The sequence below is a fragment of the Podarcis bocagei genome (assembly GCF_964188305.1).
Source record: "Podarcis bocagei genome assembly, chromosome: 8".
NCBI classification, from domain to species: Eukaryota; Metazoa; Chordata; class Lepidosauria; order Squamata; family Lacertidae; genus Podarcis; species Podarcis bocagei.
The window spans coordinates 31756478-31900656 of record NC_138133.1 but is presented as its reverse complement, the minus strand read 5'-3'; positions in this window follow the sequence as shown (position 1 = coordinate 31900656).

The window sequence follows — 144179 nt, the reverse complement described above, 5'->3', positions numbered from 1 at the left end:
ACTGTCATGACAGGAAGCAGCAGGGCAAGCACTTTTGCTACCCGAGGCAAGCACTTCAACCTGCCTAATAGGCGGGCCGGCTCTGGCTGTTTGGCTCCTCCCATTTATCACTGTGAGAACAGGGCACAGGACGCGGTGGGCGTTTGGCCTGAGCCCAAGACTATTGCATTCATATCCTGCTTGTTGTCTTCCCATAGCTATCTGGTTAGCCACTGGGGGAACAGAATGCTGGACTAGGTGGCCCTTTAGTCTGATCCAAGTGGGATCTTCTAACTTTTGTATGATCAACATTGTGGCGGTCCTTTAAAAAAAGCTGTCTGTTACCACAGGGAGAAGTAGCTGCGCTGGATTTTAATTCCATTTTACCAGATCTATTCTAAGCAATCTGAATCCTGAAAAAGAACTGTTGCTTCACCGAGAAGCAAATTAACTGTTCCTTCTCATAACTAGGTGACCTGCATATTAAGATTCTATTGGGGTTTAAAGGACTAGTCACTACTTCAAGCATTCTGGTATTTATACCACTGCTTTGTTTTTGCTTCAAACACTCTGTACGGATCAGAAATCTTTTCCTTTTCTTCCAGTGTCCAGGCTGTGAGTGCCATTGTTCATGTAGATAAAAATAAATAAATACCACACACACTTATAATTGAACTCACTGTCCTTTCACACAAATGTCCACACCTGGCTACCTAAAGCCTTTTTCATTTCCGCAGACTATATATATATATATATATATATATATATATATATATATATATATATATGAAAGTAATTTTGTTGTTGCTATTGTTAACTGAGAGTCAGAAATCCTGGCCAGTCTACTGCAAATCCATCCAGAGATCCAATCATAGATCTATCTTCTGCCCACTCCTTCACCAAAGTACCTTTTCTGTCCTTGTTAACGAGGAATATTTTTAATTAAAAATAAAAAGACAGCATGGGAGCTTGCTTGCCTGTAGCATTCACACAGCTTCACTAATTTTGAAAAATTCAGAATAGAGTTTTGCCACTTTAGAGATAATCCATGAAAGCTCTTTTCCTGTAGATGGCAATAAATCATGCCCTCCACTAAAAGCTTGGATGTCACTGGAAATTTATTGCACAGAGCTGGTAGTGGACTTAAAAGCCATTTCACATGTCTTATTACTTCAGTCATCTAATTTATGAGTTTCAGCCACCATTGTAGTTGGAAAAGTGTTTTCCTTCATCTGGATAATATGATCTCTGCATTTTCATTTCATTTTCTTTCTTGGCCTGGATCGTTCACTTTTCTTATAATTGCAACAGCATCAAGGCAGCAGTTTCAGATATGAAACGGAAAGAAAAGTCCCCCCTGAAGACAGGATAGTAGAGGTGGGCTGGGCACTTCTAGCTTGTAGTTGCACTTGTCACAAGGTCTTGTGCTTACCATAAGCTGAAAAAGTTTGCCCTGGGGTTAGGAGAAGATGTCATGAGCTCCTATATCTGCATGCAAGGGAAAAAGAAGACAACCTATTAAAACACAGGTGAGGTAAGCCTAAGTAACACATTTAACACAATAAATGGTGAGATGCTGGTGCTCGTGATGCTATGGTTGGGCATCGTAAAAACCAGCTCAACTCTGAAAATTAGTTTTCAGAAAGTTGTGTTGCAACTAAGGACCAAACTGGACATGGCATCAAACTGGTGCCAGTAGGATATTTCCTCTCAATGTAAGGTAATTTATTAATTCAAATAACGCTTAGTTGCCAAGGTGGCTTCTAAATGGTTTACATGTAGCAATCATAAGTTGTGATAATACTAACAATCACTCGAATGAGTTTGGATCTAGTCAGTGCCTGGATAAGAGACTGACTGGGATACCTAACCTTGAGTTCCATGATGGAAGAAAGGAACAACATAGCATAGATAGAGTTTTTGCAAAGACTGATGTGCCCTCACATTCTTCATTATTTTTAGGTGTGCTTCATAACAAAATTAAGGGTGGAGGCTCAGGAACTGCATACAGTTCTTCATTCCTTCATTCCATTTGTTTGGCCCTTCATTCCTTCATTCCATTTGTTTGGCCCTCAGTACTCTACCCGGCCATGGATGCCTCCAGACCAGGGGTCAGCAAACTTTTTCAACAGGGGGCCGGTCCACTGTCCCTCAGACCTTGTGGAGGGCCAGAGTATATGTTGCCATGATAATGACCCACATTTTTGGCAAAAGCCCTTATTGGGACCAACCCCAACGTTGCCCAAAGGTGATTATTTTGGGGGGGGGGTTTCCCTCAAACACCCACACTGCTTCCTTTGTGTTTTACACATTGACAGTTATTATTTCTCTCGTAAGGCGGGGGAAAGAGAGGTAAGCACGCCATTCCTGTTAGCCCTGGAGAGCATGTGTGCATGCATGGATGAAGGGAAAAGCCGTTGACCACGCTAAGTCAGGCCGGCATTGCTCAAGCAAAAACGTTCTTTTACTCACATGAGGGAAGACGAGGCAGCGGCTATTTACCTTTCCATGGCTCACACCGTGTAGCTAATGAGCGCCCCCCCACAGCAGAACTTTTTTGGCATGCAGCCACCCAGGCGCTCCCTGCTTCCTCTGGTGGGGAACACCGCCACCACAGACACTGGCGGGCATCGCTCCCGAGGTGCCTCCGAGCCCCTGCCACTGCAACTGCCCTCCCTGAGGTCAGTCACTGGCAGCTCCATGGTGGAAATCTGAACTGTGGCTCCTTTTCCCTCTTCCCCACCCCCCACCCCGGATGGAGAAGGGGTTTTGTCTTGAGCAGCCACCTGCCTCACTTTTGACCCCTAAGCCCGGATGAGTCACAAAAACCATAATGCATGTGCGCTATGCCAGCTGTGTGGATTCCCAGACCATCCGCGGGCCGCATCTAGAAGGCAATGGGGCCTGATCTGGCCCGTGGGCCTTAGTTTGCTGACCCATGCTCCAGACTATACCTCTCACTGGTGATTTACCTGGCTGGAATGTATTGAGCTGTGGCCATTCCTCTTGGTTGCCTGGACGAAGGGTGTCTGTGGTGTGTGTTTATGTAAAGCAATGGGGTCAATGGGAAGTAATGGACAAGAACTGAAAGCACATGTATGTCCTGAAGTTTAACACTGGAATTCTTCAAATCCCGATCACCTCATGATGCGAATCCAACAGGAAACTAAGAAGAAGCCAGGCAAAGAGAAGGAAAATGACAATCTCACAAAAGCTAAAGAAGACAGACTTTCAAATCTGGGGATGAGCTGATTCTGTCTTTTGGGACTCTTCCTTTATGATTCTAATGCTGTTTGAAAAGTCAGTGCTATAATCCAGAACACAGCACTCAAAGTCCCAAGGTGACGTATACTAATGAGAACTGCTTAGGTTTTTAATAGCTTCTCATTGATTTCAATTTCAGAACAATGCATAATAATAGCACCGAGATACAAACAGATGACTTAAATATGATGTAATAAAATTAATGAATAGCAGCACATGCCACACTTTCTACATGATTGTTGCTTTTTAATATATGAACGGCACAAGTTCAGCTGTAATACTGAACTCCACTGAAGCCGAACTAAGTTTCAAAGTTCAAATGTATTGTCAGGAGACCGTAAGTCATAAGACATAGTTTGTATTGTAAATTGCTTTTGAAATTCAGTCAACAAAGCAAGTATAATATCTGCATGAGAGTCATTGCCATTATTCATCTTTAGAATTGTCAACTGTCATGGAGGCACCCTGGAACACGTGGCGGGTGACAACGACATGAATGGAGAGCAGAGTTAATATATTCATGTACACCCTCGCTCTTTGTATGTTGATTTCAGCCGATTTCATAATGCCTGAATAGGGTGTAACCCATAAATACTTCCTAGTAAGTCGGTATAGGATTGCAGTCTTAGTCTGGATACAACCAGTTAGAACCAGTGTGATGTAGTGGCGTAAGTGCCAGTCTAGGACCTGGGAGACTGCTGAGCCATGAAGCTCATTGGGTGAACTTTGGCCAGTCACGGTCTCTGAGCTTAACCTGCCCCACATGGTTGTTGTGAGGATAGTTTCCCCCCTCCCCATTCTATCTATTTGTTTATTTCATTTTTTAAAAACCCACTGCTGGATTGTAATAAACCTCACGACAGTTTACAAATAGAATAAAATAATAAAATAATCAGGAAAAAACAGAAACAACTATATGCCACCTTGAGCTTCTTGAAGGAAATGTCGGATAGAAAACAAACAAATAAATTACTACCACTTCTTCTTCTTCTTCTTCTTCTTCTTCTTCTTCTTCTTCTTCTTCTTCTTCTTCTTCTACTATTACTTATCATAATCATCATAAAAATGTGCATAGCTTCATCTTTTGCTGTTCCCTTGGTCATGCTGCTGTGACAGATAATTGGGAGAGATGGGCAGATTACTGGGAACTGGTGTTTTTCCTGCTTTCTTGATGGAATGGGATGAATGAGAATGCTGGTCGGGATGGGACAGGGGTGGTAAGCAAGAGAAGGTGGGCATTTTGGAAGAGGATAAGTGAAGGGAAATCCAGCATCCCAAATGCCAGCACAGGATGATGTTTCATACTTAATAGCATGCCGATCACCTAGACATACTTGTCTGAAGTGTGCACTTGTGTAATTAACACCAGGCACTTCAAAACGTAGATAAATTCAGCGACAAGAGCTCTGTTAAGTGCAGAGTAGACCCATGAAGGGCAAGAAAATCTAAAAGCCACACAGCAAATAAATTATTGCTCTCAATAGCCACCACACTAGTCTTAATTCTGTCTTGCAGCAAGGATAAACAAGATGTAGGGGAAACCTCAAAACCGAGAAATGACATCTTTGCAACCAGGAGAAACATGAAAGTGTGAAAATATGATGCGTGTGACCTGACAGAAGTTCGGAGGGCCAGAGGCCTGGAGGACTGCATTCAGACTCCAGGCTTGAGCTTCCGTGTTCCTGCTCTAGCCACTACACTAATGTCATCTTCTGTATGCAAACTGTTGTGTTTTCCTTTGGCATTAGGAAGCACCATGCATTTTGGTTTCTCCACTGGCACGAAGCCACAGTTTTAAAAACAATGTGGGTCTATACAAATCAGCCCTGCATTCATTGGTGAGCTGGTGGCACCTAATTTCAGCTTCAAAACAGGGAGCATAGCCCAAGGTAAAATGAGTTCTATACATGATTATTTACTGTCACTCGGCACTCCACCCCCAACATTTAATTAGACTCTGAGACAGGCACAGAGGCATTATATACTACACAATATGTGTTGTTGTAGCTTGTTTACTTTAATGATAAGGATTCTGTGTTGAGTTCAGTTAATTGGTATCAAAAAAGGAAATGTCTGGACTGAACAAAACTGATGTGACTGAGCTACATCGCCTTTATTTCTCCAAATGTCTCTGGATTTCTGAGCCAAGACGTGGTATGGTTTGCAATATTGCAGGCAAGAAAAGAAAAGAAAAAACACCCTCATGGCTATTCTTCTTTCTTTAGCACAGGAGGTATCAAATCTCTTCAGCAGCAATCTTCCATTTTTTAAGAAATAAATTTTAAGCTACTTTAAAAAAAAAATCAGACAGACAATAGGAAAGAAGTAGCTACAAAGTTACTGTGACAGGCCTGATTTTGGTCCACACTAGTGAGGAAAGGACTGAGCAATCAATCACTTTCCCATATAAAGGGTTCAGAGGTTTATGGATGTGGAACACCTGTCCTGGACAGGACTGTGCTTCCTTTAAAGAGGATGTTCACAGCTTGGGGGTGCTGTTAGACCCTTAACACTGGATGTTCAGTTAGCATCTGTTCAGGTGTGACAGAAGACATATTTCACCAGCTTGGGCTACTGCATCAGTTGCAGCTCTTCCCAAACAGAAATTGCCTTCCACAGTTACTAATGTTCAGGGAGCATCCAGGTTAGATTGCTGCAATGTCTTATGTATGAGGTTGCCTTGGAGACTATGCGGAAACTTCAGAAAGTCCAGAGAAAAGCAGCTGTTTTGTTAACTGGGGTGTGCCAGTTTGATCAGAGTGGCAATTGGGGAGAGGGTCTTCTCTACTGTTGTAAACCCTTACCAAATATATTTATGGGGCATCAAGATTGCTAGCACCCAGGTGTCAAATTAAGATTGCTTTATGTCCCCAGGCTTTTAATGGTTGGACTCTGGCTCCACTTTAACTTTTTACTGTTCTGTTGCTTTATTATTTTATTGCTCTTGTTCTGTTTTTTTTTTTTTAATTGGCTGCTGTTTTATTGTTTCAGCTATTGCAGCCACCAGTTGTGTCTACCCTCTGCTGGTTTGTTCCAATATTTCTGGCCAACACTTTTTTAAAAATACAGAGTTATTGCTTGTTATAATGGCTTTAATCCAGATTTCTTAATTGTAATCTTACTGATTTTTAGCTGTGAACCACTTTGAGGACTCCCAAGTGAGAAAGTAACATACAAATATTTTAAATAAAACAAACCTAATACCTTGATAGCCAAATATCAGCAGATGAAAAACAAGCATAATGCCATTGAGCATCATGGCACTTTGGTAATACTGAAGTAGGATAAAGTTTAACGCACCTACAAAGTGTGTACATCCAGCTGTATTCTGACAAGGCCAGGACATGTTCAAAGAAGCTGGGACTTATAATAGTTCCTTCTGCCTAAGCAAAAGCCCTTTCTTCTTCTTCCTTAAGGTAGAGCAATAAGGCTCATACAGGAGTGCATCTGGGCAAATTTCCCAGGTCAACTGTTTGCTGCAGAGCAAGCTCATCCTTCTTCATTACAATGCAGTCCCAGAGGCCTGCTGCACAACAACAGACATAACAAGATATTAAGGTGCACCAGACCTGAGAACAAACTGCCCACTTGCTAATATACACTTGCATAGACACATAGTGGATTCCACCTGAGTCCTTATGCTCCACCTTGATAACCAAGATCTTCTAATGAGGCACCTTTTGTTGGTCCCCCATGCCCCTAGGCCTTCACTGGGGATCAAGCCTTTGGTGGGGCAGGCAGTGTTGTATGGAAGTCCTTCCGCTTAGAAGTTTGGCAGGAGAAATCTCTGCTTTCCTCAGGACAACTTTTTAAAATGGTACCATTCAAAGAGGCCTTTGGAATTTGAGTGCTAAATGGTCCCTTCAGGTGACTGCATGTGGTATCTCTGCATCTCCTTAAAGCTTAAGGTATGACAGCATCTAAGAAATGCCTTAGTCTTCCCTAGAGAAATCCAGCTTTCCTTCATCTTATTTACACCAATTCATTAGAATTAACTTCAACCGATTCCCACGCCCCTTAAACACAATTGGGGGGAAATTAGCTGGTAATTAATACTTTTATTTCTGGACATTCTTCAACAGCCCGAGTTAACTGACACACACTGCCGAGCTGGCAGGCCAAATTTTTACTTCTGTAATGCATATATTTGAAGTAGTCTGCTGTTCTCATTGAGGGTTTTTTCCCAGGCATTCAGACTGGGCATGTGAGGGCAAAAGTATGTATAACAGGTTTGGGGAAACTGGGGCAGAAAGAAAATGTGTGTCTATATACCCCAAGGTATTCAAGTCTCTGGAACATAATTATCTGCCCAGGTCAGGGGTTGTCAACATGACTCTTTCCAGATGTCATTGGACTCCAACTCCCATCAGCCCTACCTCAGCATGGCCAATGATCAGAGGTGATGGGAGTTGTAGTCCAGCAACATCTGGAGAGCCACAGTTTCCCCATCCCTAGCATAGAGGGATGGGGGCATGCACATCGACTATCCCGCCTGTCATATTTGTGTGTTTATTATTTATTTGAAGTTTAGTGTGGAGGTCTGAAGAGGACTTGTTAGCATGTCTCCTCATGATCATGCGTTTTGCTTAGGAATCCTGCCAGTAAAACAAAGAGCAAAACCTAAGCTGCCAATTCCAGCTTCAGTTAAGACAATTTCTGATAAGTCTGAAATGGACTCACTAGTTTATGAGCTAATATGGTTATCCTTTGGATACATATGTTTAAATCACATAAGCTGTGCTTTCCCCTTCAGAAAGCTGGGGAAAATGGGTGGAACAGTCTGCCTGCAAAAATCGTTTGGTTTCCAGTCTACAGGTATAATTTTTAAAAGGTAATATTATGGCAGGAAAACTATCTCTTTCCACCCCACTCCTCTTTTGTCTATGGATTAATAGCAGGGATGTTATTTCTGGTGGGTGAACTATGCAGAGCCAGTAAATTTTTGTACAGAAAATAATGAGCAAAGATGTGTAGTTGAAAAATGTCCTGAAAAAGTCCGTATTTGGGAAGACGAGGGTTGTTACACCTGAACACAGATGTATTGCAGAGTGGGAATGCATTGAGTTTATGAACATTTGAGACATTTGAGATAACAGGAGAGACTTTTCTGTGACTAGGAGCATCACCCTGTGCATGTCTACGCAGAAGCAAGTCCCAGTGACAGCAATGGCATCTGTTCCCAGGTAATTGTGTTTGCAGACTTCAGTGGGGTTTACAAGTACCCGTGTGTAGGATTACAGTGTTGTCGCATTATGTCCTGGCTTGCACCCATCCTTGAGGCATTTGGCCCCTGTTGGAGTAGGAAAGCCGCCCTGGCTGGACCTTTGGTCTGACCCAGCCTGGTAATCTTGTATATTCTTGTTCTATTCAATCTTACATTTCTTATGGTACAACTCTTTTCCCCCTACTCCCCCATTTCAACTTTAAAATTATCTGCAAGAAATCAGTCTGCAGCAAAATGAGGGAAAGCTGCTATTTTTGTTTGGATGTATTTTTTCCCCCCTTAAAAAATATATATCTGGCAATTATGGTTTAATTGGATAAAACGTAATTGCTCCTATTTTAATCTGGATTAAGAAGCAGCTTTTATGCATCTTGATTGATAGAGAGAAGAGAATGGCCCCTTTGCTTTCCTTGATCTAGATTGCATTGTCTCATTAAAATACCCCTTTCCTGTAATCACCATTTCACAGTTCAGTCATCTCCAGATACTGTGAAACAGCTGTGCAAAGGTCAAGTACAAGAGGGCAATGTGAAAAGAAAATCACAGCTCCCAGGGTTTCTAACCACCCTGTTAACAAATTTACTGACATGGGGCATAATTTTTACTGACGCTGCCCATTTTTTTACTGACACTGATTCTTAGGGCTCCAGAGGGAGCAAGTACTGACATCTCTCTTGACTTTAAAAAGCTCATTGCTGAAATGGAGCAGTTTTAGGTGAAGATTTACATACTGCTGCTAAGTGTTTTTCAGCAGAGGGGTTGTGCTTTTCTGAAGTTGTGTCAATCACAAAGCATCTTGGAGATATCCTCAACTGCGAAGGGTATGTTGAACAGCGAGGACTGATAGTGAAATGCTAAGAGGACAAAAGGTTACAGCCCAGCTGCATTGCCACATCACAAAATTCCTGCTTGGAATGCACTTCCACCAGAGTATTTACCAGATGATGCTAATGAGATTGGTATATACTCAGTGGTGGTGTGGTCTTTGTGGGAGTTGAAAACCCATTACTATTTCTGCAACAGGGGCCCTACATCAAGCATCCTAGAGCCATGAAAGTAGAGCATTTAGGAACACAAAAAATGCAAGCTGCTTAAATTTCAAGAGAATGATGTGCAAGTTCTGCTTTGTACAATGGAATTTAATGGAAGACACAACTTAAAGTCACTCCAAATCATTTGCACAGAAAATACCGGTAATAGCTCCAGCCGAAAGGTAGCACCGGGAGATATTATGACCTTCGGAGAGTTTGTAAGTAAACCATTTTTAACTTACCAAACGTGTGGTCTTTTTCTAGTATGCTAGTGAAAGAGGGAGCTATTTTGGAACTCACAAGGACATATTTTAATGGTCCAACAGCCAAATTTCCATGCTTAATTGTGTTGCATGTTTTGTGATTTTAAATCTGTGCTGGGGTTCTTTCACCCAACTTGGATCTCGGCATCTATTTTTTTCCCTTGCTACTAACATTATCACACTTCAAGACCACATTCCGGCTGGGGGGGAAACTCAGGAAGGTTGTGAACAGGGGTGGTGAAAAGTGTGTTCTTGGAAAGGGTCTGTTGCCTGGGGAGGGTCTCCAAGGCTTGGACGAGAAGTTCCAAATCCCCTTTTTAAGATGAGGTGGCAGAGGCCTTTATCCTTCTTTCCTAGGAGAAACAAAAATGGCAGTCACGTCATAAAGCTGCGTCACTTCCACTTGGCCATTCTGCAGCACATGGGGATGCCTAGAGGTAACCTTGACTGCAGCACTGCCGCCACCGGAAGTGCTAGCAAAGCCCCCCACCCCTGGTTAAGAAAGAAGGGGAAAAGGACAACACCGTAACCCATCTTATCCATGAGGACCCCTCACAATAAAAATTAACTGATTTCTCTCAGCCCACTGAACGGCACCAAAAATTGCCAACACCCCACACTGTCTCTGTGTATTTGCTTCCCCCACCCCACCCCACTGCCAAAGGTTCCTTCCATCTCTTTTGGGGCATGCTATATCCATGTTATTGATGAGTGTATTGAAGCAGAGGTGGAATTAGTTACGAGATTTGAATAAAGGACTTCCTGGCTCACAGCTCATACTCTTACAGTACAACCTTATCCTCACACTGAAGCCAGTGTGTATATGATATAAGGCCTTTCATGCACAAACATTGATTCAATCACTGAAGTTACCTAACCACATAAACAACCTTGGGAGACATATCATATCTGAATGGTGCGTGCCAATCTTTTCTCAGATTCCTAATGGAAGATTTGACTGTTTCTAGTCTACAGAAGCAGTGTGCTCTCTAGAATTGGCAAAATGCTCTCAGAGAAGATATTAGCCCATTCTGGCAATTCCTTTGAAGAATATATTTTCTTTCAAGTATTCTGCATGCAGTTCTACTGCTGTTTTTTAAAACAGATTTTATATAGTTGTGCTAGAGTACATACTTTTTCTAAAAGAAAATTACATGTTTCTTTTGTAATAGATTGTATTCACATTGTCACCAGGGCCCTGAACGCTCTGAACTATATAGTGGTGGTGGTAGTAGTAGTAATCATTTTTTATTTATACCCTGCCCTCCCTGGCAAGGGCCAGACTCAGGGCGGCTAACACCAAATATAAATTACAATAAAAGGTAACAGGAAAAAACACCAAAAACAGTTAATTAAAATACGGCTTAAAATACAGGTTAAAATGCAGCCTCATTTTAGTGTAGCCCCTTACTACTAGTAGTAATGTTATGTATTCAGTGGTCTGTGTTTGCCTGAGCTTGAGTCTGGACTAAGGATTCTGAGCTCCTGTGTTCTGATTCAATCCATGATATCCAATCACAGAACATTTCAGGATTTGGGCCTCTGCCATTGGCCCTTAAACTCTGACTCATGATTCGTAGCTTGGAAGTTTAGACAGCCAATCACGTTGGGAGTGGGAGTGGCCCAAGCCTTTATAAATGTATATAAGCAGTTGCTTTGTCCCTGTTGTCCAGTTCCGTTAGTTCAATAAAGTTTCTTGCTGTTATCACTGTGTCTTGCCTCGTGGCAACCCACCTACACTTCAAGTAACACTGACGGACAGCATTGGATGACATTGAGATGCCTTGTGGGTCTATGAGTTCACAGCCATGCCTTGACGATCATACTAATCTCCAACTTGGCACTCAAGATGAAAGTTCATTTGAAGTAACCTTGCCTGCATACTAGTATCTGTGTTTGCTTACTGTAGGGGGGCGGGGAGTTCATTAGCTGCACACCACTGACACTGAAGTATCTGCTTAGGTCCCACTGACCTAAAGGCAGGGTTTTTTCTCAGTCGGAACTCATTAGAACTCAGTTCCATCATCTTCTCAGGTAGGCACATTGCCATTCTAAGAGAACAAGGGAGGCATTTGTGACGAGTTCCGGCACCTCCTTTTCTAGAAAAATAGCACTGCCTAAAGGAGGGACGTGGGTGGCACTGTGGGTTAAATCACAGAGCCAAGGGCTTGCCAATCAGAAGATCTGCGGTTCGAATCCCTGCGACGGGGTGAGCTCCCATTGCTCGGTCCCTGCTCCTGCCAACCTAGCAGTTCGAAAGCATGTCAAAGTGCAAGTAGATAAATAGGTATCGCTTTGGCGGGAAGGTAAACGGCGTTTCCGTGCGCTGCTCTGGTTCTCCAGAAGCGGCTTAATCATGCTGGCTACATGACCCAGAAGTTGTACGCTGGCTCCCTCGGGCAATAAAGCGAGATGAGCGCCGCAACCCCAGAGTCGGCCACGACTGGACCTAACGGTCAGGGGTCCCTTTACCTTTTAAAAGGAGGACTACTACAGCTGAAGCCTGAAGAAAGTGTTTGGGTCTGTTATTAGGTTTCAGGGCAGGATGCAAACCTGAAGTCTACTGGACACACAATGCCAGGTAACCATTTCAAAAATAGCAGTGTTTGGCCTTTCCGGTTTTGGACATTCAATGCCAATTTCTTTCTATGACATAGACCGGGGGTAGCTAATGTGAGACCCTCTGGAAGTTCTTGGGATTCCAACTCTCCTCATTTCTGACTATTGGCCATGCTGGCTGAGGCTGATGGGAGATGAAGTCCAATGACATCTGGAAGGAGCCATGTTGACAACCCCTGACTTGGGCAGATAATTATATTCCAGAGACTTGAATACCCCGTGGTATATAGACACACATTTTCTTTCTGCCTTGCTATACATAGATTAGGCAGGTTTGGGGTGGTCTAGAAAAACTTCCCAAATCTTTCTGACCAAATATCATAGTGATGTTAGTGGGGGAAGTGAGCTTGTTTACTCTGGGCATGCTACCCACGAAATGGTTGTCTGTACAAAACCTCACGGGGGATATCAAACTTGTCGCGCCTTAAATTCTACCCAGCTATGCACACTGCAGTGCATTTCTCATTGCAGAGGGGGGGGGTGAGGAGACAGCAGAGAGAAGCGAGGTTCCTTGCATCCCCCCTTGATTTCTGCCTGCGCTTAGAGAAGCAAGAGCAGGGAACATTTTGCATTCTCTGAATGTATCACACAGTAATTCCGCTGTCTGAAAACTCTGTAATGTCAATAATTGATGCACTTGAGAAGTGGTAATTAAATTAGTTAATTATGCTGGTAAAATTACATGCAATTATGTGACTGCAGGGTATGTTTAGTAAATTAGGCTTTCCCATACTCTCTACATATTGTGGTGCCAATTTTGTTCCTTGATGATTAGGTAGCTTTTGATACTTCTTAATTGATTTAATACCTGGATCTTCATTAGCCCTCAATTGCTATGCAATGTATGTTAGACATTTCTACCTCTCTCTCTCTGATATTTTATAGAGTATCGTTCATTAAAAAAAATCACACACACACACACACCTTTTTAGATGTACAAGAATAAGGGAACTATCCATTTGTACAATTTTCACAAATGACTATGGGATGCCAATCATGTACCTGTCCCTGGACACCTTTGAAAACAAAATGACTGTTTCCATTTATTTTCCTCTTGAAAGATCAAAATAAATAGATGTTTCCAAATAAAATCCTGGCACTGTGACAGCAATTTTAATGAAACCAGTTATGTTGTGGGAGCTGCGACAAGAGGTTATTAAAAGGTGACATCAATTCATAGAAAACTTCCTCCAAAGGTTGGGCTTCAGGCAGGCTCAAGTCACAGAGGATACCTTTTAGAAAGGTGGCGTGTGGAGCACTTGAGAGGCCAGATATATTTTTCTTGTCAATCATTTCTCAAGAGAAGCTTGCTTCTTGCTTGGCTATGATTACACCTGGAATTACACGTGGTGGAGTCTCCTTCTTTGGAGGTCTTTAAGCAGAGGCTTGACAACCATATGTCAGGAGTGCTCTGATGGTGTTTCCTGCTTGGCAGGGGGTTGGACTCGATGGCCCTTGTGGTCTCTTCCAACTCTATGATTCTATGACCTCCTACACCCATACAGTTTATCTGATTGGAAAGCTCGCAGAATGCACAACCCATTATCTTCAGTAGACTATAGGAAATGGCTGGTGATAGGGCGGTCCATTAGCCAGACCCAGTCCTTGACCCATGACTTCTGCCCATTTTCTGTTCTTCAGATGAAGCCCTTCCTGCTCTAAATATTGCTATACTCCCCACCAATGAGTGTCCCACTTGACTAATCTATGGGGCAGGGATGGGGAATATGGGGAGCTCCAGCTTCCATCGTAGTTTGACTCCAGTTCCTATTGGTTCCATTCAGCATGGCCAATGGTCAAGAAAGAGGGCCACAGGTTCCCCATCTCCACTGTAAGTTATACAGGTCTACAATGATGGATAAATGGAAGACCCATAATAGCCTTAAAATAAGCTAGAGCTCTGGTATCATTTATTTTATTTTATTTTTTTTGGTCACATAAGCTTTGTTTCATCTCCAATCAGACAGGGCTAAGTGCTGATGCCATTGAAGACAGAGAAACAAAGTGCATGCAGAGCAAGTGTGACGCCTAATCTGGAAATATTGCCTCACTTAGAATTGGCTTTGCTCCCATTAACAGTGATGACATTGCTGTTACTGAAAGAGGTGAGTTTGGGGAATCTTCCAGGAAATATCACAAGCCCTAAAGCCCCACTTTGTGCTGAAAATGTTCACTGGAGAACATTAAGTTCAGTTATAATCAGAACAGAGCCCCTGTACAGCACTCTGATTAGCAGCAGGCTCTTCTTGCATCCTTAGGGGCGGCTGCTGGGGCACCCAACCAGGGCACAATCTGGACAGGTTGCTAAATTTTTAAAAAAGCATCAAAGGGCAGGATTGGCTTTAGGCTTTGTTCTCCAATGCCCACTAGTGTCCATCAGTACTGCTTCCCTCATTGTGTCGTCTACAAATAAACACACACACACTGTTATTTGTGTTACTGTGCTCCCCACTTGTGGATGGGTATGCAAGTATAGGGTCAAAGCTGATCTAGTGGGCTGGTCTGGGGCTTCCTCCACCATAGGTCACTCCTCCCCCAGCATGATGGTGGTACTGGAATGGCAGAGGCACTGCTGTCAGTACTGGTTGGGTGCCAGCGCTGGCTGGCAGCAGAATGGAACTTCACCCGAGAGCAATTGACTGGCTGAGCTGGTAAAGAGTCAATCCTAACAATCAGTTGTGAAAGGTCACCACTGTCCCCATGCCACCTTCTCCCTATGGGTTACCTGGTGACTGCTGCAACAAAGCCCTCCTCTGTCCCTGTTTCTGAGTGCAAAAGGCAAAACAAATATGACCATGCTTGGCTAGGTTCCCAGAGTCTCTGGTGGCCCCTTGCTAGCCCAAGGACATTAGCTGACGCCGGGTCTTCTAATATATCAACAACAACAACATTCCTTGATTTAATATCTGGAACAATTAGATCTGGTTTCAAGACAATGTTAAACAACCAGATTTCAGCACACTCGCAGTGGTTTAGTAAAAAGAGCAGGCGAAGTAGACCAGTCCTCAGGGTCCCTTCCAGTTCTCCCATCCTATATTTCTTTGATTCAGCCCTTGCAGCCTTAATCCAGGGAAGCACATGGAGCCTGTTGGTCAGGGACAAGAACAAAACCCAGATAAGTGACTGAAGAAGATTGATAGGCAGCATATTCCACACCCACCCACACCCCAAACAGCTTGTGAGCTGATTCATTAGAAAACGGTCCATCTGAGCAGTAAAAATGTGGCATTGCTGCAGCAAATGGAACTCATGTCGTGACACAACACCGCAGGGCATCCACCCCAACACTGGCATTGTTTACCTGCATGGTGGAGCAAGGTGATGGTGAGGCTGAGACTGTGTGGATGCATTGGCAGGAGCTCTGGATGGCCTCTGCTGGTGTGTCTGTGCAGTCTCAGCCTCACCATTGCCCTGCTCTTCCCCAGAGCTGTCCAGGAACGCTGCGATGTCAGGAAGATGGCTCCATAGCTGTGTCCCACCATACCAGCCTTTCCTGGCTGTAGCACTACACTACAGCCTGAGGTGACGTGAGAATGGACCTGGACCATTCTCATGTCACTCAGGGTTTGCCAATCAGCTGCTACTGTGTCATCCCAAGGAGAACTCCTGTTTTACCTTCTGGCTCCTAGGGGTTATACACTGAGAACCCTGCCCTGGGATTAGAAGTGGCGAACGGTTATGGGCCTGTCCCTCTGCCCTTTGAACAGCCCAGTAGGAATACTCTTCGGGGAAAGGCTATTCACAGTCCATAACGAAGATAGTGTGTCTAGAAACAAATCCCTATCTTGGCATGTTTGTGCAAGTGAAGCTGGCGTGCTACCTCGCAAGCTGGCACCACGCCATCCCACCAGATGGGCAGCAGCATAGGCAGCCAAGAGACCATGTATAAGCATCAAACATGTGTGTTGAGGGCAGGATCCCTAGCTAGAAGAGTGTTGAAATGACTCTCTGTCCTGAGCTGGCATGCCTGCCATAAAGGAGACGCACCATGGCTGTTCGAAGCTCTGAAAAATAACAGGAGAGGTGTAAGTACAGGCTTGTTCATCTACTGCAAGGTGAGTTTTTGGCTCTGTGAAAGCATGATTAATATTCCACGGGGTGGGGAGGGCATAGGGGCATCCCAAGGTGTACTTAGACATCTGCTACATGTTTAGATGCACTTAATGAGTGGCTCTAAATATCTTAAGCTGAAATCATGGGCAATGTGGAAATTCTGATCTCTTTATTATAGGATAGCCATGTACATGCTAAGGAGGTTTCCACCGTTTACGGCTGGGGGAACAACCTAAATCCAAACCATTATGACCTAAGCACTGTTGAATGTTTGGAACAGGAGTACTGGCTTGGCCCCACAACCGTGGGTGCCATGCATCATGCATGGTCCTGGTGCCAAAATCTGTAGGTGCCTGGCCCCTTCATGGGGATTTTGTGGGTGCTCGGGCACCCCAGGCCCCAGGAAGTCAGCACCTATTGTTCAGAACATGGGAACGAAACAATGTAATTGAAGCACATACTTCTTTAATTCTCCAGTTCTATCGCTTCCTTAATTTGATCTTCTTTTTTTAGCACAGTCTCGACAGTGGTTTAATTTGTCCCCAGAATAACTGCTACAACAGCTGGGATAAAGAATTGGGAGGTCGTGGCTCAAATTCGTCTTTGTCTTTACCCAATATTCATTTGTCCTGTGGCTTTGATAAAAATGCTTTGGGCATCTCATTGTGGAGATGCACTTCAGCACCTGTCGCCCTTTATGGACAAGAAGGGACTCCACATAATTAATAGGAATTTAGGGCTATGCTGCTGGCATCACTTCTGACACCTAGCGTCCCCTAGGACCCACCCCCTGACTAGGGAGTGTGGATGTCAGAAGAGGAGAAGGCTACAGGCATAGGCTTCCACAGACCAGGGAGTGATGGGGGTTTCAGACTCTGTGGTAGACTTCCCCTCTCCAGATATCCACACAAAACCCTTGGATGACAGGGGGTGAGGACAGGGATGTGCAGAACTCAGTAGCTGAGCATCTGCTTTATATGGAGGTCTCAAGATTCAATCCCCAACATCTCCAGGCAGGGCTGGAAAAGACTTCCTGTCTGAAACCCTGAAACCTACTAGACAATGCTGAACTAGATGGACCAATGGATAGACTCAGTAGGAAGCAGCCTCCAACGTTCCATTAATAGCACAAAGGGGTCTACTGTCTTTTTTAACTTTTCCCAGTTCTAAAAAGTTCTCTGCCAACACAAAACACGATTCCTTCAGCGAGGAGTTTCCACCAGCCAAGCATTGAGCTAATGATATACTTCTATTGAATCAGTCAGAAGTGTTTCTCAGGCTTGGGTCTTCACCTGTTTTTGGACTACAACTCCCATCATCCCTGACCACTGGCCCTGCAAGCTAGGGATGATGGGAGTTTTAGTCCAACAACAGCTGGAGACCCAAGTATGAGAAACAGTGTTAGTGTATGAAAAGGAAGAAGGATGTCTTTCTTCAGAGCACTAATGCACAGTGCTTTTTCAGTAGATTCAACCATTTCTGCTGAAATAGGACTCAGCTCGAAACAGGTCACTCATGAAGCTATGCCTTCAAGCAGCTGTTTGTGGTATGCAATTATTGTCAAAGCCCAGAAGAACATCGCTGCAGTGGTAGGAAGGGAAAGGTTTAGCAAAGCATCAGGTACATTCAGAGTTCCTGTGTTCCCACCCACTGTGGCATGATCCTGAATGGTTTCAAATCCCCTGCACCTGCAGCTGCTATTTGCAAAAAAAATAAGAAATATATAGGGAAGCTATTCAGCCTCCATATCTCTAATCATCTGTGGTCTGGCATCTAGAATATGTTTGCCTGTTACTCAAAATACTGTTATGAGTTTGGGGTGGGTGGGAGCGCCAGTCTAGATGATACCCCTGGTTCCACACCTGTGATCCTGGGTGTGTAGGGCAGAATCTATAAGAGGAAACCAACCAAACCAGTTCCTTTTTCAAGTGAATGGATTTGGCCAGTTAAGCACCATGAATTACAAGTCTAAAGAGTTTGCCATAGAGACAAATTGGTGGTTTCCCACCTCACCTGGCTGGATGCCACATCATCCTAGAAGGAAGAACAGTAGGCCAAGGGGAGTTCTGTATGTGAGAGTTGGGCTAACGCTGGAAGCTGAAGACATAGAGACATGTCTTGCTCTGTGCTGGGCTTGTGGCTCCCCTGGAAACCTAATGGGGATGCAAGATCTGCTGGAGCGTGACTGCTGCGAGCCTCTTCATCATATGGTCAACTTGTATATAAGTAAAAATAAAACCATATATCCAATGTGGCAGCTAGACTGGTGACTGGGGGCGGCCGCCGAGACCATATAACACCAGTCTTGAAAGACCTACATTGGCTCCCAGTACGTTTCTGAGCACAATTCAAAGTGTTGGTGTTGACCTTTAAATCCATAAATGGCCTCGGCCCAGTATACCTGAAGGAGCGTCTCCATCCCCATCGTTCTGCCCAGATGCTGAGGTCCAGCGCTGAGGGCCTTCTGGCGGTTCCCTCATTGCGAGAAGCAAAGCTACAGGGAACCAGGCAGAGGGCCTTCTTGGTAGTGGCGCCCGCCCTGTGGAATGCCCTCCCATCAGATGTCAAAGCGATAAACAACTACCTGGCATTCAGAAGACATCTTAAGGCAGCCCTGTTCAGAGAAGTTTTTAATGTGTGACATTTTAGTGTATTTTTGGTCTCTGTGGAAACCGCCCAGAGTGGCTGGGGAAACCCAGCCAGATGGGCGGGGTACAAATAAATTATTATTATTATTATTATTATTATTATTATTATTATTATTATTGTCTGCACTGACCTTCATTCCAATGAAAACAAACCCTAGGTAAGTGCAGGAACCCCTGGAGTATCTCGCATGGGAGTAGCCAAGACTTTTGTTGGGGGGTTCAGGACTTTTGTTGGGGGGCAGAACTGACATGATTGGTCAGTTAAGTATTTCTATTGTTTTACTTGATTGGAGGGAGGGCAGCTGCCCCTTGCCCCTCCCCCCTGGCTACGGCCATGGTGTCTCACTACTTGGAGACCGGAATTGTATGCAATGAGACACTTCAACCTCGCTTTAGGCAAAGAACAGCCAAACTTCCCATTAAGGCTTGCAATCCTCAATACTGGGAAACAATCTTCATTGGACGTACTTCTGATTAAACACTTGTGGCGTCTGGCTGCTCATGAGCATTGCTGGTCCACTAATCAATTATCAGGCCACACCAAAAAGTAGAGACAATGCCATTTATGTATTTGCCTCGAGAAACCAAATAGTATCAAAGGAAGGTGGTGCGGCCTCACAGCCCGTGGGTGGATGTCCTCAAACACGTTAATCTCGACAGAAAATGTGCTAAGCATGATAATCTGTTTGTGCTTGCAAAGAAGATTTATCTATACACAGTGCGTCAGTGACACATGGGCCTCATTGTCTGTGTATTTAAAGAGGAAACATTTTTGTTTCTTTATGTCAGGAATACTTGTATTTTCCAGCGCATCCAAAGTAACCCTAACTAAGCCATATAAAGGCAAATCACATCTTCAGACTTGGTGACTCACGCTTATTTCTTGCTTGATTTGGTGCCAGCCTGAAATTCCAGTTCTAACTTATAATAACATTAGACTTTAATTCTACAGATTCAATCAAAGCTACACTTAATATAAAGAAAACAAATTCACTATTTTATAGCCACAGTAAATACTTTCCCCGGAATGCTTTTGGGGGTGTCTTTTTCTTATTTATAGTTTTTCACAATGCTAGAGACTTTGTTTTAGTACTGTGTATTTATCGCCGCAGAATAATCATTTTCTGGTTGGCTTCACAACGAGCCCCTTCAAAAGTAGTTGTTATAGTTCCATGCTCTTTAAATCTACCCCCTTCTATTCCTGCTGCTGCAATACATTACACTTTATATTCTTGAAGCCATAAACTCTGCGCTCACCTAATTATTTGCTGCATTTTTATGTACAGCCCCTTAAAAAACATAAAACTTTACAAAAATAATTACAACTAAAATAAATAATCTTAACTATGATGGAAACTAAAAAGAATTCATCGAGGAAAGGTTGCAGGAGGCTGTCTGACTAGCTAGCTCAACTGGAAACATGTTAAAGCATCACCAGTTTTAAAATGTTAAGATGATGGTTGCTGGTTCTTAATTATTATTCATCCTTTCCTCTTAAGGAAGAAAAGAGCAAATTTTTCTGCGGTATTGATTATTCTGTTGATAGAATCCATTACTGCAGTTCTGTAGTCTGAAAAGGCACTTCCTGTGGAGGTAACTATGGTTCTTTTAACTTCTTTTGAGGCTTCCACATATTGGGCTTTTCTTGTCTATATGCTGCCAATGCAGGGATGTAGAAATTCAGGTACCCAGTAATGGAGCCTTGGGGGGGGGGGATGGGTTTGGTGATAGGCATGGGAGTTCCTCAGGAGGGCATGAAGTTGCTTCCTGTGTATGCTGCCTCCTGCCTTGTCTTCCTTCCAGAGATGGGGAAGGCATCCAATTCTGGTCACGTTTAAAAGGTTGCTCTATCAAACCTGCACTTTACAAAAAAATACGCAAACCAAAACAGCTGTCCTTCTAAATTTTCACATATTCAGATTTCGCAATACAGTTCTCCAACCAAGCAATGCTTGCAAAAAATGCACATATAAGGGGAAATTGTGCAAGAATATAGAAGTGAAAATGGCATACAAGAATGCATTGTATTAGGGGATATTGCTTGCAAAATTGTGTGCATTCGTAAAAATTGCATGCAAAAATGTGTTCATTTGAGGGGAAATGTACCAAAATGCGGATGAATTTTTATGAGGATTTTAAAAATAATAACAACAACAATAATTGCTCCAGAAATGTGGATAACTGAATTTAAGACTGGAAGAGTAAGCAACTGAGAGAACCAAAATTGACAGATTCTTCCTATCCTAGTCCCTATTGTATTCTTTTCCCAGGGCGGTTAACTCTGTCTGCTGGCAACACTTTTACATACAGCTTTGGTTACCGTGTTCTCAAACTGAAATGGTGGTGAACTAGCAAGGAGCTAGCTACGGATGACACTTTATTATTTCTTGGAGTTGAGCGGGATCCCATTCCTGGTGACTGTGTGAGAGGGTCTGGGTATGAAGGTGACTCAAGCTGCCAAGAAACTGGGAATAGCTTCCCCTTAGATCGGAGACTGGCATTAAAAGCATTTCTCTAATTTACTTGGGTTTCTGCTTGGCTCGAAAGCCTTTCCTTTGCATTTCTTCCTTCCAGCTACATTCCTGAGAGTATGGAGATTTCATTTTCTTTTATTATATCTGTCCTTACGTTTTATCTAAGCCCACTATCTTTTTTTTAGGAACCGCTGGGAATGGAACGGAATGCACTAATGAGAATAGGAGTCTTCATGCCCATGACATTCTCAAGTCCCCATCACTCCTCCTCTCTCCTCTGGCTCCTAGAAAATTTCGCTGGCTCCAGCTTTGCAAAGAACATACATTTAAAAAATTGCACCTCTGGATAAAGAAAACAAACTGGTGTCTTCAAATCAGAGCGCAGCATCATTAAATAAATAAACAAACTTCCTTGCATACTTGTTTACAGGAATATAGCAACTTTCACATCCTTTCCTGTGGAAAGAAATGGTTTTTAAACTAGTCACATCATGTGCTTCCATGCTAATCTCGAATCTGGGGCAGAGGGAGAACCCTCTTGCTGTTTGTGTAAGCTATCCTACTGTCTGGCTGCAATCACTACCATTGCTCTTTCCCAGCTACCAGGAGACTGCTGCATTTTTCTAAGAGGCTATCTGATAACATTTGTACAGAAAAGATGAGTGTAATGCTAGGTCAAAGGAAAACACTCCATATATTGTTATTCTGACAAACCCTACAGGATGTATATCTTCTGCACCACACAAGGGATCTTCAGTGCCAAATGTTTTAGCTTCGTTTTCTCTCCGCTGTGAAATATCGGCATCTTTTCCACCACAAAAGTTTGTAGGTTTTAAGGTTCAAACTATGAGTGTAGTCACACTGGCACTTTCCTGGAGTCTCCACCTATGTTGTGGGTCACACTTGAACAAACATAGGTTGGTACTAAATTAATGTGCCAGTGCTTGTTTGCTGCTGTAGCCATTTTGGGGATGTTTTTAAATGCAAGGATTTCCTTCCAAATGCGTCAGCCAACCTTGTACTGCAAGTCTGTTGCATGTGTGTGTGTGTATATATATATATATATATAATCTTGATAGTATGATAACATTTTCTGAAAGAATAAGAAAGTAAATTAACACAGCTTCAGTTCATTCACCGGCTGAATATTGTAGATAGGTTCCTTGGTATTCCTGAAACCCTGGGTCAGGCATAGGCAAACTTGGCCCTCCAGATGTTTTGGGACTACAACTCCCATCATCCCTGACCACTCTGGTCCTGTTAGCTAGGGATGATGGGAGTTGTAGTCCCAAAACATCTGGAGGGCCGAGGTTGCCTATGCCTGCCCTGGGTTCAACTTAATTATGTACTTCAGCATCATGAGACAAGGTCAGCAGTGATTGTACTGTTGAGTGGTCTCTGTGTGTGGTTTGGGAGCTGCACAGTCAGGGAAAAAACAATGCTGTCCAGGGTTGTAAAGACTGCGGAGAGAATAACTGGGTGCACTCTTCCCATCTTGGATCAAATCTATGCTTCCAGGTGTCATAAGAAAGCTGCAGAGATAGTGCAGGAAAGTGTGCACCCCGAAAATGATCTCTTTCAGCTTCTGCCTTCTGGGAAAAGGTACAGGGTTATAAAGACTAGGACTAGCCGCCTGAGAAACAGTTTCTATCCAAATGCTATTTTGGTTTCAAACGCAGTGTAGTCTCTGTGGGAGCATATTGTATTTAATTACGGGGTATCAGAGTTTTTAGGGTGGCAACCAGGCTGGGATAGCAGGCTTGTTGGTTTTTGAATGTCTGATGTAGATTTTTTCCAATTTCATTGTTCTGTATGGGACAATGACAATAAAGATTATCGTATCATATCGTATAAGCTTTTGAAACCTGTGGGGTTGGGTTTTTTTTTTTTTTTTTTTTGCATTCTCTGCTTTGCCATGTTTTAAACACCTTTTCTTACAGGCCGCTACCACATTTGCTATCTCATTAATTAGAAGTACTACTGTCACATAGAAATTGGGAATATGTTAAATTTATTTATTAACACTCACAGTTGTATCTGACTGTGACTACAGCCAATAGGTGGCTGATCATTTGAAATATCAAATGAAATCCAGCCTGCAGTCCTCTTTCCCTTTGCTTCCCTCTCCCACTCCCACATGCCAGTTCTCTTATTCATCACTCTCTCTCTCCAACCTGGCGCCCTCCAGGTATTTTGGATGACAAATCTCACCACTCCCAGGCAGAAAAACCTTACTGACATTGGTTGAAGGAGGTGCACCAGTTTGGAGCTTCAGGTGGTTTTTTCAGTAGGACAAGTATTTGATCTCTCTTTCAGAAAGATCATTTCAATTGCTGCTGCTGATTATTTTTGTCTCAGTTGTTTTTGGTCTGCTCTTTTATTGGTATTGTTTTTATGACGGCTGTTAGAGAAATCAAATGCTTAGTTTCAGGCTGGGAGGAAGGAGAAGAGCATGTTTATTACATAAAAATGAGTTGTATGGTAACAAAGAAGTTACACGAGGGTGTTCTTTCTTTTCTTTTCGCTATTGTTGCTAAACAAAGATGTTATCCTTGTCCCTGGAAGACAGAGATGCTAAGCATATGTCGTGCATGATGTCAAGTTATTGGCTGTAGTCTGTGTTCTTACAGCCTTGAGATGACATAATTAGGTACATTCTGTGAAAGTGACTTAAATTGTAACTCTTAGTTCCAATGAACTCAGCACATTTGGCACAGAATATCATGCTGGAATTACAGGGAAGCCTTTTGTCTTAAGCGCAGATCACAAGTAAGACCAGTTTCTCTTTCTTCTGTGCACAGATTTCTGCTTTCATAGTTCCACAATTTCTGGCACCATCTGATGCCTACTGAAACACCCTTAATATCCAAACTGTGGGTTTTTAGCTATGATACTGAGGAAGTGATCATAGCTCAGTGGTAGGGTATATGTTTTGCATGTAGATCTGGAATCTTTGGTCTTCTAGATGCTGCTAAACTGCAACTCCCATTAGCCCCAGTAAACATGGCCAATGGCCAAGGATGATGGGTGGTGTAGTTCAGCAGCATCTGGAGGACAAAGGTTCCTGTAGGATTATGTAGAACTTGCAAGGCAAAAAAAGCATCTACTGATGATTATGTGTTGTCAAGCATTTCCATAGTAAATCTTTGTTAAATTCACCTGATTTCATTTGAACTTATGCCATTGCTTTTTACCTGATCACTCTGAAGTTGCTAGATAGCTATGTACATTTGAGTTTACTCAGAGTCACAGGGTACCATGGGTTTTGTAGTCATAATACAGTGGTACCTCAGGTTACAGACACTTCAGGTTACAGTCGCTTCAGGTTACAGACTCCGCTAACCCAGAAATAGTACCTCGGGTTAGGAACTTTGCTTCAGGATGAGGACAGAAATAGCATGGCGGCTGTAGGAACCCCATTAGCTAAAGTGGTACCTCAGGTTAAGAATGTTTTCAGGTTAAGAACAGACCTCCAGAATGAATTAAGTTCTTAACCTGAGGTACCACTGTAATGCAGAAACTTGTGGCTACACCACATCAAGAAGATTGTGGTATTAAGGACTTTTGCAACTGGCTTAGAGAATGAACATTTTGGGGTTTTTTTGTGGGATTCAAAGCACAGGAGGTGATATAATGTGAAAGCATTAAATTGCTGTGAAAATAAAGTATCTGCAGAACACTTAATTCTATGGAATGAAAATATATATATACTAGAACACTTCTTGGTTGATTTTGCAGTGAATTTAAAGAAAGCAGGTTTCAGTATGCATGCCTATCAGAACAGTGTTTCGCTGTTTGTAAATTTTGACCCACATTACGCATTGAACAAATTTCTGCAGCATCTCTGCTATTAAAATGCATGTCGCTTTTAAAAAAATAAACTGAAGCAGCCCTTGAATCCCCAAGAATAGAGAATAAAAACTTGCCACTGACAGCCTCATTGTCTTTGCTTTTATCTGCAAAAGCCTGAAGAACTTAGCATAATCCTAAACAACATATACTGTATCTCCTGTGAAACCAATCAGCTTTGATTGTGAACAGGAGAAACCATGGACAGCTCCTTCCCTCTCCCCATTCTTCTCTTCTTTCAGGGCACAAACAAGTTCTGTAGTAGTCCCCTGCTGGTGTGTAGGCAAGCAAGGAGAATCTTTTTACTCTTCTAAGAACACCTGCAACACAGAAGAACACTTGGAGATTCTCTTCTGTGGCTGAGATTCTTCTAATCTCCTAGAGCTTCCAGCAGCATCTTATGTTACCTTCACTTATAAATGGTTCTGAATCACAGTATTCCAAAAGGCATGTTTCTTTAATGCTTAGCAGTATTTGGATGGCAGAGGGCAACATCAAAGAACAGAACTGCAACAGAAAAGTATAGCAAGAGTCTTGCTGGCTTATCGCTGGCTGTTGTGTAAGTGATAATTTCTGCAAACCTCCATACAAAAACATTTTGCATTGTTGCGGCACCAATTTCATTTTTACTCATCTATTGATTGCAATTAAAATCATCTTTCTTGTATTCAACTTAAATGCCTTGTCCAAAAGTCCATGGATCTGGAAAACTGTTTGACTCCACTCCTACAACCAGCTTTCAGGACCCAACTTCAAGATTATGTATATTTGATTCAGGAAGCCATCTTTTTTGTACTTTGGGAACAAAACTAGGGTGTCAAACAAGTGGTGATTGCCTCTGAAACTAGCATTCATTCATAATCTTGGTGTTTAATTTCCTAATGAGAGTCAACCAGATATTCACGCGGGATGGCTATGGGCTACATACCTATAAGGGAAACACATTTTACTTAGGATCACCAGCCCTCTCTTCCTCTTATCTTTCAGGACCGATCTTTATAAAAAGCTCCATTAGCTTGAAAGGAGCTAATGGAATGAATGAATGTGTTAATGAGCACTAGCTGAAACTAAGCCCCTGGCCGACTGTTCAACATTCTGCCCTGCTATCACAGGATTTCAGAGACTTTTCAAGAGAAACGCCTGAAATACCATAGAAAAGGTTGAGTTTTAATTGGCCTCGCACACAAGATTTCAATATGGGCTCCTTTTAGCTCTGCCGAGACTTTGATGCTTTGCTTATCTTCTTTAGACGGAGTGTTTTAAATATGCAGCTCTGTTATTTTATCGGCTGTGTCTGACTTCAGATGAGATGCAACATTACTTATTTCTGACTACCGTATCAGAAATAAAGTCTAAGCAACACTGTATTCTGCTCAGATCTCTGAAGGGGGGAAAACAACATCATTGTGATGAATAGGTTAAGATAAGATCAGCAAGCCATCAAGTTTGATACACTGCTCTTTATTGCGTTCATCTTTCAAATACTGGAGTGGGAAGGTTATGCTTGATCACCAGCACTCAGAACTTTGTGAGTTACAGCCGCAACTTTGTGCAAATACTCCAAGTTTCCCAGACCCGGATTTCAAAAGCACAATCATTTATGATTGCATACAAGCTAGATCTATGCATGATTTCTTGCTCAAGCCTGACTCAGACTGAAGGCTATGTCATACCCTCCAACATTTCTTCGATGAAAATAGGGATGTCCTATTCCACTATGCGTGGCTTCCTATAGAAAAACATAATCAAACATTAAACATTAAAAAACTTCCCTTCAGATGTCTTCTAAAGGTTGTATAGTTAGTTCTCTCCTTGTCTCAGGGGTCGCATAACTCCATACCCTCCAACATTTCTCCAATGAAAATAGGGACATCTTAAGGAAAAGTGGGGAATTCCGGGATCAAATCAGAAACTGGGATGGCTTCTGTAAATCCAGGACTGTCACTGGAAAATAGGGATGCTTGGAGGGTCTGTTATGTATGCTGCTGGAATGCACAAGGTTCATTCTGCAAGTTAAAGGCTGCATTTTCCCCTGCTACAAAACACAGTGTGTGCGTGTGTGTTTTTAAACAACAACAACCCTAAAGCCAAGCACAATTATTAGTGGCAACATATCTCTGGTTTTCCTGAATGTCATGAAGCTTAGGGGAGCTTCTCAGTTCCATCTCGTCTCCTTTTCACCACATGGCTTGGGAGTAACTCAACAAAAGGAAAAACACCCCCATAGTGCTGCTTCCAGACACTGATGGAAAACCAGTGTAATATGAAAATGATGTACAGATGGTACCTAACTCCAGTAAAATTATCAAAAATGTATAAAAATAAAGAAAGAAAGTGTTGGAAATGTAAATCAGCAGAAGGGATATTTTTTAATATGTGGTGGGATTGCAAAATTATTAAGAAATATTGGGAAATGATATATAATGAAATGAAGAAGATGTTTAAAACAATGTTTGTTAAAAAAACAGAAGCTTTCCTACTAGGTGATACAGGAGTAGATATACCAAGACTGCAAAAAGACTTATTTAAGTATACAATGACGGTCGCATGAATACTATTAGCACGACATTGAAAAGAAGAAGGTGTCCCAGCTAAAGAAGATTGGCAGGTGAAATTAATGGAATATGCTGAAATGGCAAAATTGACTTTGAAATTAAGAGGAAGAGATGACAATGAATTTAAAGAAGATTGGAAGGACTTTATTGCATATATGCAGAAGCAATGTACACAGGTTAATACATTAGCAGGATTTTAAAAATACTTGTAAAGACATTATGACTGGTCAATAAGTAGTTTTAATTATTTTATAATTTAAAATGGACATGCGGTATGATGATAAACAATGGAACCAGGGAAGGGTATAGAGGGAAGTCAACTCTTATTTTATTTTATTTTTTGTGTTTGAATATTTTTTGTTGTTTTTATTTGTTGTTGTTTTTAGAAAATTGATAAAATAATATTTAAAAAAAGGGGGGGAGAAAGCCAGTGTCATTTTGTCGATAAAGTTTCAGGCTAAAATTTGGGTTCGAACCCCTGTGCAACCACAAAGATTGAGAGATCCTGGACCAGTCGTTACTATTAGTGTAAACCACCTTGTATGGGGTTATTACGATGCTGAGAAACAGTGCTGGATCTACACATTTTGCCATAGGAGGCAGAAGTCTGCACTGCCATCTTCCTCTCCTGAAGTGTCCATGAGCCAAGGTGCTGCATGCAGCGAGGAAAGTTTGTGCTATAGGGACAGCGAATGGGGAGTGGGAGAGGAAGGGATGAAGGTAAGAAAGGCAGTGAGGTAGGTGGGTAGCATTGTGGGGGGAATGCAAAGCTGTATCATCAAAAGCAAAGGAGCCTTACTCACAGTCTCTCAGACACAATTTCTTCCTATTCTTTATAGAAGGGATAGGAAACCTGCAGAATTCTGGACTACAACTCCCATCATCCTAGACTACAACTCCCATGGGCATGCTTGGCCATTTTTTTGAAGAAATTATGGCTAAACCCTAATTAATGGCCCATGCCAGATAAAACTAAATTAATATTTTGAACCACTTGGACAGCTGATGACAGCAAAAGATCAAAAGCTCCTACTTCTATTTTTTCCCCCAGGGGTTGAAGAGTGACAACAGATTTTTACAGCATGTGTTTTCAAATAAATTCAGTGGCTTTTCCGCTTCCAGATATTAAAAGTCAGAGAGTCCCCCCCCCCCCGAGATGATGGAAGGAAGGACAAGATTCTAAAACCGGTGGCCATCATTCATGAAGGGAACATGATGTGTTGGCATTCTACTATTCTCTCTCCAGCTCTTGCACTTTTTGAATGACAGCTTTGGTCCTGTTTGCAATTTTTCTCCCTCTCTGTACAGATGGTGCAGGATGCCAATTATAGTCTAGGCCAGAAGTAGAAATAACTGTTCTTCCATCAGCGTAGATTGATGGCACTGGCCTCTTCTGTTTGCCAATATCTCTGCGGAAATCCAACAGATGTTCAATCAGGAATTGGGTTTGCAACAACACACCTACACTTCCTCCCAGTTGTCCAATTCATGTCTAGGATGTTATTTATACAGGGACTTCTTGCCAAGGCTGAGTTCTGTTTTCATATACTATAAACTCCATTTCTTTGTATCATCTGGCTGTGCATGTCCTGGACCTACAGTTGGATGAGGGTCAATAAGCTAAATCTGAATCCTGACAAGACAAAGGCTCTGTGGTTGGGTGGTTCCCAGGTCCAGGAATGATCTGTTATGGATGGGATCCCACTCTGTCTGAAGGAACACGTACATAGACTGGTGTGTTCCTTGTGGTGGCTTCCATGGGTAGGAACAACTTTTGCCGCCTTTGGTTGTTATTTCAGCTAGAGCTGTTCCTAGACAGGGGCACCTTGGCCACAGTGACCCATGCATTGGGATCTGAGGGTTGGATTACTGTAGTGGAGGCTGGTGGAGCCTAGACCTGGTAGCACCTAGGCCTCAGCAGAGCCTAGGAGGTCACACGGTTGGAGTCAAGGAGGTAGGTCCTTGTGAGGTAAGCAGGGATAGGGTTGCAACCTTTGTTGTGAGAGAGATATGTGACCTACAATACTCCAAATCATGTCTATTTACAAGTTAAATTCTGTTGACTTCCATAAGATTTACAACTTGGAGGAAGTGGGGTTAGGATTGCAGTTTAGCCTATTTGAAATCCTCGGCAGCATTAACTGTAAATATGTTTGGATGGATGCAATAAAGGAATACTGAATGCTTTAGTTTATATAAAATATGCTGGGATTTATGCTGTGCAAAATCAACCATGGAAAGAGAGGAAGGGAAGTCACTGATATTTTAAGGTTGTTTAAGTGAATATTCTAATATGTAAAACAGAAATTTACATTAAAAAATTAAACTAAAAAAAAAGAGAGAAAAGGATTTCAGCTTAGCCTACAATCCTAAACCAACTTACCTGGGAATAATCTTTTCCCTACCAAATTTAATAGAATTTGCCTCTCTCAGTAAAGCTCTTCTGGCTAGAATGGCTTAGTCACAAAGGGCAAGGGTTGTACAGATTAAGAACAGCATGTCTATACCGTCAGGTTACAAAACCTGAAACTGATCGCATGACATCTGACCAGTACTGGACACCTCCAAAGGAACTGGAGCAACTGGCACATCCAGGTAAGAATGAACCCAAGAGTCTAGAGTGAATGCCTCATATGTTTGTCACAGCAGGTTTCAGAGGACTCTAAAACCACAATAGCTGAACTTGATAGCAGTAGCCCTATTACAACTGGGAGAAAAACTCCACTGCATGGCTACTTGAGGATGCAACAGAGGTTGCAAGGTAAACCTTTTTTGCCTCCTTCATTGCCACGTCTTGGAAGATGTAACTCAAATAAGGCCCTTTTGATTAAAGTTTATTGAGGAGCTGTTTACAAGGTAATGTGATTGCAGTCCACAATTGCATACACAGGGGGCTAATATTTGCTAAAGGTCTTTTTTAATCTCATAGATAATGGTCCAAAAAGACCCTGTGGCTCGAATTCAGCAAAGTTCAAATTGGAAACAATGTTTTAACATTTTGGGTAATCAACCGGTGGAACAGATTACCATGGGATGTGGTTAAGTTTGCCATTACTTGGCGACTTCAAATCAGGACCAAATGGCTTTGTATGTTCAAATGCAAGCTAATAGAATGACATCCTTTTGTGTAATCATGGGAGTCAATGGATGCTCAGATATGACTAGATGAAGCCAGGGGTGAGCAAACTTTAATAATATCTCCATGCCATTATTAGCTACGGGCAACACTGCAAATTTGATTTGCCTTTAAAAAATGCAGTTGTCAATTATTTCTGTTGGGCTCTTAGGTGTTTTAATGGGCTGGCTATTTAAATGTTTATGCTTGCTGTAATGTGAGGGTTTCTGCCCCTGAAAGGCAGGTTATACATTTATTAAATAAAATAAAATAAAATAAATAAATGGTACTTTTTAAATGTTCAAAAGTAATCCCTTTTTTTCTTTTCAAAATTGAATTCACTGGAGGACTTACACCCAGGCAAGAAGGACTGCAGCCTAATTTGGACTGGATTGATTTTAATTACATGGACATAGCTCCAATGTATTTTATTTTTCATAAAGCACAGGGAATTAATGAAAAACAGGGCACGGTGCCTGTTTCCCACCATGCCTTTTCCTTTAAATAATCTTCTCCACAACCCGCCCCCCTCTCACACAACTGATCCACAGTAGCAACAGGGGAGGTGAAAGGTGACAGTTTTGTGCATGCCTTTTCTCCCCCTGCTGGTGGGGACAAATTAGATCAAGAAAATGTTTGGGGGTAAGGGGCTGAATATCCCCTTCCCTAGCACCATTGCTATGATCCAAACAAGCCTCAGTGGGGAGATCTAATCATCAATCTCCCACATTGTATCTGTTTTAGCCCTAGGTTTGTGGTACCATCCTTATATAACAGACTTGCCCTTGGATGAATGAGAGAGCCCCTTTCATTAAGGGAATGGGCTGAGAATCAGCAGAAGTTCTTGGTAGAAGAGGGGTTGGAGAAATAAAATTTTTACTGATTTCACTCTGCACAACTTCCCATGCTGTTCTAGTGGGTTCCCCAATTCTCTAGAGCAGCTTTTCAGGGGCAATGGTGGCCTTCAGGCTTTAAAATTTCAGTGGGACCCTGTGCACCACCAAAATTCAGTACCCACGCCTCTCACTTTCCGTTGTTTGCCATGGTTGCTTGGCGCCCAGTGTGGGTCCCCTAAATCTACCTTTGTCAGACAGGGGAGGAGTAATCAACAAAAGTGCCTCCTCCAGTGAGAGCATCCAGTGAATGACTTTCACTCACACAAAGTCTGGATCCAACTCATTATTCTCTCACGGTATATTTTATGGGGGGAAATTGACCAGCATAAATGCAAAAGGAGCAGTGAAGGCCTTGCCCATGGATGGGCTTGGTGAGGCAGTCACCTCAGGCAGCAGGCTGGGAGACAGTTGGGAGAGGCAGCTGATCTGGGCCCTGAGGAGCATGTTCCTTGCTACCTACTGCAATTGTTGCCCACTGTCACCTGCCTGCCACTGCTACCTGCTCCTTTCTGGCCTCCTTTTTCTCCCCTGCCACTGTCAGCATTCCAGGGCTTCCTCAGGCCTCCTCTGGCCACCTCAGGTGGCAGTAGTGACAGAGGCGGTGGTGCCATTTTCTGTTTTGCCTCAAGGCCAGCCCTGAAAAGGAGGTGAGATTCAAGCTAGTACTGTGCAATAGGGCTTATTCAAGTAATAAGTCGCACAAAGAGCCCAATGTGTTTCATTAAGAACATCTGTCTTGATTTAGGATATCTCCTCTCTCTTTCAAGACCAGGGCTGGGGAGCCTGTGGCCATCCTTCAACTCCCATCAGCCTCAGCCAGAGAGGACAATATCTAGTACCAGCACAAGCCTTGCCTCCTTTCACGTAGTGCCTCTATGTTCTGGTATCACTTGTCCTTCCATTCTTGTGGTAAAGGCAAAATAGCACACCAAACGCCGCCACCATCAACAACAGAGTTATTTCAGTTAAAACTCTGCAATGCTTCTCTGGAGGCTGAGGTATGTTGCTTAATACTACTCATTTGCATAAGTACCTTTTCTGAAAAGGAATGATTCAGGCATTAAGATGTATCCTAATAGATCTCGCTCCCCCCCCCCCTTGCAAAGGTAAATCCCTAGGGTGAGTTGAGAATTATACATTTAAATCCATGAAGGTTGGGTTTTGCTTTTGTGTTTTTGGTGGTGTATGTGCTGCTGGCTGACTCATCGTAGGAAAGCAGATACAACCTGGGAAAGGAGGGGGGAGCTTGTTTTGAGTCTCACTGCATACTGTACCCAAAGGGTTTTGCTTTAAGGAAGATTACAAGCAATTCATTAATATCTTAATGGAATATGTAAGTAATTAAGTAGCAGTAAGGAAAGGGGAAGTTTGGGGATTAACCATACCTCTGTGTAGGCTGATGGGAAATTTAGGCATAATCAGTTTATATAATGCAAAAATTAACAAGTTAGGACTAACTGAAGCTCTGTTCTCAGGGTTTATTAACAGAGTTGGAAATCTCCATATCAGAGGTAACTGTTAGTGTATTAGTGTGTACGTGCATGCACCCTGGCCCTTTAAGAGCTAATCCCACACTGGGAGAGGTAGGTGAGTCTAGAGGGTTGTTCTGTAGACTTTTCTGCAGGCTTTTCATGATAGAGACCATCAAGTGCAAGAAACTTTAAAACTGGCACTAGTCTTAAAGAAAAGCCAACCTCTACTGGACTGCTCTGCTGTTCCTACTGAGATTAATTTGAGACCTGAGCCTGTGAAATTGGCTTTGGACTCTGCATAGAGTACACAAGTTGTGTGTGCCAGTGAAGTATATCACATAACCCTCAACTGTCCCAGTAAAACTGGAAAATCTCTCTCTCTCTTTTTTGCATGAGAACACGGCCATTTTGGGTGCTGCAAGCTCTTGTGATCACTCACTGTGATCTCACCCCCCCAAGCACTTGGGGGGCACGATCTCGTGCAGCAGGTGTCATGCTCTCATGCGAGAGCCCAGCCCTGAAAAAAGCATATCTTGTTATGTACTGAAGTTCTCACCCTGGGCCAGCAGGGGGATACTGTAGATAGTTATGCAAATAAGGGATCAAAAGTGATGCTCAGTGATTGGATAGTTTTAGAAAGTTGTTACAATTATGTGTACTGGAGCTCTATATAAGCAGGCTGACTGAACCCTTCAGCTCAGTTCTGTCCTGGCCTGCGAATAAACAAGAGCTATTTGAAGAATCGCTGTGTCGCCTGATATGTTCACCCACAACTTAACATATCTCTTTTTTTGCCCTGGAGCTTTGCCCACAAAAACTCACTCACAAGTGCACAATTGGAGAAGCATCAGTCTGGGTTTTCTATGGACTGTTGTGTGTTCCGATTGAGCTTTAGAGAGCTTTTTTTGTGGGGAAAGCTCTGGACCCAAAGAAAGGGCGCTCGGACACAAACCTTTAAAATGCGGGCCATGTCTGGAAAAAGTGGAGAAAAAGTAAGTGTGAATATGTGGGTATAGCAAATGTTTGGAGATGGATTACAGATGGATGCTGGCAACTGTAGCATTCTTGGGTTTCTTTGGGTTTGCTACCTCCTTTTCTGTAGTGTTAGAGGCAGAGCTCCACTTGAGGTTCATCCTGCATTCCCTGCTCCACCCATGTCCTGGATATAGCATACTTCCAGTGGGTGGTGAATAGAAATGGCAGCCCCAATCCATTTGGTTGCTGCTCCCCTCACCCTGAATGTTCGGGCTCATTCAGGATCAAAATGGTGACTGGTGGATACTAAGAAAAGCCTTGTCATTACAGCAATAGCAAGTTCCCCCTGCTCCTCCAAATTGCCCAAATGTCCCCATTTTCACAACCTGCATTATAGAAGGCTGGTTGAGCTGCACTGCCTGAGCTACAAACCCACCCTCTAGAAAGCAGCCAAGCCTTCTGTACATAGTGAACTATTGGGGTGGGGAATAAGTGATGAAACTGCCTTTTGGGGAAGTTTTGCCTTTTGCCAGTGACGTTTTGCTTGAGAACCCTTGCTGAACTTTGCAGGAGTTTCGGGTTTCTTTCTGGAGCAGTGTTTGAAAAGAGCCGAGCTAAGCCCTAAGTCAGACATTGTTTGGTTTCTGACATCAACTTGGAAAAACAAATTTACACTTTCAGTCTTCCACAGTTTCCCTCCTTCCAGTATCCCACGTATTACATTAATTTTAGGTACACTAAGATTAATGTCATTGTCTTGGATGTTAAAGTTCCGAAATAGAACATTTCTCGGTAGAAACGATGCCTCGGATGTTAGACACAAATCCTTATATCTAATAATCTTTGATTAAAGCCTGCAGCTGTGAGATAATATGGACAAAAGGGAGCTTCACAATAGAGCCACAAGTCTTCAGCTTCTCGGCCTACACATATTACCACAAAAGAATGTCAGTATGAGAGACTGGCTTTGTAAAACGAGAAAAGGGGGGGGAGTACTTCCTATAGCTGAAGAATAATTTCAGAGCACCAGAAACACACAACCACATGTTTTCCCACACATCGATTTCAGTCCAATCTTAGAATGTGTTTGCTTTTACAGTTATTCTACCCCCACCTCTGCTATTTTTGAGATCTTTACCATATGTGGTGGTGAGACTTTTACAAGACAATCCATGTTATCAGTTCAGTTTCTGGGACTTTTTATTGTTGTTGTTGGATATTTTTGTGTGAATAATGGATGTAAAAACTCGGCTCATATTCTCATTTCCAGCTTTCAATGATTGTGTTTATATTCTGTAACCAATAACTATCATCTCCTTTCCCCTTTCCCTTCCTATATATATTTTTAATGGCTTTCTTGTGTTGTTTTGCTTGCCTTGAGAATAGTACTACTTGGTACAAAGTGCTGAGTTATCCCAATACTATAATCCTGCGTGCTGCAGACAACTCCACAAAACCTCCACATAACTGACTACAGCCTCTGAAGCTGACATGTTTGTGTCCCTTATTGAAAAGTGTATGTTAAAATCCTGAAAGAAATTAGCCTGCTATAAGAATATAAAGCTCTGACTTAAAGGATTTTAGCTAAGCAATCATTTTCTGGGTGGAAATGTTTTCTGAAAGCACTATTTTTCTGCAAAGGTGACTAAGGCATTTAGACGATGACAACAACAACAACAACAATTCCAGTGGTCTTGTTTTTAAGACTGGGAGTCTGGACAGGTGAGGGTTCCTGGTGTCAGGGCTACTGCTAAGGACTGCCTTATTTAGCCTTTCCTGGTCTCGTACCCTCCTATGTTTTGGACTATAACTCCCACCAGCCCCAGCCAACATGGCCAGTGGTCAAGGATAATGGGAACGATAGTCCAAAACATCTGGAGAACAAGAGGTTGTGAAAGGCTGGCCTTAAGAGCCCTGGCAAAGTGGCATAGTGTCTCCTTTTCTAAGGGAAATTACAGGCATATCATCCACAATAACCAGGATATCGTTAGAGAAGGCATAGGCAAACTTGGCCCTCCAGATGTTTTGGGACTACAACTCCCATGATTCCTAGCTAACGGTACCAGTGGTCAGGGATGATAGGAATTGTAGTCCAAAAACATTTGGAGGGCCAAGTTTGCCTATGCCTGAGTTAGAGCTTCTCCCTTCCTATTGCAAGTCCCTAATCAGAGGCTTATGCTCCAGAATACCCCCAATTTCACATCACCCCACATCCAAGGTGGGGCCCTCCATTCCCCCACTCATGACTCAGCAGATTGTTAATTAAGGTACAGAGGGGGAAATGGCAAAGGACTGAACCGCAAAGCACAAAGTTTGCTTTTGTTGGTATTGTTTTCATCACAGGACAAGCAGTAGAGCACGACAGAAAATCAAGTACCGGTATTTATACATCACCATTAATGCACACACTGCTTTACAGATACCTGATCTCAAAGGCTCTTGCAATGTAAATATCGCCACATGGAGCACAATGGAGACAGCAGAGTTAAGGTAAGCAGGGAAGAAATAGGAAGTTGTTTCAGTCTTACTTGCTTAGGTCTAGTTAACAAAAAGTTTAAGCGTCTCTTGGATTTTAATTTGTTTACAGCTATGGATTGTGGGGATGGACTTAAAGGAGGAGGGTGAAGTTGCTGGTCACTCCAGATTAAGTGCATGTTCAGTCTAGATGGTTTAGGTTCAAACCTTGATGTCTTTACTCTTTAAGCTGCTTCCACACCATGCAGACTAAGTACTGTATGAAAGTGGGGCTGCACATAGCAAATTGCATGGATATTCCATAATTAGTCTTGTAGGATCTGAAGCCAAAAAAAGAATTCCTGCAGGAGATAGACATGGATCTCTAGGGGGTATCCTAAGCCTATTCACTTTGAACCCAGCTCACCTATTTCCGTATTTTAGCCACACCATCAAAACTAAAGATTTATTGCTCCTGAACTTTTGTTTCTCTATTGACGACACAGAGGCACAATTGCATGCAGGGCCACCAGCAGCAAGTGAAACAATTATTTTTTGAACCAAAAGGAATCACCTCACCAGTAATAGGTCAGACAAGTAGCTTTTTGTTAGAAATATCAGAGACAGTACCATAAAAGACAATAATTTACAAAAACCAAAAGCCCATTAGGGCTGAAACAGTTGCAATGCAGGAAATAATATGGATTTTTTTAAAAAACAAAAGTGTTTAAAGCAGTTGGGTATGTGTGTGGATGCTCTGATTTTAATCAGTGCACTAGTGCTGGGGGAATGTTTAAACCTCCCCACATGCTGTTTTCCCAATCTAAATCTGCTTCCCACAGTTACTATTAGCTCTACTGGGGAATAATATAGGTAAATTTATTGTGCTGTATTTCTTCTGCTAGTGGACTAATAGCAGATTCGAGGGGTGGGGATTTAGATGGGGGAGGGATGGCACGGGGGAAGGAGGGTTTAAACATCTTGCTTGTCCAGCACCAATTCATTAAAAAATGAGTTTCTCCCGAGATCTTGCCGGAAGCTGCCACTGCCACTTCTACGGACACCTGGAGTGGCAGTGGCAATGGCAGAGGTGGATGGGATGCCTCCAGGAGCCATGGAATTCTGTTGCCCAAGGCGGTTGCCTCCATCCGCCTCATGACCGCCTCATCTAACACCGGTCCTAAAAGACCGACATTCCCAATAAGGTTCCAAGCACAATTCAAAGTGTTGCTTGTTGACCTTTAAATCCATAAACAGCCTTGGCCCTGTATACCTGAAAGAGTGTCCCCACTTGCATCATTCAGCCCCGACACCGAGATCCAGCTCCGAGGGCCTTCTGGCGGTTCCCTCACTGCGAGAATGTGGGATGTAATCCACTGGGAGCAGTCAAATACAACATTCCTTGTTTTGCTAGAGTGGACATGCAGGGAATGTTAGGTCCAGCTAGTTGAAACTTCCTGTTCCCCTTGGCCTGGAGCATCCTTCCTTGCATGTGACTAGTGGGTGGGTGTGACCTTTCCAGACCTGGTAAAAGGCCAAGGCATGCTGCCACTCTCTCTCCTTTCCATCTTCCTTTCATCCTGCAAACTTCCCAGACTGCTAACTGCAGTCATTAGGTCAACCCACAAATGGGGTAAACCTGTTTGTATATGCTTGTTACTTGAAGCCTAAAGCCTGCCTTCAGGGATCACACTGTGCTCTGCCTGATCGTGGGTTAACTTTCTTTTTATCGCTTACGAATAAGACTGTGGTGTCTTTATTCTTTTAGGAGGGATTCAAGGGGTCTTACCAGGAAAATATCAGAACACATTTCAATCTGGACAAGCCAGATTGAATTGCGTCCTGTCTTAAGAAACTCATACGAGTTTGCAACTAGTTTTCTGCTGTGTAAAGGGGAATGCACTCTGCTAAGTAAAGGAACTTGCTAGTGCAAGTTAGGAAGGATATTAATAAAAACAACACATCCTCTCCTGCCACTCCGAACATTCCCACAGAAAAGTGAAGTGACAGGGAACCAGGCAGAGGGCCTTCTTGGTAGCTGTGCCCACACTGTGAAAAGCCCGTCTGTCAGATGTCAAAGAGATAAATAATTATACGAATTTCCATAGACATATGAAGGCAGCCCTGTATTGGGACACTTTTAATGTGTGATGTTCTGTTGTGTTGCTGTTGTTGTGTTTCTGTATACTATGTTGGAAGCCACCCAGAGTGGCTGGGGCAACCCAGTCAAATGGGTGGAGTACAAAAAAACCAAGTTGTTGTTGTTGCTAACAGGCCAGCCCTGCCCACCTCTGTCTGTCTGTTTTGTTACTTAATTTTTTATTTTCTTATATTATTTTTATAGTGTAGCATTTCCAGCTGTCTGCCAGCTTACTGTCAAGTCACTCTTCAGGAAAATAAAATATATCGCTTGCTCCTCACACTCACATTAAATAATAAAAAAACAAAATATTAAAACAGACCATTAGATTATAGAGTGTCATGTACAGTGAAAAATAATCACATATCAGAACAGAAATTAACCAACAGGTTATATGAATCACTCAGGCTGTGGGAAGGGGAGATGCCAGAAGGAAATTATTTTTCATATCCTAAATCAACACATGCAAATTTGCAGGAGAAGGGTTTTTTTTGCAGGGAGGGCAGGAAGGTCTCTTAGTACTCTTGAGTAGAGTTACTGTGCTCTCTAAAGGAAAAAAGGAAGTGTTCCACCACCAAGGACAGTTTTCTGAGATGATGTTATTCCGATCTCATGACTTGCTACACTGCTTAGTCCGAAGCAGATCCCAGATTTCTAGGGGCATGACTCATATGGCCAGATGGACACAGAGGAAAATGTGGTGAAGCATAGCAGGGCTGAGGGAAAATAACATTTTCCATAATTTTTTTGAAGTACATTATAGTTACAAGGAATTATTTTTTTTAAGTAAAAGAGGACCTGAGGGCAAAACTGCTAACTAGCTAGGCAGAAAGGTGAATACTAACACAGAGCAGGTAACCCAGGTCATTTGTGTCTCCAAAACAAGAAAGATCATCAAACACCACCAGCCCCCGGCCCTCAAACAAACCCCATATACACATTATAGGTCATATTTGCAGGCACAAAACCCATTCGAGGCCATCCCTTCCATGTGACAGGATGAAGCTATGTGCCTCAGGTAGCATCATGGGTTTGATGAAGGCACTTGAGTGGTTAGGTGAAGGCAGTGAACCACTGGATTGCAAGGAACTGAACAGAATAATGTCTAATTATTGGGGAAATGATGGCATTTGTGGTTTTATAATGCCGAGGAACAGTCAAAGTGCTTTGCTGGCTTGGAGGTAACATGCCGACCAGTATGCACATCCATTTCAAAAAAAGCTAACTAGAATTATGGCACCTTTACATGGAAGAACAGGGCCAGCAAGACCTGCATGGGACGTATGCCTCAGACTCAGAGCAATAACATTAGAGACCAGTTTAGCAAAGGGCATGATTCTCCCCTAATAATGGTTTTCTCCTAAGGTGCACATTTTTGTATGCAACTTTGCATGTCTGTTTTCATTACAGTGGTACCTCTAGATGCGGACATGACCCGTTCCGGGGTGCCATTTGCACCCCAAAAAGTCCTCAACTAGAGCGGTGCTTCTGCGCAAGCAGAGAGCACTATAGAACGCTTCTGTGCATGTGTGAAGCGCACAGAACACTTCTGCGCATGCGCACGCAGTGAATCCCAGAAGTATACACTTCCGGGTTTGCCGTGTTCACAAGCCAAAAAGATGCAATATGAACCTAACACAACACGAGGTATGACTGTACCATCACCATTGATTTATTAATCTCCTACAGATCTATCTAAATCAGGCATTTCTATATGCTATTTTCACTACTGTATGCATGCACACTACAGCCTAATACTTGGCAGGAGAACTGCATTGCAAATTAATTTTTTTTCACAAATTTTTTATTAGTTTTCCAAAATTTTCAAACAAACAAATAAACATACATCCTAATTGTACTTAATCCAATCTTAGTAACATTGTTAAGTGACTTCCTCAAATCCCCCTGGCTGAATTTCAGTGTATAGCTTTGTAACGGTTTTCCAAAACCAGTTTTCTCATACAGTTAACTTAATCACTTAACATCTTTCTTTCTTTTAATTTTAACTTTAAACATGTTATTCACTAACAATACATATTTAAATCCTAAGCCTATCTGATATTTGCAAATTTTTCCAATTAAGTTATCTTAACATATTTAACTAAATAGTCTTTAAATTTCGTCCATTCCTCCTGGTAATTCTCCTCCTTCTGGTCGCGGACTCTTCCAGTCAGGTCGGCTAGCTCCGAAAAGTCCATCATCTTCATCTGCCATTCCGCCACTGTTGGGACTTCTTGTATTTTCCAAATCTTAGCTAACAAAATTCTAGCAGCAGTTGTGGCATACAAAAACAGTCTAACATCTTTATTGGGCACTTCCAAACCTGTTATTCCAAGAAGAAAGGCCTCTGGTTTCTTAATAAATGTATATTTCAACTTTTTTTTTTTTGCATTGCAAATTTAGGACAGTGCAAGTTCCAGAGAATGGCTGTGTTTCAGGCCGTGAATTGTTTCAGAAAGTGTGCATTAGGTAGGTTTGCCTTTAAATGTGAAGTGAGTTGAATTTCTCCCAGATCCCTAGTAAATAACCACCGTGGCAGCAAAAGTTGGATTACTGCAGTGCATTTTATTTGGGCCTGCCTTCAAGGCTGGCCCAGAAGTTAGAGTTGGGTGGAGAGTGTTGCAGCTTGGCTGCTCAGTGGCGTAGCGTGGGGGGTGCAGGGGGGCCGGCCGCACCAGGCGCAACATCTGGGGGTTAGGGTTAGGGGGCGCAAATCCACGGGTTAGGGGGCGCAAATTACTTGCCTTGCCCCGGGTGCTGACAACCCACGCTACGCCACTGTGGCTGCTGTTAGGAGCATGTTCAGCAGTGTGTAGCACAGCTGGCCAATGATCTGCATTGGCTGCCAACTTGCTATGAACTCATGTTGAAGGCTTTACTGCTGGTATATAAAGACCAACACAGGCTAGGAACTGCTTATCTGAGAGGTTGTGTTTCCCCCCAACATCCTACTCAAACCCTGCTCAGATCATAGTGAGGCCCTCCTGTGGCTCTAAGGGTTGCCATAAGACTGCTAGCACATTTGCAAAGCTAAGCAGGGTCCAGTATGGTTTCAAATTGGATGGGGACCACGTGTTGAGTACTCCTGCATTGCAAAGGGCTTGGACTAGATGACCCTCAGAGTCCCTTCCAACTCTACAATTCTATGATTCTATGTCCTGGAAGCTGGTTTAATAACACAGGCCAGAATTTTCCTCAAATCTCACTTGGTTCAAGCATTTTTTAATCATTGGTAGGCATGTTAATATAACCAGTATTATATTAATGTATTAATGAGCACCTGCAACCTGCCTGAACAAAAACTACAGGTATGTGTCAAGAAGGCATGTTTACAGCTACCTTCAGCTCTAAATGATGACTTGCCTATTAGGATTAGCCAGGTGAACAAACACACCTGAGGGGAAGTTAGACACTGGCCAGGAGACCTACTGGCTCACCTTGTAAGGAAACCAGGCATTCATCTGGTAACTGAAAAACAATTCAGAGAATATATCACTGCTGGGCTGGACTTGGTAGCATTTGATATGACAAATAGTAGAACGGGATGTGGAGAGAGCTGAGATCTTGTTGAGGTGTATGTGCGAAACAGAAAGGATGGGCACTGCATTAAAATGCTGGATGTTGTAGGAAGCTGGAATCTTGGGTCATCTTTTACGCATGTGGTTTTTTGGGGGAGCCTTTTTGGGTCTCCTGTATACTTTCATTATAAACAATTATAATGCTGTACTGGGAAGATAGTGGCGACACACTTTAAGATGCTTTTACTGTTGGTTTCTGGATTTAGCAATCCATCTGTTTTGAAAAGGAAAACTAGCTTTTGTGAATTGTTTAGCTGCAAGACATAAATCTTCATTGTAAGGTTTCTTAGCATATTGTGATTAAAACTGGAAACTATTTGGAGAGCAATTTGAACAAATGCCACATGGATGGTGTGCAAGCACAGGCAAATACATTTCACATAATAAGCAAGTAAACATGTTTAAGGAAGCTGGATCTTGCAGCTTTTTAGTAGCATAGCTTAGTGTCCTTACTCAATGAACAAGTACTTATTGAAAGAGTGGAGGAGAAGATCACCCCAATGGCAGTAACTAACCCATGGCTAGCCAACATGGTGGCCTCCTGAATGATGTTGGACTACAACTCTCATCACCCCCAACTGGTCGTGGGTAATGGGAATTGGAGTCATCACATTGGCTGCACCCGAACTAAAGCAATAAAAGAGAAAAGGCCTATTGTACAACCTAACCTGTCTATACCATGCAGATGGGGAATCAAGTTTAAAAACTGCCTTTCATTAAAAGTAAGCAGAGACATCACCTTGCCAACAAAGGTCCGTATAGTTAAAGCCATAGTTTTCCCAGTAGTGATGTATGGAAGTGAGAGCTGGACCATAAAGAAGGCTGATCGGCAAAGAATTTGTGCTTTTGAATTATGGTGCTGGAAGAGACTCTTGAGAGTCCCGTGGACTGCAAGAAGATCAAACGTATCCATTCTGAAGGAAATCAGCCCTGAGTGCTCACTGGAAGGACAGATCCTGAAGCTGAGGCTCTAATACTTTGGCCACCTCATGAGAAGAGAAGACTCCCTGGAAAAGACCCTGATGTTGGGAAAGATGGAGGGCACAAGGAGAAGGGGACGACCGAGGACGAGATGGTTGGACAGTGTTCTCGAAGCTACAAACATGAGTCTGACCAAAATGCGGGAGGCAGTAGAAGACAGAAGTGCCTGGTGTGCTCTGGTCCATGGGGTCACGAAGAATCGGACACGACTAAACGACTAAACAACAACAACAACAGTCACTTCCTGACGTACTAACTTCCAGTGTGTAGTCTGGTGTGATACAGCCATGAGAGAAGTAGACCGTATGACCCATTCCCTGGTACTCCAGGCAGGGCTTGACAAGACTTCTCCTTGAAATTCAGGAGAGTTGCTGGCAGCCAATGTAGACTAGGGGTAACCAACTTGGTGTCACCAGATGTTGTTGGACTATAATGCCCATGAGTCCCAGCCGGCATGTCCAATGGCTAGGGATGATGTTAGATGTACTCCAACAACATCTTAAGGGCTCCATGTTGGCTATCCCACTGTCAATCTTTATTGAGCTTTCATTGACACTCCTGGGCAGGGCCCTAGACCATGAGCTTTCATTTTTATATGGAAAAAGTAAGTACCTAGCCCTCCTAGAAAGAAAGTTATGAAGCAAAATGTACTTCACATCAGCTAAGACAAAACTGAATTAATCCAGCCGTCCCACTGTATCTGTACATTACAGGGGAAGGCTGTTAGTTGTGAGTAAACAGCATGTGACGATAAGTGATCGTCTTATTGAGGAATCTCCTATAGGCTTCTAAGAAACCTTGAAAATTGTTGTCTTGGGCAAAGGCTGGGATTTAGGCAATGGCTTAGGAGTACTAAGTTTACTGGTGTTACATCATCCAGCCCCATTTTCTATTGGAATTCCTGTGTGTTAATAATGCAAGCGCATGTTTGACCATGTGATTGGGATCACAGATCCGAGAGGAAACACTGGCTAATACAAATGCAGCCATTATAAGCCTGTAACCCGGTCAGTTGTTTTTCCTTGTGGCAGCCCCAGAGAATCCGCTTAAGTTCCCACAGGCTGTTCAAACAGCCCAGTGCTTAAACATACCATGCGGATCAAACCAAACAGTCTGCTTTTGTTTGGCCTAAAGTTTTTGTTATCCTTCAAAGCGCTTTCTATAACTGCTACAAAGTCATTATTGTTTTGGCATTATTCCTGATATTTTCCCCTGACGTTATTTATTTAGTGCACTGAACGTTATTCTCTTGGAACACGGCTGAAAAATATTCCCATAAATGCCACTTCAGCTGGGCGAAAGAGACACTTTGTCATTTGCATTGTCATGGGCATTGCCATTAACTTCCTCAGACCTTCAAGCCAATTCGGTAGCTGGGTAGGAAAGGTTAAAGATGATTCTGGGGTTATTTGATCTCTTGTCACGATTCTGCCGCTCTCAGACTGCAATCTTCAATCTTACATATTCGCAAGAACTCTCCCGGGGGGAGGGGATAGAGTGGGGGAAAGTTCCCACTGCTTTTCACGTTCTGAAAAATGTTTCTGGTGGTTGCAGAGTAGGATTTTTCTTAAGAAAAGCAAACCAATCCAAATTGATTTAAATACACAATGAATCCCCTTGCTCCTGTATCGATATTCACAGCCTGGGTTTGTGCCAGGGGTGGTAAACCACAGGCCCAGGGTCTGAATACAGCCCTTTCTGCCCTCCAGGCTTCTCCCTCTCTGCCTCTTACTGGACCTGCTTCATATACAACATACATTTAAGGCATGATACCACTTAAAAGAGCTTTGGCTCCCCCCTAATTTTTCGGGGGGAAACTGTAGTTTGTTGGGATTCTGAGAGACCCAAATTCCCCACCCTCCTGAGCTACAGTTCCTAGCACTCCCAGGGAAAGTGGATTGGCAGTTAAACCATTCTGGCAATTGTACTATCTGTGTGGGGAATAGGGGTCTCCTAACAAGTCTCAAAACTCTACAACTCCCAGGAATCTAAATAGAGCGGGAAGCAGAAAGGCTGTCACTAAAAGATGTATAGAGTAAGGTAGCTCTCCTACTTGCTTTGAAAAACCTAAGGCTGGGATGCCAACCATAGGTAGGCCTCAGATTGATGAAAGTGACGGGTTGCTCCAACCTTGGGGAAAATGGAGGACTGTACCACAGAGGAACAGATTGGACATGATTATTCTTTGGAACTGTACTTTTTGTGGAAGGCCTGGGGATATGATTATTGCTATATTGTTGGAAGTTGAGATAAAGTAGGCTGTTGTTGAATATGTCTTCCTAGTGATCTGCTGAAATAGGAAGGAGCATGGCTTCTTTCTTGTTGTATTCTTCCTTGCTTTTATTAGTTGACTTGTTGACCTTCCTTGAGATGGTTAAATTAGTGGGGAATAAGTAGCAAGCAACTGGGATACCAAAATGTTTTAATGCAGATCTTTTACATTTTTGTGTGGCTGTATATTAATATTGTGATTAATATTGAGGATTCCTCCATATATATTTCTTTAAAATCATTAAAATAACTTTTTCTTTCTTTTTAGTCCTCCAAGGGAAAAGGTTCTTTCTAATCCTCCTTGGTATTTTAGTTTTATACTTTCAGGAAATCTTTTTGGGGAGGTGTTGGTGTTTTCAAGTACATGTTTCCCTCATTGCAGGCTCCAGGGTTACACTACACTCTACATCATTCTGTGTGTGGAGACCTGCAGAAGGTTGGATTTGAGATTGCTCAGGAATGGTGGCCAACGTTTTGTGGATCTGAACTTCACATGAGCCAATAAGATCTTGGCTGAGCTACGAATGCTCCTCATTCTACCTGGATGGAATGCATGATGTTTTTCCATGTGGTGGAAGCGATATACTAGCCCTCGGCATCACCAGCAAAAACCACCAGCTGGTTTGGGGCTTCTCACACAGACAATGCAAATTTACCAAACTTTTGTGCATAGCTGATATTCCTCCTGTGTCGGCATGCAGAAACTTAGCAAAGGAATGACAGAGCTTGGCCTCAGATAAGCTTAGTCGTCAGAAACCATTCTAGGACTCAACAGCTGTTTAATTTCCCCTTTCTCATTTAAGCCACCAATAGCTAAAGCCCAGAAAACAGAGGAGGAATTTAAATGAAATGGTATTAAGTATTAGCTGTCAGTGATAGCACGTTGAAGGGCTCCAGGAAGCCCCCTTTTAGTCTCTGTTCTTTTATCACCATAGCACAAGCTCTCCGGTGTGGTTGTAGTCATACATTTGATTGATTTGGCTCCCAAGCTGATGTTTACACTGTTACATTCAACTTGCTCAGATGGCTGTGACATGCAACCCGAATGCAGTGAAGCTGACAGAGAATGTGAGGAGAACCAGACAGATGACAAGTTCTCCCATTTTCTCAGAGCTGATGCAGGGCGATCTGTCAGCTGATGATAGGCTGCAGCCTGTCATTTATAGACTTACAGCTGTAATGTGGGTAAAATGAACAGGAAGGGGGAATGTCACATGGTGCAAGTCGTTGGGGGGGGGGAGAATAAACTATTTTATAAAATACACAGATTTTTATTCTGGCCACAGAACATAGTTTATTCAGTATTCATCAATATCTGTGATATTGCACACAAGTGCAATAGGGAGGGTTGACCTCACTAAGACAGCATCTTCCATAGTCAAAGGATGAATACAAAACGGAAAGAAAGGAAAGTTAGCATCTTGTGGTAAAATGAGGACTATTAAAGAGTCAATATTCATGGACTGTGTCTCCTAGTGACTAGCCATTGCCTCCTTTCCCAGGTCCCCCATCTACTCACTGCAGGGAAGCAAGGAAGATGACCATGACAGTTCCATCCAGTGGATTGCATCCAATGCAATTCCCTAGTTGGATATTCTTGGCTGGAACACAGAGTCCTAACTTAGGTCACCTTGAGACTATTTTGGGGGAGGCATTCCAGTGCACTCAGGACATTATGGTTCATGACGTTAGTGAATCACCCTGGTGCAATAAATCCTCTTTTAAAAATATATATAGTATGAAAGTGATAGGAAATGCACTGAAAAATTTGGGATGAGCAAATGATTAATGGGGAAATGTATAAACACTGCACAAACCTATCAGGATGAATTCAGAACAAATGCTCATTGTGACAAAATAAATCAGACTGGGTGTTCAGTAAAGACTGGACATGATCTAACCTCTGGAGAAGGTTTGTGCAAGCCAAAGAGGAGGACTATTCAAAACACAGGTCATCTGTAGGAGTCTTAAACTGACATTCCTCAGGCAGAATGAGAAGATTTATAAGGAACATTTAATTAGCTGCACATATGTACCCTTGTCCTGAAGTTCATGATTGCTAGAGCCCAGCAGGGGTTAAAAAAAGAGCCACTTTTAAATTTTATTTTCAAAAAGGAGTATATGATGGTTTTGGTGAAAAATGTCTCTCTGTTTTATCACTTTTCATCTGCTTTCGGGAGCGATTACTGGTTCTGTTGCAGGAGAGATGGATGAAATTGTTAGGGTGCTGTCTCCAGCAGCCATTTATTTTTTGACTGCACTAATGCAATCTGTTCCAAAATGCAATATTTTGCCTGCCTAGGGATTTGTTTCCTTCCTTGTGTTTTAAAATGGGAGATTTGGAAAAGAGGGGGAAACGTCTTTCAACTGGAAACAGGTGTGGGAAATAAATAGTCCTTTGACCAGTGCAATCAGTTCAGCTTCAGCGCAACATGGTGGTGATATTCTGTGCTAGTGAGCAGCTTCTGAGCCAATTTTAGGGGCAACCTTAAATAGAGCACATTGGGGTAACCCAATCTGGATGTTACCAGTGCATGACTGACAGTGGCCAGCCTATCCTGGTCTAGAAACAACTCTAGATGTTTTACCAGGTGAAGCTTCAGTTTTCCAGGTGCACGTGCCTTTGTCCATCGTGAGTTTAGTGTGAAGGTCTAAGGGGGACCTCAATGCCTCAGGGCACTTTTATAAAGCAACCAAATACAGGTTGCAGCCAAACAAACATACGAGCATGAAGCGTACCTGAAGGAGCATCTCCACTCCCATCGTTCAGCCCAGACACCGAGATCCAGCACCGAGGGCCTTCTGGCAGTTCCCCCAGTGCAAGAAGTGAAGCTACAGGGAACCAGGCAGAGGGCCTTCTCGGTAGTTGTGCCTGCCTTGTAGAAGGCCTCCCATCAGATGTCAAGGAAATGAACAACTATTTGACTTTTAGAAATCATCTGAAGGCAGCCCTGTATAGGGAAGTTTTTAATGTTTGATGGTTTATTGTGCTTTTAAGTATTTTGTTGGGGGCCACCCAGAGTGGCTGATGCAACCCAGTCAGATGAGCAGCGTATAAACAATAAAAAATATTGCCCCCCCCACGCCTCTTGCACTCTGTTTTACAGCATTGTTTTGACACCCCCTGAAGTGAGGTGTGAACCAGTCACGCTACCCTAAAACCGCCTCTGCTTCTAAGTACATTTACACAAACACATCAGTAAGCCTTTTTAAGCTGCGTTAGAGGTCATCTAATAAAGACACAAATACGAACACCAGACCCTGCAACAAACTGAGATAACAGCAACCCTCATCATTCTGCCTGGATAATTGAGAGCAAAACTGGGTATTATTTTTTTTAGAGACAGGGTTCCACATGCCAGTCCTGCCCCCCACCCCAATTTTCCTCAGGACCTGAATCATTTCCTCCCTTTTTTACTTCTGTCAAATATTATTGATTTTACTGTCATTTTTAAAACTGTTTTGAACCTGTGCAAAAGTGGTGGCAGCGTGGGTAGAGCTCACCAGCCAGATGCTAAGCCCAGTAAGAAAGTTAAGTATGCACAAAGCTCTCTCCCACCAGAATCAATGAGCCTTATAGGTGCATAAATGTGGCTGGATAATGTAGAAAGTTAAAACAAATAAACACCTTGTTGGCGAAGAGAGCTGAATCTTAGGATTTACGGTTTGTTCTTGTTTATAGAAAAGAACTTGGGCTCCCTGGTGTAAAGTCTGCTTTTGCCTACCGTTCTTTCATTCTCAGTTCTCTTCTGTAAACACCACACCATAATTAGTGTTCCAAAGTTCCCCACTTGAGGTTTGAGAAGGACGAAGCAACAGATGTACTTCAGGGAAACATAGCTGTCCTTAGCTGTTGGCAGTGATGCTGCCGTTCTTTACCTTGAAAACATGCACATGGAAAAGATTGACTTAGCAACTTGAGGGGGAGGGAAATTATCAGGCTAAAATATACACAGAGAGATTAATAAGTCTAGCTTCCTATGCAATTAGTGGACAGAATTGCAAATGCTTAGCAGTTCTTAAATGTTAAATAGCACACCAACAGAGCACTCTACTCAGAAGTATTTGGTTGTTGTTTTTTAATTTTACAGATTTTTATCCTGCTTTTCAGAAGAATCACACCACCGGATAGCCAGTGTGTTGCATATTGACAATATAAAACACATGAAACTTTAAGTGCACAGCCTGGGGTCATTTTAGACTCATAGCTGTCCGTGGAGGCACAGGTCAACTCTATGTTCAGCTTCATCTAGTACACCAGCTGTGACCCTGCCTTCCTGCCCACTGTCTTGCCACAGTAGTACATGCTCTGGTTATCTCTTGCTTGGACTTCTGCAATGCACTCTATGTGCTGCTACCTTTGAAGGTGATTCGGAAGCTACAATTAATCCAGTACGTGGCTGCAAGACTGCTGATTGGGAGCCGCTGCTGGGACAATATAACACCGGTTCTAAAAGAGCTACATTGACTCACAGTACATTTCCGAGTACAATTCAAAGCATTGGTGTTGACCTTGAAAGCCCTAAATGGATTTGGCTGTGTATACCTGAAGGAGCGGGACACGGGTGGCGCTGTGGGTAAAACCTCAGTGCCTAAGACTTGTTGATCATAAGGTCAGCGGTTCGAATCCCCGTGGCGGGGTGAGCTCCCGTCGTTTGGTCCCAGCTCCTGCCCACCTAGCAGTTCGAAAGCACCCCTAAGTGCAAGTAGATAAATAGGTACCGCTTTATAGCGGGAAGGTAAACGGCGTTTCCGTGTGCTTCGTCACACTGGCCACGTGACCCGGAAGTGTCTTTGGACGGCGCCGGCTCCCGGCCTCTTCAGCGAGATGAGCGCGCAACCCTAGAGTCGGTCACGACTGGCCCGTATGGGCAGGGGTACCTTTACCTTACCTGAAGGAGCATCTCCACCCCCATTGTTCAGCCCACACACTGAGATCCAGCACCGAGGGCCTTCTGGTGGTTCCCTCAGTGTGAGAAGGGAAATTGCAGGGAGCCAGGCCCCAAACTGCAAGAAGATCAAATGTATCCATTCTTAAGGAAATCAGGCATGAGTGCTCACTGGAAGGACAGATCCTGAAGCTGAGGCTCCAATACTTTGGCCACCTCATGAGAAGAGAAGACTCCCTGGAAAAGACCCTGATGTTGGGAAAGATTGAGGGTACAAGGAGAAGGGGACGACGAGATGGTTGGACAGTGTTCTCAAAGCTACAAACATGAGTTTGACCAAGCTGCAGGAGGCAGTGGAAGACAGGAGTGCCTGGCGTGCTCTGGTCCATGGGGTCACGAAGAGTCGGACACGACTAAACGACAAAATAACAACAAGGCCCCAGTTGCGCCTGCCCAGTGGAACACCTTTCTTTCAGACGTCAGATAAACAATCATATGACTTTTCATATGACCAGTCAGATGGGTGGGGTACAAGAAATATATTACTGTTGTTATTGCCAGGTTAATTGGGAGCCAGCTCTATTGTAAACAAATGGACTTACTTCTGAGTAGACATGACCTAGGACCATATTATTTTTTAGAAATTAACTACTAAAAAAGAGTTAATAAAGCATGACATACTTTGCTTATTTATAGTTGCATATCTCGCATGCTTGCCTGGATTTAAGTCCTATTGAATTCAATGACTTTTTTTCAAAGTAAATGTCTCGAGGACTACAGTCTTCAGCCGCATATTCCTTTGTGAGGAAAAGCCCACATGTAATTCTTCTTTTTCAATCTCTTCCAGATCTTCCAGTCCAGCAACTCTTTGCACGAGAATGAAGCTTTTTGTGTCCTTGCAGGTTAGTGAGAATGCCATGTGACTGTTGGAAGAGTTTCAGTAATCTCTGAATGATGTATGGCGTGATAAATCCCTGTCTTATTCTCCAAAAGGGTGTACAATGCTTGATGAAAAGCTGCCAATAATTCTAATGAGCATCTTCTTCAGAAAATTTTCCGCATCGTTCACAACAACTGAGTTGCCATTCCCTGGGTAAATTATCCTCTTGCATTCAGCCATCCTTCCCAGAAACTCAAGCATCTCCAAAGACTTGGTTTACAGTAACATTTAGGGTAAATTTGCATGGCCGTTTGGAATGCAAACGCAAAGTTTGCAGGCAGTATCTGTGGCTGTTTCAGCCTCAACTTGTCTCCTGCCTGTCCAGATGGCAAAATGGAGAGCCCTTGTGGAATCAGTAAATCTGTAGGCTTTTATCTCCCCTTTAGGTGAACCTGGTCTGTTATCACATCTAGACTGAAGGTCTTCCAGCTCACAAGGTTTGATGAGTCCCAGCAGTTATTTTCAACAAATAAACTACTTTAAGGAGGCCAAATGACTCTCAGGAAAGTAACAGGATGTGTGTGTAGTTCTCAGACAATTTTCAAAGCCTGATCCACAAACAGTATATACTAGTAATCTATTCTAGACATTAAGGTAAAGGGTAAAGGGACCCCTGACCATTTGGTCCAGTCGTGACCGACTCTGGGGTTGTGGCGCTCATCTCGCTTTATTCGCCGAGGGAGCCGGCGTACAGCTTCCGGGTCATGTGGCCAGCATGACTAAGCCGCTTCTGGTGAACCAGAGCAGCGCACGGAAAGGCTGTTTACCTTCCTGCCAGAAAGGTACCTATTTATCTACTTGAACTTTGACATGCTTTCGAACTGCTAGGTTGGGAGGAGCAGGGACCGAGCAACGGGAGCTCACCCCATTGTGGGGATTCAAACCGCTGACCTTCTGATCAGCAAGTCCTAGGCTCTGTGGTTTAGCCCACAGCACCACCCGCGTCCCATTCTAGACCATTACCTGGGCATAAATGAGTGGTTAGGTTGTTCTTCTCTGATTGGAAAACTAGGCAAAGCTAGTAATTCATCATAAATCTCAGGAGAACTGGAATGGTGTGGGAGCAAAAAAGGGAAATGGAACCATCAAACTATTCCACATAGCGTTTAAGCCAGTCACAGTCAGGAGTGGCAAAGTAGAGGACCAGAAGCTTGAATTTAATGCAGATCATCACAAATAACACAATAACCTGGAGTAGGACAGCATAATTGTAGCTGCTGGAGAGAAAGAGGTAAGTTAGTGCTGCCCTTGAAATTCTTAGCCACACACAAAACAAGAAACTTTAATAAAACTGAAAATACCTCTCCACAACATATTTCCCATCTGGGTTGTCCTTAACCCTGGGAATAACTCATTTAGCTAAATTCAGAATACCAGCAGCTTGGGGGCACTTTGGAGAATACTGCCTGGTGCCCAAAACATTTTCAGCGAAAATAGGAATGTTCTAAATGGAATTAGATGAACGAAACTGTGTCATATTGAGATGAAATATAAATAAGTGCACAGGGCCCATTTGATTAAAAATGCATGCAAATTTTCTTTTAAAACATTTTTACTTCTCTATGATTCAAGTTTCCCCCGGCCCCCGCCACATGTATTTCCCACTCAACAAACTTCTTTCCACTATATGTCTGTCTCGGTGTTAGGCCTCTGAGGAGTTGTAAAAGCCAAAGGCAGATGGAAACAATAGGCATTCTCTCTGTTCCACTGTAAAGCCTACACCAAGTACATTTGTCAAAAGCCTGAGGAACATTTCCAGGGAGGCTGCTTCAGTAAACCATGTCCACCCAGAGCAGTTCTGTCTTGTGCCTTTTCTTTTTTGCCTCTCATGCAGATGCTCCATTAGGAGTTAACATGCCACTTACACACTAAATTAATATTTAAAGTAGTATTTAGGGTTGCTTGTTCCAAATCCCAGTCCCAGACCAGTCTCTTCCTCCTCCATTTCTCTTCCCTTCCACCCTACCCTGCCGCATCTTTAGTTCTGCACTCCTTCCACCTCATAAACCTAGAATAGCAGTAACACATTTTGCCCGTGCTCTAGCATATATCCCTCTTTTAATTAATCCTAAAATTGTTTCTGGGTTTTGACCTATAAGATCTATATGGTATGGGCAGGGCATTTGTTGTTGTTGTAACAACTCTTTCGCAGATTCTTGTAAACAAGAATGCTTCCAATTCTTCATGGCCACTGCATCACCACTGCCCCTCTTAATATGGTGCCCCACATAAGGAGTGAGATGGACAAGGGGGGTCTCTACAGTGGTGACAGTGGAGAAAAAAAAGCTTCACCCACAACCCCAAACTAACAGGGAGCAATAACTGTCCATGTGTGCCACCCTTAAGCGGGCGAACACTGGCACCACAATGTAGGAATCCTTCACCAGATGTTGGAATTTAACAAGTGGTCTCCTTTGCTTCCAGTTTCTTCCTTCTAGGCCTCTCTGTTTTCTGGCCTCTGATGTCTTAGAGGCTGAGGAGATAGTGAGAAATCTCACCACACCTTCAATGCCAACACCGTTGTGGGGGTTTGACTACCTTGAGCTTTAGGCGTGAACAGGATTTCCTGTGTCCCTCTCCTTAGCTGAAGACATGTTGCCTCACACTCCCCTCCAGGCCTAGAAGCCATAGAGGAGGCATAGCAGCCAGGGCTGGCCGACTGCATCTTCTGGACTTGACCTGGGTAGTGCATGGGTGGCTGAAGCAGTGGGACTTCCGGGGTGGCGCCACTGGCAATGGCGGACTCCCTCTGAACTGGAGGGACTAGCTCTGTGTGAAACAGGTCTTTTCCGCTACAACGAAGCGGGGACCCTGCTAAAAATCACAGGCGGATGAAGCCTGTGACCATGGGACTCGGAGGGCACCCTTAGCGCCCTCCCCAACCCGCAAAGGAACCCACTAACGGGCTCCGAAGTGAAGAGGGGGAAGTGGCACGGTGCTGTGAGTCAACTGCTATTTCCGTGGAGTGAAGCCGCACAGCCGTTGCCGGAGAGCGCTGCCTTTTTCCTGGGACAATTTGGCTTCTAAAATAAGCACCCGTGAGTACTTAAACTTTGAACAATTGGACTTTAAATAAGGACTTGCGAGAAGAAAGGAATTGGACTTAAAAATTTATTTTAATTTGGTACTGAAACGGGAAGGTCTAAACAGGAAGTGAGCCTTCCATTTCTTTGTAGACAGAATAAAGCAAAGATAACGTAAACTAGAGCTCAGAAAATCGCTTCTAAAGGATTGGCTTTCATCATTTAAAACTGTTGAACCCCCCTTCGGTAGCAGGAGAAGAAGGGGGATCTTTCTTTTTTGGACTGTTTAAACCTGCAGAAGTGAGTTTAAAGCAAAGTAACTTTCCACCGTCCTGATCCTGGAGCGGGGTGTCGGGACTGACGTTTTGAAGCTCATTGACCAGAGACAAACGTTTTTGACAGATAGTTAAAGGAAGAGAAACATAGTGATTCCATTGCTTCCTTTCGCACTTTAAAGGAACAAATATTGACAAAATATCTCAAAAAAGATATTTTGTTGCAAGAACGAATAGAAGTTCTCCCCCTAGAGGGAGACTGTGAAACTGTAACTAACTCCAGGGAGCTTGCAGCTGTCTCAGATTACAATTGTGGGAATGGACTTGTGACCTTGTGGGACAATGTATCCAGAGGCTCTGCTGTGTGCTCTCTGTAAAACAAGTGCCCTACTGGAACAGTTAAGTGAGAAGATGGATTTGATGTCCAATGCAGCCAGAATTTTTGAACAGGCAGTGGGAAACTATGTGGAGCCCACCCAGGAATTAGATCAGGAGTGTGTCCTGACAGAGCAGATGAGAGAAGAGGACGTTGCTGAATCTTGGGCACCAGAGATGGAGGGAGCTGCGGCCTTGCATGAACAAGAGCTTTTGGATTTGACAAATAAACTTGGAAAAAGCCAGATTTGGAAAGATAAAGTTTGGATTGGTTTGGAAATGGGGGGTTGGATAGACCCCCCTATGCAAGGATGTTTGGACTTTGCGAGTCCGGCAATGGGCCGTGAGATGTTTGGAGCTGTGGGGGCTCTCAATTTTGGAGGGATTCTGAAACATCTTCCTAAATACCACATGGAGTTGAGTCTGGACTATGGAAAAGGGGCTGACTTGTTGAAAAGGGTCAAAAACATCATCAAGCTGGAGTTCCCACGAGTGAAAGGAGAATATGAAGAAGAGTTGCGGAAGGGACCTGGAAGAGATTTAAGGGCCTCGGATATAAGGTTGCCAGGTTAATGCGCTAGATCGATGGGATAAAAAGGACTGACAAAACCCGGGACCAGGAGGAAGGGATGCTGGATGAAGATTGGATTGTTTTTATTTCTCTTTTTATTATCAGGATTGTTTTATAAAATTGATGAATGTTAGAAAGATGTTGGAACGAAATTATTTGGCTCTAGCAAAAATGTTTAAAGAATTAGGCAAGAATATTATGGTTGTGAGGAGTTGGTAAAAATAAGATTTAAGTTTTAAGTTAAGGTTTTCTATAAGATAATATGAAAATAGATTAAGGTAACGTAATGACAGAATACTATGAAATATGGAAAGGTTTTGCTGCATAATTAATAACCAGGATACAAAAAAAGGGAGGAGGAGGAGGTCTAAGAAAGAAGGTGATGAGACTTGGGGATTTGAGAATGATGGACTTATTTTTGTTTGTCTGCGGTGTATTTTTGTTTTTTGAATGTGGTTTTTTTCTACTTTTTTCTGCTTTGGTTTTTCTTTGTAATTTCAAAAATTTTCAATAAATATCATATTAAAAAAAAAGAAGCAGTGGCTCGCCACGTAGTGAGCTTTGGGAAGTTGAGCCTAAGGAGACCTGTCACAGCCCTATGCGTGAACTTGGTGCTTCCTGCCTTAAACAGAGAAGTTAGAGCCATGTCCATGTAGCTAATAAATGTGTAAGGAGGCAAACCAAAGAGAGAGAATTGTTTGTTCTGTAAAGATTTTTCAATGAACCCCAGGTTTGTTTGCTTGCTTGTTTGTTTTTTAGAAAGTTTCTTTAAAAACTTGGCACTGTACAAACATTGGGAAGATGTGAGCAGCTTCTGAAAAGCAACTGAGCAGAGATTGTCAAATAGTACATATCCTGTCTCACTATATCTCGCCATATTCTGCCAAATACAAAGTGCTGGTCTTAACCTATAAAGCCTTCCATAGCTTGAGACCCCAATCTTTCATGGAACACCTTTTCCTACATGGCCATACTTGGACCCTGAAGTCCTTTTCAGGAGGCCTTCCCCTCTCCAGCAGAAGGCCAGTGTGTGATGACATGAGAGAGGACCTTCTTAGTGGTGGCTCCTTATTTATGGAAAGCTCTCCTCAAAGAGGTTCACCTGGCATCCACATGAATATATAGGCACCGGGCAAAGAACTTTCTTTTCTCTCAGGCCCTTTGTTAGCATCTCTATTGCTTCTGCTGGGTTTTTTTTAATAAAAAAGCTAATTAATTTAAATGGTGATGATGCCTCTATTGTTGGAGGAGGTGGGTTTGATTATTGTGTTTGTCACTTGTAGTGGTTCAGCTGATTATTCTGTGTTGGCCCTTTCCCAAACAAGGACATAGGAAGCTGTCTTATACTGAGTCAGAACATTGGCCCATTTAGTCCAGCATTGTCTACACTGAGTGGCAGCAGGATTTCAGGTGGCAATTTCTCCAACTGGAGATTCTGGTGATTGAACCTGCAACCTTCAGCATGCAAGGAAGTATTCCCTCCCCAAACAATATAACTTGGAACCATCTAACACAGTCAATTTGCACCGCTATATTCCAGAATAGCAAAAGGAAGTCTTTCATTGCAGAATACCCCAAATGTTAGCTTTAAACATGCACAGTTGTTGTTGTTTAGTCATTTAATCGTGTCCGATTCTTCGTGACCCCATGGACCAGAGCACACCAGGCACTTCTGTCTTCTACTGCCTCCCGCATTTTGGTCAAACTCATGCTGGTAGCTTCGAGAACACCGTCCAACCATCTCGTCCTCTGTCGTCCCCTTCTCCTTGTGCCCTCCATCTTTCCCAGCATCAGGGTCTTTTCCAAGGAGTCTTCTCTTCTCATGAGGTGGCCTAAGTATTGGAGCTTCAGCTTCAGGATCTGTCCTTCCAGTGAGCACTCAGGGCTGATTTCCTTCAGAATGGATAGGTTTGATCTTCTTGCAGTCCATGGGACTCTCAAGAGTCTCCTCCAGCACCATAATTCAAAAGCATCAATTATTCGGCGATCAGCCTTTTTTATGGTCCAGCTCTCACTTCCATACATCACTACTGGGAAAACCATAGCTTTAACTATATGGACCTTTGTCGGCAAGGTGAAGTCTCTGCTTTCTAAGATCCTTCCTGGATCATTGCCTTGCCGTGGCGAAGGGTCTTGAATAACTCAGAAAAGCTATGAGCTATGCCGTGCAGAGCCACCCAAGATGGACAGGTCATAGTGGAGAGTTTTGACCAAACGTGATCCACCTGGAGCAGGAACTAGCAAGCCACTCCAGTATCCCTGCCAAGAAAACTCCATGGACAAAGACAACAAACACACAGAGACAATTAGGCAAAAAGGAACCTCACTATTAGGATACCAACAGTTTCCAAACAATGGAGCCAACAACCTGAGATACTTATTTCTATCTTGTGCTGCTTGTGAGCTCATCAGGGCTATCTGGCCAGTCCATTTTAGAAACAGAAAACCAATTTTATGTTCTTATGCCGTCTAAGGATTAGATTTTTCCTGCCAGATATTCACACAGCACTATCAATCTGAAATAACTCCACTTCTCTCCATATATGTCTATGATCGTTTCACGGTGACTAACTTCAACGAGGGCAAACGCAGCAAATGTCAAATATATTTAGCAATGCATTTAATAAACACAATTCATTATAAAAAGGCAGGGAAACAGAGGGACAACTCCTCTTGTCTGTTTATTCTGAGCCCCCTCTCGTTCTCCTTGTTGTGCGGGCAGATATATTTATCACAACGAACTCTAGATCAGGAAAGAGAACCTTGAAGTAATCATCGTAGACTGCTTGCCTGCATTCTGCGTTTTGAGATGCATTTGTTATGAAATGCATTAACATTGTCGTAATCCACAAGGCACATGGCAGCTTTGAGAGGAAACTTTAAAATGTGCACAGAGATGATAAATTGCACACTATGTCACTACAGCTTGTCATGTGATTTCATGTTCTATTTATGCCTGAAATGAAACATTTGAAAGGGGGGGAGAACCCAACCCAAAGCAATTTTAGAGAAATCTCATAATTCCCCCCTTCTGTGAGCATCAATTAAAAGGCTCTCCCTTCGCCGTTCTGCAACAACCACCTTGTTGCGAGATCAAAGTAGGATGTTCCCAAGATCACAAAACCCATAACTTCCCCATGTAATCTAGAGAGCATGCATTTTAAATGCGTTTCCTTTCAACTGCTAAGAGCGAAAGAGTTTTCAATCATGATACAGTGGACTCAGGGGGGACGCGGGTGGCGCTGTGGGTAAAACCTCAGTGCCTAGGACTTGCCGATCGTATGTTCGGCGGTTCGAATCCCTGCGGCGGAGTGAGCTCCCGTCTTTCGGTCCCAGCTCCTGCCCACCTAGCAGTTCAAAAGCACCCCTAAGTGCAAGTAGATAAATAGGTACCGCTTTATAGCGGGAAGGTAAACGGCGTTTCCGTGTGCTGCGCTGGTGCTGGCTCGCCAGAGCAGCTTCGTCACGCTGGCCATGTGACCCGGAAGTGTCCTCGGACAGCGCTGGCTCCTGGCCTCTTAAGCGAGATGAGCGCGCAACCCTAGAGTCGGACACGACTGGCCCGTACGGGCAGGGGTACCTTTACCTTTACTTTTACAGTGGACACAAGTTCAGAATTTGACACAGTTTGAGGGGGATAAAAAGCAACCATCTCCGTAACTTACAAGATTACTTCATTTCTGGCTTGCTTGCTTTTTTACACATAAGAATTCTTGCTTCCCATATGTATCTTTCTCTTGATCTCCTTTCACATTGCCTTTACATGTTACTCAGGTTACGTTTAAGAATCTGGTCAGCCCCAAGGGCTAACCCAGATGTGAAGTGGGGGCTGCCACATTTATCGTACATGTCTCACATCTGCCCTGTTCGCATAGGAAGTGGTGGTGATGGGACATCTCATTTTTAGATTGAAAGATGTACATGGAGCGGGGTGGGGGTGTGCTTTTCTCTATGGGCCAGCTTCTAATCTAGAACCAAGCCAGACTGGGGTAGGGGTGAAAGAATCTGTCAATTCCCATTCTCTCCGTTTCTTCATTTTTCCAATATGAACTTCAGTTGTCTGCATTTCCGCAGCAAGTTTGTTTGTTTGTTTGTTTGTTTGTTTTAAAAAAATATTTCATGAAAATTCTTTGGCGTTATAGTGCAATTTCCTCCTAATGGACACATTTTTGTATGCAGTTTTGACTGGTGTGCTCATTTTTACAAGCAATTTCTCTTAACATAATGCACTTTTGTATGATATCTTAGAATTGTAGAGCTGGAAGAGGCACCACGAGGGTCGTCTTGCAATGCAGGAATCTTTTGCCTAACGTGGGGCTTGAACCTTTAACGCTGAGATTAAGATTCTTATGCTCTCCCATCTGAGCCTCTATTCATTTTAATGCACCCTTCCCCCCCCCCCATTGCAAGCATTTCTATAAATATCGTTTGAGAGCTACATCACAAAATTAGGATAAGTGTGAATTTTGAAGGATGGCTCTGCTTTGGTTCTAATACTGTTTCGGAAAGTGCAAATTTGATGGGTTTGGCTTTAAATGCAAACTGAAGTTAATTTCTCTTCCATCCCTAGACTGAGGAGGAAAGTTCTGAAGCAATGGGTGGCAAGCAGGTTAGGAGCCAGCTCTTCTCACCTGTACACACCTGTTACTGGAAAAGAAAAGAAAAGAAAAGCCCAATAGAGCCATACCTTGGTTGTTGTAAGCCTTGCGACTCGAATGTTTTGGCTCCCGAACGCCGCAAACCCGCAAGTGAGTGTTCTGGTTTGCAAATGTTCTTTGGAACCCAAACATCCGATGCAGCTTCTACAGCTTCTGATTGAGTGCAGGAAGTTCCTGCAGCCAATCGGAAGCTGCGCCTTCGTTTCCGGAAGTCAAACGGACTTCCGGAATGGATTCCATTCAAGAACCAAGGTACGGCTGTACATTTATTGCTTGCTTCAATAAATCATAGTTAAGGTAGTTTAGGATGTCAAAAATAAATGGTAATTAATTGAAAAGAGAAGCTAAAAGCTTCCATTCCAGTTACAAGAGAAGGGGAGGGCAAGTGTTCAAAATGGAGTCTCACACATGTAAATCTCATTCATATAACATTAAAGCAGGGATGGGGAACTTCTGGCCCTCCAGATGTAGAACTACAACTGCCAGGATCCTTGACCATGAGCAATGGTGGCTGGGGATCATAGGACTTCCAACATTTGGAAGGCACCATAGGTTTCACATCCCTTCAGCAAACCATAGTTTAGCATTATGTATGAATGAGGCCAGTCTCAAGAGCTGTAAAATCTGCCGTGGTGCTATTTGATTTAACTCCGCTCTTAGCACGTAGATAAGGAAAGGAGAACAGTGAGGAATAACGGTTTCAAAATGAAGTGAAAATTCTGTGTGTGGAGGTTTGAAATTTATAAGAAACAGTGAAGGGGGGGAATGGGAAGAGGAGTTGCTAAAGCAACAAAGATGACAGCACTTTCTACAGGATGTAATAGCGTTAAGTAACTAATCTTCTCAGTTTTTATGACAGCCCTATCTCAAAAAAAAGATGCTCACTTCCAGGGTTTTAAAGAGGTAGCACTGAAAGGTAATTACATTGCAATGTAATGGCGTTACTTATAGACTATTCCAAGTTTTGACATGACAACAGGGTCCTGATAGAAGCCATTATCCTAACAGGAGAGAGAGAGAGAGAGAGAGAGAGAGAGAGAGAGAGAGAGAGAGAGAGAGAGCGCAGTACATGTCAGGTATACTGGAACATAGGAAGCTCTCTTTTAAATAATTGGCAGCCTATGAAACAAATGGTGCAAAACCATCACGTTCAGAATTACAGTGGGTTGTTAATTCCCATCTTTGTCCTGTATTCATGCTGAGGAGAACAATTATGCAGCAAAGGTTAAGGTCAAGGGCACCACTGAATTTGTTGATTCAGGATGCGTTCACACATTGCTGTGCGATAACTAAAATTGCTATTTGTTAACCTGAATATGTAAAAACTGCCAAAACTGGCTGGTTCCCAGAGATTGTGGTCTCTTATGTCAGGTAATTATTTAACAAGGGGATGTAGGTTGAGGGATGATCCCACTTAGCTTGTCACTTAGTACAATAGAGGAACAATATATGTCATTCAGTACTTTTAGGGTTTTTATTTTCAAAGTGCAGCCATTTTCTTTTTTAAAAAAATAAATATCATAGCATGCTATAGTCGAGACTTCACTTACCTTCACTTAGAGTGTTGTTTGTGCTGTACGTTTGTACTGTTTTATTGTTGTTAGCCGCCCTGAGCCTGGCTTTGGCTGGGGAGGGCGGGATATAAATAAAATTTATTATTATTATTATTATTATTGTTGTGTTCAATGGATCCATTCAGTCTGTTAATAAGCAGACATTTCCTGCTAGGTATAAGCAGTGCTATTTTTCTTGAAAAAGAGGTGCTGGAACTCATCATGAACACCTCCCTTGTTCTCTTATAATGGCAACGGCACCCATCTGAGAGGTGCCGGAACTGAGTTCTGGTGAGTTCCAGCTGAAAAAAAGGCCCCGGGTATAAGTCAGCCCAGCCCTCCTTTCCAGTGAAAACTCCTGCCTTAGCTTTTGCTGCCATTTAAAATGTAGCTAATGGTTATGTTTGGTCAGAAATCCCCAGCTTCTCAGATCCCATCAGAAAACCCATTTGCAAAGCCTCAACCGGATCCTGCAGGATCACCTCTCCGCCCAACAACTGTTGACAGGAGGGGGTGATCCTGGGTAGGGGCTGATCACCCCATAGCATCTTGGCTGAATCCAGTGCTGTGTAAAACTCCCACAATTTTTCATGTTTCCAGGCATGCACACTTATTTTTCCTAGAAGCAAATACAGTGGTACCTTGGGGTTACATACGCTTCAGTTTACAGCCTCTGCTAACTCAGAAATAGTACCTCAGGTTAAGAACTTTGCTTCAGGAAGAGAACAGAAATCCTGCTCTGGCGGCGCGGCAGCAGCAGGAGGCCCCATTAGCTAAAGTGGTGTTTCAGGTTAAGAACATTTTCAGGTTAAGAACGAACCTCCGGAATGAATTAAGTACTTAACCCGAGGTACCACTGTAATATGGAATTGAGCACTAAACCTGTGCTATATTCCATTATATTTACAGAAGTTTCTTTTACATTGTGTGGAAGCTCAAATATTATGCAGAAATTTAACAGTTAGGGAAATGTCAAGAAAACTGGATAAATTACTGTGTGAATGCAGTCTTACCACAGAGTAAATACGCGTAATATAGCAGTTAGAAGTTGACTAATGACAGCTTTAGGATTGTTCCTAAATCAATTCTCAATTTATTTATTTTAGTCACAATTTGTGATCCAAGTGTGTGAAGTCAACCTTAAAAGTCCCAGAAAAGGGGAAATATTTACACACAAGTCTCATTTATTTGAATGACCTGGGAAATAGCCAGCATGTTCAGAAAATAGTATGTCTGAATGACTTCAGTGTGCTATATTTACAGGAGGCTAAACTGAAGTGACATTAAATGGAAGGATATGGTGAGGTGGACAATTTAGGAGATTAAGGTGTAATTCATACATACATTTTAATATCATTATAACACCAATCTGTGTGAACTAGCCATCACACATTAAACACCATAGATAGAATGTCATGTTACCTCACATTGGTCACTAGCATTTCCCTTTTAAATATGGGGTTGAGGCCAATAAACTGTACAGGACAGTTTTTTTCTATACAGCAAGACCTTCCCCTTCCCTCTGCATAGGGTGGCTACATATACATTGCAAAAAATAAAAAATAAAGAGCATATAGATTTACACTACATTTGCATATGCTGTTTTATATGTATAGTTGAAAATATAGAATTACTATGATTTAAATAGAAATAAATATTACATAGTTGGAAAGGCTGTGGCCAGGTGACCTGTGTTCCTGCTCGTTTTGCTCTCCAGGTATAAACTATGATGGCATGTTCAAGGCCTCTCCTTTGTGTGTGTGTGTGTTTTAAAAAAATAAACTGGGCTTGGAGCAGAGAGGCCTTTAAACAGAATACTCCTTCAGGCAGAGAACTGCATATTGTATCCAGTAAAATCATACTGTTGAAATCTATGTTGGTTGTGCCTATTGATTTAAGAGGGGTTTATTTGGATTCAACCCTGTCTTCTGTAATGAAAGACATTAGCACACCCCAAACTGCTGATGAGGGCTGAAAGGCCCTTGAGCATAGGAGTCAACGCCTTGGGGCCGAGGTCTCTTCCCTGCCCCATAAAATATTTGAGTCAGCCGCCCCCACCGCCTCCAGTTGATAGGCATTGCCATTCAAATATTATGCATGTGCCATGTCTTGTGGTAGATTAAGCAGGGCAGAGTTTACCTACCCCCCCCCCAATATTTTATTCAAGTTGCCCCCCCCCCCCGCCCTCCTCTCTCTCCTTTTTGTAACCCGCTAATGTCCAAAAGGATTGTTTCACATGCTTTCCAGAACAGCAGCTGTATTGGGTCTGTTGTATTAAATAAAAATAAATATCCTCCGTATACTTATTTGAGAGTAAGTCCATCAAACTCCAGTATGGAATTGCTTCTGAGTAGACCTGTACAGTGGTACCTCAGGTTACATATGCTTCAGGTTACATACGCTTCAGGTTACAGACTCTGCTAACCCAGAAATAGTACCTCAGTTTAAGAACTTTGCTTCAGGATGAGAACAGAAATTGTGCTCCGGCGGTGCAGCAGCAGCAGGAGGCCCCATTAGCTAAAGTGGTTCTTCAGGTTAAGAACAGTTGCAGGTTAAGAATGGACCTCCGGAACGAATTAAGTACTTAACACGAGGTACCACTGTATAGGATTAGGAATTCTAATCTGAGGTGGCCATGGTGAAAACTGCAACACAGTTATCTTTGTTCCAGATTAGTTCATTCCAGAAAACTTTTGTCTGTGGCTCTGCGTATGAGCTCTGGTTTTTCCCGCCGCCAGTAGGTGGCCCCGGGCAAATAACTTCCCCTCCCCACAGGGAATGCAGTCAACCATGGGGGGTGGGGGGTGGGCTTGCCTACCTCTGGTCATTTGCATCTTTTTCTCCCACAAAGCATTAACACAAACCCCAACTACAGTCAAGCTCCCTCCTTGTTGATCCTTTTCTTTTATTGCAACCCTCCAATATTCTCTTGCGCTCCACGCCAGCACAGCTGCATATTTTTTTAGCACTGAGCCTGCTAGGGGTGTGGCTTGTGCAAATCCACAGTGCACCACTCATGCCAATGCAGCCCTGCCTACTGGCTCTGAAAAGACTGAATTATGCCACCAGAGTGATTAAATATCCCAAGTATAAATTACAGAAAACCATTTGCCATTGAAAACTGCTAGCTGCCTTAGAGGAAATATAGCTCCGTTAGTTCCTCTTTGTCTCTTCTATTGCACAAAAGCCATTTCCTCACACAAAGGTAACAGCTGAACGTTTTCACTTGCTGCTCATGCAGTTTCTTCATCTAGTTGCTGGATCATCAAAAATTCTAATCAACTCTGATCTAATGTAAAGTACTGTGTGGCATTTATCATCTGTTTTAGTCCTTAATGCACCATGCAGGGTTTAATCAAAGGTATGCAACCATTAGCAAAAAAGAAAAAGAAAGAAAGAAAGAAAGAAAGAAAGAAAGAAAGAAAGAAAGAAAGAAAGACAAGAATTATGGGGTCTTGAGTAGATGATAACAGGTAGCACAAATACCTTCCCTTCCCCTGACACAGACACTCCAAAAGTGGAAATATAAGTTTTTGTTTTCTTTTTCAAATGGCAGCCCAGTTGTCCTTACTGTGTGGATGTGATCTTGACACCATGCAATAAATTTAGGCCCCACATAAGCAGTGTGTCATCAGCATGACTCATAAAAAATAATGCTGCCATAATGACCCATAAGAAAAAAATCCAGAATTAAAAATGATGATGATGCCATTCCATCAATAGTCATTTGTAACCAAAATGTTCCAGAATAATGTGCAGGCCTCCTGGTTGTCCAGAACTCTTCACCAGGCTAAGTAGAGGCTAGGGACGTTTGTGGCGAAGCCATGGAGTCTGAACTGGGTTACAATCCCAAGATCTCAAGAATGTGACATTCAAGTGAGGCTCTGTTTGGAACTAAACCAGTTTCAGGTTGCGCCAAGGCCTACTGGGAAGGAGAAACATGCAGTCGCTGACACCCCATCTCTGGAAATATAAAATAAAACTGGTAATAGTGCTATGGTGGCTTCAGGCACCAGTAACCTGCAGCTGGGCTCACATATTGCAGCTATGATTCTAAAATTTGATAAGATCCAGTCCCTTGGAACGGGTAGTTCTGCCTGCAAATTTCATCCAATTCTGCCAAAATATTAAAAAGTTTTATATTGTACCTTGCAAGTGGAATAAAACCTTCTGTATATAAACTTCCTTAAAATAACTTATCTGAGGATCCAATTCAATATTTTCATAATGATGCATGGCAAAGAAACAGGAAGGACATTTCATTTTTAATAGAAAGGGTGAAAATGAGGAGTAAAGGAGCAGAAACCTGAACTTAGGGCCAAGGTGAGATTATCCCATTGGCGGGAAGGCGCTGGGCCCAGAGCCTTGAAGGTTGTAGAACAGCTCTGGGTCCAGGAGGCAGGAGGCAGAGCAGGCAGAGTGAGAGGCAGGGGGAATTTCCACACATACTCCAACAAAGCGAAGGACTCTAGCAAAAATAGCAAGAGTAAATAACACTGCAGCAAATTGTATCAATGATTATCTATGCTACAAAGGATCAGTTCTGCAGGATTACATCCCCCCCCCCCCCCGCAAGCACAAAATGTAATGGAGATTAAAATAAACGAGTCTTCATCTATTTCACCAAAGTAGTGTAAAGACATCGCCTTGTTTGTGAGTATTAGATTTATCATTGTAGGCCATTTGGGGTCCCAGGGGTGACCCAATCTGTAGGACAATATGGCAGAGATTTAGTTCCAGGTCACAGGTAACTAATGAAAACAGCCGTCACAGAGAATTTGATTTGCACATTGCAATGACTCTGTGATAGCCTCTTTTGTGAGGTAGAAAGTCTCTCTCTGGAGACCACAGCCTAACCTGTGAAAAAACATTCAGCTCCTTGATGCTTCAAATGCCAATTAGACCAAAGCTTCTTATCGTATAACATAGGCTTGTTGTAATGATATTGGCGAGAACCACAATAATAATATGAGTAAATTTCCAAACTGGAAAAATGATCAATATGACACTAATATGTCACTCTTTGTAGTCACCGAGAGAGTGATAGTCTTAGTAGCAATTATATTCTTTATAGCCCTGTGCTGGGTTGGTTTATTAACTGCTTTTGTGGAGAAAGTGTGGTAAAAAGAAATCTCCATCTCTTTTAAAGTAAAAGCAAGAAAAAATATTCATGATTTAGAAGATGTTGGGTTGCGGGGAGGGGGGGAATTAATTTGTCTTGTAGTTCAATGTGAATTTGCCAGATTAATGCTTCCTGAACCAATATGTAAACTGAAACACAGCTCTCCTCCGAAATTCACACTTTTTGCAGTGTTTTAACAAAATGCATATGTTAGTGAAAAGTGAATGGAAAAAATTGTAAAGTGAAAATAATGCACAAAAATGTATTCTGTTAGGGGAAATTTGCATACAATAACGTGTATGAATTTTCATGCAGACTTTGTTTTTAAAAATTTGCAGAAGTATGCAGAAATGGGATGAACAGAATATAAAATTGGATGAATGAGAATGAGAGAGAAGTCAAAAGTGACAGATTCATCCGTTCTTAGCACAATGAAGTAGTTGCCATTTCTTAGGCACCGTTTTGTACAATTATAAGCCCTGCACCTGGGTACACAAATTTTTCACAGCAAGGATATGTTGCAATGTTTACATATGGAGAAGGCCTGACCTTTCAGTGCAGAAGAGAGACTGGCAGCACGAACAGACTAATCAACGTGGTTGACTGATGAAATTGCATAGCAAGCATGAGGATTTCAGTGGATTTTATCTGGGCTGCCCCTTGCACCGTTATAAATAACACTTCATTCGAGCAATGAAGTACAGATGATTATCTGAACGGTTCGGTGCTTATATATGTGAAACTCCTTCAACCCTCTGTTATATTTTTGTTTTTATTATGTATTTATTTAATTCAGGTCCCCCAAGTCTCCCAGAGCAGCTTAACAAGGTGTTGTTAATAAGATAAGATGTGAATAATGCTGCTAGGTCCTTTGTCAGTCAATTCTGTCCATGGTTCAGTTAGACTGCTGTTGTTGGTTTGCCACTGGACACTTCCTGTTGGCTTCAGTGGGTCTTCTGCACTAAAGATCCTAATATTTGGCCATACACCATTAGAGATTATTTGGTTTTGGATGTAGTGCATCTGTGATGATGACATGTCACCAAATCACATTGCACATGTTCAGATTTTAATATTCTCTCATGCTCAGAAATTGCATCCTAACCATTCTCTAGTGCAGGAGAGGACAGGTCTCCAACAACAGAACTCATGTTTTCTGTTTTTAAAATATGGTGACAGGTGATGTATCCTGTAGCTGTTCTCAGAAACATCTACCAGACTCTTCAAGTTAAATGAAAGTACTTCTCAGAACTATCCTTGAACTATCCATGTTGCATTAATGCTGTCAGCAAAGTTTAAAACGTGCATTAGCTACCAAAAGGAATTCTTAGCCTCACTTATGAAAACATTCTCAGTAGAAACATACTATCATCTTTGTTACAGAGCAACAGTGTATTTATCTTGAATCATCTTATTAATCTGTGGACAGACCATACATCAATGAAAGAAAATTTTAACTTCCCTACTTTAATGGATAAATGGTTGGATGTGGTTTCAAATCTAGACCTCTTATCACTGTTTTACTACTACAAACACAGTAAAAGATGGTGGCATTCTCATTACACAACCCCTTCACCTTTCTTGGACCATTAAATTGTACTGCTCACTATATATCTTTGAAATTGTAGGCAACCCTGTTTGTTTGTTTTTATTTTTTAAAAAGCAAACAAAACAAAAACAAAAAACCACACACACACACATTAAAAGACACATTATCGTATTAACTGCTATAGTTGTTGCATAAAAATATATGTATTGGCCAATATATTTTTTAAATATATTGTTGGGAGTGATTTCATGCAAGCAAAATTGTGAGAGCATCATCATCATCACCACCAGGTGAAACTATGGGGAAATTGATCGTCATCTTGATTTTAGTGGAAAGAAATGTGTACCTTTAAGAAAACCATCTGATCTGGGTTTTACTAATATACCTTGAACTCAGACTGACAGTACAGGAACCTCAATGAATGAATGAATGACTTTGAACTTATACATGTATACAAACAAAGTAGGGGCTTGGCCTGCATGAGAGATGCAAATGCTCCTCCCCTTTCACAAGAGAAACAAAGGAAGAGAAGGTAACTATGGTCAAACAGAAAAACAAAGCATTTTACATCTGGTGCAGTGTCCTCAAGCAAGTTATTTTATTCCCTGATACAGCGAAATGATGACTTCCATGCTGTATTTTGTAACATGAAATGGGAATGGGACAGAGAGAGACCGAATGAAATCAAAGGCTTTATAGAATAACAGAAAAGCCCCATCGGAAGCTCTTCATTACTGTACTTTTCAGAACAGAGAAGACAAACTGCGTCTGCAGTGGCTCAGGTCCAAACTCTAACTAGAATCGATTGCTTTGCCAACACTGAACACGAAAGATGTTCATTGTTTGCAAACTGTGTTTTCGTGCAGAGCCACCTTCCCCCCTGAATGCTTGCAAAACTGTTGATAGGTAGGAGTGTGTGTGTGTGTGTGTGTGTGTGTGTGTGTGTGTGTGTGTGTTGCGTGTGTGTGTGTGTGTGTGTGAGGGCTTTCCTCCCTCCCCCTTTGCAGAATCTCCCACAGCGAAGAAACTACAGCTGACTCTGTGCTTCCTGTCCCAGAGGGCGGGAAAGCTTTTCACTTCACAGTATGGTTCCTTCATAATAGCTGTGTGACAACCGCCTGCCAGTGTTTCTGAAAAGGCACTGGCCAAAATTATAATGAAATTACTTATGTTAAGATACTCACTGGGGAGGCTTTTACAAGAAAAATGACTTCCTTTATATGCTCCCATAAAATTCCTCAGTGCATGCCCAGTTACCTAACAGAGAGCGGGCAAAATGAGAATAGCAGTGTGGGCTCGCACGTCCTCTACAGCAGCGATTAGCTGCAGGACACGCTGACTGCAACTATAGGATTTTGTGTCACAAGGATTTGGACTTCGCCAGAAGTCGGCTGATGTTAACTTTGCAAAGCTGTGTTTTTGTTGCCAGCTGTACTCCCATGGGGTGCATTGAATAGGATTCCAAATTACAGAGAGCTGCTTTCTGCTGGAGAGCAATGCTTTATTACATGGTCTTTGGAAAACAATACAAACAGCTGACATGAGACTACGAAGGATCCAGCACAGCATTAGTATGGGTCTGCACGGGTGTGCGAATTATAGCTGAGGCAACCATTATGACAGGTTGTGCCTGCTGCTGCTTCCCGTGCAGAGTGAAAGCGGGATTCAGTCTTCGCAGATGTACCCCATCTTCCACATTTATTTTTAATTCTTCCCCTCCCTCTCTCCTGACCGTATTTCTGATGATGAACCTACAGCGAACTATTTGGTCAATTGTTCATTTTGGTATATAGAATTCAGCCACTTTCCCTACATTCTGCTTCCTCTTTGCTCTCCTTCCTCTCGGTCCCATAGTGCTGTGGCAGTCAAAGGTCCCATACACCTGTTGACCTTTGGCCCTTCCTTTCATGCTCTGTGTCTCTTCTGTGTTGTTGTTTTCCAGAGTCATGGACTCATTCATAGATTCATCCACTGCCTATTCTCTGCCGCCTGCTCCAGATACTTTGCCCCTTCTTGCTTAGCTTCAAACCTAGACACTTTTCCCTCTGTTCCCCTCCATTTCAGTAGCACACCTCCCTTTGGTTCCCTTCCTGCTTTCCAACCAGCTCACCTCCTCCATCTCAGCTTCCCTCCCACCTGTACCTCTGCATCCTCTACATCCCCTTCTCATTCCTCTGGCCTTATCCATCCTTCTACTCTACAGGAGACAGTCCTGTCATGGACCACTTGTCCTCTGTCTGAAGGAGTCCTCTATTTGATGTGCTGCCCTGTGTGAGTTAGGTTTAAGCATAAAGAACCCTAAAGAGGAAGAGCAGAAGTTGTCTGTCCACAGTTGGCATCTTACCAGCAGACTGAGATGACACAATGTGGTGAAACGTATTGCATTTCTATTTTAATTATAGTAAATATTTCTAAATTTGCATCTATACCTAAGAAGTAGCATAGGCAAATAGTTTTGAGTGTCAGGTGCTGGGCATATACAATGTGGTGCAATTAGATACGTATATGTCCTGCATAGAAGTGCTAAAACAAAACACACACACACACACACAAAAACACTCCTGAGCTGAAGCAATATTTCAACGCACAGTAGGACTTTCCCCCCTTTATTTTGCATTGCCTGGTTGCTGTTGGAAACATAAGGTGAACTTGAGACAGTCCCTACATTCTTATATTAAACGTAAGTCTTGAAGTCCTATTCAAGCCTTACTGTCCTTTCAGTTCACCCATAGCTACCAAAAAAACAGCCAAGATATTTTTTTTAAAGACCTAAAGTTTTAGAATATTGCCTAGGCTCAGGTTTTTATGGGTCTCCAAAGGCAAGCGAGTTCTGCAATTGTGGGGGCAATATCTGAAAATGCCTCTTTATGTGTTCTTGTGTACAAATTTGGTGCACAGATGGTATCATCAAGAAGGCATTCTCAGTTGATCTTCGCGCTTGTAATGGGATATAGGGGAGGAGACAGGCTCTTAAGTGTGTTGGGCCCAAGCTGTTGAAGACTTTATAGGTCAAGCTAAATATGGTCATTTGCCTTACAATAATTTCACTTTCTTAATAGGTTTTTAAAAAATTATCGTGATTTCAGCGAGTCTTAAAATATGTCCCCCCCCCACCTGTCTTGCTGGAAGCAACCAAAAATTTATGATCAATATTTATACCCTTCCCCAGAGAAATAGGGAAGAAAGTGCTAGAAAATGCATGCAAAACTGTATATTGACTGAGATACATAAAGGGAATGAAAGCTGTCAAAAGGCTTAAACTAACAGCGTGGACCATCTGTTAGGTGGCAAGGAGCACACAGTGCAGAACTTGCCCTCTGCTCTGTTCATGTATCTTTGGATTAGTGTCCTTGCAATTAAATTAACACAGAAATCCTATGCACTCAGACCTGGGAGGAAGTCCCACTGACCTCCATGGGACTTACAATATTTATTACTATAAAGATTATTATTATTGTTTATTTGAATTTCTTTCCCCACCTTTCAACCATGAGGTCCCAGAACCAGTTTGTGACAATCAAAAAACACAATATAAAAATTAAAAATTATATAGAAATCAGTAAGACAAATTGCAGTCAAGATAATTGGGTGAGTCCTAAAGTGTTTATCTCAGGATTCAAAGGCCAAGAGGAAAGAGCTGCATCTTCAGCATAAAACAAAAGCAACATTTGAGTAGACATGGGATGGCATTAGAGAATGGAACTGGTGGAATCTGAAAACTGTTAAAAACCCAGCAGAAACTTCCTTTTGTAGCTGCACTCTGCTACCGCTGTTGGAACTCCTGCATTGTGTTACTTTTTGCAGTCTTCAGAATATAATGTAAATTAATCTTTAGGCATTTTATTTTTGAAATAGAAGAACGTGTACAAAGACAAAACAAATATCAAGAAGCAAATGAAGCCATAGCCCCAAAGATTTAAAATGTAAATGGCAACACAATGACTAAGATAAGATGACATGGGGTAATGAACATGAATAAGACAACGTAGCACTTTCACATGACATCAAGCCACCTGACAACATACACATGCGCTTCAATTGTTTGTTTATTATTATTTAATGATTCAATTTATATACCACTCTTTATCAAAAGATCCCAGTGCCAAATAGGCTTCTGTGCAAGCAAGTGTAAAAAGATGCACATGGGCCAAAAAACCCTAGTTCTACACATAAGTCTGTGGAGACTGACCAGGAAGGAAATTTTGAAACCATGAATTTCAAGTGTGCAGCGCCTGTGCGGGGGTGGGAGTTGGGGGAGGATCCACGTTTGGGATCACCAGAAAAGGGCTTGAAAATAAATCTGCAAATAACATAATGCTACTACACAAACCTGTTGTGGACCCAAACTTGGAATACTGCCTTCCATTCTGGTTGCCACACCTCAAAACTATATTAAAAAACAAATCTGCCCTATATATCATATTGTCATGCTGAAACATCAGTAAGCATGATTTAATTCCAAATTATTCCTGAGCTAGACATTTTGAGCGTCTCCACCCCCATCATTCAGCCCGGACACTGAGGTCCAGCACCGAGGGCCTTCTGGCAGTTCCCTCACTGTGAGAAGTGAGGTTGCAGGGAACCAGGCAGAGGGCCTTCTCAGTAGTGGCACCCGCCCTGTGGAACGCCCTCCAACCAGATGTCAAGGAAATAAGCAACTACTGGACTTTTAGAAGACTTCTGAAAGCAGCCCTGTTTAGGTATGTTTTTAATGTTTGATATTTTATCGCATTATTAATATTATTAATATTCTGTTGGGAGAAAGTGTGGTCTATCAGAGATCCAAAACACGAATGCAACAGTGGAGAAAATCTGAATTCAGTCTGAATTCAAGGTTTTTTGGAAAAGGTATGAAGCCATGCATGACTTCGGACCTAAATATTTCACGGAGTACCTATCATATATAATCCTGACAAGTTCTTATGATCTGCTGGGCAGGCCCTTCTTAGCATTCCACCATTAGATGCCATACATTCTGTGGTACATGAGAAAGGGCCTTTTCTGTGATGGTGTCCTGGTTATGGAACTCCCTTCGTCACCACCCCATAATTTGGCAAGTGACTCTGCTTCCTACATTTAGATGCCAGTTTAAAATGTCTAATCCTTAGAGACCATTGGAAGCAGCTAGTGGTCTGATGGCTGCAGTTTTATGAAGAGATGAAATCTAACTTTAATCCATTTGTATTGTTATGGATTGTTCATTTTTCCTGACGGTTTTACTGTTCTGCACCCCCAGAATTTTGGATATTGGGGAGACCACATATATTTGAAACAAATAAATAGAAGCTTCAGATAACAAAGCAGATGTTCCACTTGCGTGGGTGGTAAGGTAAACTAGAGATGGAGGAAATTACCTCAGACGCAGCAGGCACCTGGAATGTGCTGCAAGAGCAATTATATTCTCAAGAATGCAGTTTTAAGAATACATTTCTTTATTTTTTTTACTTAGAAGGGAGCTTCACTAAAAATAAAGGAGTTTTCAAGCGATCCTGGCTAGGGTTGGTTTTTATGTAGCTTTGGGAGTAAATTGCACTGAAATAATTTGAACTTGTTTCCAGAAACATGATAAATGGTGAGATGATTACCTTTCCTGCCGAAATAAACCCTAAGTTAATTGAACATGTTAGTCCCGTTGATGTCAATGAGAACCAAGTTTAGCTAGGTTAGTTCAATTTTTTTTAAAAAAATAATATTTATTAATTTTCAACCATTAAAACACAACAAAACAGAAAGACAAAAAAGAAAGAACAAAAAGAAAAGAAAAAAGAAAAACATAAAACTAACAAAGCATAACACAAACCATTTCAAACACAGAACAATTTCAATGTCTTATCTTTCATTCCCTTATTTCCACGACCTCCTCACACCTCCCTTTCTGTTTTCCACTTCTATTAATTATTTCAGCAATTCCTTTCCATCTTCCTCTGTTTTCTATCCTATAATTATCTTAACATATTCTAACCTTATTTTCCCTTTAATACACTATTAATCTATTTATATTTTTTTACAGTATTTTTTACATTATTACATTATTTTTACAGTATTTCTATAAATAGTCTTAAACTTTTCCCAGTCTTCTTCCACCAGCTCTTCTCCCTGGTCTCGGATTTCTGCCAGTCGTTTCCGCCAATTCCATATAGTCCATCAACTTCATCTGCCATTCTTCCCGAATGGATAAATCTTGTGTCTTCCAGTACTTCACAATGAGTATTATTGCTGCTGTTGTTGCATACATGAAACAAATTCTATCCTTCTTTAACACCAATTGGCCGACCATGCCCAGGAGAAAGGCCTCTGGTTTCTTCAAAAGGGTATATTTAAATACCTTTTTCATTTCATTATGAATAATCTCCCAGAGTGTCTTAATCCTTGGGCATGTCCACCAAAGGTGAACTCTAATCCTCAAATTCGTCTGTTTTTCCTTAAGTTCAGTCATAGTGAGCGTCAACTTATGTTCAACAAATTGCCTCTGTAGGGCTGGGGTTCTCTTTCTCTCCAGTTGTGTTACTTTACCTTCAGCAGCAACAGCTTTTTCCCTAACTTCCTCCACAGCTTGCCATATCAAAATAGGTTCTTGTATCAATTTCTGGGTGGTTTCTGTATTGGTATTATCCATACTCCCTGCATTCAAGTCAACCTCAGCAATTGAAACATCCACTTTCGCATTTATCATGTCCATTTTCCTGTGAAGCTGATCCAATGAGTCATTTATCTTATATAATGCAGCCACCAAAGCCTCTTCTGTCGACATTCCTCTTGGTTTCAAATATACTATTACAAAGACAGCAACAAAAAGATCAGGAGGGCCTAATGATAGACCTCTCCTGGATTGTTACCAAGTCCTCCCAGACCTTAATGTTTTGTCAGCGGTTGACTGGTCTGTTTTTCCTCTTCCATTTACCATAACATTTGAAAGATTCAAGGTCAGTCCCAGAGTCTCACGGTTTTTAACTTGCAGCTGGAAATTCCCCTAGTCCAACTCTTTTAAAGCAACCAGTTTCAAAGGCTTCCACTAGGGTAGCTAGGTTAGTTCAGCTAGGTTATCCAATACCTATTTTTTAAAATTTAAAAAACTGGGATTGTAACACAATTTGTCAATATGGTGGATGTGCAGAAGAAAAGTAGCAGCAGCCAAATTGGAGTCCATGAAACAGAAAAATATATGCTTGGTTGCTGGTTGGTTTGACAGTCCATACCAGCATACATTTTAAGAAGGAGCGGTCATAAGAATGGACAGCAATCTCAGATCTGTATCTCAGTTGTACCAGTGTTGCCAAGATTTAATAAAGGAAACGGGTTTAATAAAAATTGCAATTGAAGGAAGGGAAATATAGATTATTCTGTAATTGCCCTTTTATGCTTTGTTTATTGCTTGTTGCTTGTTGCTTTTTCCTTTTTTTATTTTTTTGCATTGCTCTTATCGAAAGGATCTATTTGTCTTCCTCCTCACCAGGGTCATTCAGTGCTGCAAAAAGTTTCACCATTACAATTCCCACGAAGACAGATTGTGACATTCTGAGATGCCTGTGGAATAGCTGGCCCTAATATGATTCTGTTTAATCAGGAGTGAAGTAAATGTCAGCAATTCAGTGTTCTAGATCAGTAGTTACCAGGATTGATACATCTTAATCGAGCAATTAGGTGGCTTTTTGTTGTCATCGTTTGGTGTTTCCCACATCGGAGTAGGGAACAGATTTGCTGCTTTGCTCCGATGACTGCCAGCAGCAGTGTTTGTTGTTAACAAAGACATTTACACCTAACCACCAGTTGGCAGGTGTTAACACTTTGTTACTTGCTATTCCCACATGCTGAGAATTGTGGGAAGGCTGCCAAGCTCTCTGTCTTGAGCAACACTTGAGTTTTACAACAGGAACAACAACATCAACAACAGAAAAGCAATAAAAAAAAGGCATACAAGCAATGGAGACAAAAGCACCAAGTTTCTGGCCCGGTGCCTTTACCTGGAGGGAATATTAGGCATTGTGAAATATCTTGGCATTTCTTTCTATTATGAGGGGATGAAGGCAATTGGGATGGGAAGATGCTGGCCTTTTAATCCTAGGGGGGTACAATGCGTGCTTGCCATAAAGGCTTGATGACTAGGTCCAGGGTATAACATTCAGGTATATTTTGAAATGCAGTGAAGCCGTGTTGCTTGATATTACAGCTTCAGGATTTGTGAAAATATTAGTGAAAGGAAACAGAGTTCCTCCCTCCCCCCAATATTTTTTCCCATAGTTTTCAAATATGGGAAGTTTCTATTTCTTGCTAGTTATATCCATGGACTCATGCAGTCTTTTAGATAGTGACTGATCTCAGGAAGAAACTTTGAGCCCAGTGCTGTGAGCACTTGATGGGATATAGGATTTAGCTGAAAAGACTTAAGCACCTGCAACATACCACACCTGGCATATTAGCTGTGAGCAAAGCTGCTATGCAGCACAGAGAAAGATGGGTCAAGGAAGAGGAGCGGAGGTCTAGAGAAGAATGTAAATTTGACTTGACTGAAGATGATGTATCTTTCGCAATGGAGTTCACTGTGCTGGCCCAAAGCTATTTACCACCTGAAGTGTTGTATCTAGGGTTGGGCAAAAATGGTCTCCCAAATTTCTATGCGCTATCCACGGTTTGTGAAATGGAAGGGTACTTTGCGGAATATTGGGAGGGATGAAATTATTTGAGAGTTTTTCCCTCATAAAATTCTTTTCAGAGAAATGTTGGCTCACAGAATGAAATTCCACTGTTAATCTACATTGGCGGATGAAGGAAGCAATTGGCTAAGACAGAAGGACTGGAAGGAGTAGGGGATCAAGCCCATTGCTTTCTTTAACATTATTAAAATAAAATTAAACAATATTAAAACTGGATCCACTGTTGCACCCAAAGTGCAGTTGCAGAATTGGGAAGGCCTGTTTGCCAAACATTCTCTAGATCAGGACAGAAATTCTTCAGCTGTTCAGGAGCAGCTTGAAAAAGAAAACTTGTTCAAACAAACAAAATCAAGGAACCCCCCCCCCCCCCAGTTTCTGAGAAACATTGGCTTAGCCCCATTGTTTTAATGGTGTTGCAGCTGGCCAAGAAGTGCAAGCGCGAAAGTTGTTTTCTCATTTATTTAAAGGGGAGTGTCTGCACACACTACTGTGGATTAAATCCAGGTTCACATTATTGTTCAGTGTGGAAAGACCCATCAGAGAAAAATTTAATTTTACCCCTCACTTTCACTTTTCATAGCTTGATTGTAGTGAAAGCACAAGGAGAGGGAGAGCGGAGATAAGCTTCTCCTCTCTCCCTCACCCTCTTCCACCTCCCATCAGCCTCTTGCATTTGCTAACAGCATGATAGACTGTTGAGAACCCTGGAAGTTGAAGTTCTCCAAGGGTTTCTGCAATTGTAAAAGCCAGGCAGTGTGGGGACGGGGAGATGGCATCCTTCTGAGCCTTCAGAATGGCTCGGGAAATTGACTTTATTCCTAGGAAACCAGGAATAATCCCAAAACACTCAAACAGAATAATCCCAAACCACCCATCCTTACCCTTTACTGATTAGAGATTTGAGTCATTTCTGTTTCATCCCAGGGCAATAAACCACACTGGGCAAGCAGAGTTCATAGTTCATGGCAGCCTTACCAAATAGACTGAAATAACACACAAGGGTTAAAATAATAATAATAATCCCGGGATCCCTTGCTTGTTCACAGGTTTAGCTATTCAGCCAAATACCTCTGACCCAACAGGTCCTAAAACTATATTCCCCAGTGGTGTAAACAAACGACCAGCAGCCCTGATTCTCTGAATTCCAGGGAAGAACTGTGGCTTGACTAAAACCAGGGTGGATTGGGGTTTTTTTTGCCAAGTTTTGCATTTTGTTGCCAGTGTACGGAAAATGTTGTGCTGAAACAAAATTTCTTCCAAGTTGGTGCGCATGAAGTTCCAGCGCTGATCTGTGGAAGGACATGTGCTGACAGTGCCAGGCTCCTTGCTGCCAGCAACAGCAGAAGCTGTCTCTCTGAAGCCGCAGCTGATGTTCACCAACAGAGAACAGCACGCAACACACTTTGAGTACCCTACACTCTTATATATCCCCTCCTGCATCTCAACATGCCTTCTGCCAGAGACAGGGTACAGTGATACCTCGGGTTAGAGTCGCTTCAGGTTACAGACGCTTCAGGTTACAGACTCTGCTAACCCAGAAATAGTACCTCAGGTTAAGAACTTTACCCCAGGATGAGAATAGAAATCACACGCCAGTGGTGCGGCGGCAACAAGAGCAGTTTCAGGTTAAGGACAGACCTCCAGAACGAATTAAGTTCTTTTTTTTAATAATTTTTTTTATTCAAAATTATAACAGGACATATTATCCAAAAACATATCATCCTTGTCCCCCCCCATTTTTCCTCCCTTCCCCCCTCCCACACAAAACCCACCCACCCCCACCCCACCCCCCAGCTTCCTTCAGTTCCAGTCTTTGGTTTCTCTAAGAATGCTGTTTTCTGCATGTTACAAAGTTGTATAGATCCTCAAACTATTTAGCTGATTATTATCAATAAAAAGTTTGTGAATGTTTATTCAAAACCTACCAAGGAGTCCAGTTCACTTTGTTGCGTCTTCAGATACTTTGTAAAGGGTTCCCATTTATCCTTAAATTCACAGTTATCCTTGTCCTGTAGCTTATATGTCAGTTTTGCCAGTTCTGCATAGTCCATCAGTTTTTCTTGCCATGATTCTTTAGTTGGGGATTCTTCAGTCTTCCATCCTTGTGCTACCAGAACTCTCGCAGCCGTTGTCGCATACATGAAGATGTTTTTCAACTTTTTTGGCAGGTCTTTCCCTACAATCCCCAACAAAAATGCCTCGGGTTTTTAAACAAATGTTAAATGGAACATTTTCTTCAATTCGTTGTAAATCATTTCCCAATTTTTTTAAATTACCTTACAATCCCACCACATATGATACAGAACAAATTAAGTTCTTAACCCGAGGTACCACTGTACTTGGATTGGGTAGGCTCAGGGCTCCCCCCCCCCCAGCCAGAGCACACCAGAACTCAGTTCTGGCACGTCTCAGGTGGGCGCCATTGCCATTCTTAGAGAACAAGGGAGGTGTTCATAGTGAGTTCCAGCACATCTTCTTCTAGAAAAATAGCACTGGGTAGGCCATTACTGATAATGGGAATGAATGGACCATGATTGATATATTTTACTGGGTACAGATGTTACCTCTTCTTTTTCAGTTCTCTGTCCTGGAGCAATACAAGGGCAAGGTGTTATCCTATTGAGTGTAAAGGAACAATGTTGTCGGGGGGGGGGTAACATCATCTTTAGACTTTTAATTTTTTTAATGTAAAGAAATATAAAATAAAAACAACTAAGAAATATGAAGAGGAATTTAACATTGCATAAAAAGAGCAGTAAAAGGAACAGTAAAAACCAGCTTCCAGCTAATTTCCAAATGCCTGGCAGAATAAAGATATCTTTACCTATCTCCCTGAAGAATGTATTTATATACAATATTTTTATCCTTCAAAAACACTCAGTGGTCCACACGGGTTCCTTTTTCACTCATTTTATGGACCACAAGGCTGTCAATGACTACTAGTCATGATGGCTATATGTTGCTTCTAGGATCAGAGGCAACATTTCTCTTAAAGGCAGTTGCTGGGAAACGTTAATAGGAAAGTGCTATTGTGCTCATGCCCTGCTTTTGAACATCCCATAGGCCGGACCAGGTGAACCTGTAGGCAGATCTGGCTGAGTTTTTACATTTTGAAGGTTAGGGTGCCTAACCAAGGTCACCCAATAAACTTCCTGGCTGTGTTGGAACTTGAATCCAGGTCCCTCTGCTCCTAGTTTCCATGCCAGCCAGAAAGAAGGAGAAGGAGACTTTCTAGTGAAGTGCATCCCTCACCTCCAGGGCCAACATGGAAAGGACCCTGCTATTGATAGATGACATCTTAACCTTCCAAGAGCCTGGCACAGGGCACCACTGGCGGATCTTAAAATCCAGGGCAGGGGAGCTAGGAGAAACCACACAGGAGAAGGCATTCCACAGCCCCATCATATTGTGATTTAAGGGTCAATACCAGTGCTCTGAATGTGTACAGTAAAGAAATAATAAAGCATATGATACAGGGATGGCGTAATATATTCCCTGTAATCCATTCCTGTCAATAGACAGGCTATGGCATTCCATATCAGGTGTGAACAATCTTCAAGGTCTGCCCCACTCAGAGTGTATTTCCGTCTGGAAGTCATCAAGTTATGGGTTATATTAGTTAGGTTTCTCTCTTCTGCCAGTGAACTCAGATGGCAAACCAAGTAAAGTTGGTCAGACCCACTCTGGCCTAGCAAAGCGGTTGCTGAGCATATCAGTACTTTCAATCTACAAACTGCCCCTTTAAGAAGAAAGTAGGGATGGGGCAAATACTTACCGTAAATTGGCCAGGGGTAGCCCTGATACCCCCTGAAATCTCCCCATTTGGCCAAAGGATACTACACTATCTACTGACTGCATCGCCATCAGATGGGTTTAACTGCTGGACTACTTCCCATAGTCCTAATGTTCTGAGTCCAAGAACCAGACACATTATCTATTCTGATAAGTTGTTTATAGTTAAAGACCTGATATGCAGTTGCTATAACAAATTGTGACAAAGAAGAGTCCCTCCTTTCAAAAATACCACCTATGGTCGGAAGGTGATTCATGTATGGAACATATACTCCCTGCCCTAGTTTTTTTTTTATATTGATTAATTAATTAATTATCTAAGTGGTCATGCATCTTCGCTTTATTATTGTTATCCTGAAAACTTTAACATTCCAATATTGTTACATTAAAATAAGTCACACAGAAATGCCCCGGCTGTTTTATTGCCAAATGGAAGGCAAAATACATATTTTGTTGATACCCAACCCTCTCGTAATTGTTTCTCAAAGAACAGGTCTAAAATGATAAGATGTGTTCAGTGAAGAAATATCAGCTCTACATTCCTTTGGTATATTTTGTTTCCCAGCCTATTTTTAAAGTGCTTTCTTCAAACCCCTTAAAAATGACCCTTCAGCTATACAATGCAAGAGAAAAAGGCTTGGTATGGTGTTTGATTTATTTTTATATGAAATAATGAAATAATTGTACTAGAATGTATTCTGGACAAATGTGAAAACAGAAACGTCCCCTAGTGGTAGGTTTTCTGAATTACCCAAACCCTTACAAGTTCCTTTGACTTGGTTTCCTGCACCTTTTGTCATTGCTATTACTCTATAAGCAAAGTCACCTTATTTCTGTAGCAATGGCACTTGCAGTCTACTAGTATGGGTGCATCTGTGAAAGATGTGAAAGATGATGCAGGTGCCTTAAAATCACAGACATTAAATAGCCAGAAACTTGCATTTTGAAGCTGAATTCTATGCTCTGTGCATCACATCCTCCAGCTTTTGCCGCTGGTACAAAGTGTGGGTGACAGACACAACCCTGCTTACCTGTTGCAAATAGTTTTTCTGTGGTTGAGCTGTGATTCAGTTTTGCGTCTTGTGGAAGAAGTACCTTTCTCCAGCAAGTTTAAACCACTGTCCACAGTTGTTGGAAAACAGGGCTTTTAACAACAACAACATCATCATCATATTGGCAAGAATTTTGTTTGCTATGGTGGTTGAAGTTGTGCCAGTGCCACAGGTCGCTGTTGGATAGTGCCCATGTCATTACCCTATGAGTCCTACTACTCAACTTGCGTTTTGGGAGGGGACTGCAGCTCAGTCATAGAGCACATGTTTTCTTTGCTTATGTAGAAAGTCCTAGATTCAGTTCTCCAGTTAAACTGGCATTGCCAGGTAAAAGGATCAAGTAGCAGGTGGCATGGGAATTCCTCTGCCCTATAGCTATCAATGCCAGACAGAGGAGAGGATGTTGGGCCAGCTAGGCATATAATCTGATTTTGTATAAGGCAGGTTTCTGTGTACTTTTTCTGAAGGTGTATAGAACACCTTCATTCTGTTTTTCTTCTCTCCCCATTTGGGAGGCTGACACACTCTCTCTCTCTCTCTCTCTCTCTCTCTCTCTCTCTCTCTCACACACACACACACACACACACACAGAGAGAGAGAGAGAGAGAGAGAGAGAGAGAGAGAGAGAGAGAGAGAGACTATTTCCCACGCAGATATCTTGCACAGCAGATCTATTCCCCAGAAGTAATGCTAGCCTTTCACTCTTCAATTATTTGGCTATGGAGAGGTTGCTGTCATCATTGCTAATGCAAATAAAGCCAGAGAAAAATATTCTCCCAGTAAAGGGCCTTCCATGGGACTTGGTGGCTATTCATGTGAAATTTGATTTTGAGACATTGCTTTTGTAAAGAGGCTCGCTGTGAATCTTTGAAACTGGATCCTTGCGTAATTCCGCTACCTAACTGGGCAATTGCTTACAAGAAATTCTGGCCTCATTCCCAACCCCTCCCTTCCTGTCAGTTCTGCCTACTTTCATTACACACTGCCTAACTGCAGCTCTCCCTGCTGACATAACAAACAAACAAACAAACAACAGAGATATATATCCAGATATTTCATCTTTGGAAAAAGGGAGTGCTACTAAGCACATCTTCCCTTAACTTCAGTGATTTCCCTAAGCACTCAGTAATCCACAGGGACTTCCTAGCATACTTGCTCAGTTATTTCCCACTTTGCTAGCCATCAACTTTTGCAACGCAAGATTATTGGTGTTAAGGAAACCACTCTAATCTCATGGTGTCAGCTATCATGTGGCCACAGGTTGCCATCATGTTCAGAGATGACAATCTGATGCACCTGTAGGGCATCACTGATGTGCTGTCTGCTGCCCAACTTGAAGCACGTGAAGATGGCATAGCCTCCAACATTTCTCTGATGAAAATTGGGACATCCTATGGCTCTGTTCATGCACAGCCCAGTATCTGTAGTTCTTGCCCTAATTTAGACAGTAAGGTCTTACAGAGCCTTATGTAATGTCTGTGTAATACTATCTAAAAAGCCCTGCATGGCTTGGGACCTGGTTACCTTAGAGACCATGTTTCTCTTGACTGTGATCTCCCTGAGAACTGAGATCAGCTGGACCAATCTTGTTAATCGCCCTGGAAAATCTCTGTGGAGGACCTACAACTTTGCAACTTCTTGCCTGCCATTAAGAGTTTCTGAGAAGAACAGGGAGCAACAGGAAGAAATCGCTGCTTAGCCCTGCCCAGGTGTATTTGTAAAAAAGGGGGCAAGAGGAAGATGCTGGTGAGATAGTCACTTGTTTCTTCCCATTGCTCCTTGTCTGAACTTTATAGCAATTTCTGGCTGTGCAGAGGTGTACATTTCAATAAGGTACACATATTATTATTATTTTGCTACTTCTTTCCACCTTCATTCTTATAATGACACATGTGCGACCTCTGGATCCAAAGTTGTCCTCTTTGCCCTTTGTCTTATGTTTCAGCTTTGGTTGTTCTTTATAAGTGCTTTGCATATCTGCCTGGAGAATTGTTCATCGTTAGGTTTTTTAAAAATTTAACACACAAACCTACTCTGAGAAGCAGGGGCCTAGAAGTGGAGATGTGGCGTTGTGACTAACACAAGGACCAGCCTTCCTCTGAGGCTTAGGTCTAAATGCCAGGAGTGTCAAGGACCCCTGCCAAAGGCAGCCACACAAATAATGTGAACTGTCCGCTAGGGCAGGCCTTTGGTTAAGGGGTTCTATGCCAGCCAATTGTGTGCCACCCATATGCTCTAGGGTTGGCAAGCGACCAGAAAATGGTTTTAAGCTGTGTGCCCACAGTTATCCAAGGAGGTCCATGGCTGGACAGGGATTTGAACTGAAGGCCTTTCTGTTAATGTCCAGCACCCCATCTTCTGCTACAACACACTGTGGTTCCACCTAAGGCTGCCACTGGATTTCACAGCCATTGTTCTCAGAGAGTTCTGGGCCTGCATAAGTCCTTCTCTTATGGTTTGACAAGAGGAAACAATTCTACATTGCCAACCTGAAGAGTTTCATGATCCTGCGCTGGCATGTCCACCTCAGAACCACCCTGCACTAGTTTCTATGGGATTTATGTGGCATGGTTTCTTATCACTCTTCACCATCTTTCTCACCATGACAGTTCTTTCCATATTTGCTCTTGTCTCTTACTCAGTGTCTACTTGAGTAGCATTTTCCTTCCATGTTCCCATGGCTACTGAAGTGAGTGTCAGTTGGCTTGGGGAGTGGAAAGGATTAATTTCTCTTGGTTTAACTGTAGCTCTGCTTAGCCGTTCGGCTCACTTTAATGCTTGGGAGAAGATTTGCTTATTTTGCCTTTGTCAACAAGAACTGAGTTGGCTGTGTCCCCCTCACATCCCAAAAGCAGGCAATTTCTGTGGTTCAGTTTTACATGGCTAATTTCTCAACCTTCACAAGTTTCTGCAGTAGCTTCAGAAGGGTTTTGGCTGTGCAAACACTATACCTTTAAAGCACATCTAAGGCACAATTTCATCTCTGGAAAAATTCTGGAAACTGTAGTTTGTTAAGGGGTGCTGGGAACTGTAACTCTGTGAGGGGTAATAATAATAATAATAATAATAATAATAATAATAATAATAATAATAATAATAATAATAATAATACCCCACCCATCTGGCTGGGTTTCCCCAGCCACTCTGAGTGGCTCCCAACAGAATTAAAAGCACAATAAAACATCAAACATTAAAAACATCCCTAAACAGGGCTGCCTTCAGATGTCTTCTAAAAGTCAGATAGTTGTTTGTTTCCTTGACATCTGATGGGAGGGAGTTCCACAGAGCACGCGCCACTACCGAGAAGGCCCTCTGGGTAAACTACAGTGCCCAGAATTCTTTGAGGGAAAGAATGTACATTGAATGTGCTTTGAAGGTATAGGGAGGAATTCTGCAAAGCTCTAAGTTAAAGTCCCTTAGTGGTGTACCAGTTGTGCTAGTGGGATGGTTGGCGCAAGAGAAGGTATGGCAAGCCAGCACAGTTCTCATGCCTGCAGCCCTGATGCATCCTATTGCACAGCAAGCTTCCACTAGCGCAACTCATATTGTGCAACCATTATTCTTGTCCTTATGGTGGCACAACAGCCCTTGCACTGGCAAATGGAGGATGCTGAATCTGGTCCATAGTGTACACACAGCCAATTTGTCTCAACATTAAGGGCCTTAAAAAAGGCCCTAAATTATTCGCTGACCTTACCTCAGAAATTCATAGAGAACCCTTTGAACAAATCTTGAAAACTGCACAGCAGCAACGAAAATTAGATACAAATACATTTGCAAGGTTAGTACAGTGGATGGGCTGGCAAGGGTGGAGGAGGGTAGAAATGGCTAAAGAGGCTTTGTGTTTCATTACTTTCCTTTTCTCCATCCCGAATGCCAAGTGCACTTAGCAGATTCATGGTTGTGTATGTTTAAGAAAAGGAGAGAGGGGAGAGGAAACCAAGGGAATCCATTAGAAATTGCTTCTACTACCTCATTAATCTTTTACAGCAAATAATATATGCAAAATGTAGGCTAGAAGAGAGTCTCAAAAGAATAACATTTTGGTAAGGTTATAAAACAAATTAAAGAAATAAATTAAGTCACCAGAGCAGTAGAGACATGCGTAAAAACACTGGGCTTCTTCTATTTTGCTATTGTTCTAAAAATAGGGTGGAGAGGGGAGACTGAAAAATAATATTTATTTCGAATGATGGTGTTTTTGTTTCCTCACTGCATTTTTTTAATCGTCAGCATCTCATGCCTCCTGCCCCAACAGAGGAGAGTTTGTAAGAGGAGGAGTAAATCTGTTGGCTCAGTTCAAAGACCTGTCTTTCAAATCTAGCATCCTTCATTTGTTTATTTGCAAGCATTTCTCCCTGCTTCAGTTCCAAAATAGCTTCCAGAACAGCTAACCATCGAAAACTGTCAAATTTAAAGCAACAATTCCAAAATGGACCACCACAAAGCTTGAATGGCAGTGATCTCAAATGCACAACTGGCGATGGAGCCTTGCAATACCTTTGGCATGGACAGAGATGAGCCAAGATACAACTCCACACTGCAGGTCAGCCCGGTATGGTCATGTGAGCTAGTCTTCCCACCCTAAAAAAAACCTCGGTCTTGACTATCCCCTTCCACAGAGGTTCCAACTTGAATAAAAAATTGTGGGGGCTCAGGTAATCCCCGCCCTGCATAATCGATCACATGATGCACTGTACACACACTATTTGAATGAGAATGCTCATCAACTTTGTGGGGGTCTTGTTCCCTCAAATATTTTATTGTGGGGGCCAGAGCCCCCACGGCCCCAAAGAGTTGGCTCCTATGCCCTCCCAAGTGCCTTTCTTTCATGAGCAGAAAGCAATGCTCTCGCCCCAGCTTCATGCTAAGAACACATGTACTGCACTGTATATTATAGAGCCACATGATAAATGATATAAATAGCAGCTCGCCAAACAGCACACTTGCCCTTTGCTTCTTCGTGCATCTCCTCTGGGGTTTGCTCTGACAGCCCAAACCCCTTAGTAGCTTGTGATAGGAGCCCAGCCTGCCCAAGAATCTCCCCAAGCCCTCACCCACGGAGCGTAATTACTGCCCATCCCCAGCGACGACAACTTTTGCCCCATGATGATACATTACAGCAGCACTGACAGGCTGAAGACCTAGTTTTATTTACTGTACTATGAGGCATCAGGACTATAAATGGGACTCTTGTAACATTAAGTTCCTCGTAGATGTTTGTTCAGATCGGCAGCATTTACTTGTGGGGCCAGGATACGGACAAGAAATCATACTGGACACGGTGAGGATTTTGTAGAATGATGTTATCCCTAGGGCTTTCCCCTGCTTAAAGAAATCTTAATTAATTAATCATATGAGTTTTAATTGATTCACTAATTTATTCAAATGGCATAAATGGATACAGCAGGGGGTGGAAATCATACCTTGTTTTTAGACAATGCCTGTGCGCTGTGGGTTAAACCACAGAGCCTAGGCTGGCGATTCGAATCTCCGCCACGGGGTGAGCTCCCATTGCTCAGTCCCTGCTCCTGCCCACCTAGCAGCTTGAAAGCACGTCAAAGTTCAAGTAGATAAATAGGTACCGCTCCGGCGGGAAGGTAAATGGCATTTTCGTGCGCTGCTCTGGTTTGCCAGAAGAGGCTTAGTCATGCTGGCCACATGACCCGGCAGCTGTACGCCGGCTCCCTCGGCCAGTAAAGCAAGATGAGCGCCGCAACCCCAGAGTCGGCCATGACTGGACCTAATGGTCAGGGGTCCCTTTACCTTTTACCTATGTCACATCAAGCTTCCTCTTGACATTTATCAGATGGAATTTTTCTTTTTCTCACTTCTTTTTTCTCAAAGGATGTTTTGCAGAACAAGTTGTAAGTTGTGGATGTTGAGGACATTGAAGAATAACTTATATGGGGTAAAGATTAGCATGAGTTCTGCAAAGGTAAGTAAATCACATTTTAGAATTATTTGAGAGTGTCAGTAAGCATGATAGCCTATGGACCAGAAGGGGTCGTTTTTACCATCTGGAGTTAACACTCCTTTACCTGGTCATGTCACTAATCGCAATTCCAGGAAAGGGAAACAGTGAAGCGAATAAAGAAAGAATGGAAACTGGTATCCTGTGAAGTTCATGTAGATATGTCCTCTCCTTTCTGCATGGATAGTGTCATTACATAGCTTAGTCACTAGGAGGCAGGTGACTTAGTTGTTTCTGAGTGCAACTTCCTGTTAGTGTTCTGTTCTTGTTTCAGAGAAATCATAGAGTTTTTATCAGGCTTCTTGATGGGTTGTTTTTTAATACTTCCTTCCCTGTCTCCTTCCTTCCACAAGCAGTGAAAATTATAGAATGTTTAGAATCTATACTCTTGCCTCAAAAGTTGATAATGAAATTGCAAAGATTTATCTCAGCCAAGAAATGAGGTCTGGTATAGTGTAGTTTTCATCACCCAGACATAAAAACAGACAGTATTGAGTAGGAAGAGAATAACACATCCCTTGTTAATTAACTAGCTTCTGTGGCAACAGCAAACTTTTATAAAGAAAAAAATAAATAAAGTACAGACACTTAAAATGTATGTGCTTGATTTTTATCTTCTTCCTGGTCAATACAACAAATGTCTGCGTTCTCCATAGTGCATGTTCAAGCAGAAAGCAAGGAGATGTATTTCATTTTAAGGACGGCAATTACTCTTATCCTGCAAATGGCAATAAAAAAACCCCTGATGAAGCATTAATATTGCTTTTTGAAAAATTACCATCTGACCTGTGTCAAAGAATCAGAAAAATTATAGCTGAAAGCCTGTCAAATAATATACAGCAAGTCTTGCCCTTGCAAATGGAGGGTTGCTGCCTACTTGATATGTGCACTGTTGGTCTAAAAAGAATTAGGCAGAATATCTTGGAGGTGGGTGGAACTTCAAAAGTTAGAAGTTATCTAATTCACCCTTTTGCACTGTCAAGATGGATTACTATAACGCAGATGTGGGGGCTGCCTTTGAAGACAGCTTGAAAGTTGCAACTGGTGCAAAACATGGCAGCTCATCCATCTTCTGAAAACAGCACGCCAGAGAGGACATTGCTCCCCATTTGGCATGAATGCCCCAGCTGTGGCTATGCCCAAGTCTAATTCAAAGGGCTGGTATTACCATTTACAGCTGGGGGTAGGGGGAATCTCTTTCTCTTCTGGGCAGCCACCACATTCTGGTGGTGGGCAAGATCAGAGGCAAAAGCAGGTGAAACCAACTACTGCAAATGGTCTCTTCTTCACATACCTCTCTCTATCCTCCATACAAGCAAGAGGCATTATCAGAACTCAAAGACCATTATAGCCAGGCAAGAAGATCACTGGCATGAAGCAAAGTCAGTGGGTGGGTGTGGCTTGGGAAGAGTGCTAAGGGCCGGATAGAGAGTCCTGAAGGGCCACATTCATTCTGGAAGGCAGGGAAGCCAACTTGGGCCCCAGGTTATGGGTGCCCAGTGGGCATTATGTCATGATGTCACGTTGCAACGTCCCGTCATGACACACACAGCCCGGCCTCAAAACCTGACTTCCAGTGCCACCGGAAGTCAGATTCTGAGACCTCATAAGGCCTTGGGCAGCCTCTCCAAGGTCTTGTGAGGCCTCAGAAGTTGCGTGGGGGCCCTGCAGTGTGAATACTGAACACCCCAACAAAGTTTTGTGGGTGCTCAGGCACCCAGAGCCCCCTTTAGTTGGTGTCCTTGGTGGAAGGGAGGTTATGTCTCATTAGTCGCCATTCACCAAGATCATACCCTCCAACATTTATCTGATGGAAATAGGGAAACCCTAAATGATAATCATCATCATAACAATAACACGATTTATACCCCACCCATCTGACTGGGTTGCTCCAGCCACTCTGGGCAGCTTCCAACTAATAATAATAATAATAATAATAATAATAATAATAATAATAATAATAATAATAAAACATTAAACATTAAAAAACCTCCTTATACAGGGCTGCCTTCAGGTGTTTTCTAAAGGTTGTATAGATACTTATCTCCTTGGCTTGGGGGGTCGCATAACTCCATACTAGCCAACATTTCTCTAATGAAAATAGAGACCTTCTAAGGAAAGTACTGGGAATATATTCTTGTTCCTGTTAGAACCTACATATCACTGTGCATCATTTTGAACAAGTTCTTAATTTGCTTAATATTTACTGTAAGCGTAGAAATGCTGGCAAATTCTCACCAATTTTATAAAACTCTGGAGATAAATATCTGTTCTTTCACCTGAAGGTTAAAAAAATGGTACACTTCCCTTGTGGTGCAGAAATTAAATTTTGTGAAATGAAAATGCAGGACAAAGCGACCTAGTTGCAAGCTGAGAGACAGTCTTTGGAAAAGTCAGGCACTTCTGCCAGCTTCTCGGCCTAATTTTCTGGACCTGCACAAATGGATGTGAAATGTTGTGCACTGTTTATGAGCAGTGGAGAAGGGCAGTGGCTTAGAAAGGGAGTAGGTTTCAATATTGCCTCTGGTATCAACTCCCTAGGTATGTGATTCTCTTCTTAGTCTCAGTCCCCCCCATTTGCAATGGGTGGGGGGATAGTGCTTAACCTACAAGGTTGTTGTAAGGATTACAACTAGAAAACACATGTGAAGGGTTTGGAGCACTTGAAAGCACTGTAGTGTTTTTATTTTATATTGGGGGGGGGCTGTTTTAAGTTCAGAGTTAAGGCTCTAGGTACATAAAGCTGGATGTGACCTCAGTCAGTGAAGACCAGGGTTTCCCAAACTTGGGTCTCCAGCTGTTTTTGGACTACAGTTCCCATCATCCCTGACCACTGGTCCTTTCAGCTAGGGATGATGGGAGTTGTAGTCCCAAGACAGCTGGAGACCCAAGTTTGGGAAACCCTGGTGTAGACAGTGCAGAGCTAGAATGGACAATGATCTGACTCCAGAAAAGGCAGCTTTCTATGGCCCTGCTTAAAATCTATGAAATGAGTGGGTTGCTTTAAAAACTTACTTTGAAAATTTTCATTCCTGGTATGAGACAGTTTGGTTTGGCACATCTTTGCCTTTTCTGACTGAGCTGCATCTCAGATACAGCTGCACCAGCATAAGTGCCATGCCCCAGCAGAGCTGGAGATACAGCCCTGCTCAGCTGGGCTCTCCTGTTTTAAGACAAGAGATACACCTTAATATTCATTTAGAACATCAACCTGTACCAAAGGGGATGTGGTTGTCAGTGCAATCCTATGCACATCTACCGGTACTCAGAAATAAGGTCCACTAAGTTCAGTGGTGTTTACTCTCAGGTAAGTGGGTATCAGACTGCAGGCTGGGTGTGCCTACATACACAGGCATTGGCTAAAGTCAGTTTTAGAAAATAATGAATGATAATTTCAACATATCTGCCCTCCCCCACCACAGCCGCCGCTGCACCCACCCACAGCCCTTAATGGGCAGCTTTTCAGTCTTTGAATTCTTTTCAGATTCTGCCAGTGCTGGTGAACAAAGCCATTTCCCCCTTCTTTATAATTTTTAGGGGTCACCGGGGTGGGTCATAGTTCAGAATGCCTCAATGCCCCAGACTGAATGCCGGTCACTTGGGAGGTAAAGTTCCACGGTAGGGATGAAAAATCTCCAATTCACAAGGTTGCTTACTCTTGACCTAGAAGATAAAACTCCGCAGTCTTCGAATGTCCGAACTTCAGCGCTTCACCAGATGGAGTTTCCCACTGAAGTGGCCGCCCTTGGGTTACCCAGCGGGAAACCCGTTTTGTTGCCCCAGTCAGAATTCTTCACTACCAACTTCAAGACTAGGTACCTTCAGCAGGTGCCTGCCATGCAAAGTAAAATAACTGACTTTTTTGCGGGGTCTGCCTTGCCTCCAAAGGACTCACACCTCTCCCTGAAATGACAGCGAATTGGTCACAACAGGAACTCCCCCCTATCAGTCCTCAGCTGGAACATTGCGGGCTGGAGGGGGAAAAAACTTGACCCAGAATTCTTGGAGTATATTAACCGGTTTCATATCATCTTGTTCCAAGAATCGTGGGAAGTAGAGAAAATTGCCCTAAATGGCTTTGAGCTTCTAGAACTCCCTGCCTGCCCCTCCCTGAAAGGAGGCCGCCCTAAAGGGGGCCTAATAATAGGCATCTCCCTCAACCTACGCTCTAAACTTACTCTAGTACAGGCCTTGCCTCCTTACGCCCTCACCGGACTGATTGCGGGGGAAAAGATCTCACTTCTAGTTACAAATGTTTACTTGCCACCTGGGGGTTCTTCCTCCGAACTGGGCTCTAAATGGGGCTCACTAGAAGAGCATTTGCTCTCATGCTATGTTAAGTTTCCTAACACCCCGGCCATAATAGGTGGCGATTTTAATGCCCGCACAGCAGCAAATTGGGACTCGCTGACCAAAACCAAATGGTGGGTTACCCCAAACCTTAATAATTATGAGCTGGAACATATCATGAGGAGAACTTCTAAAGACCAACGAGCTAATGAGGCTGGAGTACTCCTCTATCAAATGGCCATCCGTTTAAATCTGGTCCCCCTAAATGGAACATGCCTCCCTGATATTCCAGGGGATTTCACTCACCTGAGCGTTAAATCAAACAGCGTCCTCGATTACCTGTTGGTCTCCAGTGATCTACTTAAGTGTATTTCCACCTTTAAGATCGAGAATGTACAATCTAGTGATCATCTTCCCCTTGTAGCCAAGCTTTCCCTGAACTGGCAGTCGGAGGCCCATAGACATGCGACCCAGATGGTAACCAACGAATCCTCTCTCCAAGTAAGAGGAATCAAATGGTCGGAGACCCAGGCTCAAAAGTATCAGGAATTCTTTCAAAAAGAAATCCTCGGGCCCCATTCCAACATAGGCTCTGCCTCAGACGAGCATAGCATAGTGTTGAAACGCTTTCACCATCATACGACTGAACTTACGTCCTTCTTCAGGTTACCACCCAAAATATTAAATCGAAACGAGTATACTTACGGTGCCCCCTGGTATAATTCTCAGTGCAAACAAACAAGACAGCGCCTTCGTGCTATATATAATGCATATAAGACCTCAGATGCATCTACTCTGCCAGCTAGTTATGCACAAGCCAAGCAAGCTTACAAACGCACGCAGAAAACTGCCAAACGCGAGTGGCAACACAATCGCTGGCAGGCCTTGATTACCGCTTCAAAACCACATAGATCCAGGGAATTCTGGTCTTTGATTAATAGAAGGGTGAGGAAATACCCAAGGGCAGTCATCCCAGCACCGACATGGGAATTGTTCCTGAAGAAATGTTTCTCACAGGCTGATGCTCCCTCCGACCATCTGATGCATCTGTTTTCCCACCTACCTATTTGGCCTCCCACCGATCCGGACGAAATAGCCAAGCTAATAGCCCAGCTGAAACCGGGCAAAGCCCCAGGGCCCGACCTGATCCCTGCCGAAGCAATCAAACTACACCCAAAATGGTGGGCTGACATCTTGGCCAAAACCTTCGACGCAATGAACGCTTCTGGTCTCATCCCCAAAATATGGAAGGAGGCCATTATAGTACCAATTCATAAAAAAGGTTCTCCAATGGAGCCGGAAAACTACCGTAACATCAGCCTCCTTTCGATCATAGGGAAAATTTATGCCAGCTTTTTGCTGACTAAACTATTGCGATGGGCAGACGAGACTAACCAGATTGGTCACGAACAAGCAGGGTTCAGAATTAAACGTTCTACAACCGATCATGCGATAGTCCTTTACCATCTGGCACGGAAGTACTCGTCGTCCCCCCGCGGCTACCTTTGTGCTGCCTTCCTAGATCTAAAGGCAGCCTTTGACAGCGTTCCTAGAAATATTCTTTGGGAGAAACTTGCGAAACAGGGCATCGATAGAAGACTCTTATGGCTTATAAGCCAGCTCCACGAAGGTACCCTTGCCAGAGTGAGACTTACTCCTGCGGGCGACCTCACAAATTCGATACCAATAAACAAGGGAGTGCGCCAAGGATGTATATTGGCTCCCTGCCTATTCAACCTATTCATCAGCAACATGCGAGCACCCCTAGTCAACTCATCCCCAAGTACACACGCGCCTAGACTAGCGGATTACCGCTGTCCACTCCTTCTATACACGGACGACGCGGTAATTCTATCTTATACACGTGTTGGACTAAAGAGAGCTCTGAAGATCTTTGCCACGTATTGTCAACGCAACCAATTAACCATCAACCATGCTAAATCTAAGATTCTGATTTTCGCCAGAAGTCGGAGATTATACGAATGGAAGCTTGGTGGAGCAAAAATAGAGCAAGTCCTAAAATTTCAATACCTAGGAGTTATTTTTCAATACAATTTGGGGTGGAAATCACAAATTCAACACCTACTTAACAAGGCCAAAACACTGTCATATGCGCTCCTCCGATTTTTCTTTTCGGATGGAGCTTTGCATGTTCCCTCGGCCCTAAAGGTGTTCAAGGCAAAAGTGGTTCCCGTGCTTGCTTATGCTGCCCCGCTCTGGGCCGTGATGACAGATCTTACTCCTCTTGAGACTCTGCAAAACCAATTCCTACGTCGGCTCCTAATGCTCCCCCTGTGCGTAAGCAACGCAGCCATGCGATTAGAATTGAAGATCGCGTCCGTAGAAACTTGCCTGTGGAAGCAAGTCTTCAATTATTGGTTATCATTGTGGCACAGATTACCAGACCATTACCTTGTCCAATGCTTATGGCGAGATGAATTCTCCAGCCTTTGGACTAGTAGAATTCATGCCAAACTCCTGAGTTACGGAATCTCTCCCTTAGATTCCCTTAATCTAGATCAAATCACTGCTCAAAGACTGATCCGCCAAAGACTGGACGACATCGATTTACAGCGAAACTATACACTGGGGGGAGGTGTTTGCTCGCCCCAGAACATTGGTATCACTTTAACTTACTGCGTTCCATCATACCTCTCCTCCCTTTCGTCTGTTGCCCATAGGCTGGCCTTCACCAAAGCGAGGTTTAACGTTTTTCCCTCCAATGTCCTGAGACATAGATTCTCAAAGGGACAAGCCTCCGCCATGTGCGAATGTGATAGGGAGACGTCGGAGTCGCTTCAGCACATTATGTTCACTTGCCCCTTGTTCAATGTGCCACGGGCAAATTTGTTGGGATCAATCATACAGAAGCTAGAGGGTACCCCACCAAAATTCCACCTTGCCCAAATCCTGCAGGATAAGGATACCCATACGACCCTGAAAGTGGCTAGGTTTCTGGTCGCTGTCCTTACCCAAAAGCGCTGCCAAGGAGCACTACAAGCTAATTAAGGCGCAGTATGTCATTCCATCTTACAGTATTTTATTGTTATAGTGATGTTTTAGCGGCTGTTTTTTCCCACGTGCACAAGCTGTTATTTATGTCTTGTTTTTATCTGTATGGGCCTATGGCCGTAATAAATATCTATTCTATTCTTCACCAGATGAAACATGTGATGGGCAGCTGGAGGGAGAATCATTTTTGCCCCACCCACTTGTCCCCTTTCCACAGAAAGTCCAGAAAGCAGGTAGCTGTGGCTACTCAACTGAGGAAACAACCTTGAAGACTTGACCAACACTTTTTGCAGAACAGCGCTTGTTTACTTGGAAGTATGTTTTGTGTTCAATGGAGCTTACTCAAAAACTGGTGAGAAATAATTTCTGCTTTGCCCATCATTGTCACGTTACTGATATTTATACATTTCCCATATATCCATGAATGTTCCGCCTGCCATTGTAGGCTTGCAACTTTATCAATGTCTTCCCTTTAAGGAATGGTAAAGGTATCTTAACTGTACTCATATAGACATTTCCCAATAAATCCATTGCACTGTGTAAAGCACATGAATATGTCAGGATACAGAGGAAAAACTCAGGCAGTGCAAAAAAAATAAGAAATACCCAGTAGCGTTGCTAGGGGCGGGGCAGGCCACACCGGGCGGGGGGCCTTGAGTGCCATCAGAGTCTTAAAATAAATAAAAAGTAAGAAAGATACAATTGGCAGGAAGAAGCCCTTCTCAAGAATATTGTCCATGTGGACTGGTACAAGATTTGTGCCTTACTAATGATGTAAAAGTGGGACGCAGGTGGCGCTGTGGGTAAAAGCCTCAGCGCCTAGGGCTTGCCGATCGAAAGGTCGGCGGTTCGAATCCCTGCGGCGGGGTGCGCTCCCGTCGTTCGGTCCCAGCGCCTGCCAACCTAGCAGTTCGAAAGCACCCCCGGGTGCAAGTAGATAAATAGGGACCGCTTACAAGCGGGAAGGTAAACGGCGTTTCCGTGTGCGGCTCTGGTTCGCCAGAGCAGCGATGTCACGCTGGCCACGTGACCCGGAAGTGTCTTCGGACAGCGCTGGCCCCCGGCCTCTTGAGTGAGATGGGCGCACAACCCTAGAGTCTGGCAAGACTGGCCCGTACGGGCAGGGGTACCTTTACCTTTACCTTTTTAATGATGTAAAAGTGTCTTCATGACAAGATCTAGAAGTGGAGTAGCAAACAGGAATGAATCACAGAAGAATATGTAGCAAAACTGCACCCCATTCTCATTCGGTTTTCTGTAGCAGATGTCATGTCAGTCTTGGCATACACTAAGATATTCCTCCAAATTAAAGTTGTTACCACATTTCATCAAAAGCAGCAGTGGATGGCATAGGAGAAACTGCTCCTCACCTGACCTCCAGTCACTGCTGCTTACTGGGAGATAGATGGGGAGAGGTGAGGAGACAGTGAGGTCTTTGTGGTGCAAACTCACTGGCAGAGCCAGTCCAGTGCTCCTGCTGGTGCATTTGCACTGCACCACTCTCGCTGTTTCCTCTCCCCTCCCTCTCTGCCTCCTGGTGAGCAGCAGCAATGTGACTGACCAGAGGTCAGGTGAACAGTGGTGGCCCACCATGCTGTCTGTTCAAAAGCAAATTTGGGTGATGATGCCTGAAAACATCTGTAGGAATTACAAGGGGAACCAAAACATTTTGCATGAAGTTAACAAAATTCATCCGCAGGCCTCAATCACTTCTAACAGTTGACACCGGATTTCACCTAATGTAAGGTGAATTTAGAGGGTCTTCATCTGTTCATTTCAAGCACAGAAAACAAAAATCCAATGGTGGCAGGGAAGGCATTGTCTATAGCTTTTTCAGACTTCCTCTATCCATAATACCCAGCAGTGGCAAGAAGTCACAATAATATGTACCATACCAAAAAGTGGAGTAAACGCTATAAAGAAACAAAATGGGATGTCAGCAGTATTGCATCATAATATACTCCCATGTGGTAAATAAAAGGCATTATGTGTCTACAACAATTTGTACTGTGCTACTTCAACTCTCCAAATATATTCCTAACTTTTGAACATAGGGTTGGCATCTACTTGGCTCAAGCTAAGTCCCCTTCTAGGAAATTAATTGTGTTCACAGTTTATATTCAATTTTATTTTTTCACAAAGCAGACGGCTTGATTTCTCAGCCAGTTGATGTGGCCACATTGAATGCAAGATTGTGTTGTATTTTAGCAAAGTTTTCTTTTATTAACCTATAATCACATTAAGTTTGGGTTCTTCTTCTTTTTTTAAATGGACTAATTCATTTCCCGTGAGCCCAGCCAGCAATAATAGTAAAAATCTGTGGAATAGGATAAATACAATTCAATAATTATATTGATAAATAAAATGAAAATCAACTAATTGTGCCTTTCACTCAGATGCTTGCCTCCGTTGTTGCTGACTTTCTGCTCCAGTGCTTGTTAAACTTTTCCTGTCACACTTCAATAAATTTAATTGTGCAGAATAAATGAGCTAATTTTTGAAGTCACAGGCTCTGTTTGCAAGATAAGGGTGGTGATTTATTGACCTCCTCAAGCTCTGTGAGAGTGTCACCCTCCTTTTCTACTGACAACTGTGCGAAGGCTTCTTCTTCTTTTGTCCCTCGGCTCCACAGTTCTGCTAAGCCCTTCTTTGATTTACCTCCCTGCCTCATTTTGTGAAATCACTTAACATATCACAATAGGCCAAAGCTGCCTGTTCCACTATGTGGTCCTGGCAAAATAGCTGGTGGAATCTGCTGACTTCTGGGAGGGCAGAATGGAGGTTAACGCATTTCCTTCCTGCCTCCGCAGAGTCCAGGTGTCCTCTCAATGGCGAGTTCCAGCAGAAAACATTGAGGGCCAAGGTAAACTTGCTCTTAAATCTGCCTTTGCACCTAACGTGCTGGTTCTTGATATATACTCTCTCTCTCTCTCTCTCTCTCTCTCTCTCTCTCTCTGTGTGTGTGTGTGTAAAATGAAAATAGCCGCTGCAAACACAACATGCATTTAAAGCACTTCCCTCAAAAGAATTGCAAGAACTGTAGTTTTTGTCAAGGGTGCTGTGAACTGAATTGTAGATCCTTGAGGGGCACACTATAGTTCCCAAGATCCCTAGGGGAGGATGCGCTTTGAATGTATGGTGTGTATACAGCCAGCATCAGCTTGCGGGGTGTTTGCACACATGCAGGATCAGAGAAGGCATGAAGAAAGGAATTTAACCCTTTCCTCCCTGCCGCAGTCTTAAGGAAATCCTTCCTCAGAAGTTAATCTTTGCAATGGATTGTCTGTTTATTTTCCCCCTCTGAGTGACTAAGCAGTGAGCGCAGTAAGAAGCAGAGAAGGAGGAGCGACTGCTGCCTTTGCTGGCATCTCTCTCTCTCCCTCTCTCTCTCCATCTATGTATATTAAACCTAGAAAGAGAGCAAAGACACAGACAAAATGGCAGTAGTGAGGGCAGGAGAAGCACGCTGGAAAGTGATTTGCCCAAGAGGCCCCTAAAACCCATACCCTCCAACATACCCCAGATGAAAATAGGGACATTTCTCACTCCCCCCAATTGACATTCCTCAAGCCCCCTTTTTTGACACCCCCCCAAACATTTCCTGTCAGAAGAAGGGTGAGTGCCGCCATCAATACACTAACAGGACCCATCACACACACTTTCCACTGTCCTGAGAAAACCCTTTAATCCTGATTTTGTTTTATTCTTGGGTAGATTTACAGAAAGAAAAACGCATGCCAATAAAGGAGCAAGATTAGATGCAGACATACAATGTGTCACCCCCCCCCCATCAAGACTCCTTGTGCTCCGTTCAGGGGCATAGGAAGGGGGGTGGGGATGCAGTCTGCCCTGGGTGTCATCCCTGAGGGGGTGACAAAATGGGACACGGCAGGAGGCAGCACTTACAATGCGCCCAAGCCATGCATCTCTCCTGGGAGTGACGCCGTGGCTTGGGGCCCTACACTGCCCGAAATGGCAGTGTGGGGCTTACGTCCGCCAGGTGGACTCTGTGGGCAGCTCACCGTGCTGCTCCCCTGGGCAGATTGCTGCGGCACCTCTGTGGATGGATCAACCTGCCCCCCTGACTCCAGTCTACTCTTTTCTGTTGGGATGCTGCCAGGGAGACAGGGGCATTTGGCAGGCCCTCAGCTGGCTCCAGCCACCGGCCGACAGCCGGGCGATCTCCGGTTCTCGGAATAGCATTAAAACTGCGACCCAAGCCTCAGAAACCTTTAGAGACTGAACACGCAACCCAGCAGAGATAAGAACTCTTTGCAACGGAAGTAGTGGACAGAGGCATATGTAAGCATATTTACAACATTTATTCAGCAGCAGAACAAAGGAAAAACATGTCTGCTTCCCTTCATGTCCAAGCAAAGCGCCGTATAGCAAAAGCAATATACAACGGAAGTTCCCATCAGACTGTGCTGGAAGTAAACAGACATGTGACATACAACAACTCCACATATCTGTTCCTCTTTAGGCGGAACAGAACATCAATATCCTAACACTTTCTTCCCACCCAGGGTAAACCTGCCCACAGCCTGCCTCTCAGAGTCAGTGTGTAACGCAGGGTTGGACCTCGGCAGCGGCAGCCTCTCCTCCTCCTTGCTTGCTCTCGAGCAGCCACTACAAGCTGCCCAAGGGAAGAGGCCAGCAACAGAGGCCACGGAGAGGCAATGGGATGCTCCCTGGCTACTGTTGCCACCACGGCTGCCAGCTCCTCATCCTCCCTGAGCTCATTGGTGGCAGCAGTGGTGTGGGAAATAGGGACATTCCAGGATCAAATCAGAAGCCAGGGTGGCTCTCATAATTCTGGGACTATCCCTGCAAAGTCCGGACACTTGGAGAGTATCAAAACCTGGAACCAGGGCTGAATCACATGGTGGACTTGAGAGGTCAGACATGGATCAAACTTTCCCACCAACTGTTCTCTTAAATTAAATGTTTGGAAACCATGGCTGAACAGTGTTCAAAGGATCCAGCTTTTGGTGAAAGGAGTTTAAGCTAAGCTAGCAGGTTTGGAGCTCATGACTTAAACCAGAACAGGACCTTTTCATAGCGTCCCTATGACAAATGCCTCGCTTAACCAAGATATTTATCTGGATATATTTTTGCCTGCCATGATAGAACAGTGAGGTGCCCGAGGAGAGTTCCTAGATGGCGGCGATTTAACTGCCATTGTGTAAGCGTCAGTAGCACATTGATAAAAATCTAACAAGTACCGCTCAAGGTGATTTTAACTGACTTTTACTTCTTTGGGGAAGGACAATTCATTCCCAGAGGGACTGCCAAGTAAGGCCATCGCTAATTTCATTTGTGTTACGTGAATGCGACAGAGAGCTCATTAGGGCCACCAGAAGGCTGAGCTAGCAAAATGGATGACTGAAGCAGATAGGCAGGATAAAAATGACTACACTTGCGGAATTAAATTATAAAGTAGCAGAACTCATGGAAGAGGAATGGTTTGTTTCTCCTCAGAAATCTTTGTTACTGTTGGAAAAGTACCTGGAATTACATTGCCCTGTGCAAAAGCTGCCATTTTCAAAAGACGCCAAGCCAAAGGGAGTGTTGTGTTGTAGGACAAGTAAGAGGACAGTAGAGGATCAGGGGCAAGTAGGTCATTGCTAGGAACTTTAAGAAAGCCCTGAAGCACGGCCTAGGGCCCATGGCACAAATTTGCCTCTGAGTAAAGGCCACATCCACACCAGACATTACAGCGTGATTATACCACTTTAACAGTCATGGCTTCCCAGGGGAAAAAATCCTGGGAACTGTGGTTTGTTAAGGCTGCTGAGAGTTGTTAGGAGACCCCCGATTCCCTTTATAGCACTACAGTTCCTAGAGTTTCTTGGGACTGTGGATCGTTTGTTAAACCACTCTTGGAATTGTACCTCTGTAGGAGGAACAGGGGTCTCCTAACAGCTCTCAGCACCTTTAATGAACTACAGTTGCTAGGATTCTTTGGGGGAAGTCATGAACCTTAAAGTAGTATTACAATGTTTTAAATGTATGGTACAGATGTGCTCCAAGATGGCATGTGGCTGGGGTCTCATCTGCACTGCACCAAGTCACCTCGTAAACCACATTAAAAAATTGAGTTTAAAAACTGGGGAAGGAGATCTAGGGTCCAATGCAAAAGACCCAGGGCTTGAGCTACCTAGGGTCAAGAAACGAAACAGAACCTGTCTTTTGACCCTAAGGGTCAAGAAACGAAACAGAACCTGTCTTTTCTTTAGTTTCACAGGCTGTCATGATGGGAGAATTAGGATTTAAGTGTCTGTAGGAAGCAGCCTCATAGCAAGTCAGACCATTGGCTCATCTACCTCAGCATTACCTCATATCCTCCAACATTTCTCCTCCGAAAATTAGGATGTCCTATTCCATAATAGTATGAATAATGATAATAATTTTATTATTTATATCCATCTGACTGGGTTGCCCCAGCTTGCAACATACAGTGGTGCCTCGCAAGACGAAATTAATCCGTTCCGCGAGTCTCTTCATCTAGCGGTTTTTTCGTCTTGCGAAGCAACCCTATTAGCGGCTTAGCGGATTAGCGCTATTAGCGGTTTAGCGGCTATTAAAGGCTTAGCGGCTATTAAAGGCTTAGCGTATTAGCGGCTAAAAGGCTATTAGCGGCTTAGCGGCTTAGAAAAAGGGGGGGCGGAAAAAAATCGGAACACTCGCAAGACATTTTTGTCTTGCAAAGCAAGCCCATAGGGAAAATCGTCTTGCGAAGCAGCTCAAAAACGGAAAACCCTTTCGTCTAGCGGGTTTTCCGTCTTGCGAGGCATTCTTCTTGCGGGGCACCACTGTATATAAAAACACAATAAAATATTGAACATTAAAAAACTTCCATATACAGGGCTGCCTTCAGATGTCTTCTAAAGGTTGTATCATAACTTATCTCCTTGGCTCAGGGGTCGCAAAACTCCATACTCTCCAACATTTGTCCGATGAAAATAGCGACATTCTAAGGAAAAGGAGGACATTCTGGGATCAAATCAGAAACCAGGACGGCATCTTTAATCCACGACTGTCCCTGGAAAATAGGCACACTTGGGGGGTCTGCTGACAAGCAAAAGCTGTGGGTTAAACCACAGAGCCTAGGGCTTGCCGATCAGAAGGTCGGCGGTTCGAATCCGCACAACGGGGTGAGCTCCCATTGCTCGGTCCCTGCTCCTGCCCACCTAGCAGTTCGAAATCACATCCAAGTGCAAGTAAATAAATAGGTACTGCTCCGGCGGGAAGGTGAATAGCGTTTCCATGCGCTGCTCTGGTTTGCCAGAAGTGGCTTAGTCATGCTGGCCACATGACCTGGAAGCTGTCTGTGGACAACGCTGGCTCCCTCGGCCAATAAAGCGAGATGAGCGCCGCAACCCCAGAGTTGGCCACGACTGGACCTAATGGTCAGGGGTTCCTTTACCTTTACCTTTTAACAGCTTTCTAGGGTTTGAGATGGGATTATTTCCCATTACTGTCTGGAGATATCAGGGACTGAGATGGGGTTCTGGTACATGCGAAGCACTACCACCGACCTATGGCCCCTTCCGCATTTTCGAATTTGGCCTTTCAAAGAATGATCAACAATATTCCTACATTTGTAGAATATTAAAATATACATCTCTGCCAAATACGTACACAAACAGCACGAGCAACTCCCTGTCCCAGAGGCTGGCATTAACAGAGGTCGGCAAATGCAGTTGTTTATATTTTACAGATCTCTTCATCACCGTGATGGCTATAGCATTCTTAGTTCACCTTGGGAGAGTATCAGCGATGAGCTCTGCCCCTCAGGCGATGTAGCTGCATCACACAAAGAAGGGAAGGAAACGATAACAACCCAAAATAGAATTGTTTGAAATAAATCAACTTTCCCCATGCTGGTGACCTCCAGATGTTTCAGGTTACAATTCCCTTCAGTCCTGGCCATCGTAGAGTCCAAAGCATCTTGAGAAAATCAGATTTTGGAAGGCTGGTAGAAACCAAGAAAGAAATATTTTCTGTTTTTATATCCGTTTCCTTATTTGCTTGCTGTATCATGGTGTTGTTGTTGTTCCAGGTCTTCTATCTCTCCAGAGCTTGATGCCATAAATACTTTTAAGAGAGTGCTTCAGCAAACTAACAAAGGACATGTTACCAGGCTGTTTCATGTAAGAAGAAACAACCTCCTTCCTGTTTTGATGGTTTCACATTCCTCCATTGGAACATGAGGAGAAAACACTAGCAAGCGGAAGTGCAGGGGTAGCCAATGTGTCACACAAGGCCTACAACTCCAGTGTGTCAGGAGTTGCAGTCCAATAGCACCTCGAGGGCAACAAGTTGGCCACACCTGTGTAGTACTTGCATTTGCAGCAACATTTGATTTTAAGTTCTTAGCTTGTGAGCTTTGGAACTGGATTGGGCCATCTTTTAATGCTGATCTCAGAGTCCTTTGCTCGCTGTATTATTGGTTCCTTTGTGTTGTTTGCCTGTTTTCAGGACTGGATTTTAGAGTTTTTAGATTTGATTTGTCCTAAGCCGCCCTGAGGGCTCTTGGGAGCTATGTTGGCAGAGTAAAAAATGGAACGAACAAACAAATTAATGAATTAATATTTTGTGTAATTGGGACAAGGCCACTATTAATATTAATGTAAGTACGCTGCACTTTAGTTTGCAGAGCATTTTGCAAACATAGCCTCACTTATACCACAATCCTAAGCGTATTTACTTAGAAGTAAGTCCCTTTGAATTAAATGGGATTTCCACTCTGGGGAGTGTGTTTAGGATTGCAGCCTTATTCATACAGCATTCTAATTTTTCACACCAGGAAAGTAGGCTTCAGAAGTCGTGACGTGCTGGATTCAATGGGGGTGCAGGACTTGGGACTAAGCTTTCATTTAAATCTGCCAGCGTTATTAATGGACCTCACAGACTCTCGTGTCAAGTGTCTTATTCAATGCCCAGAAAGACACACCTGTGAGCAAAGTGACATTTTCCCACCTTTCCACTGCATTAACATCATGGAATGGAAAAGATTGCGCTAAACTGTGAGGTGGCTGTATTATTTCAGAGAGAAGATTGCCTGGAATATTTTCCTGTGACATTAGCCAATGTGCAGATGTGTGTATTGTATTGTAATTACCTAAATAGGGATTTTGCATGCTATAGCCAGTGATTCATGAACTGCAGGGTATCTGCAAAAACAGGCTGTCATTGGGATTAAGGGATGTAAAATGCCTGAAGGTTCCCCCCCCTTTTGATAGCAGACCTGCTATTGCATCCTCATAGGCTTTGTCTAATAAATTGTATTAGTGCTTTGCAGCAGCACCATCTTATACCCTTGCTCTCTAACTTCAACGTTTGAAGTGAAAATACATTTATGTGAGAATTCTGTCTGAGAAAACGACTAAGATCTGTAATACATTTTGGGAGGCCTGCGTTAAAATGGGCTATTCTGTATGAGAAACAAATTGCGAGAAGGTCTTTGGGATTATATGTGTGTATTACATTTTGCCTCTTGATTGCTGCACTAAGAGATAACTATTGTATTAAGCAGTAAGTAGAGATAATTCGCTAGCGATGAGCACAGATCTATCCATGGGAGGAAGGGGGATAATGGCAGCTTGCCTCTCGAGGTAGAAGGCAGCTGCTATGGGATGTACAGGGCAGGCTGAGGCATGTTTACTCAGAAGTAAATCCCACTGGATTTCATGGGGATTACTCCCAGGTATGTGGGTCTAGGATTGCCACCTAAGTAGGTCTAGGACATCTAGGACTGCAGCATCAATGTATTGATACAAAAAAGAAGGAAGGAAGATCAACTAAACACCTCTTCAGCTACTATCTGGCAGTTTCAGATAATAATAATAATAATAATAATAATAATAATAATAATAATAATAATAATAATAATAATAATAATAATAATTTATACCCCGCCCATCTGGCTGAGTTTCCACAGCCACTCTGGGTGGCTTCCAATCAAGTGTTAAAAACAATACAGCATTAAATATTAAAAACTTCCCTAAACTTCTATTTCCAAGTGTTTTGATCACCAACCGATAAATTCTGGTTGCACAATTTAAGTTGATTAGGCAATCTTGTGCAACAAGTCCTCTTCCTCTCCACCCCAAACCATACTTTATGCAATAAGGAAATCAATGGGGAAATGCACTGGAAAGTGTAGGGTAGCAATTTCTCAGAGTCCCATAACCTCCCTGCAGACAAATTAGAATGAATGCTCAGTAAATAAATAGGCAACTTTGTCTGACCTCCCCGCAAACATATCAGAGTGAACACTCAGTAAGCAGGTCATCCGGGAGCAACCACATTGATCTTACATCTGACTGAGACAGATTTGTTTTGGAATCCCAAAGTATGTCAGGCATTCAAAATTATCTCAATGTTTGCAGTTTCATTTATTTTTACATACCCTGCTTTTCCGGCAAGGTTGCCTTCCAGAGGAGCTTACATCTAAAACCCAACACAATAGTATCAAGGAGATGCGAGTGTATATAATGTGGTCTCTTTCTGGCCTCTGGCCTCACAGACTGTGATGTGGTTAGGGATGGTTATTGTAGCACATTTAGCACTTCCCATTTCTGCAAAATATTGTATCTCTTGGAACAGGTCCTTAATTACTTAATTAACATAGGCCCTTAGTTTTGCCATTCATCTGAGTACACTGTATGGAAGAAGAAGGGCATGGCTTTGAAAACTTCAGCCACAATCCATAAATGTCAAGATATTTCAAAGTTCAGGGAAGCTCTGGGAGAGAAGAGAGAACAAGAATTATCCATCTGAGGTAGAAAATCACATTGGCCTAACAGACTCCATGGAGGCAGCTAGGCTCAGGGTCTATTCTATGCAATGAGTCCATTTCACAGAAAATTGACATTTTTATTCCTTCTTTCAAGTCCATCAGAAACTATGGAGAGCAAACTATAAATACAAGAGTCAGTCTGTAACTTCTCTTTACATTCTCTGTGCTGAATGTACACAGCACAGTCTGATAAAAGCCCCAGTTCATGCAGCGCATAACCAGCTTGTACTTAATGGAATAGCACAGTGGACTTTTGTCTATCAAAGCCAATGTTTATCCCCTGCACTCATTTCTTTTTATTTTGCTGCATGACAGCTTGTTCAATTCATATTATCTTAGGCAAACCAACGGTTCCCTCCACTCCATGTAACTTGCTTCTAGATTATGATTCTTTTGTATGATTGTCATTCATTTTGTTGCTGTTGCTCAGGGTCCGATTTGCACTGAACATGCTCAGTAGCTATGCCATATGATCAGGAGTGAGCATCACTTCATTTCATAAACCTCTCACTTCCACCATGCTATCCCTATCCACAGTATCCCTTTACACAATGCATCATTTCCAATTGCTCCGCTTTTGTTTCACACTTTGAACACTTCCCTTATACTCTATAAGTGCTATTAATACATCAGTGGGTTAGAGCTCTCAAGTGTTCTTCATGGGGCAGGGGTGTCTCAGGTGATTCTGTTTTCATTCACTGCCTCAATGTGTCCTTGAGCTGATACCTTTTGAATTCCTGGATGAAAAAAGAATGTCACAGAAACCACTGTGTGGCTGCAACGTAGCCTATTGTACACACTTAAAGAGTCAGCTCCCTTGGTCTATAGAGCGAGATGAGCGCTGCAACCCCAGAGTCGTCCGCAACTGGACCTAACGGTCAGGGGTCCCTTTACCTTTTTAAAGACTCGTATCCATTGACCCACTCACTTTGGCCTTGCCCATGAGGCCTTCAGAAAGTTGCCCATGAAGGTGGAATGTAGCTTTTGAGTTGAAAAAGCTTCCCCTACCTCAGCCTTAGAGGAAGGCATTTTGGGCAACAGTATTTGAGAGATACTGCTATGCTAGCTTCCCAGTAGGTGGTTTGCTGTTGTTTATTGAGAGGGAGAGGTGGCGGGGAGAACAATGTGAAAGTACATGGGCAAAACTAACCCAGTGCTCCTGCTGATGCATTTTCACCACACAAATCTGTTGCTTCTCTCCCCCAAAAAAACAGAAACCCACCTGCCAGGAAGCTAGCATAGCAGCCCTGCCCCACCTGGTGAAACACTTCTGTTCAATTAATAGTGAACTGTTAAGGAAAGGGTAGTACATCTGCTGGGGGACACGTCATGCTCCTTCTGGGGTGGTTTGTCCACTTTTAGTCCCCACCCTGCACTCAGCTTTCACCTGTTGCTCCTAGAACTGTCAGCATACAACTGTGGCTACACCCTGGGAATGGCTTCGACTAGCTGGTTGAACCAGGTGAGGGCAGACGATTGGTCTCAAACTCTTGGTGAATTAGGGATTTTCTCTGCGTGTGAAGACAGGCTCTGGCAGACTGAGTGGACAAGGCCAACAGTGGGTCTAATGGTCAAGAAGGCAGTTACTGCACATGCTGCCGAGTGAAGTGGGGCTCGTGAACCTGCGGAGGTAGAAGAAGAAGAGTTTGGATTTGATATCCCGCTTTATCTCCCTAAGGAGTCTCAAAGCAGCTAACAATCCCCTTTCCCTTCCTCCCCCACAACAAACACTCTGTGAGGTGAGTGAGGCTGAGAAACTTCAGAGAAGTATGACTAGCCCAAGGTCACCCAGCAGCTGCATGTGGAGGAGCGGGGAATCAAACCCGGTTCACCAGATTACTAGTTCACCGCTCCTAACCACTACACCACACTGGCTCTCACTGGCTAGAAGGTGCCCATCTAGGAGAAGGAAAACTCAGATCCTAAACTCTGCTGCCTTGAGGTTATATTCATTCATAAGAAAGGCTTTGGGAGTCAAGCCTGAGGGAGAATCTGTGCCTGCTGCCTTGCAGGACATCTTTGGGAGAAGAAAAGGCTAAGGAGTAATCCCTACACAAATTCAGAGTGGAGTCCCTAAGAGAGTTGGATGGCGTCTTGTACGCCTCCTTCCAGCAACTCCTGCAGCCAAGCTGGTGCCAGATATCTTGCTCTGCTTTCCTTTGGACCACATCAGTGAGGCCAAGAGGAGGGTCTGTCTTCTGGGCGGCCAAGGACCTCCCTTCACACTGCCCAGGCTTGCACCTCGGGGAGGACACTTTGGTTTGGTGTCTCCCTCAAGGGCAGAATCCATCATCTCTTGAGACACCGGGATGGCAACAATCACAATGCCATCTACCCACTTGATTATGGCCCCTCATCCTGAAGAGAAACCCTTAGGAGAAGCCTGGATGAGCAGAGGAGTTTTAAGTGTTGGCGCCTGCCTGATGTTCATTGGGAGTGCATTCAGAGAGGTCACTTCGACGCTGCTAATGCAGCAAAAGCAATGCGGGAGGCAGCAGTTACAATTTAACGGTCTCTGCAGCCACAGCAGGTGCTGTGATTCTCCAGCAGTTTGACTTCACCTCCAGAGGCACACTCCATTGTCTCTCTAGACAGGCAGGTGCCAACAACAACAACAGCAGCAGCAAAATAATAAAGCTGAAGAAAGCTTATTGGCATTTTAATGCTTCCCGTCTCTGTTCCATTTTTTACTGTTATTCAGCCATGCCAACCAGAGTCTCTTCCACAAGGAGAAACTCTGCTCAGTAAAGCTAGAGGTGAAACTCGATGCACTGCTGACTTTTTCTCCATATGCCTGGTCTAGCGAGGCTTGTTTGAACCTTGACCCAGAAAGCAAACAGAATTGCGCACAAACTAAGAAACTGGAAGTATGTGCCAAGTTCTATGTTCAGAGCTGTTTCTGATATGAAGCAGCTTTGTTCCTTGGGGGGAAATTCCATATGATGTTTTTGCTTTTTGCTTTTTCCGATGATTTTTATAAGACATGTTCCTTATATTGTCCTTCTTATCGTGCATTAAGTGCAAGTAGCAATTAGATGGGTGCAATTCAATCTATGTTCAGACAGTAGCAATTTCCAATGTGTTCTGTGGGGCTTATGGCATAGGATTACATAGGGTGTCCATGTGCTCTACTTTACAGAGGACATTCCTCTGTTTGAGAGGAAGTCCTGTTTAAAGATCAAGAGTCCCAAAGAAGTTGAGCAGGAACTTTGAAGTTGCCCATCCACATTTAGCACCTAGACATTAGACTGAGCAGTCACACGGGTGACCTGGTCACAGGATTCTCCACTACTTAATATAGTCATTCTGCATTCCCATACGCAAAATTTATGCAGATCAGCATCCTCCTTTGTTCTCTTTTTTGGTGATGCATGAAGTGGCCAGTCTAGGATGGCAGCCAAGGGCCCTCTGCTTCCACAATCTGTTTTCCTGGGAGGAAGCTTTGTAACCCAGTTCAGTTTCCAGTTTGCTCACAAGGTCAAGAGATGAAATAGAGTACATTCAAATGAGGAAATAATCTCCTTGATGGAAAAGCAGGTCATGAGTGGTTATTACATGGCTTGGGAACTGGCAGTACAATCCAAATATGTCTACTCAGACGTAAGCTCAGTGCTTTTTCCCCTAAAAAAATGTTTAGGGGTACTCTCATTTTCCTACTCGTATTGAAATACTGCCCCTCAATGAGGCCAAACTTAGATTCACAAAATGTTTAGGGGTATGCGTACCCCTGCATCCCCCCAGAAAAAAACTCACTGGGTAAGCTCAACTGAGTTCTATGGGACTCCCACGTTCGCATGTTTAGGATAGCAGCCTTAGTCTTGACTGTCTGCAATCCTCACCTCACTTGAGGATAAGCCCTACTGAATGCAGTGGGACACCCAAAGTGTTTCTATTCCTCTTAGCATTGAACAGATGACACACCTTAGTAAGTTTTAAAATGTTTTACTTACAAAGTTCCAAAAGTCAGGTTAATGCATTTACCCACGCAGCAGCAAGTAAACACAGGCAGAAATCTTTGGATACAAAATATAGTGAAATAGCTCTAAGCATACACATCCTGTCTCAGTGAGTTCACTTGGTGAAAGAGAATGAACAAAGAAGGAAACTTAACTTCCTTCCAGGTGAGGAATATGACCTAGCTGAGTCTGTGCTCTTAAACCCTTCATGCATTAACTAGCCCTAAGCTTGCTAATTATGTTTGAATGGAATTTCCCAGTTTTCTGGCTTAGAACTCAATGATTTTCTTTAAACCCAGTGTGTGGGTTACCTTATGCATTTTGCACATATTCCACCCTTCCTTAGAAACTTCAAAATGGCTTATGTGGGATTTCCATTGTAACAGTTTCCAAGGACGTAGCCAGATAGTCGCTTGTAGCAAAACCAGAGACCCGTGGCACCTTTAAGAGCAACAAATTTATTATGGCATGGTCCACTTCTATCAACCCCTCCCTCCCAGGTATATATGTACCTGCAACTCAGGTAAACTTCATGCATCTGACAGAAGCGAACTATAGTCCACAAAAGCTTATGCCATTATTATTAAATTTATATACCACCCTTCATGCGACAATCACAGGGTGGTTTACAGTATAAAAATAAATTATAAATTATATTACCCTTTAATGTGCCAAGAGACTCTTTGTTGTTTTTACAGAAGACTATCACTGGTCTCTCATTCCTTGACAGATCAGGCCCTCGCTCACCCTCTTTGCTTCAACAATGCCACAGCTATGGGTTCACTCCACACACTGGACCATTCGATTTTATAATTGGACAAAATCACCAATCTGAACTCAAAACCTTTTCACAAATTCAATATGTGAAGTTTGTATGGGATGCCATCATTTGACAGTGGTGGTAGCAGGAGGACATATGCCAGGTTAGATACAGGGATGGGTTAGTGATGGTATTTGCTGTAAAAACTTGTTAATGCTTGTAATAAACATGACAATGATGAAAAGATTTCTGGCTTCAAAACAGAAGACCTGTTTGAATTTAAATTGGCTCCCCATAGTGAACCAGTTATTTCCTTTCTTTCCTCAAATAAGTGAAACAGTTCTGTTGCTTCTCTGAACAGCTAACAGCATGAGTGACCTTCAGTGTTGCCACTGAAAACTGACACACAATATCATCTCGCTGCTTTATCCATATTAAACAAAACCCTCCGTCGTGAGGGTGATCCCACCACCACCAGGCCCATGGGCTGGAACTGCTAGGGAATAGGAAACTCTCATCCTTCCACCATGCACAGAAATTGACAGTGAGATTTTCCCCCCTCTCTCCCCTACTTCCTTACTCTGCTTTTTCCTCTTTGATTAACTTTGGACCAGATGGCCAGTCCCCAGTCTCCCAGCATGCCTTTGACTGACAGGAGCCTTTGATAAACCTCAGAAGAATGGAGTCATCTCCAGGTCACCTCCTCTGCCTGGCCTTTAACATCCCACACATACCACCATTATCTGCTGAATAGGAGACAAAGGAAATTAGCTCCAATTCCCTATCAACCCCATTATTTCTACACTGCTTTAAACAAGGAAGCAATGAGATGCCCTTCACTTTCCTTGGAAAGGTACAAATGTCAGCTGTTAAGAAATGCAAACAAGCAGTTTCCCATGTTAATGGATGGGCTTCTATTGTAAAGACATGAAGTGGTAAAAGCGGATTTGTTCTCTGCTTGGAAAATGCTTAACACACTTGGAAATATGCTCTTTAGCTACGTTGTACTTTAACTCTTTTTGGAAGCTTGGGCCTGAAGGAAGATAATGAGGCTATTCTTTTGTCCTCTTGCCACTGATAGGAAACTGCACATAAAAACAGCCCTGCTGGATCACACCAAAGGCCCATCTATTCCCGCTCCCTGTTCTCACAGTGGCCAACCAGACCACAAACAATACATGAGCACAACAACATTCTCCTCACTTGTGAACCCCAACAACTGGCACTCAGAAGCACTCAAGGTAGTGGAAGTAGAACATGGCTAGTAGCCACTGATAGTCTCATCCTTCACGAATCTTTGTTGTTGTTGCTTACTTGTTTAGTGATGTCCGACTCTTCGTGACCCCATGGACCAGAGCACGCCAGGCACTCCTGTCTTCCACTACCTCCCGCAGTTTGGTCAAACTCATGCTGGTAGCTTCAAGAACACTGTCCAACCATCTCATCCTCTGTTGTCCCCTTCTCCTTGTGCCCGCAATCTTTCCCAACATCAGTGTCTTTTCCAGAGAGTCTTCTCTTCTCATGAGGTGGCCAAAGTATTGGAGCCTCAGCTTCACGATTTGTCCTTCCAGTGAGCACTCAGGGCTGATTTCCTTCAGAATGGATAGGTTTGATCTTCTTGCAGTCCATGGGACTCTCAAGCGTCTCTTCCAGCACCATAATTCAAAAGCATCAATTATTCGGCGATCAGCCTTCTTTATGGTCCAGCTCTCACTTCCATACACCACTACTGGTGTTGCTGTCTAGGTTTGATAGTCTCATCCTTCATGAATCTTAATGTAAGTTACAAGATGGACTTGAACAGGAATCCAGGATTCAAATATTACCAAATTTGTGGAATTCTCCTTTCCCGAAAGGGTTCCATTGTAGTCTTTGGTACAAAATGAATTGTCCGGTCTTTGCTCTCTTGAATATGAGTTTGTCATTTCATAGGTTCATAGGTTCCTCTGCCATTTCATAGGTTCCTTTAGGGAGAACTGTATTACCTCAGTTCTGGATTATTACCCTCTGGATTATTTATAGACATTAGAAAAAATAATTTTGCATGTTTGAATAATTTCTGAACTGAGGGTGATGAGTTTTCCCCCTTTCAGAGGTGGTATTAGGCTTGCCACATGTCCTCTTTGAAGGTGTCCTCTATCTGAAGGTCTAATGGTCTGTCCAATAGTGTTAATGGAGATCAACTGATCACTCTAGAAAGCTGGTATCTTTTTGGAAGCTCCTTTGTACTACGGCCACTTATGCTTTGCAAAAACAAAAGAAAAATGCAAGCATTAATTAATGTCTCCATCGAACAAACCACAAGCAATAAGTCAAAAATAAACCTTTGCTACAGTTTGTGTTTTATCTGCAATGAGACAAACCAGAAGCACATGTTCAGATGTGACACAAAGACAAACCATGGTTTAGCTCCAGGTAGCACAGCAACAGCAGCAGGATTGGAGGAGGAGCAACATGGCCATGATTTTCCTTCTGAGAACTCATAGCCTACTGCCTTCGTACTTAGCCATGGTGTGGCTTAGCATTGCATGCAAACTGGGCCAGTGCCTGGTTTTTCAAAGGAGCAGTTGGTGAAATTGATAGGGACAACACAACTAGACTAACTGGTCATTTCTCCAAAATAAGATCCCTCCTTTGAATAGCTCGATTGGTAATACACAGGGACCAACCATCAACTCCTCTACTCGTTTCCCTGATGAATTTGTTTCTTCCTTGATTTGCTGGTAATTTTCGCTGGGATTGCTAAAGAAGCCCCAGAGAACGGAAAGCCCTGTATTAGCTGTAATTTCAAGGTTTATTATTAAAAACAAAAACAAAACAAAGACCTAGACATATTGACTATCTGCAATTTAAAGGACAGGAGTTAGACATTTTCTCTTTGGCTCTCAGGCTGGTCATGGCAAAGCACAGAGATTGAATATTTTGAACAATGCTGACTATGAAAAAGACAAAGAAGAAAGGTTTGTCAGAGTACCGTGAAAGGAACAGAAAGAAAGAAAGATCTGTATTAGATTTTTAGGTATACTTGAAAGAGTGGGGGTTTTTTTTAAAAAAAAAAACTGCTTTCAAATCCCCAGGGACTTTCCAATTTATCAAGAGAGACACATTCTTCCTAATGAAAGGTTACTGACCTTCATGAATGTGACAGTTCAATTACAGCCCATTCATATGCAGAACAGCCGTTGATAAAGGATTTAGAAAATGTGACTAGCATAGCAAAAGAAGAAGAAAAAAGAAAGATGCCTGGGAATATATATATATATATATATATATATATATATATATATATATTGAATTAGGAATTATAAATAAGATTCACTCAGGTGGTAGGTGGAACCTTTTTTTAATTTCCTCTGGCCCAGCAACCCATTAGATTTGCTTCAGTGAATACATTGACTTTTCTCCTTCTTCTTTTTTCCCTGCTAATATTCCTGTCTTTTTAATCCTCTGAACTACTAAACCTAACAAATCATAAAGCCCTTTGGGTGCTCAGATGCATGGTATCAAACACACACACACACACACACACACACACACACACACACACACGTTCTGACTGGCAGAGAAATCTGGACTGGGTCCTAATGTTATTTTAAGTGTTTCTGTAGTAGTTTAAACTCTTGAAAGGATGGAAACTCTGTGAAAAAGCAGAAAAACCCTGCTGGCATGCATGGACATATAATGCCACATTCATCCTCTCTTAACTTCCAGAGCTGTCACACAGCACACATAGAAAACCCTATACTGAGTTTGGCTTCTCAGGGCCTGTTAATATCCAAATCAGATTTTGGCTAGACTCTCTGGAGCCAGGCATTAACCAGTAGAGAGAGACACCTGTTTTCTGTACTTCTCCAGGTGTGAAGAAGATGCTTAAATAAAGTGTGGTGCTGTTAAGGTACAGTTTCCCTAAAGAGCAAGGTATTTCAAAACAACTGCAAAGACAAATGATAATAATAAACCGGCTGCTGCAAAATTATTACTGCATTCTCATAACACACAAATGCGCTTACAATACTGAACATAGAATATGACATTAGCCTCACATTCAGGAGTTGCACGCAACAAATTCACACAAGTAACAGCTTTCTCCAAGTTTCTCCAAGTTACCATTCCAAGATTCCGCCAAAACATTCCAGAGTTGAAGGAAATATTTCCTCAAGAAAAGTACAAAAAATGGACATTTGAAATAATGTATTTGCAAATATTTCGCTTGATAGTATTTCTTGCAACTTCAATCATTTCCTTTTGGTTCAAAAATACAATTTTCTGGCCCCAGTTCAACTACAGTTAGTCATGATTGAGTTCCACAGAAAGCAATGTTACTTGGGTCAGGTACAATTATCTGTAGCTTTCGCATGGGCCAAAATATATTTTTCCTGACATTGTAATACGGATATAGGGAAGCAGTTGGAAATCTGTACAGGTATGGTTATGAAACACTCCTCCCCATTTTCTTTAGCACTAATGAACTCTTCACCTGAGATTGACCATGTTTTGGACCCTACTCAGTCTCATTCTGGCACTCAATTCAGAAAAGCATGGGGCAGACACCATGGTCATAGCCGGGGGGAGGAGTGCAGCTGCCCCACTAAATCAAGTAAACCAACAAAAATGCTTAACTGAGGTTCTGCCACTCCTAATATAAAGCCTGACGCCCCCTAACATAAATCCTGGCTGCACCTATGGCAGACACAGGTGTGTCTTGAGAATGCATCCACATGGGCGCACTTTGCCATGGAAAGTAAAATATACATTACAGAGTTTTTAGCCATTCAAGGGCAACCCATCCATCCCCCTTGAAGAAAAGGGTACTGCCCTCATGCCATTGGAAACAACACACACACACACACACACACACACACACACACACACACACACACCATTGACAATGCACAGACACACTTTACACAGAAAGCTTCCCTTACAGAACTGCATCAATGAGTTTGTGCATCCATTCAGTCACCAAGGCACTAACTGTGAATCAAACTTCCTCTGCTACTTCCAAGACAGCTGATAGCCACATAATAAGCTGCAGAGCTAGGATTTTTTAACACCAAAGTCCTGTCTTATCACCTAAGGTTTGAACTGTCACTCTTTTGTGAGGACTTGGTGGGAATGGGAGGAGAGATGCAGGAGAAAGATGTCACAGGGAGACAAGAGGCTAGGGAAGTAGTGTCAGGGTCAGGGGTTCTAGCAATGGCCTCTGCTAAGGGTATGGATCAGCTCTCTGTGCATCCCAAATAAGAAGGCAAACTGGGGTGATTCAGGGTAGTCCTTGCAGAGTTGGAACTCGGGACTAACAAGTCGTATCAAGGTGAATCAGAGAATGCCCAACCGCCCAAAGGCCCTGTTGCCTCCATTTTCCAATAAAGTGAAATGCACAGCTATTCGTCCCCTCTTTCTTTTCTGAGAAATGAAACCAAGATAACTGGGTAAACACCCAGAAGGAAGGAGAGGAGAGGGGGAGGGTTCATCCATTTTGATGAACAGGTCTAGCTTTCAACCACAGTGAATTATTTCTACGGCTGTGCACTGGCCTCTGCCCCGACTGGGGGTCTTGGATTGGGCTGAATGAAACTCGGCTTTCCCTTAGACAGCATTCCCCAACTTGGTGGTGTTCAGATGTTGTTGGACCCCATTGGCTGCAGCCATTGTAGCCAATGGTGAGTGACGATGTAGTCAACAACAACAGGAGGGTGCCACGTTGGAGACTGCCATCCTAAAGAGCCTAGGCCAAGTCCAAAAATCTATCTGCTACCATGCACAATGTAATAGCTGTGATGAATTAGTTACAAATTATGAGGGGAAAAGAAAGAAGAATCCTACACATTAAGCTTGATTAAACTTTCAGAAAATAGAATATGTTTTTGCTCATATCCTTTGTGGACAGGGAAGCTTTCAAAGTTTACTGTTCCCCAAGAGAGTTAAGAGTGCAGTCAGGCATGTAATTAAGAGCAATTCTAATGGGCAAACTGGCAGAGGCGAAAGTAGCGAAAGGTTGAAGACCATGAGGGGTTTGTTCACCGGGGGGAAAACACAAATGAAGATGAACTTTGCATACTGTGGGCCTACTGCTTGATTAAAAATGCATTTACCCTTAGAGGCAAATCAGCCCGTGATTTACAATAAATCACAGTTACAAAGATATATTTATTGAATGGTCTATTCCTGGAAAGAAAGCCATGTTTGCAGGGTCAGGGTTGCTAGCACTGTGTGTTCACTGGTTGAGGCACTGATCTTTATGGATCAGTGGTGTTAAGCAGCACACAGGCAAAGAATGCAGGAGGCGGGGGGGGGGCAGAGCCGCTTTTCTGTTTTCAGACACAAATGCAATTCAGCATGTCCTTGCTTCTTAGGAGACTAGAACGTTGTATGAAAGGACAACTCCAGGTGTGTATGAACTAGGGCTTTTTTCAGCTGGAACTTGCCAGAACTCAGTTCCAGCACCTCTCAGGTGGGCACCATTGCCATTATAAGAGAACAAGGGAGGCATTCATGGTAAGTACTATTTTCTAGAAAAATAGTACTGGTGTGACTCAACTCTAAGCCTTTTCAGTACTGGCCCCGACTTGGTGGAACGCTCTGTCACAAGAGACCAGGGCCTTGCGGGACTTGACATCTTTCTGCAGGGCCTGCAAGACAGAGCTGTTCCGCCTGGCCTTTGGTTTGGACTCAGTTTGACTCTTATGTTTCCCTCCCCTTATGGTTTTGATTTATGGGCTACTATTAAAATGAGGCTGCATTTTAAATTGTATTTTAACCCATATTTTAATAAACTGGTTTTGTTTGTTTGTTTGTTTGTTTGTTTGTTTGTTTTCCCCCCATTATGTTTTATTGTAATTTTATTGGTGTTAGCCGCCCTGAGCCCAGCTCTGGCTGGGGCGGGCGGGGTATAAATAAAATTTATTATTATTATTATTATTATTATTATTATTATTATTATTATGCTCTCAGAATGGATGGAGAGAGAAATGGGCCCCACATATTCATCCTGTCCCTGCCAGCTGCTGCCTCACACCTGGGCAACTCCTGCACAACCACCTGGAGCTCCTGCTGGGATGGAAGACTTTAAGTACATTCAATTCAACACTTGAAGATACCTCCTTTGGACATTTTCACTGAATACATGGAGTTTGGAGAGGTTAGAGCTGGCATGGATGAGGACATTGGGCCATGGCTAGCACACACGCCCCATTTTGCCCTCCATGCATTGTGAAGTGAAAGCTTGAACCAGGGCTAATGCTTATCGGAAAAGTGGAAATGGCTTATGACAGTTCCTAGGTTCCCCTTGAAAACAGAGTCATCTCAAGTTGTGGCCATTCCATATTCTGGCTATGGTAGATTGGCCCATACAAGACACTCATTTCCCCCTAGAGTTTCACCAATGAAAACTTGGCTTATGCTCATATTCCTTTTTCCAATTGCCTTCCTTGTACATTTTATGTGTTTTCTTTATCTTTCAGAGGCCATTTGTCCGAGACATTGTGTGGGTTTTTTGTTTTCTGTTTTAAAAGAAGAAGTAATGAAACATCAGATAGTATATGGGAACAATCAAAACAGCAGGTGATATTTTACTTCAAAGCTCCCAGTCAAGATGACCCATCAAACCCTCAGGCCTTTTCCACCCCAGAATCACTCTGAATTATGGGAGTTTACTAGTGACCTCTTTATAGTAATAATCTGACAATAAGTGAAATATTTGAACCTTTCCACAATGGCTTCTCAGTAACAGGCAGTAAATCCTTCGAAACACTTTGACACACACAGGCCTATTGTCAGCCCCAAGACCTTCATAGTGTGCTGTTTAACCACTGAATACCTTCCAGCTCAAATGAACACTTAATGACTTGACACTTCATGCCAGAATAATATCCATAACACAGTTAGAAATATATATGTGTCTTGGACTTATGCAACTGTCTATTCCTGAAAATTTTTGTGACAGTGGGATTAATTAAAGGCTCAGCCCTAATAACTGAGGTACCTCATAGCCTGCAGTGAGCTGCAGATGAACATAGAGATGTGCCAGTACATAGGCTGAGAGGACAGGATGCAGCCACCTTGCTAGTACGAAGTGCATTTGAGTTTGGTCAGTGCCTGGGTGAGTCATGGCCTGGGAATTCCACCTATGAGTTCCATGTTGGAAGAAAGGTGGTACAGAAATACAGTAAGTACACAGAGTCAGATGATGCAGATTTTCATTAAGGAACACTGCCATAACCCACTTCCTGATTTTTTATGCAATCTCACCTTTCTTTCATGGAGATAAGGACATAGGTAGAATTTCTGGGCCCTCTTAAATCCAGACAATGACCAGACCCAGACCTGCTTAGCTTCAGCAAGTTGCAAGTTAAGTTCATGCCTTGATCCTGATAAAAAACAGCCTTCTTCATGTGTTGGGGTAGTGTGGTAAGTATCACACAGGGGAAGGGCATGGCTGCGATGGCATGAGTTCTGTTTTCCATACAACTCATAGAAGGCGACCTTTTAAAGTTGTGAAGTTATGAATACAGGAACCTTCTGTATTCATGGGAGTTTTAGAACCCAGGAGTAGTTTTAGAATGGTGGATGGCGACCAGAATAAGAACGGAGAGGCAAGCTGTTAACGCTTATCCCCACAGCCTTCTGTGTCAAGTTTAACACAATGCCCAAATGCTATTGCATTCAGTTTACAATAGGTTCACCAGCTTGTGAAGCAGGGTAGATAAATGACGTCCCAGGTAGCACCTTGGATAGCTCCGTGTGGAGCTCAGCTGGAGATTCATACAAGCAGGCTCCCATATTCCTTCAGCAACAGACAACTGCAGACGGGCCTAAGTCCTTTCGGTGACTTCGTCTGAGAGCAGTCTCTTCCAGTTAAAAGGGCCTTGCCTGTCTCAGCACCTATAGACTCTAGCAGTGCAGAGGAGGCCATGCTCTTCTCAGTCTTGGCCCTTGGATTGTCAAGATAACATGACTTCCTGAGAATAGTTAGCAGAACAGATTCCTGGCATTGTGGGGCTTCCACGAATGTGGGGCCATCCAGGCCTGGCATTAAGGGCAATTCTCTCTCCCACTTTTTCTGAGTCCACAAACCAAGGAAATCTGACCCCAGCATTATGACACTTAGCAGTTCACCTGCTGAAGAAATGGCAGCTGGTGGGAGAGGGATCAAAAGGGAGATTATGGTTAGATGAGGCCCAGTTTTTGTTTAAAAAATTAATAATTGCAGAAATGGTGTAATAGTTTCAAGATGCACCTACTCTGGTCTTTCCAAACAATACCAGGTCAGGAAGGAACTCTAGTGCTCTAGAATTCACACTAACCTGATTTCAAAAGGCACATCAGTGTCAGAATTAAAATAGTAGGGTTGGTTGGTTGGTTGGTTGGTTGGTTGGTTGGTTGGTTGGTTGGTTGGTTTTACCAGGGGCATTTGTCATCACAGATTTGAGACAACCGGAGAGATTAAGAACAGCCATAGCCTATTTTATAGGAGCAGAAGTTCTGCCAGGACTTCTCTCCTGCGTGGGCACTGGAGAGCCAGTGTGGTGTAGTAGTTAAGAGCGGTAGTCTCGTAATCTGGGGAACTGGGTTCGCGTCTCCGCTCCTCCACATGCAGCTGCTGGGTGACCTTGGGCCAGTCACACTTCTTTGACGTCTCTCAGCCCCACTCACCTCACAGAGTGTTTGTTGTGGGGGAGGAAGGGAAAGGAGAATGTTAGCCGCTTTGAGACTCCTGAAGGGGAGTGAAAGGCGGGATATCAAATCCAAACTCTTCTTCTTCTTCACTGGGCACAAGCTGTGTGCCTCAGCCTTCCCTTCCCTTGGCAACCTGACTTCACCCACCTCTCTTTACCCACATAGCTCTGTGGCTTTTCATACTGACCACACCATCTCCATTAATTTACATCAGCGTTAGACCAGCCAACATTTGTCCTGCCTGCTTCTGGGGGTTGGGAAGCATTTTCTGAACTTGCCCAGCAACGGCAACATCCTTCCTCCTGTTCTCTGGAGCTGGTGTGGTCACCTGAGGGTGGAGAGCAGAATCGAAAGACTAGTGCTCAGAGCTAGTGTCCCATCCCCCGTCCCCCGTCCAGTAAATATGCTAGGACTGAGAAATTATGATAAGACCCTTGCGGCACCCGATAATTCCTAATAAGGGAAAAGAGGACAACGCCTGGAAAACCTTACAGAAATGTATGGAACTAAGCCCTCTCATCTCTTTGGCATGAAATTGTGAATGGATGCTGGTCATCAAAGTCGGCAAGGGGTTGAACCCTGAATTGGCAAAATAAGGCAGCATGGATGTGGCAATGCTTTGGTACCAAGAAAATGAACACCTTTTTGTAGCCTTAGTGTCCTCTCGTATTTTGAATCCCTCTCATCACATTTCAAGAAGAAGAAGAAAAGGAGAAGGGCAAGTCACAACATATTCCATTGCAGCTGCACAGATGTGCCATGGCTATTTACGAATACTTCTGCAGCTTAAGGGACAGTTGAACACTGGAACAAGATTCTCAGGGAAGTGATATGTATCTTTACCATATGGTTAAAAACCAGCACACTCTATTTAATACAACAAATCTGACAAGTGCTAGTATGGTTAAAAGGAAGTCAAATGAAATGGTAGGTATACAAAATTAAAACTTAATAATAATTTTTAAAAGGATAGAAAGTCTTTGTAAACCCAATAGGTAAAAGCAACTGATATGTTTTGTAGGCTGCCTCACAAAAGTTTGTGACTAATGCTGTACTCTCTAGTGTTCCGTCTTCTAGAAGTAAACTCCTAGCCAAATCTATCCCTCTTTTCATGTATATAGTAGGCTTGTTCACACATTATCCTGAACACAGGTACACAAGCTGTCTCTCCACATGCACAAGTGTTTGTCTGAAAGGACACTTAATGATTTCTACTACTGTGTACATGGGCTGTACACTTGTTGAATGTTATATGTGGATAACTGTTCCAGTATACAACACAACAATATTTGTACACCGATGATAATATTTCTTTCTTTCTTTCTTTCTTTCTTTCTTTCTTTCTTTCTTTCTTTCTTTCTTTCTTTCTACCCCACCCATCTGGCTGGGTTTCCCCAGCCACTCTGGGCGGCTTTCAACAGAACATTAAAAACAGAATAAAACTTGAAACATTAAAAACTTCCCTAAACAGGGGTGCCTTCTAAAAGTCAGATAGTTGTTTATCTCTTTGACATCTGATGGGAGGGCGTTCCACAGGGCGGGCGCCACTACCGAGAAGGCCCTCTGCCTGGTTCCCTGTAACCTCACTTCTCGCAGAGAGGGAACCACCAGAAGGCCCTCGGTGCTGGACCTCAGTGTCAGGGCTGAACGATGGGGGTGGAGACTCTCTTTCAGGTATACTGGGCCAAGGGACGTACAGGGACCGTACACTCATCAAATGTGTATACTTGTTGAAGGTAACACCTCTGTTCTTTTAACTGGGGTGATGAAATAACTATCCAGGTACTTCTTATTGGCCCTTCCTGGTTTTTCCTCAAACCTCTGCAGAGGCGTAGAAAAGGTCAATGCCACCCCGCAGGTGGGAGCTCCAAACTTTTTTTTAAAAAAAGCATCCAAACTGTTGTCTTTATTGTACAATCCTGACAGTGGTATGCACCATAACAGTGAGTTTAGGCACCTCATATGCCCAGGCAACGGGGAACAAAAGCACTGAAATTGAAGGCATCTGCAAATGCTCTAAATTGTGCCCTAATGGTCACCAACCATTCACACTTCCTTCCGCAATATTACTCTAAAACAACGTAGTTAAAATATGAGCCTTATGCACTTGCTGCTGTCGATCCTCACCAATGCTGGCCTTACTAGAGATGCTAAATTTGCAAGTGAATATCTTTAAGGTATTGGCAAGTTTAATTACAGCTGAAGGAAAAGCGCCGCCTATTTGAAAACCCATACTGTAGTGTCTGCACTCTCTTTCAAAATATAATGCCAGCTACTTCTTGCTTCTAAATAAAACCTGCTATTCACTGAGAGTCTCATATATATGCCGGATGTTGAAGTCAGCTTGTAGCAATTATTGATAATCGAGACAATAACCCAAGGGAAACCGCCTCAGTATATAAAGGTACAATATCCCCTAATTGGGTTTGCATGGCAACAATGAGAGCGTTGGCATTGTCTTTCGTAGAAAACGTCCCTGACTGTGCATACAACAAATCCATGAAGGCTGGAGCAGCAAAGTCAGGATAATACGATGATAATAAATGCAACCCGTTTTCAGTCGGTGATGGATTTTCTGTAGATTTTTATCTCCAGGAAGTACAGAAATGAGATGCAATATGTTCCTTCTCCTGAAGAGAGTGGAAGCTTGTGGATTCTGTGCTTCAAAAAATATGTTTTCTTTAAAAAAACACAACCCGCTCTCCGTTGCTGTTCTAGTCTGGTGATGCTATCAGCCTCAACTCTCTTTAGCCCCCCGCCCCCTCGCTTCCATATTCTGTATCACTCTCAAACTGAATTATAAGTAAATGTTTAAGCAGGCTTACGCAAAACCTTAATATATACAATCCGCTTCAAAGAATTGAAGCATTGTTGTTATTGTTATTTATTAATCACTTTCCACATATATTTGTCAATAGGATGTGCACAATGTAAAAAAAAAAAGAAGCAGCTTAACAACAGCACACAAAAAATCACATGAAAAGTGTACTGCATGAACATTAATATAGTGCATCAGTCCTAACATATGCCCTTTCGCTAGCTATTTCCTGCAATGTACTGCATTTTTGTACCTTGTTTTCACTAATATATGCGTTTTAATGCACACTTTTTGAAGAACTGAATCGCAAAATTTGGAGAAGTGTAGACGGTGAAAGGTGGCTGTGCTTTGGTTTGCTTATTGCTTCAGGGAGAGCCAATTAGGTGGATTTACATAAAATGCAAGCAAATAAATTATTCTGCATCCAAAACTTCTGGATATAAAAGGGTAACGTGTCCTTCTTGAGGAGTCTGCAGTGTAAAGACTAGTTTGGCCCCTAGCTAGTAGGAAGATGATAATAGTCAGTTGTTAGGGTGGAAGATATGCAAGGTTTGATGTGAGTGGTGGTGACTGAAATAAGCTGCTTTGATGGCAAGAAGTCACTTTCTGATTGCAATAACTTATTTTCTCAAAAATGGCTGAGTGAGGTTGAATTCTGCAAATATCAATTGTTCTGATTAAAAATCAACTGTCCTCAAAGCCCATTATGTGTTATTACAAAGCGAATGGTGTTGCATCGGAGTGCTCTGGGTAGATTATCCAATTTTCTTCAGCACCGATGATTCATCAGCTACATTATCAGCTAAGGGCATGATCTTGCCATAGAAGTGCAATACAGCAACTGACTTTTCAAGATACTGAGCAAATCAAGGCAGTGCATTGCTGTTCAGATTCAGGTTAGATGAATCGTATCACTAAACAACCCCTAGCAATTGCACATTTCTCCTCTGGGATACCCTTGCCGTAAATTCAGAAAAAATAATAATAACTGTAGATTAGTACTAACCCCCTAAGTCTTAGCAGTGACATTTGACCGTGGGGAAGAGAACCCACATGTCACTTTTTATGCTCAGGCGAACACATGATGTGGTGCTCTTATGTGCTCTTTGGATGTTCTTATAGGTTTGTTACAATGAATCCAGAACATCCTAATAAAATATTGGTTACATGCCCTTATTACTTCAACATATTTTATTACTCTCCTTGTTACATAGAAGTGGGCTTTCTTCTTGAGTCACCTGGAACAATTTGCTCTGTTGGCAGGGTTATATAGTGCGCAACTTCTGTTGGGCCATCTATGATCAGGTGTCTTGATAACTGAGGTCTGGCGAGCATATGTTTCTCGCCTAATAATGATAAATCTCAGGCTGTGTGTGCGTAAGTAACACAGTAACCTAAGAACTTCCAGTTTCATATGCATTAATAAATGGAATTGCCTTAGTTCCATTTCATATCTGCTCCTTTCCTCAAGCTTCCTTCTCCTTCACAGGTTCCTGTGTTTTAATCCATTGCTTCTTCTTTCCCCCTTCTTGCCATTCTACTTTTCAGTCGTCCTGATTTCTGGGGCCTCTTCCCAGACTTCAGACTTCCCAACCAAGCTACTCCTGCCCTGAGCCTGTCATAGGCTTAATCCCAGCCAAAATGACAACCATCTTGCCCTGAAGAGCAAGGAGATTAGAAGGAGAAATAGATATGTGTGTCATCAGCATATGCCAGGCATAGGCAGCCTCAGCCCTCCAGATGTTCTGGGACTACAACTCCCATGATCCCTAGCTAACAGGACCAGTGGTCAGGGATGATGGGAATTGTAGTCTCAAAACATCTGGAGGGCCGAAGTTGCCTATGCCTGGCATATGTCATCAACAACACATCTTGAAACTCTGTATGACCCCAGCTGAGTGGCTCCATATAGATGATCCCTGTGGAACTCCACACTGCAGAACCCATGGAGTTGAGTAGTAGTAGAAGAAGAGTTTGGATTTGATATCCCACTTTATCACTACCCGAAGGAGTCTCAAAGCGGCTAACATTCTCCTTTCCCTTCCTCCCCCATAACAAACATTCTGTGAGGTGAGTGGGGCTGAGAGACTTCAGTGTGACTAGCCCAAGGTCACCCAGCAGCTGCATGTGGAGGAGCGGAGACGCGAACCCGGTTCCCCAGATTACGAGTCCATTGCTCTTAACCACTACACCACACTGGCTCCCCAAGAACCACCTTCTGGGGAGGCATCTAAACAGGAGTGGAAGCACTGCAGTTTGGTGTACCCAGCTCAGACAGATGCTATGGAAAGCTCTTGAGAGATCAAGGAGAATCAACACAGCGACACACACCCTGTCTCTCTCCTGACACAGGTCATTGCAAACAGCAACCAGTGCAGTTTCCCTACATGTACTTTTATATGTATTTTATCACAATGTATACATCCAGTTCATTCATATTTTATATCAATGCACACATTTCAAAAGGTATTTTACCCTACATTTAAAAAACATAATTTGGTACATTTTTAGTTGAGAACTGCACTGCAAAATTCCAAGAACTGTGAAATCTGAAGCATAACTGCTTTCTGGCCTGTGTATTAATCCAGGAGGTGCAAGTTAGGTCAGTTTCCTTCAAAATGTGGGCTGAACAAAACTCTCCTCCATCCCTACTTAAACCCCAGGCTTGTAGGCCCGGTCTGAAAATTGGTCTACAGATACAACAAACACAAATTAACTTTCCCTGTCCTCTGAGAAGCTGGACTTCAAAGATCTTGAAAGCTTTGTTCTCCAAGTAGTTGGGATGTTCACAAGCATTCTGCAGCTGGAATATTCTATGCTCTCACACCAGTTTAGCCATTTGGTGCCAGGGGATTTCGTTATCAGAAGCGCAATACTATATAGTGCCCCAAAGCATCCTTAAACTCTGAAATTTATTCTGTCTTGAAATTCTGTAGATCATTCTAGTTTCCCTCGCTTTCTGATGAACACAGTGAAGAGTGACTGCTTGTGTATTATATACTGTTGAAGACCACCCAAATCAAGGAAAGACTTAGATGTGAGCTACCATCTTTGCTTTATAGGTCGCAAAGCTCTGTCCAAACACATGACAGGTTTGTGATGTTAACATCAAGCACCTTCCTTCCTTCCTTCCTTCCCTATCTTCTGCGCAATAATGTTGATTACTATTGTAACTGTTACACTAATTATGCACAATACTTTCCAAAGTAACAGGAAAAAATTGGCGTTGGTTGATTGCTATTTAATAAAACAATATTTCGCTCCTAATGAAAGAGTTACTGTTGTTATTCAATGGATGGTACTTTGTATGCTCTGCGAAGCAAGACAATTTTATGGGGTGATTCTTTGACAGCTTTTCAAAAGCCAACTAGCAATGGCCACTGACATTTAGTCAAATTGCCGGTGGCATCTCTGGCCTGGGAAGATCCTGGGACAAATTCCAAGATACCAGCTCAACATTTGGATGAGTCTGCCTAAAAGGCCCCAAGGATAATGCTGGAAGAAATATCTTTGTTGACTCCAGGACATCGGGGGGCTGTGCATTAATTGTTCTCTGGAATGATGGAAGTGCACTTGGCATTAAGAGCAGAACAGTCTGCTTAGTTTCATAGTTTTTGAAATGAAACTATTTCCTGCATGTGAAGGCCTGGTCAAGCTGGCCTGACATGGGCACATCCTTTTCTCTGAATCTGTGTGAAGCATTATGGTTACAAAAAGTTGAGATGGGTGTGATGGGCAGATCATGTCTGGGTCTGACACTGACAAGTCAGAATCTGAACTCAATTAAGAAAGGTCATTCAAAGCGAGCAGAATTTGGAAGGAACCGTAGTGCTAAAGAAGCCTCTCTTCAGAGGAAGCATTTTAACCCAAATCTTTTCCTACCTCCCCTTCCAATCCCTGCATACTTCTCAACATTATTTTCTTTCAGAGCCACTGTTACTCCTGCAGGAGACCAAACAGTCTCCACCCAGCTACAAGCTGGATGGCAATTCTTAGCTGCCTTTCTCTCCAGCCTGGCAGAGCCTCCACCAGCTGCCTCCGACCAAGTGACCAGTAATGCTGGGAGGAGCTGCATACTGCAAAGAGCAAAAAGCCAAGGCTTGTCACCACTCACAGAGATTTGTAGCTTGGGCCTCGTGACATCTGGCTGATATATTTATGGTGCTGCGCTCTCAGAGGCTGTACATTCACATCTGGAGTCTAGACTTTCTGACTCTGCGCACTGGCCTTCAAGTCTCCCAGCCCTTTTTGCCTCCCTGCCACTTTTTTTTTGGGCCCTCCCACTCCCACAACTTGAGGCTTGCGTTAGTGGGCTTTATTTGCATCCCAATAATCAGCACACTGCTCTCTTACAACTGCAAATCCTTGCTGCAAAGTTAAAGACATAAAAGTACAGTGAAGTGATACCTCAGGTTACATACGCTTCAGGTTACAGACTCCGCTAACCCAGAAATAGTACCTTGGGTTAAGAACTTTGCTTCAGGATGAGAACAGAAATTGTGCAGCGGCGGTGCAGCAGCAGCGGGAGGCCCCATTAGCTAAAGTGGTGCTTCAGGTTAAGAACAGTTTCAGGTGAAGAACAGACCTCCAGAACAAATTAAGTTCTTAACCCAAGATACCACTGTACATGATTTCTGCAAGGTGCAGTCCTTGGGCCTTGCTTCTGAGTAGGCATATATAGAATCAGGCTGATAGTCTCCTGTGGCCCTGTTTACCAGGAACAGTCCCTTTTTTCTTATCTTTGTCCCTAGGAAAACTTTACTTCACCTCTATTAGGAACATAGTGGGACGCGGGTGGCGCTGTGGGCTAAAGCCTCAGCGCCTAGGGCTTGCCGATCGAAAGGTCGGCGGTTCGAATCCCCGCGGCGGGGTGCGCTCCCGCTGCTCGGTCCCAGCGCCTGCCAACCTAGCAGTTCGAAAGCACCTTCGGGTGCAAGTAGATGAATAGGTACCGCTTACCAGCGGGAAGGTAAACGGCGTTCCGTGTGCTGCGCTGGCTCGCCAGATGCAGCTTGTCACGCTGGCCACGTGACCCGGAAGTGTCTCCGGACAGCGCTGGCCCACGGCCAATAGATGTGAGATGGGCGCACAAACCCCAGAGTCTGTCAAGACTGGCCCGTTCGGGCAGGGGTACCTTTACCTTTACCTTTATTAGGAACATAGGAAGCTGTCACATATTGAGTCAGACCCTTGGTGCATCTAGCTCAATAGTGAGTCAGTATCCCTCAGGTCTCTAGACATCAAATCTCTTTGAAGGGGGTATTGGCAGATGTGTCTTGTCTCCAGTGCAATGTGCATGCAAGTGCACAAAGACATTCTGTACAATCCTGTTTATGTCTTGTCAGAAGTATGTTCCACTGGGAAGGCCAAACTAGTGATGAAATTTTGACTTCTCTCTGCTGAGCTGTCTCGTTCGGTCTTACAGAACTGCATCAATAACCACAGAATGTTTGATAGGTCGAATACATACTATGTAAACCAAACGTGGGGCTTGAACCCACAACCCTGAGATTAAGAGTCTCATGCTCTTACCGACTGAGCTATCTCAGTCGTTGTCTTAAGTGCATTCATAACCCCCTGACATTGATGGCTGGAGGGGAGTGTAGGATGGTGCCTAGGTGTTTCTCTGCTGGCATCTACCAGGGGAGAGGATCACAGGCAGTGTGGGTAGAGGAGAGGCTCTGCCATGGTGGAGTCCCCCAGCTGCACCCAGGCAGGTTGAAAGCTACTGTTGGCATTCACAAGTGGAAAGCCCCAGAATTCACAGATTGCTGCAAAATGTGGAGAACTGAATATCAGATGGGGAAAACGAGAAATTGAGAGCATAGAAATTGGCAGATCCTTCTATCCCTAGTTCCCAACATCTCCAACCTCAGTCTGAAACCTGAGAGAACTGCTGTCCGTAAGTGTAGACAACACTAAGCAAGATGCACTAGTGATCTGACTGAGTATATACTAAGTATTCCTATCTCCCTGTGATTTGCTCTAGAATGCCTGTATGTTCACATTATCTCCTGTAACACTGCCTCACTTCTGCTCATGGCTCAGAATTTGGTTTCCTTTTCCTTTCTTGGTTCAGGGTTGTCCTACCAGGCACAACACTAGTTATTTGTAACAGCAGATCTCAAAGGGGTTCTTAAAGGAGCAAGTCACTTATGAAAGGGAAGTTCTACCTCTTAATGGCTAAATCAAATAAAGATGCTGTAAATGCTTCCTTGGCTTCCTTGTGACAGTATTTTGGAAATTTTCTCGGTTGCAAAAACTGAGGAACATGATATGCACCTCTGAAAGTGGAGCAAGCATCTGTGTGCATATGGAACAGCAATTTGTGGAGTGTGCGCACTCAGACTGTTCATTGTCCACGGCAATGCTACTGGATAAGGGTGTGTTAGCCATACCTTTAGAAGACATCTGAAGGCAGCCTTGTATAGGGTAGTTTTTAATGTTTAATATTTTATTATGTTCTTGTGTATGCTGGAAGGCACCCAACGTGCTGGGCCAACCCAGTCAGATCTGTGGGGTACAAATAAAATTGTTGTTGTTATTGTTGTTGTTGCTATTGTTGTTATTGTTGTTGCTGCTGCTATTGCTGTTGTTGTTGCTGCCGCTGCTGCTGCTATTATTATTATTATTATTATTATTATTATTATTATTATTATTACTACTACTACTATTATTATTATTATTAATTATTATACTATTATTGCCAGAAGCAATAAGGTGGTGGGCAGTTTGCCAGCCCCCTTTGGAAACTCGGAGGGGGCTGCAAAAGTTTAGCACCTTTGGAATGTGAGCTGTCCTGGAATCTTGCATCCATATGCAAAACCTGGAGAGGGGAAAGGATTGGAGAATAATGAGACGGCACGGCAAAAGTATTACAAATGTGAATAATATTTTGCAGCACTATGGAAAAAGCGAGCAAACCTCTAATACACATGCACGCCCACGCCCACTTCAAATCAATAAAATATGAGGGCACTGCGGCTGCATTCATGAACATTTCTCAACAATATTAGTATTCTCTGTTCAGTATTCGGGGCGAGTGTGGATCAGACAGTCACAGGCAGCAGGAATCAGACAGAGTAAATAAGAGCAGAGAGAGGAGCAGGAGAACAGAAAACAGAATAGTTGCAATGACTGGAGTATGCCCATGAATTATTCAGACATTCGGAGAGCGGGATTCTGGCTCTTTGCTTTAGTCTGTTCATATGGGCAGAGAATTTCAGAAGGCGACCCCTCCAAAAAGTTACTCCTCGTGCCGACAGACATCCTCTCCTATCTTCTCACTCTGCCATTAATAGGGATGAGTGGGGAATGCGGCTGAAAGGTTCGCAGCCTTCAAATCCAAACCACTTCTCTCTCTTTTTATTCTTTATTTATGCAATTTCTTTAAGAAGAAAGAAAGCTCCTAGGAAAATGAAAGAAAGACAAGAGTGAACAAAGGAAGCATTCCAATCAAGGTCAATCAGGCAGATCAGAAATCACAAAGGAAATCTTATGCTTGCATTTATCTGTCTTTGGATGTGTCTGATTAAATAGGTGCTATAACGGGAGACACCAGTAAGGCACCTGTGCACACCCAAACCTGCAGAGGCCTTCCTAGCATCCACAGGGTCCCCTCCCCCTGCTGGCATGAGACAAGAAAGTAAGTAGCATTGTATTATAACCAACATACAGGACATGGGGCATCCCTGTGCTTTATGCCATGCAAGGAAGTTATATGCAAAGCAGCACTAGGCAGTACTCCGAAGCAGAATAGAGCAGTAAGGAAATTTCTTGTGATCTGGACACTATAGCTCTGTTAATGCAACCTAGAATTTCATTAGCCACATCACTTTCCTTATCTTTAGCTTGTGGTCTTCTTAAAAAACAACAACCCTAGATCAGTGTTTCTCAAACTTGGGTCTCAGGCCATTATTGGACTACAATTCCCACCATCCCTGACCACCGGTCCTGCTAGCTACAGATGATGGGAGTTGTAGTCCAACAGTAGTTGGAGACCCAAGTTTGGGAAAGCCCGTCCTACATACTTTCCACATGTTTTGCTGTCAAGCCAGGCAGCTTCTATGCTGCATGTGCACAACTGATTCCTCCTACCTAAATGTAGAACTTTCCATTGATATCTATTGAAGTTCATTTTGTTAGCTGGCCCGTCAACTTCGTTGTCATCAGCAGATATGATGAGCACCCCTCCCCACCACCATTTATAGAGATATTAACTGAGAGAGGCATTCTGCAGACACTTGCAGGGTAACTGATAATTTTTTTTACAACACAACATCTTTATCCTTGTCCCATCCAACCACATGAGTTTCAGAAACTGAAAGCAGGACTTGTTGAGGTTTGCTGGAACATGCAAATCTGCTTTCACAGTAAAAATTAATTAAATTGAAAACTTCATTCATCGTCTTGTTTTCATGTTAAGTTTTGAATCCAATGTTACAAGGTTGGGAAAGGCTTAGAAAGATTATGTGTTCTTTTGAAAATGAAAAACTGTGTCTGCAGGACACATTCTGCAAAGCAGAATGTTCTTTTGTCTGTTGTTCCTTTATCAGAGTTGCTAGTTTATTTGGGGGTTTTCTGTATTCATCCCACCCATTTCCTTTCTCTCTCTCTCTCTCTCTCTCTCTCTCTCTCTCTCTCTCCCTCTCTCTTGGGGGGGGGGTAAATGTAATACAGTAGCCTTTTCCCTTTTTTATCTACAGGTGCACCAAATAGTCTCTTGCTTTGATTTTCAGGTCAAAGGTCCTCTCCAAGATGGGGGGGGATAGCTGTCAATTCAGATATTTTAAAGAAGTTTTTCAATCCTGTCTGCTGCCATTTGTTCTGCATATCTGCTGGTGTTTGGCACCTTTCCCCTCTAGGTCATGGTTTGTCATCGTCTTCTTCTGGGAGTGATCCCAGCCAATCAAGGCTCACACCATAAATGTTATGATGTCATGAAACTGTGCGTTGTCAGTGAGACTGGCTATTTGCTGATAACACTGAGGGGGAACAAATGCCATTCTAAGCAAGGCTTGATGCATCCTAAATAGCTCAAGCATTTCAACTACCTTCGAAGCTATTGCTTAAAAAAACAAAACTCTCTTAAATGGGGAATGCTTTTCAATGCTGGGTTTAGCCCTATTTTAATCTAAACTATAGGGGGCATGAAATATTTAGTTCATCGCAGTACTAAAAGTCATTGTTAGCTGAACTCTGCTTTTTCATTCAATAACTGAACTGAAGCAGAAAATATGTCAGCTCAGGTTAGGTTTGAGAACATAGATTCCCACCCCCCTTTCTATGGAGATCGGAGTGTCATTAAAACAGAGCAAACACATATATTTTAACTGCTCTACTGGTTATTCTCACAGGAAAGGAAATTAAAAAAGATGATTATTGCAGGGTTCAATAGAATGTAAATACACTAATAATTTCACAATAATACACTGTACGTGACATCTGTGGTAATGTCACCTGAATTCATCATGAGCTGTGTTATTCCAATGAATATTCAGTGTCTGCTAAGCAGGATATGTCTTTGTGTAAATATTGTATCACACAACTGGGTGTCATTGATATTGGAAACATGCTGTGTGATGCGCGGGAGCCAAACGTTCCACTCGTACATCATGCCAATGTTCCTGTAAACACCAGATCTAGAGAAGCTAACTGGAAATACCCTTTATTATTATGCTGCTGCGGCTTATGACAACTAAGCAGGGATTGCTAAAATTACTATTACCCAAATGGTAATGAGGGGTATTCTTTATTCTTAGAAAGAAGCTCACCACAGTTTGGGGACATGTGTGCAAAAAACAGACTCTAGCTGAAGGCATAGGCGAGTAGACAGCCCTCAAACAGCCTTTCCTATCTCTCCCTGGCTCTGTCCCTTGGGACTCTCACCTTCGTCCAGTACCTCATTTGAACCTTTATATAAACCCCTGCCTCTTCCCTCCCTCTCTCCCATTTTTCAGCTTCATACAAGTCTCAAATCCCAGTGGCTCCTGCAGTGAAAACCCACCCAGTATCAGCCACAAGTTTTGGAGGGCCATTGGGGAAGACGTCTTCCTTGGGGCCCCCATCTCAGCAAGTCTGCCTCCTCACCAGCACTCACGCTCTGATGTTCTCCTTCCTCATCCTTGCTTTTAACTGTCAGCTTGCTTGCCGACCAGAGAGCCAGCAAGCAAGCAGGCAGTAGTACCTCATCATCATCACCCCCGTCCCATTGAATGGGCCACATGTGTTGAAGACATGCATGTGTGTGTAATGTGTAGTTCTGCCCTCAGCTCTTTTCACTTGCAGCATAGCATTAAAGCTCCTGTGCTTGCAATTTAGAGCAGAAAGGGTTCACTGGTACATTGCCTTGCTTTCAGGGCCAGCTCTGCCATTTTGCAGGCTGAAACTATCTGCTTTGGGCAGCAGCATGAAAGAAGGCAGGAACTCCAGTTGTTTAGGACTACAGTTTCCATCATCCTTGACCATTGGCCATGCTGGCAGGGGCTGATGGGAGTTATAGTCCAGTAATCTGAAGAGCACCATGTTGGCAAAGGCTGCTTTAAAGTATTGGCCCTAGCAGGACAGAGGAAATTTGGGTTCGGCTTACGGCAGAATAACATCTTGGGTTGGCACTGTTTGTTCTTGTTGTTTGAAATACCCTAGTCTTCCCTTTGCCTTAACTATGCTTAACAGTGGTGCTTTCTTTGTTATATCTTTGAAAGAATCTTTTAAAGAAACTGTTACCAATTACAGCACTGTAAACTATAATTACCTGTGAGAAGTATTGCCTTGTTCTAGAACACATTGTCGTTTAAGGCAACTGACACTTTATAGATTTGGTCGTTTTGACCCCAGTTTACAAAAATATTATTGACCACAGTGAAATCTGGTCATTGTAACATTTAAGGATTACAGGATTATACTGGATGGGGGGGGGTGTTTCGTAAGCCTTTTTTAAACACAATGGTATATTCCATCCTGGTGGCCAGGGTCACATTTCACTGTTCCATCATGACTCAATGACTTTTAAAAACACATATGACATTCAGATGGAAGCAGTGGTATAACCCAAATCCTTTAGTGGGATTATGTCTATTATCTCATCTGGCACTGGAGATTTACAAGTTATATAGACTTATAAATGGCTTAGCTACACAAACAGTCTGTTAAGGGAACATAAGACAAAACAATGACTCTTGGGATTTCTGTGGTATTCAGAATAGATCTAGACCGGGATCTCAAGTTGAGGGATATTTAGAACTGGAACTCAAGGAAGGTTTTTATTAGGAGAAATCTGCACTAAAATGCAGGTGAATTTTCAGGTTGATTATTTTAACTAAAATTCTCAACTTGCTATTGGAAATGTGTGAAATTGAATTTAAGATTGGGGGGAAAATGAGAAAGGGAGAGAACACATATCGAGAGATTCATCCACCCCTAAACCAAAGTAAGGGTGCCTAGGACTTCAACCTTAATAGCTACCTTTCTGCACAGTACTAGTAAACTGCCCCTTCTAATTCATTTCATAAAGCTTAACACTACAGTTTCCATCTTTGGCGATCAGTTCTGGTCTGCGTTCAGATGCGCATATGAACCATTAATGGAATATTAATCTTGCCGTTGTTTGGAGCTGAAAACGTAACTGGGAAGGGGACCACAATGGAACTGTACAAAGAATGCAATCCTAACCATGTCTACTTAGAAGTCCTGTTGAATGCAAAAGAGGTTCACTGCTAGGTAAGGCTGGCAGACTAAGTTGGTTCAAGTTGCTAGGAATGTTGTTGATGATTATGATTATGATTGTGATTATTTATTAAATTTATATACCACCCTTCATCCAAGGATCACAGGGTGGTTTACAATATAAAAACACAAAGATATATAACATAATTGCAAACCAAACAATAATCCCACCCCACAGTTTCACATCCTTTTGATCTGTCTGTATTACAGTTCTCTTAATGGACAACAACCTTTCCACTTTGGAGGTTCCAGTACAAAACAAATCCCATCTTTGCAAATCTGTCCTTCCCCCCCCCCCTCACCCCCATAAGCCCAGTACAAAACCCCAAAAGGAAAGCACAGCCCGGAAAAGCGAGGTATCCCCATTCCTTAAACAACATGCAGCGCCATCTAGTGACTGTAATGAACAAAACCTCCGAATACATAGATCGCTCCACTTCCGGGGGGGGGGCGTAATTCTGATGCACAAAAAGACCAAATTGTTGTGGCACCTAATGATTTTTTTTTGAGTGGGGTCATCTAATGAAGTAAGATCTTTTCTACAGAAGCTGCTGCCACAATAAATCCATTTGCCCTCATAAACAAGACTCTTGATTATTTATTTATTGTATTTATATTCCATCTTCACCCCCCCCCAGGAGCTCAAGGTGGTGTGCATGGGTCTCCTCATCCTTATCTGATACCCACAACAACTCTGTAGGTTGGGCTGAGAGGCAGTGACTGGCCCAAGGTCAAGCAGTCATTGTGTCAGTGCTACACCAGGACCGAGGGATCTGTTGCCCTTCAGATGTTGTTGAACTCCAGCTCCTACAGTCCTAGGCAGGCTCAGGAGGGACACAGTTTCTACAGCCCCCTGTGCCACACCTTTCCTAGCTACTGCTCCCCTGTTCCATACAGCCTTCACTTATGATGTATTCTTGAGGGGAACACGAAGAATCTGCTGTGCTTGGGAGTGTTCAGTTGAAGGGATGTCTGCTACTTCTGCTAACAAATTTGTGACCTTCAGGAATGGGATGTTGAGCTCATCATGAAGCCATATAGTGACACATCTGCAGAACTGAAGGCAGCGTCACAGGAGGAGGAGAAATTTCTCTGTGGTTACTAGTACCAGTATTGCAGTAACCGCCTGAGATGAATCTTTGCTTGCAAGTTGACCGCAGTGAGTTTAGTGCGGTCCTGTTTCCTTTCCACAGTGCCAAAACCACTTACTTAGATTAACAGCTGATCACCAAAGCACCAGACTTTCCCTGACGAAAAAAGGTGCTTGTGCTGGACCAGCTACAATCCTGGAACCACTCTGAAAATGGAGGTGCCATTGGTGTAGCGGCAAGGGTGCCAGGGGGGTCGTTGCCTCGGGTGCACAATGGGGAGGGGGGCACAAAGCAGGCGCTCCCTGCAGAGATCCCCGTCACCCCCTGCCTGGCTCCAGCGGCAAGGGCTGGGTGAGCACAAAGGGAGAAAAGCACCCTCTGTGCTTCACCCAGCCCTCACTCCCTTGTCAGGATGTTGTCAGCGGCTCCTGGCTGGTTGCCCAGGAAAGTATAAAGACAAGGAAAAGTTTCTTACAGTCCTTTTTTATTTCTGACTTTACAGAGTGAGGCTATAGGACCCAGTCTCTTGGATAATGGCATTGTCGTGAGTGAATCTCCACCCCACACCCATCTCTCCCACTTCCTCATTCATCATCATCATCATCTCTACGGGTGCTGCTATGTGCTCTGTTGTCTTTGAACTCTTTGCTCTCCTACTTTTAAGGCTCGCCGGGTTCTGGGAGATGGAGGATCTGGAATGCTCTCTAATGACAACATGTCAGCTCTGGCTCTCCCATGATTTCCCAACTTTTCCCCTCATCTGCCTCTGAGCTGTGACCTCCCTCAAACCCCTCTTGTAAATCTATACTGTCTTCCTTCCTCCTGGAAGGGTCAGGATGGGGATGCAGTCTCCACCATTCCTCCTCTGCCCAGCCCCTGACACCACAAGAAAACATTACACATTAAAAACTTCCCAATATAGTATCTTTCCGAGTCTTCTAGAGGCCACAGGCAACCATTTACCAAGGTGACAAAGGGAAGCTGTGCCCCTCCACATGCTGTTGGATGCCGACTCCCACCACCAGCAGCCAGCATGGCCAACGAGAAGGGGGGGGCAGATTTGTATCCCTGTAACAACTGGAAAACCCCAGGGGCCCCCACTCCAGACAAAGAAGTAAGCACTGTTGGGTTCAATAGAGCTGACTCTCAGGTACAGAGGGATATAGGACAACACCCTTAGTAAGTTAACTGCCTGAGCCCAGACCTGCAAGTTAGCTGTAGGTGCAGATGTCTAGTCAACTGTGCTGCAAAATGGCCATTTGCATCAACTCAGTGTATTAAGCTGCCAAGTAGTGAGAACAATTTTACCATGCGAGAAAATGTGTGGCAAAATGGTTATCAGCATCACTCTGACATGTTGCATTTATTTCGAAAATCCTGCTGCTTCCGAATGTGTAAATCTTTCCTACAGGGTAAGGGCATTTCAGCTTCTCTGTGCTCTGTTTTTGTGTGTGTGTGAACTTATAAAATGTGCCTTTTATTAGTCCATAAAAGCTATGTTTGGACAGAGAGTGAAATAAAAATTAATGCTTCTTATTATCAACCCAATGCACAGAACAAGCATCTCTTCTGTTCATTTATTTAAATACTCCAAATGCCGCCTGCTAGTAAAACTCCTTCCTGACTCATCAGCTTTACACAGTGAGCTGTGGACTGACATCTGTGAAGTGACTAACACCAACACACAAAGCCATAAAGAAGACCTCTCGCGAAAGGGCAGATACGCATTACGGCAGTATCAGCAGAATGTTGCCCCATTTACATTTTCCTACATTAAAGTTTGTGTAACTGATGTCAAATCTATGTTTTTGTAAAGTTGATTGGGGGAAAGTTATTGAAATGTGATGAAGGAACTGTCTCAAATCTATAAAAGTACAGTGGTACCTTGGGTTAAGTACTTAATTCGTTCCGGACGTCTGTTCTTAACCTGAAACTGTTCTTAACCTGAAGCACCACTTAAGCTAATGGGGCCTCCTGCTGCTGCCGCGCCGCCGGAGCACGATTTCTGTTCTCATCCTGAAGCAAAGTTCTTAACCTGAAGCACTATTTCTGGGTTAGCGGAGTCTGTAACCTGAAGCGTATGTAACCTGAAGCATATGTAACCTGAGGTACCACTGTATAATGCATTGATTGGAGCTATCGGAATTTACTGTATAGTTAACTGAAGAAGGCCAAACAACATGTCAAAGCCCGATCCATTGTATCCCTGCTCAGTCACTGAGGTCTTTGGGGGAGTCACTGGTAGTTGTTCCTCATAGCTCATATCCACAAAGAGCCATGTGTTCATTACCATGGGCCCAATTTTATGGAACTCCCTTCCAGCTGATGTCCTGTTGAACTCCCAGTGCCTACTGAATACTTCTGTTGTTGTTGTTATTTCAACAGACTTCTTCACTGAGTTTTGATTTTACAATTTTAACTCATTTTTAGCCTCATTGTATTGGGGTTCCTGTACAGTGGTACCTCGGGTTAAGTACTTAATTCGTTCCGGAGGTCTGTTCTTAACCTGAAACTGTTCTTAACCTGAAGCACCACTTTAGCTAATGGGGCCTCCTGCTGCTGCCGCGCCGACGGAGCCCGATTTCTGTTCTTATCCTGAAGCAAAGTTCTTAACCTGAAGCACTATTTCTGGGTTAGCAGAGTCTGTAACCTGAAGCGTATGTAACCTGAAGCGTATGTAACCCGAGGTACTACTGTACACCACTTGGAGACGACAATTTGCCGTGTGCAAATTGTTTAAACTGTTGAATAAACAAACAAATAAACAGAATGCGAGACCAGAGCCAGGGACACCTGAGTTCAAATCTTCCCAGCTATGAAATTTACAGGATGGTCTCAGACTTCAACCTTACCTACCTTTGAGGGTTGTCCTGATGTTAATCAAGAATGAGCACACGAGGCATTCCCAGCATTGTGGGAATCATCCTCACCTGAGAACTACTGCAGCTCAGTCCGCTACTAAGGCATGCTGTTCAGCCGTCCTGAATTGAGCAGGACACCCCTGAATGACAGAAGCTATCCCGGCTTCTGGTTGAATCCTGGAATGTCCCATTTTTTGGCCTAGCGCTCTGGCGCGAGTCAGCTGGCTGGACACAAAAAACCGAGCTCCCCTATTTTGATCTGTGGGATGTTGGAGGCATAGCTAGAAAGTTGGGGTGCCTATGCCAAGGAATACTCTGACGGTTGTGATCCTATCCAGAGAACTCCCTGTTCATTCCGTATTCTTCCTGGAAGAGCTGCAATTTAACTCTAAATCAGAGAGCAGTTTCTCTTTAATTATTTTATCTCGCTTCACTTTGATGCATGGCTTTGAATTCTAATATTAAAAGACTTCCCCTTAAGCTCCTTTAGGATTTTAACCGGAACATGCTGGTTACTAAACACGATAAGACTTCTAAAAATGTATTTAAAGGCACCAGGGTGTGGAAGACTGGAGTCGTGGCACTCCTTGACCCCTTTCAAATGAACATGCTCCCCTCCTCCTACCCTGAAGTCAGTAGCCAGCTACAAGTATTGCTGTTGTACTGTAAACTTCGCATATATTATAACAATTTCTCTACATCACTTATGTAACATGAACATTATAAGAAACAGTTGTGTTTGCTCCCCTTTTAAAAGAAAGTCTGAGTGTGGTGGGGGGGTTTCTTTTCTTTCTTAACATTTTATTCTTATACACAAGGCTCTGGGTTATTGGATTCCAGCTCATATGAATGTTAACTGCATGTTTTTCTCAGTAAAATATCCAAGGCAGGGAGGGGAGGGGGATTCTGGAGCACTAGGCACAGCACAGGAACCGCCGAAGGGGCATTTGGGTCAATAATTAATTGTGCAAATATTTCCTCCCACCAACAAGAACAGTTAAGTCAAACCTCTTTGCCACAAAGGGGAAAATCCCTTGCTCCTTAGAGAAATTAAAAGCAGCAGAGCTTTGAGGAAATCCAGAGGTTGCCATCATATCTCTGCACATAATGGTCTAAATATTCATAATGGCACAAGGAAGACATGGTTTCAGACCTGGATGGATGCGGCTTTACAACAGAGTTGGGTCAATATTGTTTCTGCAGCAGATTCCTGTAAGTGGTAACCTGCTTAAGGCAAATTCAGGAACTGTCCTCAGCGCTTAGTGCTTACATGGTCCCCCTCCCCATTGCATTCCCTACGTCCTGTGCATTGAGCTTGGCTTGTAGGGGTAGAGCTGTGAGGGTATATGCAATGTTTGAGCAGGACCGGGAAGGGCGCAGGTGGATTTGGAGGGACATGCCATGTCAGGGACCAGGAGATGGGGGTCCCTCCCCCTCCATTTGTTAACCATACCCACAGAAAAGGCTTTCCAAATAGGGCTATACTGTACAGCAGTTCCAGGTTCCAACCCCACAGCAAATAGCATGTCTTCCTGTAAAGAGTGTAAGTGGTACAGATATCATGGTGGGGTGAAGGTGTGGCTACAGCATCCAAGGACAGGTCTGTGTGGTTGTTGTGGGGCTCAAAGACCACAGGACATTCTTCCCAGCTCCGCTTTGTAGCATTGATGGTGGACAGAGGAGACCTAGGAAGTGGTGGATAACCTACTTAAGTAAAGTTCGCAGGCACAAACAGGACCACAGCTCAGTGGCAGAGCGTCTTCCTGGAAGGGCCCAGGTACAATTCCTGCTGTCTCCAGGTAAGGCTCCTCACTGAGACCCCCGAGAGCTGCTGCCCTTCAGAGTAACCAATAGACAGCTAAAGGCAGTGGCGTAGCATGGGTTGTCAGCACCCGGGGCAAGGCAAGTAATTTGCGCACCCTAACCCGTGGATTTGCGCCCCCTAAGCTGTGGATTTGTGCTCCCTAACCCCCAGATGTTGCGCCCAGTGCGGCCGGCCCCCCCTGCACCCCCCACGCTACGCCACTGGCTAAAGGGATGAATGGTCTACCTCAGTATAAGGCAGCTTGATTTGTTTGTTTGTTAGATTTATATATTGCCCTTCATCCAAATATCTCAGGGCGGTTCACAAGATAAATACACAAGCCAAAAGCACAAGCAAAGAGGTAAAACAGAAACAACAAAACAATAACTCTCCTCCCGCAAAGACATTTGAACAGTTGTAGAATATTAATCTGTCAAAGGCCTAGTTGAAGAAGAATGTTAAAAATATATAATGACGGTGCCAGACAAGCCTCCCTGGGGAGGCCATTCCACAAATGGGGAGCCACTGCAGTAAAGGCCAGCTCCGATGTTTCAGTCAGCTTCCTGTGTTCCAGTCAGTAGCAGATGGTGTGGTGGAGCTGCCTCACTTCTCTGACCTCCTTCTGGCTAAGTTACTCCTGCGTACTGGGATTGAGAGGGACAGGAGTCCATTGGCAGCAAGGTCAGCATGGTGCCAATGTGCTGTCAGAGACCATCTGGTGCTCCCGCCAGCTTGATTCTACTACCCCAGCCTCTCTCCATCCCAACATATGTACATCAGTGACTCAGCCAGAGGGAGGTCAGGTGACTGGAATAGCCCTACCATGCCAGTCACTATGGGTTCCAGTTCAGGGAAAAGGAAGGGTATTCCTTATTTGAAAGAATTCCCCAGCATTTGTATGAGCACACAATGTTCAAAGAGTAAATGGGGGCAAGGGCATACATTTTCCCAAACATGGGGACTGCTCTTCAGACCTTTGGTGTGAAAGTCTGAAGAGGGTTTTTCAGGTTTGAAGAGAGTTCGTAACCTTTGCTTGACTAGATAATGCCTGAGGTCACTGCAACCTGGCACCTTCTCTGACATATTTTTGGTGCAAGGTAAAATCTTACCTTTTCCCCAGGCTTTTGTTGGACTGAGATGGTAACATTGTTGTGTGCTGCCTAAGTTTTCTGCTGCTATTTAGGGAGAGGGTTGCTTCGTGTATTTGTGTGTGTTTCTCCGTGTCTGTGTGATACTTATGAATTGTATGCGGTTTTAATTAATATTATTAATTAAGGTATTAATATTATAATGCCTTTTTACTTACTTATAATGTTTCTGAATAGGCTGTAAGTCGCTTGGAGAACTTACTGTAACAAGTGACTAATAAGTCTAACAAATAATAAAATATTGCTCCTTCCACACTTCATTTCCCCTTTCATGAAGAACACTGTTAAAAAAGAGAGAGAGAATGAAAATTTGATTAGACTGAAATATGTGTACATGAGTCTGGATTCAGTTGTAGTTTGACTTTTAGGAAAACTCAAATCTAGCTGTGTTAAGGTAACATTCATTTGCCTATAAACAACACCTACCAGTGTGAATAGTTCTTGACATGCCTAGAAGGGTAAAAGGTTACTTTTCTTTTACTGGTATCTAGGCTCCTGCTTTACAAGCTCATAAGTAAAAGACAGACCTCGAGTGCTAGTGCTTGAGCCTGGCCCCGGGAACAAGGAATCTCACATCTTTGCCAGGGAGATAAATAAGGGGGAAACATCTGCTATTTAAGCCTTGCATTCACCTATAAATCTAAATGACAAATGCGATCCCAAAAGCTGAAATCATCTGCAGTTTGCAGGAGACACACACACACTCCTGGAACTTTCAGGGACATTAATGAATGCCCATTCTTTCATTCCCTATAACAGCACAGGAAAGATGTCTGGAGCAACCAGTCCACATAAAGGGCCAAAAAGCATGTAACAATAGAGCTGGGAATTGGAAGTAAATGTCTGGATGCTTTGTGATTCTGAAAGGCTTTGGATTGTGGGATGGTTATGTGTCTGTTCTGTCTCTCACTTTGGGGAAACTGGACCTGGTTCGCCTCGGAATATTTTTCCTTCATAGCAAGGAGTAAATACAAGGGCAGATGGGCTGCTCTTCAGAAGCGATTAGAAACTTTAGCGGGTGCAAATTTCAGTGGCCAGGTTGCTGTGGAGCATGTTGCTCTGGTCTTATTTGACTTGCACTGAATTACCAATTTATTTTCATGCACAATTCAAAGTGCTGATTATGAACACTGTAGCCTGGAATGGTATGTGACCAGACTATTTGAACAACTGTCTTTTTCTACACGATCTTGCATCCTTTTCACATTCATCACCCGACTTCTTGATTGGTGTCCCTTTGTCTTCTGAGGTTCAGTTGGCTGGAATGTGGTACAAGGCCTACTCAGTAGTAGCACCAACATTACACAACGCTGTCCCTCAGAAGAACCATTTGACCTCTCTCTTTTGGCCTTTAGAGAAATGGTCATGAACATTCTGCTTCTCTATGCCTTTGGATGACAGTAAAAAACTGTTTGACAGTGGAATGGACTACCTCAGATGGTGGTGGACTCTCCTTTGTTGGAGAGATTTTTAAGCAGAGGATAGATGGCCACCTGTCAGGGTGTCTTTATCTATGATTACTGCATTGGATGGGGTCAGACTAGATGATTCCTAGAGGTCCTTTCCAACTGATAATAATAATAACAACTTTTTAATTTCTACCCTGCCCGTCTGGCTGGGTACTCTATGATGCTATGGTTTTGTTTTGTTTTGTTTTGTTTTAAGCTTCCTCCCTCCCTCCCCTTTGGTCGTAGATAAGCAGGACAAAGCGAAAAGTGTCCCTTAACAGCAAAAGAACAAAGCATCCATTCTCAGAATAAAGGTGTTTCCAATTAAGGATTCCACCCACTTCCCCCCTCGTCACTTCCGTCTTGCAACCTGATCTCGCAACCACCCTGCTTTTTGTGTTGCCGCCTTATCTGCTCTACGTGCCCTTGGACTGATAGGCTGAACACTTTCTAGTGTGAGAGAGAGTCTGTTAGCTCTCTCTCTCTCTCTCTTCTTCACTTTGCTGTTCATCCCCCA